Below are 144179 nucleotides of genomic sequence, written 5' to 3'. Positions count from 1 at the left end.
AAGTGGGACTGCCTTTGTGCATGTCCATTCTCTTAAGGATCATGTTCTTGCATTAGCTGTTGTCTAATTATATAAAAATTTGATATATTTATATGTGTATACACACATTTGTTGGTTTAATTTTCTCATCATTTACAGTAGGAGGGCTAGTCTGGTAGTATATGGGAAAAATGTTCTCCTAGAAAGTGAGTTGAAATATTTTTTCATATTTATAAAGTGCTTATTACAAATAATTTCAACCTTCACCATTGCCCTTAGGAATTTTGCTGTAAATCAAATCTTATTTTTCCATTGTTCTTCCATGTAAAATGAGAGTTTTGTTAGAAAGTGCTGGGGATTACTTATTGGCATATTTCCCCCATTTCTGTAGACTTCTAAGTATTTTGAGTATTTGCGATTTGGATTCCAGACAAATGTTCAGAAAAGAAACACAAAGTGATCATTTCCAGTAGTTTGTTTAATTGTATAACATCATCTCTGAACCACAATCAGAGTTGTTAAAGCAGAAGCAGCAATTAAAGGAAAGTTAACTTGGAACAAATAAATAAAATTCATTTCCTCATTTCTAAAGAATTTTCACTGAAAGATTTCAAGATGAATAGGTCCAGAATCCAAATTGCACTGACTTCTTTCTATAGGTAACTTTATAACTTCATCTTTAAATGCTTTTTTCTGTCCATTATTGAATTAACATCTGCTAAGTTTATCTACCACATGTTTTTTAAAACCTAAGAATTACAATTTTAGGTCAGTATGAAAAGTAATTATTATTAACTTGACATTTTTAATAATGTCTTTAAGTGACTGCAATCCACTGTCAGGACACAGCCTTTAATCCTTTGTCCTCTATGAGCATCTTCCATTAGTAAGTTTCTCTTACTTGCTAAGTTCCTACTAGGATTTGTATATCAATTCTTACACAAAATGTTAATCAAATTATTAATTAAATAGGTACTGATTTTACTTCTCATTTGATCTTTATAATATATTTATTTTTTAAATTAATTAATTTATTTGGTTGTGCCAGGTCTTCGTTGCGGCAGGTGAGCTCCTTCGTTGTGGGAGGCGGGCTCTTTAGTTGTGGCATGGGAACTCTTAGTTGCAGCATGGATGTGGGATCTAGTTCCCTGACCAGTTATTTAACTCGGGCCCCCTGCAATGGGAGCGCGGAGTCTCATCCACTGCGCCATCAGGGAAGTCCCCTCATTTGATCTTTTAAAGATCATAACTAAAAAAAATATCCCTAGAGTTACTGCATGGCCATCTAATGGAATAGATTTCGCTGCAGATGGTTTAGAAGCTCTATGAGCAGATACAATCTGCTAGCATTGGCCTTTGAAGCTATATAAATGGTTAGGTTAAGGTTCACTTTCAATTCTTTATCCTATGGAACATGACTTTTCTTCCAATTGGTCTTTGGCTTATGGAAAATTTGAGAACTGCCAAGACGTGGCAGAAATGTAGAATACATGTAAGAGAGTAGTGTGAAATGAAGATTAAAATGTAAACAGGTAGACCATAAAGGAAATCATAAGAAAGTAATTGTTATAAAATGAACCTAGAGAGGAAAATTTCAATAAAGAGTTTAATTTTATCTGTTACTTATTTGACATTATCCAAGAGCCTTTGAAGGATTTTAAGCAAGCATGTAATGAGGTCAGATCTTCACTTTGATATGCCAAAGAGGTATCAACCACCCAAATGCTAGGAATGACTTTCCCAAGGTGAGATGAACAATAGTTGGCTGTGGTGACTGTGTCCTTTATTCTTTCCTTTATTCCAGTCTACTACTCCTTATTGCCAGGCACATTCATCCCCGGGGCCATACAGTCAGAGTTATCTTTCTCGCATTGAAGGACTAGACTGTCTAGAGGATTGATCTTAGGTTCGTATGAGGATAAGTGATTTTGTTAACTTCGCACTCATGAGAAAATGGATTTCAAAACCTCTTCTGTGCTAAGAATGACACATCATTTATTACTTGAATCATTTTAGATAAATGCCTTTATATCTGCTAGTGGGAACTTTTGGTAATTTCTAATGTTATTAAAAGTACAAAGGAAAATTTATTGGGGATATGAAAATCTCTTGACTCCCTGACAGATTCTAGACAAGGAGAAGAGTTTGGAGGATCACGAATAATGGATGTTCAATAGTGACATTCTTCTTTAGGAATATAATGATGAAAATTTAATGATGGAAAATATTTACATGCTTAAGCTATACTTACTATCTATAGTTGATTAAAAGTTTTGTTTTACCCCCAATTTTAATTTTAGTTGCTCACGTATTTGGTGAGCACTATGAATCTTGATATTTTGCCACAAAAATAATAGAATTTTAGATTTGCAAGACTGTTTGGCCCAACATTTTCCCTTTTTATTCTCCTCATTGAAATATCCTCAATTCTCTATTCTGTAAGTGTCAAGATTTTCTAATTTTTCCTAGTATTTACCATTCTTCCTTAGATAAGCTACTTTTAATCTCTTGTACTTTTCAAATGTTTCATTGGGAAATAAAACCATGTTAAGAAAAGAAGGACCAAGGTATGAAAGACAAGGCCAATAACTGAAGAAATTATTATAAAATAAAGGAATTTACCCTCTTCTAATCCAGTCATATAAGAGGTAAGGATTCTAGTACAAAAGAAGGTTATAAGTAGAGCAACTAAGTTCAAATGTACCTTGGACAGGATTTAATTCTGTTTTCCTGACATCATGTATCATTAAAGTCTGCTGTAACTCTAAATTGCCAAAATTTAGATGACAGATTTTTATGATCATACTTGTAAGTAGCAGAATAAATTTTAGGCAGAAATGTATTTATTAATTTATTTTCTTTTAGACAGATCTTCTCTTCTGTGACCCACCAACACCCATACAATATTTTATTATTTGTTTTTCGTTAGCTTACACCCATACCATAGAAAATACTTAGGGGATGGAAGCTGGAGAGGAGGGAATGCTATCCAACCCTACCTAGTTTTACCATCTTCTATCACTTCTAAAAAATATGTGTATTCCTCTCAGTTCCTTAACGTAACAGATTTTGGAACTTTAAAGACAAGAAGAGTTTCCCTTATTTCTCTGCTATCATGCAATCATATCTCCCCCTTGAGACAATGAAAGCATAATGACTAAGTAACTTAGGCTAAGGTGTGTCAAAGTGGAGAGGGATGGGAGCTTAAAAAAAGTTCTAAGGGCTTCCCTGGTGGCGCAGTGGTTGAGAGTCCACCTGCCGATGCAGGGGACGCGGGTTTGTGCCCCAGTCTGGGAAGAGCCCACATGCCGCGGAGCGGCTGGGCCCGTGAGCCATGGCCGCTGAGCCTGCGCGTCCGGAGCCTGTGTTCCGCAACGGGAGAGGCCACAACAGTGAGAGGCCTGCGTACCGCAAAAATAAATAAATAAATTTAAAAGTTCCAAATGCATTATCCTGTAATGTATATCTTTGCTTTTCCGGCAGTGTCTTTCACATAAAAGTCCTCATTAAACATTTGGCGAGTGAATGAATGACCTGGGATGAACTATGTCTGTACACAAAGTCTGAGGTGACCAGGACACCTTCCAATTTGAGAAAATAATATTAGACAGCTGTGACCCTGGAGAGACTATTGCTTCAGCTGGAGCTCATATAAATTCAGCATGTTAAAGAATGTTAATCTTTTGTTGTTGAATATTCAAAAGTATGGCAACTGGTTAGAAATTGCTTGAAATTTATTTCAGTTTATAAAAGTGTTCCCAGCTTTAAAATGAGCTGCTCCCCAATTTAGCGAAACAATTTTGATGAGGTGATTTTCACATGGGCTTAGAGAGAGGGGGGATGTGTGTGGGAAAAAAAGCCTAAAGAAGTGTGTACGGATGGACAAGTTGTAAAGGTGTCACGGGGTCTACCTAAGGGACTGGTGTCACAGCTCGTGCCTGGCAGCTTTGGAGAAATGGTTGAGGGCTTTAAGGAGAACAAAGTCCTCAAGCGTTGCTTTGTAAATCATGGGGCACAAATAGGGCTGCTTTGATGGTCATTTAAGAATGTGTGAATCTGAATTGGAAGGAAAATTTCTCCATACATATGCAAGGCACAGCGTTACTGTGGTGCAGTGTAGTTTCCAGAGGACCCAACATCACCCTGACGTCTTGAAAGTTTTGTCTTAGATGCCAGCAGATGAGCACCAGCAGTAACGGCGGTGATGAGGAACTTGGGGATAATGAACATGGGTGGCGAACATTAGTGGTATTAAGAGCAGGTGAGGAAGAGCATCAGGACATCAATGAAGAGAAAACTCAAAGTACCAGCCAACCAGAGTGTGTTGTGTGTTGGAATGTGGGAAGGTGCTAATGAAGGATGGTGTTTCTTCATAAACCTGGACCTTTGTCATTAGCATCTAAGGGCACAAGCCATAGAAACAAGGATGATTATTCTTAATGCAGCCCCATTTGTACCCACTACTGTCTGACATGATTCACTTGTATATACTTGTTTGTTTTTCAAAAGATTCTTACATTCACTGTCTTAGAAAAGAATTTAATAACTCATTCCAATTCCCAGTCAAGCTGGACTCTTGGCATGTCCCTAGGTTAGGGTTACCAGAGTATCAAATAAAATACAGTACACCTACTATAATTTTAACTTTATATAAACAGCAAATAATATTTTAAGGTAAGAATGTCCCCAATATTGCCTGGGACATACTTAGATTCCCCCACCAAAAAAAGTTGTTTATCTAAAATTCAAATTTAACAAGGTGCTCTGTGTTTTTATCTGGCAACTCTACCGAGATTTCTAGACCTGTTGCATCAGTAACCTCCATCTGCCAGGTGCCCATCTCACACCCTATATATATATATATATATATAGAGAGAGAGAGAGAGAGAGAGAGAGAGAGAGAGAGAGAGGGAGAGAGAGTTTACACACTTTTTCAAAGAAGAGAGAAGGATTTAAGTGTGGCAATATATAAGATATTAGAGACAGCAAGACACAAAAATAAATTTTACTCTTGGATCTACTATTCACTGACTGCTGTCTATTCCTGAGCTTGGATTTCCTTATCTGTGAATGAGAATGATACACTGTGGTGTCATAGGAACACATTTTATGTTTTTTTTTTGGTTATTTGTTTTGTTTTTAATGGTAGGGTGATATCAAGGGGTTACATATATAGATATTCATATATATATATATATATATATATATATATATATTCCAGTTATTATCAACACTTTTAGCTTTAAGAAATGAACTCTAGCTGGGACTACACAATTTTGATCCCACATTATGATAAGAAGATACTGCCCATTTGTTTCATATAAAATGTTTGAAAGAAGTTAATATTCATCTCACTTTGAATAACTCTCTTTGATGCCTGATTTCCAGCAATCCTTTGAATTTTTCTGTTTTCAAAAATATTGCTTCTAGGGGACAGATTGCCATGGTTTCTTCAAATAAAGTCCCAATCATACTTATTTAAAGAGAACTTCATTGTCAAATGGACAGGATTTATTCATCAGAGGAAATAACCACAGCAGAGTGTAGACACAAAGGTTCCAGTACACTGAAACGGTAGCTTGAACGCTTAAGCTCAATTTCAACAATAAAAGGCTTGTGACACTCAGAAACCTCTTTAAACTTCTGAGGTCTCAGTTTCTTTAAATATGAAATCATGGCAACAGAATAGATTTGTGATTCCCAAACGCAGTTGAATAGAATCATCCTGAGATACTTTTCTTTCAATTTTAGATTCCTGGGTTCCACCCAAGACCTAAACGATCTGGCGACCACATCTGGGGAATCTCCCTATGACAATCATTACCTCAGAAAATAAAGACAGTCCAGGAACAGTTGGTAGGCTGATACAAAAAATATGAGTTAATAATATTTATCTAGGGCTTCCCTGGTGGCGCAGTGTTTGAGAATCCGCCTGCCGATGCAGGGGACACGGGTTCGTGCCCCGGTCTGGGAAGATCCCACGTGCCGCGGAGTGGCTGGGCCCGTGAGCCATGGCCGCTGAGCCTGCACGTCCGGAGCCTGTGCTCCGCAACGGGAGAGGCCACAACAGTGAGAGGCCCGCGTACCGCAAAAAAAAAAAAAAAAAAAAAATTTATCTAATATCAGAAATATAGAGTTAAGTGAAAAAATAATGTCTATAAATAATACTGCACATTGAGACTAAAATGAGATTAGGGAAGTTGCATCATTAATCTAGGTAGGAATAATGAGATTCCAAAAAAACCACATTATGACCAGCAGATCTTGGATATCTGTAATTTTTATCTGTTCCCAAATGATTCTGAAGATTAGCAATATAAAGGAATGGCTGGGTTCTTCCATACAACACACTTTATTTCATGTAAAGTTCTGACTACTATATCTGTTCTATGGTTGCCTTCTACAAAAATGATTACTATTAAATAATTGACAACAATGAAAATGAAAACGTCTTTCATTAGAAAGTCATATGGCAGTCATGCTGGATTTTTAAAAACCACCTTGACAAATAGACAGGAAGGAGTAATATCTCAGGCAGTCTGTTTTCTATTGTTCTTCATTAGGTGGGACCCTTTCCTTCAAAAAGCAGTTCTCTTTATACTGCTGGAAGCCTTTACAAACAATATACTGCTAAATCAAGCCTCCACGTTTCAAGCCAGTAGACAAATGAGCTTTGTATTTAGTCCCGCAATCAAAACTTTCTTCCTAAAGGTTTCATGATGTTTTCTTTCACATCTTTTTGTTGAATTTATTGAGCGTTCATGGATCTCCTATTATGTGTTTAGAACTACATACAAAGAATACAATCATTATGCATGTGCTCATGAAGGTGAAAGAAGATATTTAACACATGAAGAATATATAGCTGTATGCCATCATTAGGAAAAAATAAGTCAAATAGGTGATAAGAGTTCGTGAAGGAGGAAGAAATTAATGGTGGTGGGAGCAATCTAAAAAGTTTGCATGAGAAGAGAGCTCTGAGTGAGCAGAACCGGTTACGCTGAAGGTGCGAAAAGAGATACAGAGAGATGTTGACATTTCGCAACTAAAACCAAATCTTTTTGCCATTGACTTTCAAGCCTTGTAAGAAAACCTCACATGTCAAACACATATTCTACCAAGAACCACTCTTTCCAGTCTGAATCTTCCAGATGTACTGAATATTTTATTGGTTTTCCTTTGTCCTTCAATGTTCTATATAAGTTATATAAAATTGAAGTCATCTTTTTTATATCTTTTAAGTCAATTTTCTTTCTACATTGCTCTTTGATCAAATGTTGTTCAATGTTTTCTCTGGCTAAGTGGAAAGTTCACAAGGAATTGGTACCAGCAGTTACCTCTGCAGTAGCACTGTGCAATAGAACTTTCTGCAATGATGAAACTATTCTATATCTTTGCTGTCCAATATGGAAACCACTAGCCATATATTGAGTGCTTGAACTATGGCTAGGCAAATGAGAAATTGAATTTTTAATTTTAATTAATTTAAATAGCCACATGTGGTTAATGGCATCCATATTTTGTCAAAATCATCAACTGTCATTGTGGATTTGTTGTCTTTGTAGTTCTATCAGTTATTGTCTCATGTATCTTCTGTGATTAGGTTCGCAAATGTTCAGTGCAACTTGAGCGGGTGTTGGAGCAGTGTGGCTGCTGGACAGGGGAGGGATGAAAAGACATGTGTTTTCACCCTATATCCTCCTTTTTACTGTGTGGATGGATTTCCTATGCAAAGAAAAACAAAAACTATAATAAAAGAAAACAAATTTTTTTTTTTTTTTTTTTGCGTTACGCAGGCCTCTCACTGCTGTGGCCTCTCCCACTGCAGAGCACAGGCTCCAGACATGCAGGCCCAGCGGCCATGGCCCATGGGCCCAGCAGCTCCGTGACATGTGGGATCCTCCCGGACTGGGGCATGAACCCGTGTCCCCTGCATCGGCAGGCGGACCCTCAACCACTGCGCCACCAGGGAAGCCCAGAAAACAAAATTAAGAAAAAAATGTTGTTCAATGCTTTTGTTTGTTTCTATGACCACCTTTTAACTTTCGACATAAATTCTGGAGCTTCTTAGATAGTTTAGTGTGACCCTTACTCTTTAAGAGAGTTTCACGTACTTATTTTCCTAATACCAGCATTTAATCATCACTCTCTTTCCAAAACATGGAAAAGTGAATGATGAATTATTTCTACTTCCTTTCTTGGCCAGCCCTGAAGTTCAGTCAAATTGGCATCATTCTGGTATACAATCCATCCAAGTTCATTCTGGTTCTTAGACTCTCTTCAAAACACTGAAATATGCTTTATCACAATATTGAATCTACAAGTTCTAGGTAATTACAACTTCTCCCTTAAAACAGTACAGTTTCCACTTTCCCCCCTAAAACTACTGGTCAAATATATGTGTCTTATGAAAGTCCTACCTAGATTAATGCTACAACTTCCCCACCCCAAGTTTAGTCTCAATATGCAGTATTTATTATTTATACATTATTTTTTACCTAAGTCTGTTCTACACTTCTGACATTAGATAAATAGTATGAATTCAGTTTTCTGTAGCACCAGGACAATTGTTCTTTGAGTGTTTCCGTAATGTGAAATAGTATTGGTACAGGAAAATTCCCTGGATAGACTTGCCAGATAACATACTGGATACCTAGTTAAGTTTGAATTTCAAATAAATAATGAATAACTTTTAGTGTAATTATGCACGTGTGGGTCATACCTGTATCAAAACTATATTAATTATTTATTTTGAATTCAAATTTAAGTGTATTTTTATTTGCTAACTTTGGCAACACTAGCAGGAAATTATTACTGAGACTCCATCCGGCTTCCCCACAGAGACCTGCTTCATGTTTTTTTCCTTCCTCTTTCCCTCCCTTTCTTCCTCTTCTTACTTTGTTCAGTCCCTTCACTGTGAAGTCCATTCTTCACTTGTTGCTGTCACCCCTGGACCTTTTTTGGTACATACACTCCCTGCCTCTGGTTTCTCACAAGCCATTCTCATCTGACATAGTTGTGCATGCTGTCTGAAACCATTTTGCCAGGTCTTTATTACCTGCTCTAAAATCTTCCAGAGCTCTCTCATGACGAAGGCCAAATTCTCAGTTTAATTTTCAGGCTCCCTCTTAATTAAGGGCATCTTTCTATTCAGTTTCTGTCCCACTAATTTCCCAAATTAGTGCCTCACTCCAAATGCCTTTTAATTAAATGTGTTTACTGTGTCTGTACCTCCTGGCCAGGCTACTTGTGTGTCTTAGATATGTGTGTATTCTCATCTGATTACCTTGTCAAGCTCTCATGCACATGCTTTCCTGGATGCTTTCCTATACTTTTTAACCCTTTTGTCATTACTTTTCTATGAAGTTATCTGTAACAATTACATTCACACATGATCCCATACTGTATTTCGTTTTTTAAGCAACGTTACCTTTTTGTCCCTCAGTAAAATACTAGTATTTTTTAGGTCAGTGAGTGTGTCCTTTCTACTAATCAAATAGCAGCCATTCAATAAATATGGTTTGAATTGAGTGGAAGAGGATAATGACCTCCTAAAACAAAGCGAACCAATTTCCAGAGGAGGAAACGATTGAAATGGTTGGGAGGACATGGATGCCACCATCTCCTCTGCTTTGGTTCTCCGCTGTGCTGGAATGAGAGCTGCCTTAGTAACAATCAAAGGGGAGTTGAAAAGTGAAAACAAGTCATCAGGCTTTAATCATGCAGCTCAGAGTGAAAGGGCCAAGGCCCTATGATGTTTTAAAATAGAGTATTTTTCCAGAGTTCATTTTAGGACTTAGAAGTCTAAAGGTTTACCCTCCTTGTTCTGATTGCTCATCTTGGCATCTCCAGCCTACCTTTCACTTCAAGTTCAGATTCCTACAACTATTGTTCCCGACCATTGCAAGATGTTATTGCATTATATTTGAGACCAGATCAGTGGAGGTCAAAGTACAGGATACTTGACTGAAGGTATGACATTAGGAAAATGGGCATTTCAGTAATCATCTTGAACTTGATATGAAGACAAATAATAAGAAACAGGCAATTCGGATCTACTGACTGAGGCCCAGACATGGCCTGATATTTTTTGCTAGTACTGTATCTCTAGAGTTCATATACATCAATTTACAGGAACATTATTTATTCCTCTCTCCAAGATCATTTGCCAGAATGAGGTCAGAAAGAAATATTAATATGACAATACTGCAGCAAGAAGAAAACTGTTTTACAATTAGCATCAAATCTTAAAGAGGCAGGTGTTTTTGCTTTGCTGGAAAATATTAAATTCAGTCTCCCACTAAGGAGCCTGGTAGATCTTATTTTAGTGTGTCTAGTAGTAGTGCAGTGGTGACATAAGCGCACCTCTGGTGTCTGAAATCCTAGCTTGACAATCCCCTTAACTTCTCTGAGCCTCAGCTTCATCATCTGAAAATAAGAAAATGTCATGGGGTCTTGTGAGAATTAAAACCAAAAACAGGTGGGGGATGGAAGCCCTGTGCTAATAGTAGCCTCTCGATAAATGGGTACACTTGACTCCACCCCTTACGATCCATCTTTTCTTGCCTATGAAACCTAGGTTTGGGTCTAGGTAGGAACTTGTAAAGTACTTTTATATTGTAAAGCTCTTTCAAGGGCATTGTCTCATGTATTAAAAAAAAAAACTGCATTGAGAAGCAGAGCTTTCTATCACTATCCTTATATTTGTCAGAGAAAGAAGCTGAAACACAGAAAAGTTGTGTGTTGCAGTGGAAAGAGTCCTAAGCAAGAATCAGGAGAGCTGGTTACATTTTCAACTGAACCACTAAGTACTTGATGCCCTTGAGCACTTTAGCCCTCTTGTGTGTAAAGTAAAAATTCACTTAGTATGGCCTAACTCTGAAAGTCTGTAATGCAGCTCAGAGAGGAACAAAATTATAAACAGACTGGGCTTTTCTGGTTATTAAGTGCTACGGTTTTCCTCACTTGATCACACTGCTTCTTTTGCAGTGATTTGCAGCATTGATTCCCCACATTTACATGAAGAAATATAAATTTCTTTGCCCTTTAAAATCCAACTGCTAAATGTGCATGTCTTACAGTAAATGTTGCTCAACCACCAATGATTTGTTGTAACTGCGTGGGGGATACACATAAATCAAAAACGCATTTCGAGCTCCGTCCAAATTATAAATTCAATAACTCAGTCCAAGTTATAAATCAAATATCTGACTACTGTGCAACTGTCAATCAACTGAAGTAGATTAACAACCTCAACTGAAGTGACCTGATAAACTGTAGAAGTTATGGGAACTATAAGATTTCAGCTCTAATTTGAAGAGCCCTTCACAGTGTTGGCAGAATCCTTCTGCCCACTGGATAACAGGAATAGGGAAACTTATAGAACACAAGCCATGGGCTTTACTCAGACTGTCTTTTTGTTCTCATGCCTGCCCTATGCAAAAGGTACTCATCATTATCATTATTTCATAGATGAGAGAATGAAGATCAGGGAGGTCAAGTGGCTTTTCCCATGTCACATGCTACTAGAATATAGAGAAGGACTCAAACTTCCAGAGAGTCTTTCTCTAGACTCTTAAGTGTTCCATGATACTGCTTTCCATACCTTCTAAGTACAAGGTGACTTGTGGGTGGAATTTCACAGTCTATTTATCTTCAGTTGAAAATCACCTCTATGGGAATAGAGAATATAAAAGTTCCAAGAAATCTAAGGTATGTTGGATTTATCTTCTTTAATGATGGAAAAAATTCTTTAATTTTCCTTGGTCAAATGGATTATTTCAGCTTATCAGGATGTGCATTGCACCTGTGTTGTTTTCTTCACTTACAGAACTCTAAGATCACAAAAGACTGCATAATTAGATGCTTTGATTTTTCTGATTTTTCTAATGACTTTCTTGAGCCATTTATCCACTACCTGCAGCTTCCTCCCTCTCCAGACACAAGATATGTCTGGCCCTGTCATGGGGTTTTATGAGTATTAAAAATGGAAAAAGAGGATTTTATGCCAATAGCTCAGTATTGTTTCCCATAGATCATAGATTAGGTAGAGATAAATGGGTTTAATTTATAATTATATGTGAGAAGGGTACCTACTGCAAGATGGCTCTGTGTTAGGTACCTTCACATGCATTCTTATCTAATTCTCAAAACAACACTGAGTGGTAGTTCTTATCATCATTGAGATTTCTTTAGTAGTCATGAAGTCTATGGAGTTTCTTGGGAAATACGATGAACATATATGGTCTGTCTTGCAGAAACTTAAGTTACTTTACTGACCCAAAATTCTAGCTTCCGTGAGTAGGAAATGTAAAATCTTAAACACTTACTTGCCATAGGAAATATAGTTCCACAAACATTTATGGAGGTTACGCTTCTCTCCAATCATCATTTCCCACAATTTCATCATTTCCCACAATTCATCATTTCCCACAATTCACCAGCCTCTCACTTGTGATCAACTCTCCCCATTGCATTTAGCATTAGTGCTTTCATGTTGTTTGTACTAGTAGTAGTAGCAGTAGTAGCAGCAGCAGCAGTAGTAGTAGTAGTTATCTCCAGCCAATAAACCTTAAATATTTCAATCTGGATCAAGGTAACCAGTAGCCTCGAGCTCAGAATGACTGGAAGCCATCACCAGCCACAGGCACTCACTCAACTACTGCTTAACAAGAAGATGGAGTATGTCCCAGTTAGGACAGGGGAACATAAAACATGTTGAGGGAAAGAGAATGCTGGATGTTACAAGAATATCAAATAGTAGTAACATGATATTCCAAGGGAGTATAGGAAAAGGAATGCAAGCAATACAGATATTTGATATAGTCACTGCACTCCCTTACACTTCAGGGTGGTATAATCCTTGTCAATCCTCCTATGTGACTGTTATGAAATAAATCAAAGGGTGTGCACATTATTTTGCACATTTCACATTTGACAAAACTGAGGTATGGAGAGGTTAAGTAATTTTACAAGACAGAATGGCTTGCAAACAAGGTAAACTGATCCAGGTATATCCAGCTTTAAAGCTTTTTTCAGTATGGTACAGCTCTGTTACAGAAGCGTCTGCACAGCAAAGGAAACCATAAACAAAAGGAAAAGAAAACCCACAGAATGGGAGAAAATATTTGCAAATGAGGTGACCCACAAGGGATTAATCTCCAAAATATGTGAACAGGTCATGCAGCTCAATATCAGAAAAACAAATAACCCAATCAAAAAATGGGCAGAAGATCTAAATAGACATTTCTCCAAAGACATACAAATGACCAAAAAGCACATTAAAAGATGCTCAACATCACTAATTATTAGAGGAATGCAAATCAAAACTACAATGAGGTACCACCTCACATCAGTCAGAATGACCATCATTAAAAAATCTACAAATAACAAATGCTGGAGAGGGTGTGGAGAAAAGGGAACCCTCCTCCACTGTTGGTGGGAATGTAAATTGGTAGAGCCACTACGGAGAACAGTACGGAGGTTCCTTAAAAAACTAAAAATAGAGCTACCATATGATTCAGCAATCCCATTCCTAGGCATATATGTGGAGAAAAGCATGATTTGAAAGGATACATGCACCCAATGTTCATTGCAGCACTGTTTACAATAGCCAAGATATGGAAGCAACCTAATGTCCGTTGACAGATGAATGGATAAAGATGTGGTACATATGTACAGTGGAATATTCAGCCATAAAAAAGAAAGAAATAATGCCATTTGCAGCAACATGACGGACCTAGAGATTATCATACTAATAAAATCAGTTAAAGACAAATATCACATGATATCACTTATATATGGAATCTAAAAAAAAAGAAAGATACAAATGGACTTATTTACAAAACAGAATACAGATATCAGAAAGCAGACCTACAGATATCAAAAAGAAACTTATTGTTACCAAAGGGGAAAGGTGGGGGGGGGGTGTGATACATTGGGAGTTTGGGATTAACATAGACACACTACTGTATATAAATCAACAAGGACCTACTCTATAGCACAGGGAACTCTACTCAATACTCTGTAATAACCTATATGGGAACCTGAAAAGGAATATATATATATATATATATATATATATATATATATATATATATATATATATATGACTAAATCACTTTGCTGTACACCTAAAACTAACACTGTAAATCAAACATACTCCAACGTAAAAAATAAACACAAAAAGAAAAGAAAATCTCAAAAAAGTAGTCAAAAGTAACCTAGACCAAATTAAAGGAAGGCAAGCATAGTTTCTTATTAGTGACTTCTATCTCCAGCCATTCTTAAAATTGCATTATGCAATATTTCACATGATGTATTTGTACAGTTAAATTAACAATAATAGTCGTAGAAGATTAAGAAATAGAAAATTATCTTTGCTCCTGGAACACCACCCTCCCAAAGGTAACTACTATTCTGAATTTAATATTAATAATTTTCTTGATTTTCATGTTTAATTGTGATAAGCTACACATTTCATAACATTTACCAACTTAAGTATACTGCTCAGTAGTGTTAAGTTCATTCACATTTTGTGGTTGATCTCCAGAACTCTTTTCCTCCCGTAAGACTGAAACTCTGTACCCACTCAACAACTCCCATCCTTCCTCTCCCCAGCCCCTGGTAAACAGGATTCAGCCTTCCATCTCTATGAAATTGACTACTCTAGGAACCTCATATAAGTAACGCCATATACTATCTTCCCTTTTGTGTCTGGCTTATTTTACTTAGCATAACGTCCTCAAGGTTCATCCATGTTGTACTGTATGTCAGAATGTCCTTCCTTTGTAATGATATCGAATAATATGTAATGATATAGAATAATGATAGTCTATTGTGGATATAGACCACATTTTGTTTATCCATTCATCTGTCAATGGATATTTGGGCTGCTTCTACTTTTTGGCTATTATGAATAATGCTGCTATGAATGCAGGCATGCAGATAATAATTTCCTTGATCTTAATTTTCTTGTGAATGAAAATATCTCTAAACAATGTTATTTACTTTTATATGTTGTTACATCCATGCTTGCAACTAAAGTTTATTTCCCCTGTTAAATTGAATTCCACTGTGTAATACTATTATTTCTTCTGTTGATGGACATTCGAATTGTTTCCACTTTTTTCTTGCTAATATGAGCATGCTAATTTGAACATTCTTATACATGTGGCCTGGTGTATCTTCTACAAACTTGCTAGTCAACTGTGACTAATGTATGAAAAGCACCAGCAACACTTGGAGTGTTAGAAATGCAGAGCATCAGGCCTCAGCCAGACCTCCAAATCAGAATCTGCCATTTATCAAGATTTCCATAGCATTTGTATATCCCTTAAAATTTGAGCCAAACTTATCTAGAGTGCTACACGATGTGGTAGCCACTAACCACATATGGCTATTGAGCCATTGTGGTAGCCATTTGTAATGTGGCTAGTCTACACTGAGATGTGCTATCGGTGTAAGTTACACACTGGATTTCAAAGACAGTACGAAATGTAAAATATCTTGTTAATAATTTTATGTTGATTGCATAATGAAATGATAATCTTTTGTAAATATTGAGTCAAATGAAATATTTGTTAAAATTATTTTCATCTTTTTACTTGTATAAGGTTATTACCAGAAAATTTGAAATTACATATGTGGTTTGTGTTCTGATTCTATTGGACACTACTGCTCATACCAAGCATTGGTATCTTGGGGCCATAACCTATGTATATGTTAAGCTCCTCTAGGTAATGCCAGAATGGTTGGATTAATTTCATTTCCAATGAGGAAAAGAGAAATCCTGTTCCACATCATCACTATATTTGCTACTGGTAGAATTTTATAATTTTTGTAAACTAATAGTAAATTGGTATTTCACAGTGATTGAATTTTGAAATCCTCATTTGTTTTTTTCTTCTAGAAAATTCCCATTCTGTCCATATGCCGATTTTTCTATGGAAGTGTTTGTCTTTTTTTTTAATGGATTCATAGAATCTTTCATTTCTCTGGATAATAATTTCACAAAATTATTGCAAATATACTCTTCTTGGTTATAGACCTTTTTATTGAAGATACATTTTTATTCTTTTTTTATTTCAATGTACTTAAATTTACCAATTTTTTTTCTGAATGTTTTGATGCTGGTTAGGAAATCCTTATCAACCCAGATATCAAAACCATGCATTTTGGCAAAGGTAGCTAAAAAAAGACTCTCCACTCAAATTGCAGATGTTCAAATTCTGGTTCCAGGACTTAATTGCTGCATGATTGGAGCTAGATATTCCACTCCTCTCAGTCTCAAGTTGCTCATCTATAAATTATGAATAACAAAAGTTATAAATAATATTATGGTTATAGAGGATTAAATGAGTTAATATACTTGTTTTTTATAGAATTTAGGATTGTTTTTCATATTTTAGGATTTAATCTGCCTGAAATTGGATTTTTGTGAATGGTGCAAGGTTCCATAATATATATTAATTATATATATTGAAACGTGTGTGTGTGTGTGTGTATGTGTGTGTGTGTGTGTACATTCAATTTTCTTCTGACTCAGACCCATCTATTGAAAAGCCCATTACTTCCTCATTAACTGGCCCTGCCATTTAGCTCTGTTATAAATTATTTCTGGACTCCCATTGTATCATCTATTTCCCTGCTCTCAAATCTGTTTCAATGGCCTATTTATAAACTTCCCCAATAATATCTCATTGTCTTATTTACTAATACCTCTTAAAAGTTTTGAAGTCCTTAAGAGAAATTCCTCACATTTTGTTTTTATTCTACAAGAGTTCCTTGAATGCTTGCCTTTTGAATTTTCTACACACATCTGGGAATCAACATGTCAATTTCCAGCCCTCCTTGTCACACTCAAATACACAAAACCAATGGGACATTAAATAAAATGCATTAAATCTGTAGATGAGTTTGGGGAGAATTAATATCCTTATGATATTAAATATTCCAATTCAGGACATTCCATGTTTCTTAATTTACTAAGCTCTTTTTCATGTCATAAAGTAGAGTTTTATATTCTCCATTAAAAGTATCAATACTTTTGTTAAAATTTTTTCAGGTACTTTAAATAATCTACTATTATTTTAAATGATACATTTTTAATTACAGTTTCTAGCTGAATTTATTTTTCCTTCTAATTACAAATGCAAATTTTGGCATATTGATTTTATATCCAACAACCTTTTATTAATTCTAAAAAAATTTTAATGTCTCTACATCTCTCCATAAACAATTTTAGCATCTGCATATAATTAGTTTGATTTTTCACTCTCAAACCATATTTTTTGTTTGTTTTTATTCTTATTTATTTTTAATTTTTAAAAATTTTTTAATTTTACTTTTTTATTTTATTTTATTTTATTTACATCTTTATTGGAGTATAATTGCTTTACAATGGTGTGTTAGTTTCTGTTTTATAACAAAGTGAATCAGTTATACATATACGTATGTTCCCATATCTCTTCCCTCTTGCATCTCCCTCCCTCCCACCCTCCCTATCCCACCCCTCTAGGTGGTCACAAAGCACCGAGCTGATCTCCCTGTGCTATGCAGCTGCTTCCCACTAGCTATCTATTTTACATTTGGTAGTGTATATATGTCCATGCCTCTCTCTCACTTTGTCACAGCTTAACCTTCCCCCTCCCCATATCCTCAAGTCCATTCTCTAGTAGGTCTGTGTCTTTACTCCTGTCTTACTCCTAGGTTCTTCATGACATTTTTTTTTCTTAAATTCCATATATATGTGTTAGCATACGTATTTGTCTTTCTCTTTCTGACTTACTTCACTCTGTATGACAGACTCTAGGTCTATCCAATCCACCTCATTACAAATAGCTCAATTTCGTTTCTTTTTATGGCTGAGTAATATTCCATTGTCTCAAGCCATATTTTATTGTATTGTATAGTATTGCATTTATGTCATTATTGTAGTCTTCCTTTGTAAGTCACTACAATGTTAAACAGGAGTTGGATTAGTGTGCATATTTGTCCTCTTCCTGATCCAAAGGAAATTGTTATCAATATTTTCCCATTATATATCATGCTTGTTGTAACTTTTTTATAGGTTCCTGTTATCAAGTTAAGAAAATTCCCTGAATTTGTGAATTGCTCACTTTTTAGCTTTTAAATTCATTTTGAATTTATTGAACACTCCTCTATTTTAGAATGATAATTTATTCTTTTCTCCTAAACATTTAATGTGGTAGATTACATTAATTGGTTATGGAGCATTACAGTTATTTGAAAGTTGTCATGATGTATTTACTTTTTTATGTTACTTGATTCAGTTTACTTCTTTTTGGTTTAGGTTTTTATAACCTTACCCTGAGTTAGATTGTTCCTTTGTTGTACTGCCCCTGTTTGGATTTTGCATCAAGGTTATCTTAGCTTTTTTAAATGAATTAGATAATTTTCCTCCTTTTCCTATATCTGGAAGAATTTATTTAGAATTTAAATTCTAACAATCAATAATGAGTGATAGAAATAATGTTTCTTAGCCTTATAACTTCCTGGAGGTAATACTTCTAAATAATGAACTAATTTCATTGATGGCTAGAAACTGTAGGTTTTCTGTTTCTTCTAGAGTCAGTTTTGGTAAGTTTTATTTTACTAGGATTTAAAAAGGTTTTGTTCACAGAGTTCATACATTTATTGATATATATTATAACATTTTTACCTTTCCCATCTCTTCAACATCAGTAGCTATTTGTCCTTTTATAGAATAAATGTCATTATATCATTTTTCTCTTTTTCATTTATTAATATTTTCATCTCTTTAATTTTTTCAAAGCACTAGTATAATATTTCGTTGGTCTTTTCTATGTTATGCTTGTTTTTTATTTTATTCCTTTCTGCTATTATTATCCTTTCTTTCTTCTATGTTACTCATGTTTCTCCTGGTTCCCTAATATATCTTATAATGAAAATGCGACTCAATAATTATGAACCATTTTAAGGGTAAGTATTTAATGCTAAATATTTCCCCTTGTAAAATGTTTTAGCTTCATCTTTAGCATTTAATCAATAATAGTTTATGTACATTTATTTCTAAATATTTTTATTGACAATTTTGTTTCACCTTTGACTCTTTAGTTTAGAATACTGTATGTGTTTTATTAAAATAACCTGAATAGAAGTGTCTTTTAATGGAAGACTTTTATCTATGTACACTTATTGTGATTGGTAATATATTCAGAAATATTTCTCCTATGTTATACGTTTATATTTGCCCTATTTTTCTGTTTCTCATTTCACTTCAATTTTACCTTTTTGTAGGATACAATTTTTTTTTTTATTATTTCATTCTCACACACCCCACTGGAATTCAATCTATTATTATGTTATTTAGTTAAGTTTAATATGCACATCACATATGACAAAGTGCAAAGTTAGTCAATATTTTACCCTCCTGAAAAATACAAGAAATTTAGAATGCTTAACATTTATCACAGTAATCCCTACTTTCACACTATTTTTTAATGTCTGCTTTTATCAATACTATGATTTTGACATAATTTATTATTTTATGTGGTCAAAATCCATCAATATTTGTTTAAATTTTCACATGTTTATCAATTTCTTTGCTCACCAATTCTTATTGTATCTCCAGTTTCCCATTCTGCATCATGTTTCTTACATAGTGTATTCTTTGTAATTTTCTTTAATTAATATTTAATGGTAAACTCCATTGTTGTTTTTCTGAAAATGTCTTTTTTTCCCCCTAATTCTTGGTAATTTTATTCCAGCTGAAATTCTAGGTTTACTTTTACTATTTTTCTAATTATGTAAGATATTAATCTTTTATCTACTGGCTTCCATTGTTGATAATGAAATATCAGTTTTTAGTCTAAACTCAGGTATTGGTATGAGAACTCAGTTTTTGATTTTTTTTTCAACATGCACCTCTATTTCCCTGAACTGCATACAAATAAATTCTAGTTCTATTTTCCTTATATCTTTCCTTACTCTTAGATGTAGGATCTATTCTCCCTTGAATTGCTCTCTACCCTTTACAGTGTGAATCATAACTCTCTCCAGTGCTTTCCCATTCTGTACCTCACCTCTTAACCTTGGCCAGGGTACCAAAAATATGACCTACGCCCAGAGGAATTTCCAGTCTCTAGGTCCTAGACCTCAGGTTTTGTTCATTTTACCAATGATACAGTTCCATTTCCTCCTCCTCCTTCAAAAATTTAAGGAGTAATTTACATAAGAAAAACTGTTTAAATCTTAACTATATAGTTTGATGAATTTGTGTGAATGTATATTTACATGTATTATAAATACACAATATATACACACACTATATATGTGTATACATACACACATATATACACACATGTATAACTACATGTACCAAAATATAGAAAATTTGTAGCATGCCAGCAGGCTCCCTTTCTCCCCCATATAGTAAATACTTGACAAAGGTAAATGCTATTCTTCCTTCTATCATCACAAATTTTGAACTTTTCATAATGGAATGATACTATAAGCACTCTTTGTGTCTGACAACTCCATGCAACATTTTGTGTTAAAAGATCCAACCATATGGTAATGTGTAACAGAAATATATTTTTTTTAATTTTTATGTAGTAGTCCACTGTATGAATATACCTCAATTCACCAATTATTCTGTTGATGTACATCTGAACTATTTCCATTATTTTGTTATTATGAATAAATCTATTATGGACATTTCTGTTCATGCTTTTTGATGGGCAGATGCATTTATTTTGGGAGGATGTATACCTAGGAGAATAACTGCCGGGATACAGAATATGTGTGTTTAGCCTTAATAGATACTGTGAAACAATGTTGTTAAGTGACTGGATCAATTTAGACTCTCTCCAGCAATACATGAATTCCAGCTGCTCAACATCCTTGACATACTTGGTATTTTTAGTTTATTTTATTTTTAGTCATTTTGTTCCTGGGCCCCATTTCTAATATGCTGCTGCTGTTGTTGTGGCAATATACCTGTTTTTCCAACTGTAACCAATCAACAGGCAAAAGATAGAAACCTGGTTTCTGAATTACTGAATTCCATCTCAGTAGGCACAATAATATAGGCTAGGAAGAGGGAATAAAGCACATACACAGCAGATAGATTGATAGATATAGATAATGTATATAGCATATATGTGGTGATATTATCTACATCTATCTACGCCATTTGTACTTTATGGAATATATATATATATGTATATATATATATATATAAAACATATATATACTCTCCTATGGAAGTAAAAGTGCATAGAAAAAAAGTGAAATGATGTAATCACTTGTTAATTACTGTAATTTTGCATACCAAATAAAAGCCCAGCTGCAACACAGACCAAATTCCAAATATATCAGTTTTAATTAATATGTGATTTCCAACTATGAGCAAGAAACTGCAAAGCACTGCAGGGTATTAAAAATGTGAGGATTAAACAGGCTCTCTTCCCATGGAATTTACCCTCCAAGATAGGGAGTTAGAACTAATCATAAATAACTCTGACAAATGTCAAAGAAAGCAAGAATTGAAAAAGTGTCCTAAGAATGTAAGCTGCATTGTTACATGAACTCAATAAAAGTAGATGTTTAGTTCCAATCACAGAAATCAGAAAAAAGTGGATAATGAATATAGTATTTTATTACTTGAGGGAAGCAGAGGGTTTCAATTAGTAGAAGTAAGTGTTAGAGGATTTTTTAAGTTGAAGGAAGAGCATCAGAAAAGACACTGTCATTGTGTTAGAAAAGTCAGTGGACTGATTGATTTAAAATAGAAAGACCGATTCCATTTGGTTGAAATAGAGTGTTATGGAAGAATAGAACTGTCTGTGGCAAAGAGATGGAATTTTTACTGAATAAACTGTAGAAAAAAGGGAGGAGAAGAATGAATGAATTCATGATTCTACTAGTAAGTGAAAAGGTGGTTGCATCACAGTTTCCACATCTATTGCATTACTGCATATCTTGTGAGTGAAGCACTGACTGCCTTTTTTTTTTTTTTTTTTTAACCACTGTATGTTGTAGAAAAACAGCCTTGGAAGCTGGAGCTCTCTCAGAAACAAAGGAGGGACCTACTTACAGTCCACTTTAACAAAGAATATCTCTTTCTGGGACAGTGAGCAGGTTTGCTTGCAGCATATCAAGAAAAAAATAAAAGTTTGAATCCCCTAAATTCAGGGATCCTCAGCTGTGATGTGTAAGCACTGTGAGTGCAATATATCTGGCACCTTCCCATCTGATTTGTGGGACTTGAAGGGAAGGCTGATGCAAACAGGATGCTCATGCTGCTTCCCGTGCCATGGGTAAGAAGTTCCTTTCTCTCTCACCCAGGATTCTCGTGTTTTCTACAATCATGCCTGTAACTTTAACAAAGTAGCTTATTATAGTCCAAGCAGTGTAATATCCCAGCCTCCTTATGAAAAAAAAGGAAAAGAACAGACTCTCTTCAATAAATGGTGTTGGGAAAACTGGATATTCAAATGCAGAAGAATGAAATTGGACTCATCTCACACTATATACGAAACTCAACACAAAGTAGATTAAAAACTTAAATGTAAGATCTGAAACCTTAAAATTACTAGGAAACAACATAGGGAAAAGGCTTCTTGATGTAGTCTAGGCAATGATTTTTTTTTGATATGACACCAAAGGCACAGTCAAGAAAAGAAAAATAAAACAGACAAGTGGGCTTGCATCAAACTAAAAATCTTCTGCGGAAAGAGCAAAGGAAATAATCAACAGAATGAAAAGACAATCTATGGAATGGGAGAAAATATTTGCAAACCATATATCTGATAGTGTTAATATACAAAATATATCAGAAACTCATACAACTCAATAGAAAAAAATGGTTAAGTAAACATTTCTCAAAAGAAGATGTACAAATGGTGAACAGGTATATATCAACATAACCAATCATCAGGAAAATGCAAATTACAATTAGCAAGCACTTCATATCTGTCAGAATGACTATTATCAAGAAGACAAAAGATAACAAAAGCTGGCAAGGATGAAAAGAAAAGGAAACTCTTGACACTGTTGGTAGGAATGTAACTAGGTAGAGCCATTATGGAAGAGTATGGAGTTTCCTCAAAAAAATAATATTAGAACTTTTATATGATCTGGCAATCCCACTTCTGGGTATATATCCAAAGTAAATGAAATCAGGAACTCAAAGAAATATCTATGCACCCATATTCACTGTAGCACTATTCTCAATAACTAAGATATGGAAACAACCTAAAAGTCTACTAAAAGTCTATCAGTAGACAAATGAATAAAGAAAATGTGGTACACACACACATACACACACACACACGCATATAATTCAGCTTTGAAAAAGGAGGAAATTCTACCATTTGCAACAACATAAATAAACCTGTAGGACATTATGCTAAGTGAAATGTCAGATACAGAAAGACATATCCTGCATGATCTCACTTATACGTTGAATCACTAATTATTAGAGAAATGTAAATCAAAACTACAATGAGGTATCACCTCACAACAGTCAGAATGGCCACCATTACAAAATCTACAAACAATAATGCTGGAGAGGGTGTGGAGAGAAGGGAACCCTCCTGAACTGTTGGTGGGAATGTAAATTGATACAGCCACTATGGAGAACAGTATGGAGGTTCCTTAAAAAAAAAACTACAAATAGAGTTGCCATATGATCCAGCAATCCCACTCCTGGGCATATATCCAGGGAAAACCGTAATTCGAAAAGGTACATGCACCCCAACGTTCACAGCAGCACTATTTACAATAGCCAAGACGTGGAAGCAACTTAAATGTCGATTAACAGAGGAATGGATAAAGAAGATGTGATTCAAATATACGATGGAATATTACTCAGCCATAAAAAAGAATGAAATGATGCCATCTGCAGCAATATGGCTGGACCTAGAAATTGTCAGACTGAGTGAAGTAATTCAGACAGAGAAAGACAAATATCATATAATATCACTTATATGTGGAACCTATAAAAAGGGTACAAGTGAACTTCTCTACAAAACAGAAATAGAGTCACAGACGTAGAAAACAAACTTATGGTTGCCAAGGAGTAAGGGGGTGAGGGATAAATTGGGAGACTGAGACTGACATATACACACTACTATGTATAAAACAGATAACTAATAAGGACCTACTGTATAGCACAGGGAACCCTACTCAATAATCTGTAATGACCTATATGGGAACAGAATCTAAAAAGAGTGGATTTATGTGTATGCATAACTGATTCACTTTACTGTACCCCTGAAACTAACACAACATTGTAAATCAACTATATACTCCAATAAAATTTTTTTAAAAAATAAATAAAAGAAACTCATGGAAGCAGAGAGTAAAAGAGTGGTTTCCAGGGAGCTGGGGGAAGGAGGCAATGAGGAGATTTTGTCAAGGGACACAAAGTTTCAGTTATGCAAGATGAATAAATTTTGGAGATCTAATGTACAGCAGTGTGAATATAGTTAAAAATACTGTACCATATACTCAAAATTTGCTAAGAGATTAGATCTTAAATGTTCTTACCACACACCAAACAACAAACAAAAAAAACCCCACAGGGCTTCCCTGGTGGCGCAGTGGTTGAGAGTCCACCCGCCGATGCAGGGGACACGGGTTCGTGTCCCGGTCTGGGAAGATCCCACATGCCGCGGAGCGGCTGGGCCCGTGAGCCATGGCCGCTGAGCCTGTGCGTCTGGAGCCTGTGCTCCGCAGTGGGAGAGGCCACAACAGTGAGAGGCCCGCGTACAGCAAAAAAAAAACAAAACCCACACACAAGAGGAAAATGATAGCTATGTGAGATGATTGATATGTTAATTACCTTAAGTGCGGTGATTATTTCACAATATATGTATGTCAGAACATCAAGTTGCATGCCTTAAATACGTACAATTTTTATTTGTCAGTTATACCTCAGTAGAGATGGGAAAAGAAGAAAATAGAAGTGTTATTAAAACCAAATATGGGTAACAACATAGATGAATCTTGAGGACATTATGATAAATGAAATAAGCCAGTGACTAAACAACAAATGCTAGATGATTCCACTTATATGAAGTAGCCAGATTAGCCAAATTCATCGAGAGAGAAAGAACTGTGGTTGTAGGAGGTGGGAGCGGGTCAAATGGGAAGCTGGTGACAGAAGTACAAAGTTTTAGTTGAGGAGGATGAAAAATTCTAGAGGTTATGGTGATGGTTGCACAACAATGGGAATGTATTTAATACTTCCGAAGTGTATACCTAAAAATGGCTAAAATGGGAAATGTTTGTTACGTATACTTTACTGCAACACCATCACCAATAAAAAAACAAAGCAAACAAGAGCTACGTCAGGAGCTTATTTTTTGGTGAACTTTGAAAGGGCGCGCTAACTTTAGTATTTATTTTCCAATTGTTTTAGAAAAGGAGAATTTTAAAATAATGCAATTATAAATAAATAAAAAAACTATACTTTGAAATATCTACTGTACTTCAACTTATCAATTTAAATATCAAAAGAAAAGGACACTGAATACCTCCGAATGAAGAAACCTGGCTTGTGGATTTCTAGGTCCTTGTGTAAGGCTGTCATGTCATTGTACCTCTCTGGGCTTCAGAATCATCACCTGTAAAATGAGTCATAAGATGATTTCTAAGTCTCTATTTAGCACTGAACATTCATCTTTTCTCAGGCTCCAACCTCAATATTCAGAAATCTCCTGTGTTATGCTAAAGGCAATCACCATTATTTTTAGTTTGGGCACTGGTCTAAATTTTTAACAAAAGCCATATAGCAGATCTTTAAATGAGTAACTTTCTCCTAGCAGAGAGAGTCCCCATTTTTATTTATTCTTGTCTCAAATGTTGCTCATTTTTTCTAATATGGAGAGAGCCCAAATTCAGTGAGATCTTCTTATATTCTTTCTCTAGTAAGAATAACAGAGAGATGTAGTTTGGCCCTATATTTTATATAATTCTATATTTGTCATCCTCTTAATTAGGAATTATTTATATAATGTTCTTTTAATCAAAAGTTTATTGGATCAATAGGGCTTTGGCCACAAGAAATATATAAAATAGGGAATTATTGATACATTACCATAAATTTATTTTTCTTTTGAGATTTACCATACACAGTATTCATCTAGAAGGAGTAGACACAAGATAAACTGCTAGAAATCTCTCTCCCTCTCTCTCTCTGTCTTTCCTCTCTCATCTTGCTCTGAATTTTTGGAGTGAATAAGGGAAATGTGCAATCAGAAAAACTATTAACAATATTTTCTCAGAAAGGAATCATAAAACATTCATCCAAATATATTCCCCAGAAGTATAGCCTGCTGTATCCCTTATGGGATAACATCTATTTTAGTTATTTATTAGTAGTTACTAGTATTCTTCAACATTTCCCCATTGGGCATTTTATCCTAAAAGATATGAATGCTAACTATATAAAAACTGTACAGAGAACGCTTTATGCTCTGTCTAAATATATTTGTCACTTGTATAGAAGCTGTAATCTCAAAAAAGGACACAGCAATTTCCTTAAATGTTAGTCCTCCATAGATGATCGCTCATAAATGAAGCCTATTTTAAAATACTTTGTGCACCAGCATAACTTCAGACTACTCAGCTTCTCTCACCACAAAAGGAGAAATTGTGGCAAAGACAAGGAAGGAAAGAACATTTCCATATCATGGGCAAAACCAAGAAATGGGATGATACACTTATACTCTAGGTAATTATAAATTAACCATTATTCCCATAAGTTAGATAAAACTTATGGCCATTTCCTGGAGCATATATCACTTGCTCCTCTTTTCTGTGTCAATTTCTACCAGAATAAATCAAGGATACTGAAGTGCTATTCAAGATTGTATGTGTGTATGTACGTGCTTGCCCATGTGTTATAGGGAGAAAGAGAGAGAGAAAGAGTGGGAGAGATAAAGAGAATGTGTTAAATTACAGTTTTCAGATTCTATGTCTAGAAGGTATTACATGCCATGGGTAAGTTTTAGAAAACATGTTATAATATCCCTGACTTTGAAAAGTCCACACATTCTGATTCTAAAATCAGAAATATTAAAGGACAATATATTAAGAAGTAGCATACATAGCATAGTATAAATAAGCAGAATATTAATAAATCCCTAAAGATTATATTCATAAATCCATGATAAAAACTACTGTGGGGGCTTCCCTGGTGGCGCAGTCGTTGAGAGTCCGTCTGCTGATGCAGGGGGCACGCCTTCGTGCCCCGGGCCAGGAAGATCCCACACGCCGCGGAACGGCTGGGCCCGTGAGCCATGGCCGCCGAGCGTGCGCGTCTGGAGCCTGTGCTCCGTAACAGGAGAGGCCACAACAGTGAGAGGCCAGCGTACCACAAAAAAAAAAAAACAACCAAAAAACTACTGTGTATGTGGAAGGAGTTCAAATAAGAGAGATTCGTTGTAGCTGGAATGTTCAGCAGAGTTTAATAGAAAAGCTGAAGCTCAGTTGACTTTGAAGGCAGATAGGATTTAGAGAATCAAAAAGAAGCAGGTGATGAGGTCATCATTAAGTATTTGCTAAGTAAACTGACATATGATGAATTAATGAATGGATGAATGAATGAAAATATAGCATAAAAGTATAAATGAATAATTAAGCATGAGCACTTACAGAATATATATTTAAAAGCATTCTGGAGATTTATCAATAAATAAAATGTTTATCTCCTCTATCCTCATGGAGCCTATACTATAGTGGGGAATATACAGACCGGTGCAGGGAATAGTTGACAAGGTATGTTAACTCTATTTGAGGATGCATTGAGAAGTAAAACGAAACACAAAAGGCATCATGTTAAAGTTAGAAGGAACTTCAGAGGTCATCCAGATCGTTCACCTTACCTTATATATAAGACATTTAAAGAGGAGAAATGCCAAGGACTTAACCAAAGTGACAAGGTTTTACTGCTAGAGCAAGGAAAAGAAACAGAGTGATGTCACCAAGATGGTGACATAGATGGTTCCTGACTTCCTTTCAAAATAACAATAATTAACAACTATTCATGCACAAGACACCACTGAGAAAACCCTAGAATATGGGGGTGAGGCTAAAGCACACCCCTGTACCACAGTGACCAAAACAGTTGACATTAGAAGGGTAAGAGGAGCAGCTATAGGCTGACCAGGTTGCCCCTACCCCAGTTCCAGCGTAGCACCATGCTGAATGGTGTCCCCTGAGCCTACAGTTCTTCCAGTGGGAAAAGAGAGCCCAGAGTGGACATCCAGCTCACCCGGTGTTGTGGGTCACTTGTTGGGAATCCCCACTGTGGTCTCACCCTCACATGGATTGCAGAGGAATCTGCAGGGCTTGAGCAAAGGGAATCCGATTATGATGGAGAATGGGGAAGGTCTTGCAACACCAGCACTTGGATTTTGGCAGAACAAGTTTCTACCTGCAGTGCCCAAGTAGTAGTCCAACCAGCAGCTTTGCTCTTCTGCAGAGCCAAGACGGTGCACCATCTAACCAGAGAAGTTGGCGGGGTGCAGGTTTGCCTGACTTGGGTCCCCAGATGAGGAGCCTTTCCAGCACTGGAGCCTGGTCTGTTCCCACCCAGTTAGGGGAGCTGAGTCATAGTCTGCCCAGTGCTGAGTGTAGCTACCAGCCCTACCTGAACAGAAAGGCTGGTCAGAATACCTAGAAGCTTCATAGTCCAGAAATGCGTGAGCAGAGGTTACAGCAGGCAGAGCTGATCATCCACAGAGTAAAGTCAGTGGCACTTTAGTCCAGGAAACTTGTGACATGGGTCAGCTCAGAGTCAAGACCACAAAGAGTCTCTTTGACCTTGGAGTCAATTCTCTTGCTCCACCCAGGCAGGGACTAATTTGTAACCCTACCCATTGCTGAATACAGCCTTCATCCCTCCAACCATGGAATGTAACAGAGCATGCAGGAAGCTTCATAACCCATCCAACAGCCCTGCTTACAGTGGGTCTTGAATAGAGACCACAGCCTGTGAATTTCTCCACCTGAAGAGCAAAACCAGTGGCCCTATCTGGCCAGGGAATTCAGTGCATAGTCTTGCCTGATTCAAATCTGCAAACAATGAACTGTGTAGGCCCTGGAGCTTGTTCCATTGTCCCACCAGCACAGAGCAATTAATTCACAGCCCCACCTATTACCAAGTATAGTACCCAATCCCACTCATCTAGTAAGGCTGACCAGAGAACCCAGGCAACCTTGGAGCCCTTCCTACAGCCTCACTTGCTTGCAGAGAGAGCCAGGTAAGCCACACTATCCATCTACCAATGGACATGTCCAGAAGCCCAAACTGAGATGACTAATGAGAACTGTCTCTGCCAAAGTGAACCTGTAAAGTCTGGAAGAGTAGACTGTTTACTCAGATATGCAGATACCAACATAAGGAATCAAGGACCATAAAAAATCAGATAAACATGACATCACCAAAGGAAACTAATAAAGTTCCAATAATAACTGACCCTAAAGAAATGGAGATCTATGAACTGTCAGACAAAGAACACAGAACAATCCTCTTTAAAATGTTTAGTGGGGGGCTTCCCTGATGGCGCAGTGGTTGAGAGTCCACCTGCCAATGCAGGGAACACGGGTTCGTGCCCTGGTCCAGGAAGATCCCACATGGCATGGAGCGGCTGGGCCCGTGAGTCATGGCTGCTGAGCCTGCGTGTCCAGAGCCTGTGCTCCGCAATGGGAGAGGCCACAACAGTGAGAGGCCCGCATACCGCAAAAAAAAAAAAAAAAAAAAGAAAAAAAAGTTTAGTGGACTATAAGAACACCGGACAAACAACTAAACAAAATTAGAAGGACAACGCATGAACAAAACAAGAAGTTCAACAAAGAAAAAGAAACCATCCAAAAAAACAATAAACATACAAAAAACAAACAAAAAAACAAAAACAGAGATTCTAGAGCTGAAAAATACAATAACTGAATTGAAGAACTCAATAGAGAGCTTCAAAGCAGACTTGACCAAGAGAAGAAAGTATCAGTGACCAAGAATTTAGGATCAAAATCAACAAAATTATAGATGAAAAAGGAAACACTATACCGGTATCACAGAAATACAAAGACTCATAAGAGGCTACTATGAACAACTATATGGCAACAAACTGGAAAACCTAGAACAAATGGAAAAATTCTTTGAAAAATACAATGTACCAAGACTGAATCAGGAACAAATAGAAAATCTGAACAGGCCAATTACTAGTAAGGAGAGTGAATCAGGAATCAAAATTCTTGCTCAAAGGAAAGCCCAGAACCAGATGGCTTCACTGGTGAATTTTACCAAACATTTAAAGAAGATTTAACACCAATATTTCTCAAACTCTTCCAAAAAACAGAAGAGGAGGAAACACTCCTGAACTCATTTTACAAGGCCATCATTATTCCGAAACTCATTTTACAAAGCCACCATTATTCCGATGCCAGAAAAGGACACTACAATAACACTATAAGCTAATATCCCTGATGAATATGGATGCAAAAATTCCCAATAAAATAAGAACAAATTGAATTCAGTAGCACATTAGAAGAATCATTCACAATTACCAACTGGGATTTATCCCTGGGAAGCAAGCATATTCCAGCATACACAAACCAAAAAATGTGACATGGGCCTCCCTGGTGGCGCAGTGGTTGAGAGTCCACCTGCCAATGCAGGGGATACGGGTTCGTGCCCCAGTCCGGGAAGATCCCACATGCCGCATAGCAGCTGGGCCCGTGAGCTGTGGCCACTGAGCCTGCACGTCCAGAGCCTGTACTCCACAATGGGAGAGGCCACAGCAGTGAGAGGCCTGCGTACCACAAAAAAAAAAAAAAAAAAAAGTGACATCACATTAATAGAACAAAAGGAAAAAAAATAGATCATCTCAACTGACACAGGAAAAGCATTTGACAAAATTCAATCTCCATTCATGATAAAGACTATTAAATTAAGTATAGAAGAAATGTACCTCAACATAATAAAGAACATATAAAATAAACCCACAACTAACATCATATTAAATGGTGAAAGATTGAAAGATTTTCCTCTGAGATCAGGAACAAGACAAAGGTGCTTACTTTCACCACTCTTATTCAACATAGTACTGGAATTCCTAGACAAAGCAATTAGGCAAGAAAAGAAATAAAAGACAACAGAACTGGAAAGAAAGAAGTAAAATTGTCTCTATTTGCAGATAACATTTTTTTATATATAGAAATTCCTAAAGACTTCACCAAAATACTCCCAGATTTAATTAACAAATTAAATAAAGTTTCAGGATTCAAAATAAATATACAAAAATCAGTAGTGCTTCTATACAGTAACAAGGAATTATCTGAACAAGAAATAAAGAACATGATCCCATTTACAACAACATCAAAAATAATACCTAGAAATAAATTTAACCATGGGGGTAAAAGTTCTCTACACTAAAAACCACAAGACATTGACATTGATAAAATAAATAGAAGAATGTACAAATAAATGATCTCATATTCATGGATTGAAAGAATTAATATTGTTAAAATATCCATACTACTCAAAATCATCTATATATTCAATGTAATTCCTAACAAAATTCCAATGCCATTTTCTATAGAAGTAGAAAAAAATCCTAAAACTTATATTCAACCACAAAAAACCTCAAACAGCCAAAACAAGAAAGAAAAACAAAGTGGGAGGCATCACACATCCTGATTTCAAAATGTATTATAAAACTACATTATAGTACAGGAATAAAAACAGACACATAGAGCAGTGGAACAGAATTGAGAGCTTAGAAATAAACTCATGCATATATAGTCAAGAAGTATTTGACAAGGGAACCAAGAATATTCAATAAAGATAAAAGAGTGTCTTCAATAAGTGGTGCTGGGAAAACTGGATATTCACATGCAAAAGAATGAAACTAGACTCCTATCTTACACCACACATAAAAATTAACACAAAATGGATCAGAGTTAAATGTAAGACTGGAAACCATAAAACTCCTAGAGGAAAACATAGGAAAAACGCTCTTTGACATGAGTCTTGACAGTGGTTTCTTTGGATATGACACCTAATGCACAAGTAGTAAAATAAAAAAAACAAGTGGAAGTACATTGAACTAAAAAGCTTCTATATAACAAAAGAAACAATCAGCAAAATGAAAAGACAACTTATGGAATGGGAAAAATATTTGCAAACCAAATATCTGACAAGGGCTTAACATCCAAAATATATAAAGTATGCATACAACTCAATAGTAATAGAAACAAATGATCCAATTAAAAAATGGGAGAAGGACCTGAGTAGACATTTTTTCCAAAGAAGATATACAAATGGCCAACAGGTACATCATTACTCATCAGGGAAATGGAAATCAAAATCACAGAGATACTACACCTGTTAGAATGACTCTTACCAAAAAGATAAGAGTTAACAAATACTGGTGAGACTGTAGAGAAAAAGGGAATCTTCGTGTGCTGTTGGGGGGGATTGAGATTGGTACAACCAATTACAGAGGTTCCTCAAAAATTTTTAAATAGAACTACCATATGATCCAACAATTACACTTCTGGGATTGTATCTGAAGGAACAGAAACAACAAAACACTATGTCATAGAGATAATTTCACCGCTTTGTTCAGAGCAAACATTATTTACAATAGCCAAGAGATGGAAACAACTTAAGTATCCATTGACGGATGAATGAATAAAGAAGTTGTGAGAGAGAGAGAGAGATTTTATATATATATATATATATATATATATATATATATATATATATATATATATATATATAGCTCCACTAGGAAAAGGAAGCAATTCTGTCATTTGCCACAATATGGATGGACCTTGAGGATATATTGCTAAGTAAAGTAAGTCACACAGGGAAAGGCAAAGACCATACAATCTCACTTATATGTGGAATCTTATAAAACCAAAAACAACAACAAAATGAACTTACAGAAACAAAGTAAAGATTGATGGTTGCCAGAGGCAGGGGGTTGGGGATGAGTGAAATGGGTTAAGGGGGTCAAGAGGTACAAATTTCCAGTTATAAAATAAAAAAGTCCTGCAATGTAATGTATAACATGGTGACTATAGTTAATAATACTGTATTATGTATTTGAAAGTTGCTAAGAGAGTACATCCTAAAAATTCTTGTGAGAAAAAAATTGTAACTATGTGTGGTGATGAATGTTAACTAGACTTACTGTGGTTATCATTTTGTTATGTTATATACCTGAAAATAATATAATGCTATATGTCAATTATGTCTCAGTTTTTAAAAAGTTACTGAACAACAAACAAAATATAAAAGTAAAAGGTGTCTTCAGCTTTTAGTGGGTCTAAAAGGATGTAATTTACATGTGATTTCCCTTAATATATCTTGTGTCTCAGATGTGGTTTATTGCAAGGCTAATAAGCAAAAAACCTCACAGTTGTTTCAATGGATCCGCAAACTTATTCTTCATTTACACATAAAATACATATTTCAACAACTAAAATATCACTATTAATGGCTCCCTGGTCCATGGGTTATTTGGTAGAAAGGTCCAAGTAGAAGTCTCTGAAATTTTCTTTCCCTAGCAAAATAATAAAGCAAAAACAATGCTGCATTCCTTTGAGAATTACAAACCAACATGCCACCATAAAAATTTTGATATTGGGACCAGTGTCTAGTCCATATAGCAAGGGTGTGTTAAGTGTAGTGGCAGATCCTAGATTACAGCTACAACAGTAATTTCAGTGGCAGACTCCCACATCCATTTCTGCTTAAAATCAGGAGGTTTCTATTTCCTGCCTCTGAACTGTGGTTGATATAACGTTTAACCAAGATGACACTGACACAAGGCAAGTAGCCAAGGATGGCTTAGTCAAGAAGGTATTTAGATGAGATCAGCAATGGAAATTTTGCAAATCTCAACTCCAGATGGAACTGGAATACAGAGACATATTCAGTCAAGTAGAAGTTCAGCTACAGCAGGATATACTTATTAGCACGAGTAGGGCATTGTTGCTAAAGTTCAGAGTCGGTCAAAGATCTTATTTTCAAGATGGAATAAGAGGAAGCAGAGGAGACTAATTTAGTAGTAGAAATGGCAACCAAGGTCGTTCCTAAGAGAACTGGATAATCTCAGTGGAGACTTGTTGGAAAGTGGTATCTTTACACAGGTTTGTCTTAAAGGAGGCAGGTCCATCCAGCTTCATGGTGATACAAGTCAATCTTTATATGTTGGACCTCTCTAATTCCGTGAAAGAGGGAATGCCTGTATGCACAGAAGACACTGATGGAAGTTAGGTAGAAATTTAATTTTTTAAAATTTTCAATATGTGGGATTAGAATTCACAGAAGTATTTATTTAATCAGGGCCCTGATCATTGTTCCCAGGCAAAAAGAGTCAAATCATTTAGAAACTCAGAAAAAGGAAATAATACTTTGTAATGAGTAATCAGAAAATATTTCATAGAGAAAGTGCATTTGATCTGAGGTTTGAAATACCGAGAGCAATTTGTGTGACAATTGTGGGAGAACAGAAGACACAAAAATGGGAATTAGGAGGTTCAGATGAATTTTAAAAAGAATTTTAGAAGAAAGAACAAGAAAATCAAAGGGCCAAATGTAGTGCTCTATGATCATTTCCATTTTAGGAAAACAGAGTATAGAGACTTAATTTCAAACTCTGCCATAATCTACTTCCTGTATGAGTTACTTGATATACCTCTCAGCTTACTCATATATCCCTGATGATACTATAGAAAAGTTTAAGTTAAATAGCATAAGTTAAATGCTTAGACTTTTAAGAAGTTTTTTTTTAAATATTTTCTATAACTCTTGAAACTGTTTTTCTTTTATAAGACTTTTAGTTTTCCAAGAAAGACATTGTAAAAAACAAAAGCACTTGAGACAGATTAAGAAAGACTTCTCAGTTAAAATTTAGATTGAAATAGACAACAAAGGTTTCCTACAAAATGAGGCAGAGGTGACTTACCCAGGGAATAAGTGTCAGCATTAGAAAATTCACATTTCTTCCTGCACTCCCATCTCCACCAGGATGGCTCTTCCTAGTTAATTCCTAAGCATTTTTCAAGTTGTTGCCCATACCTTTTTAATGCCAAATTTTCTGATATTTCCAGCCAGGTAAGTGTTTCGTGCTAGTGATAACCATATACCTTATTTGTACCCCTACTGGACACATATGTTGATATGTCTGTCCCAGCCCTACCCTGAGAGGTCACTGAATGAAAAAAACATGTTTTAATATTGTTTGTATCCTCAGCAACTATAAAGTATCTGGAACATAAAAACAGCTTAATAAATGCTTTCTGGAAAACAAACCAGAAGGAAAATGATAGCTGCTGACAGGAAACCTAAAAGCCAAGTGTTAACAACAAATTTTGCTTAGAAATTTTGTCTAAAGCTAACTTTTATTTAATGATGTTTGTTGCCTGATATAACACGTAAAGCCAGAAGGAAGGGAGGGAGGGAGAGAAAGAAGGGGCAAGGAAGGAGAAAAATAATTATCCCAAAGCCAAGCAAAGAAAAAAGAAATTCTATATAAGAGCTATTGTAATGAATTGTCAAAGACTTTTGAAGCTTTGTGTGACTAGGTTAACAAATATCTTACTATGAGCCATCTGTTATGTTTCTGACATTACCTTTTTCACAGGTCATCATTCTTCTCTTTTTTCTGATATGAAGACACTCATAATAAGATTATTCAAATATGTTTCATGAAATTTTGGTCCTTCTGGTTTGAACTTAGATAGAGTAGAGGATTGGGTAAAGTTCTGTGACTTTCAAATGGAAATATTTATAATTAAAGGCAACATATGGGGGTGGCAGGTGGTCAACTCCTGCAATAATGGCTATGATATGAGTTAATTTAGAAAGCTAAATTGAAGAGCAATGAGTTCCAAAATGCATAATCCACGCAAAGAAAATAGCACTTTGAGGCCTATGCCCATCAGTTATTAACTGATTCAAAAGAATTAACCCCTTAACACCAAAAGCTTTGTTAAGCAAATTTCATGGTACATTCCAGTATCCAAAGCACAGTGATTCTGTTATCTATCAATTCCACAATACGCAACTAGGAGGGAAAAAGTTATTTTTGTGAAATGCTTGGAAAGATACAAAGTGGTTCACTAGAACTATTTTTTAAAATTCCTTTAAACAAGTAGTTTATCTCTGGTAACAGGACATACCTCCCCCTCAACCTATTAACCATGAGTAACTTGGATTACATTGTTTCGCATAAGACTAGGAAATTGTCTTGGCCATGTACCATTCACCATGCCAAGCAAATAAGGAGATGGCCCTTCCAAACCTGATTCAAGTAAGGAAGCATTCACAAAGTTATAAGAAAATCTTGAAGCTGTGCTTCCTCCTATCTTTACAACCAAAGGGTGATGAAGCCATGCATCTAATGTTTATTATGTCCAGAAGACTTAACTCAAGTTTTGGCTTTCCATGTTAACACAACCAAACAATCCACAGTTAATAAACAAGGGAACAGAAATAAATACGTTTTGAAAACGTGAACATTTATGTTGATTCCACCTTGAAGAAATAGCATCCTTTGCTGGAAGAGAATGGTCGGAATAAAGAACCAATAGTTCTTTTATTCCTCACTCTAATTCTGCTCTAACACTAAAACATTTTATGATTATCATGAATCACTGTATTATTTATTAGTCCTTACTTAAAATATAATATCGGTCAATGTTCAGTTCCTCAGTATGAAATTGTAATCATATAAACACCTCATTTTCCATTAAAAGTCAAAAACAAGAAAATTAATCTGCTTCCATGAAGATTTTTAACTACAGATATTAGATACTCCCAGATGGGATCTAGATGGAAGTCAGATGTACAAAACAAAGAGTTGACGGTCACCAAGCAGCAACAAGTGGATCAATATAATCAGTCTGTGTTTCTGTTGCCTAGAATATTTTTACCTATACAATGCCATAGCTCCACAGACTTGGAGGACTAAGGGTTTGGTTTCCTATTCTGTCCACAACAAATTTCATGCACTATACAACTCAAGTTACATCTCTGAGTCTAACTCTTTTTGTCTCAATTATATTTGGTCTAATGTTCTATGACTGTAAACGTCTATGGTTGTGAATCTGTCCTAACAGGGTTCTTAACACCAACAAAACTGCATTAATTGTCTTGTGTGTTGAGGGTATTATACTTATGTGTACACAAACACATAAATATAGTCTAGAATTCTACGTTAGGACCAAATTGTGAAGGCTATTAAATTCTGGAATGTACTGAAGTATGTTCTGAACTGATGAGGACACATTTAAAAGCTTTTTAAGCACTGGGGTAAGGTGGCTGTATGATGTTTTTCAAAGATTGCTATAACATAGATGGCAGATTAAAAGGATAAATGGGACTTCCCTTGTGGCACAGAGATTAAGAATCCGCCTGCCAATGCAGGCAACACGGGCTCGAGCCCTGGTCCGGGAAGATCCCACATCCCACATGCCACGGAGCAACTAAGCCCACGTGCCACAACCACTGAGCCTGTGCTCTAGAACCTGTGAGCCACAGCTACTGAGCCTGTGCACCTAGAGCCCGTACTCCGCAACAAGAGATGCCACCGCAATGAGCAACAAAGACCCAAGGCAACCAAAAATAAATTAATTTAAAAAATAATAAAAAAGGATAAATGACTAAAGGCAAGGATATCTTACAGAAAGCTATTTAACAGCAGAGGAAATGAGGGTATGGTGTAGGAAAGGAGAGGAAAACCACAGGTAAAGTATTTTGGAAACAAAAACAATGAGACTCAGTGATCAACTATCTGTGGAACGAAGGGTAGGTAAGCCAATCTCATGTGAGGTCAATACAAAGGAAATGGTGGCAAGAACAGCCCTCTAGATTTTTATAGCAAAATGCCATGGTATTACATATGATCACCCAATTTGAATATATATATGGAGAACGAGGAAAAATTAACGAAAAGAAATTCTGAAGGTCACAACTTCTAAGAGTGGGCAGGGGGTGAATGACCTACACAAATTCTGTAAAGAAAGCGTTGGAAAAATAGAAAGGGAAGCAGGTGTAATCAATCTATAAAAACCAAAGGAATAAGTAGTATTTAAGAAAGAAGCCCATGGCTAATATTGTCAAACGGTGCAGATGTGAAAAGAAAATGATCCTTAAAAAGAATCCACTGGAGTTTAGTGAGGTCATCAGTTAACACTGGTCAGTGTGGTCCCACTGGAGTGGTAGTGACTTAAGCCCAAAAGTAGTTGATGGGAGTCGAGAGCAGGAGATGCAGGAACTTAGGTGGCAACTACTGACTTGTTCTTTTCTTTTTTTAAAAAATTCATTTTCTTTATTTATTTTTGGCTGTGTTGGGTCTTCATTGCTGCGCGCGGGCTTTCTCTAGTTGTGGCGAGAGGGGGCTACTCTTCGTTGCGGTGTGCGGGCTTCTCATTGCAGTGGCTTCTCTCATTGTGGACCATGGGTTTCAGTAGTTGTGGCTCACGGGTTCTACAGCACAGGCTCAGTAGTTGTGGTGCACGAGCTTGGTTGCTCCGCCGCATGTGGGATCTTCCCGGACCAGGGATCAAACCCGTGTCCCCTGCATTGGCAGGCGGATTCTCAACCACTTCATCACCAGGGAAGCCCCTGACTTGTTCTTTTATATTTTCCTGACATGAAAATTTGGAAGGATTTAGTGGAGTAGGAGGGATGAAAAGTAAGGATGTAGCCAATGGAATAAACAGAGAACAAAGCTAAATTTTGATACGCAAGGAAGATGTTGGGATCCTTAAATACTTTATTAAGAAGTTAGCAGAGAGGAAAAAGTTGAATACATAGGAGAGAGCACAAATATTGATAATATCTTTGTGGAAAAGGAAGGGTATGGGCTCATGAGCAGAGAGGGAAGGATTCTTTTTCTAACAGAAGAGAATACTACTCCCTCCTGAGACTCAGTGTTAGAAATATCAGAGATATCCCTTTAATTAGTATTCTCCACATACTCTTCTTAAATAATCAAATCTCCAGAGATTCCAGAATTAAGGTTTCAAAATTCAAATTTGAATGAAAAAAGTTAGGTCAAATGCAAATGAAACATTTTCTGAGATTCCATTTCAGACTATGCAGTGCCTTTACCGGGACACCTCTTTCAAATCAGAATATGCTTGAGCGAATAATCACTTATATATTAGACAGTTCTGAATTTAAGACAAGGTCAGCAGTGAAGAAATGAGGTGCTCTGGCCTTTACTGCGTTTCTGTGCTGTGTTCCCCTCTGCTGTACACACTTAAATCATTCTCTCAATTGTCTGAACTGGACAGGATGCAGAAGGAGTTCTTAATCGTGCAAGTACTTTCTATGTCCCCCGATATTTTAAATGAAATAAAGCTCTTATTTTCTGCATATATTCCTATTGCTTGTGCTGCATTCATATATCCAGGTTTTATGGAGTCTGAAACTGATACACTCTGTGGGGATCTTTATAAGTAAAAAATAGATATGAATTTCTAAATTCTAAAGGGAATGAAGGGCTCATTAACGGGAGGTTAAGTGAGAGACGCCGAGAATTAACCTTCATTAGTTTCATCTAAACCCGGTTAAACCAAGGACATTTTAAGTTATATTCCAGAAGATGAGGTATGATTGCTTTGCTTTGTCATGAAGTTTACAAGCAGCACATAGACCCAGATAGACAACATTATAAGGAAGAGTACTATTTGCTACCCCACAGTCCCATGTATGCCTAGAATAAGCTTGCATGACCAAAGTTATGTTGTAAAATTTACGAGTACCTATTTCTTGTGGTTTGATTGATACTACAGCCCAGATCGTAGTCTAAGATTCATCTTTGATATACTTCCAAATTCAAGCACTAACTTAATATTAAGTCTGCTTTCATTTTGTCTTTTGGTTTTGTCTCTCCCTCTGGAATTTCATTACTATTCATCTTGGGTGTTGATTTCCCCACTAGGCTTGCTGCCTAAGTCCTTCATTTGTAACTGTTACCCCACTAACTATAAATTTGAACTAGATTAAACTTCCTAAAACTCTGATCCATGGGCATTACATTCTTGATCCAAAAACCTTCAGTGGTTCCTCAACACATATAAAATAAGACTCAAACAAACTGGCAATCAAGGTCTATCACAATCTAAGTCCTACATTTACCCTTGTTTACTACCACACTCCAATACGACACTATATTTCAGACAAATTGGCTTACTGGTTGCTCCACATTCAACTTAATGCATGTCCTTTCATGTACGCTTTTCCCCCAAGTGGAATATTCTTAGTGCTTTTTACCCTATCTATTAAGTCATTATCCATTCTACATGAGCAATTTCAAATGTTACACAAATCTTTTTTGAATTTTAGTAACAGCTTCTTTTTTAATTGCCTAATCACTCTTGTATACTCAGTTATCTTCTTATTGTCAAGAGTCATCTTCTCTTATTTACTTCCTATTGGTTCATAAAAAACACAAACCCTTTGAGATTAGGAGACATTTAGTCAACTTATTTATTTTTCTGAACACTTAGCATACTGCTCTATGTTTAGGAGTAAATAAGTGTGTGTTTATAAGGATCTGAATTTCAAATAGAAAGATAACAAATATAGACACCAGTGGCAAAGAGAAGCTCCTGTTTGATCATGTATAACCGTGTTCATCGTGCTTTAAAATTATTACAAAGAAATGGGTTAATTTTTTCCAAGTTCCACAAACCCAATTAGTACATGAAACCTCAGCTTTATTCTTTTCTGATATTACCTGCAGGGGGAAAAACACCGTTTGGCAGGCAAAACAAATAGCTTCTTACTTGATGATAGAAAATGACAAGTGGATTTCCATACACATCTTCAAAAATGAGCTCTGGAAAGTAGGAGACTAATAAAGTTGTAACAACCTTTTATAAACTATTTAGACAAAGAAGGGATATGTAGAATCCCTTAGATCCCCAGTCACATAGGAGATGATACATTAGCAGAGATCAATCTGCTCCACTTCCGTCAGCTGTGCTCAGTGACATTCTTATTTATAATTTCCTCTTAGAGTATTTCATAGGCACATATTATCAAATTCTTATCAAAGTTTTCTATGTGTGATATATTAGAAAATACATTTTAAAAAATGCTTTATCACCTCACACCAGTCAGAATGGCCATCATTGAAAAGTCCACAAGTAATAAGCGGTGGAGAGGGTGTGGAGAAAAGGGAAGCCTCCTACATGTTGGTGGGAATGTAAATTGGTTCATCCACTATGGAAAACAGTATGAAGGTTCCTTACAAAACTAAAAATAGAGTTACCGCATGATCCTGCAATCCCATTCCTGGGCAGATATCTGGAGAAAACTCTAATTAGAAAAGATACAGGCACCCTAAATTTCACGGCAGCACTAGTTACAATAGCAACCTAAATGTCCACTGACCAATGAATGGATAAAGATGACGTGGTATATGTATACAATGGGATATTACTCAGCCATAAAAAGCAATGAAATAATGCCATTTGAAGCAACATGGATGGACCTAGAGATTATCATATTAAGTAAATCAGGCAGAGAAAGACAAATATCATATGGTATCACTTATATGTGGAATCTAAAAAAATGATACAAATGAACTTATTTGCAAAACAGACTCACAGACATAGAAAACAAACTTATGGTTACCAAAGGGGATAGTGAGGCAGGGGTGATAAGTTAGAAATTTGGGATTAACATATATATATATACTACTATATATAAAACAGGTAAAAAAACAAGGGTCTACTGTATAGCACAGGGAACTAACTATACTCAGTATCTTGTAATAACCTATAATGGAAAAGAATCTGAAAACTATCTATCATTCTATCTATCTATCTATCTATCTATGTGTATATGTATAACTGAATCACTTTGCTGTATACTTGAAATACAATATTGTAAAGTAACTATACTTCAATAAAAAATGCTTTAACAGTTTATCCAGCTAATCATGTACTTTTAGTATTTTAAGTTGATAAATATCAATTTTTCTGTCCAATGCCTAGTGCTTCCAAATAAATTATGCTAATTCAATTTAATTGAACACCACAATTAAAATTTTAAATTCCATGAAAGTAACACTATCTTCATCAATTTCTAAAATTTTGGATTGCCCCTCATCACAAAATCTTAATAGCCAAAGCATTCTAAGAACAATGCCATTATTATACATAAGCAAAATATCTTTTCCATGTTATACTGAACATTCCATTTTAGTCCAACATTGTTAAAGCTATGGTTAAATTATCTATATAACCTTTCAGCACAGCATTTATTTCTTTTCAACTGCAGTAATATCACAAGAAATATGTAATACTTTATCCACAATCCTTTTAAAGTCTAGCCTTATCATTGTCCATAGGTGTTCCTAAAATGCTCTCCATAACAGAAGTTAACCTTGTTCTATCATTTCACAAAAATTCTAGAACCTTATAGAAATTATTTAATACATGAGTTCAAACACTAAAATAATTCAGACAATGTTCTAAACATTTATCTGCAAAGCAGGTACTGCATATTTTTATATCCACTCACTGAGGGCTCCCGAATTCATTTCTCCAGCTGATATCCTTCCCCTGGTTTCCAGTCTCATACAGCCAATTGCCTCTATCACAGTGTTTAATGAGCATCTCAAACTTAATATCTGCAAAACTGAACCGTGTGTTCTCTGCACCTACGCCATGCCCACTGTTCCTTCTTCACCATCTCAGTTAATTCTATTCTCCATAACAGCAACTATATTCTTCCAGTTGCTCAGACCAAAATCTTGGAATCACACTGGCTTCCTCCTGCTTTCACATCGCATAATCAATTTCTCTAGCAACTCCTGTCCCTACTATTTTGAAATACACCTGGTACCTGACAACTTCTCACATATCCACCACTAACCCCTTGTCCCCAGACACCATCATTTTAGGGGTACATGAATGTAGTTCTATAATACACATTAGGGTGCTATTATGTATAAAGTGCTTCCCAGACTAGGAATATGTTACAAGACATAGAGAATAAGTGTAACAAAAGAGAAAATTAATTAATAGGCCAGCATCCACTTGTTGCTCTGCATTTTATCCCACTGCCCCTGTGAACCAGCTCTTTCCCATCATGTCACTCATCTCTATTTGCTTTAGACTTATATGTTTTTAGATACAAATTCATTGGCATGACTTAAAACTTCATAGACCTAAATAAATAATTATTTTAGGTTGGTTTGGGAGCGCATCATATATACCCCTCTGTGTTAAGCTCATCATTGTGAGTTGCAGAAACGACAAAGTTACGTTATATAAACTGTTTGGTGTTGCCAGATGACATGATACTTGTAATAAGCATGGATATACTCTGCCACCACAGATCAGAATGTATGGCCACAGGTATGTGCAATCTAGAGGGAAGATTTCCAAAGTTCTGCCAGCATGTCACTTCAGTGACCCTCTCTACCACAGTCATGCCCTCTCTAATTCAGTCTGGATCACAGCCTTGTGCGGAGCTCTTCTCAGGGGCTCTTCATTGCATGCTCCATCTCAGCCCTACCGCTAGTAGTTCCTCCTTCTATAGGCAATTTCCATATTCTTTAAAGTTCTCTTTATATATTACTTGCCAATCCCCATTATTTCAATCTCCTATTGTGAATTTTTTACATTAAACTTTCTCTGTTCAAATGACTGTGTGATATCGGCCTACTGATTGGACTTTGACTGATGCACATGAACCTATGGCCTCATGATTTAAGATACATCATTGTATATGAGTGGAGGAAAGCTTCCTAAGTCAATAAATGAGGAGGTTTGGGTATCTGGATAGGAAAGGAAGAAAGAAAAATGAAAGAATTAGAAAGGAAAGAAACTGATTTTGGACCACTGTTTCATATTAAACACAAAACCAATTCTAGATGTATTAAAAATGAAATGTGAAATACAAAACGAAATAACGTTTAAAGAATATATAGAAGAACAAGATCTTTGTGACTTCAGGGTATAAATTTGCTTAAGTGAGACGTAAAAAGCACTAATCATAAAGAGCTATACTGATAAATTTAAATAAGTAAACATTACAAAACTCTGTATACATCATGAAATAAAAAGACAAACAATAAACATATGAATAAATTGTATTTCAAAAGAGAAAAGACAAGTCAAGACCGATTTTAAAATAAAATACTTGACACAAACACTCTCTCCACCAAGAAAAGGAATCCAATTTGCCAATAGCCATATGATAATGCGGCTTACCATTATTAATCAGAAATTTCAAATCCTAACTATACTGATGTATTTCAAACTTTCCCATTTGGCACAAAGCAAAAATTTCTCACACCAAGTGTTGTCAATGTTGAAGAAAAAGTCTCAATTATATACACATCTGGAGAGAATGTAAGTGGCCACTCATTTGGAAAAAAATGTTTATATGATCTAGATTAGTTTATCATTTCTGGAATCATCTACTTTCAGTGAGGTGGAATTTGAGTGTGAATTCATCTGGCTTTTCCTGGTGCTTTTGACTTAAATTTCATTGTATTCCTTTGACTAAGTAATACCTTATTAATTTGCTACAAAATTCTAGACACACCAGTGTAGAGACCTTACACATATAGGATTTCCTTCTCTCCTCTATACATCTGTACCTAACAGCCACCTACGAGTGAGTCTACCTCATTTCAAATAGATTCAAATAGAATCCAACAGTTTCCCAGTGTTTTGATGAGAAATAGCATTTTGTTTGTAAAATGGGAGTTATTTATCAAATACTGCATTTCACCAAATGACTACCTGATGAAAAGGAAAAACCCACACAGATGAGAAAACATTTTTATTCCCTTTCTCTTTCCCCACGTGAATATTTAAGTTAGTAAGATATGAGTCTTTTCATTTATAGGTGTAAGCCTCCTGGACATATTAACAGCTTTCCTATCGTTTGGTATTTTTTTGCTTGTTATGCAAAGATATTTCTGCTCAAACTTTAAAGTGCTACATTTGGAAATTACAGAGTATTGTTTATTCCAGAAGTTCAAGTTTGTACCATATATGACGATCCTTAAGTGTTATATGCACGTGTGCATATGTATATGTGTGTATATATACAATATACATGAAATATATGTTTCATAATATTTCATATATACATGTATATGTTTATGTGTATATTCATTAACTTCAGTAACTTATTTTTTACATTTTTTTTTCTCTGCGGTACGCGGGCCTCTCACTGCTGTGGCCTCTTCCATTGCAGAGCACAGGCTCCGGACGCGCAGGCTCAGCGGCCATGGCTCACGGGCCCAGCCGCTCCGCGGCATGTGGGATCTTCCCGGACCGGGGCATGAACCCGTGTCCCCTGCATCGGCAGGCAGACTCCCAACCACTGCGCCACCAGGGAAGCCCAGTAACTTATTTTTAAAAGGTATTATATTTGCCCTTCAGGACGCAGATTTCGTTGTCAGCCGACCGTAAACATTTGGCTTGCTCCTTCTCTGTACCTCTTTATGTATGTGGTGATCTTACACTCTGTACTTAATTTGAGCTCAGATCCAGTTTTTAATACATCTCAAGCAGCGATAGCCCCAGAAATTGCAGAAGGTACAGCTCTTTGTGTTTTATGGGACAACGCTTTGGCAGAAGACAAATCACATAATAAAGGTCAGTAAATGACGTTCTACAAAAATTGTAATAAAATTGACCACAAAAAAGTTGAAATCTGTAATATCTGTAATGAATAACTCTTATTGCTTCATAAATAAAGACAAACAAAGCAGGAGAAAGTTGACAGAATATATGAATAAGCAATTTGTAGAAGAGTAAATTCAAATGAAAAATAAAATATATTTCAATATGATACCGAAGGGAATGTAAATTAAAATAACCAGTTACAATTCATACTTATCAGGCTGCAAAAAATTAAAAAAAAGAAACTTAATATTGGTGGGGAAACTGGAAAAAGAATACAATCATACATTTTGTATCCATAAATCAAGATTAATAATGTGATCTATACCACAGGTCTTATGTCTAACAGCCACAGATGAGTGAACAAATCTCATTTCACTCTCATCAGCAGTGAGTTTTATAATTTCCCATTGCTTTTAGGAGAAACAGCATTTTGTTTTTTAACTGGCATTTATTTATTGAATATTGAGTTTCACCAAATTACCATGCGACTAAATGAAGAGGAAAAAAACATACTGTTCAAGACAACACTGACCCAAGGCAATTCTGTTTCCTAGGAAGTAGAAAATATATTTCTGAAATGAGGTAGTCTTTTATTTAGCCAAATACCAACTTGGACAAATTGTCTATGAAAAATAAGTTCCCTTTACCCATACTTTCTCTCCACGCTTTCTCTCCATTCTACAGTATGACGTAGAAGAAAAAAGGTGAAGGTGTTTCAAAGACAGAATAGAGCAGCTTTAATTTAAAAATTAAGAATAAAACTCAAAGTGACTAGGGCAGCCAGAGAAAGAGTAATGGGAAAGTGGAATAAAAAAGAAGAAATGAAGAGTGAAGGCAGGTACCTGGGGCAGAAAAGTTTCCCACGGGACTGAGCAGGTTGCTACAGCATCCATGAATGAGCTCAACATTGAACAAAATTTCCTATCCAAGGTGTGGCTGAGGTGAATTTAGAATAATAAGGTTAGTATTAAATTAACTTTTTGCCCTATTGTCTAGAAAGAGGGAGACTTCCATCAGGGGGGTAATCCTATGAAATATTCTAGAGATTTCCCCTTAACTCTCAGACAATATTATGAATGTGACTCACATACCAAGTAATAAGACCCATTTAAATAATCAATTGTGACAAGACACATTACTAAGGCCGCTATATGACTTACTTTTAAATCATTGAAACAGGTACTACCAATCACAGAACAAATAATTGAGGACACTTTATAATGTTATGATTTATTTTCATTTATAATCCCTTATCTCTTCATTCTCTCTTCCCTTCCCTCACTTACTTTATCACTATCATTCTGTCTTCATCCTGATAGTTTATCTTCAGATACACCTAGCCAAAGATACACTCTTTCAATGTGACACCTTTAGGCACTTTGCTCTGGAAATGGAGTTACAAATTCCTGGATAAAATAATCTAACCAATAGTTAACAATCATTACCATCCTCATCTAGCCAAGGAAAAAAAACCCGCTATATCACTGTCTAAAAGTTATGCTTCCATAAATAACAATGTTAAACAAACTCTCTATTTCTGTGCCCTCTTGTCTTGTCAACCTTTCTTTGGTGTAGGGCACAGTTTTATTTTTGTAAAACAAACAAACAAAAACTTGGGGTTTAATTACTCTGTGAATTTGTAGGTACACATCAAATGCATTTGGTTTTAAATAAACTCCCGGTAGAATTTAAGCTTTTTAAAATAATTACACTTTAAAAAGCATTTAAACAATCTTCATATTTAATTCGTTAATATGAAAATTCTTTGGATTTTATGAACAAATAATTTGATATGCAAAACAACTCAATGTTTCTCCTCTGAGTCAAGATGTCTTTATGCTACTAATAAAAGTAAACACTCTCATTTTCTCGTATATAATAAACGATGCGACCTGCATAGTTCCGAGTACTCTGTATATATCACAATAATCACAACCACCACCATGCAAAGTAGGTACCATTTTCTCCATTTTACACAGAAAAAGGAAAGTTGGATAACCTGCTTAAAGCCACAAAAGTAAAAACTGGCAAAGGTAAAATTAAAACCTAATTCTATCTTGTACTTTTTAAGTTGTTTACATTGTATTCACCCATTTCAGTACAGTATGTAGTTTGAGGCATTTTGGTAGTTGTATACCACTGCTTAACTCTCACCACAAAGAAAAAGATAAAGAACTGTTCTATTGTCCTAAACAGTTTTCTCAAGGCCCCTTACAGACTATCTCCTCTTCCAGTATCTAGCCCAGGCAACTACCACTTTCCTGTCTCTAAAAAAAAATTTTTTCTAGAAGTTCATATGAATGGATCATACAGGATGTAGTCTTTTGTGTGATTATTTTTACAGATTATAATGTTTTCAGATTTAGTCGTACTTTTGTGAATAGTTTTTTTTCTTGCTGAGTAATGCCATAATTTTATCCTTTCACTATTTAATGCACATTTGGATTGTTTTTAGGTTTTTTTTGTCTTTTTATTATTAGATATAGTGCTGATGTGAATGAAGATATACAGAAATATTCAGCTGGACAAATACTTTCACATTTATCTTGTGGAAAATATCAAAGAGTAGGGTTGTTGATTGGTATCATAAATGTATGTTCCACCTTATAAAGATATTGCTATACTGTTTTCCAGTGTGCTTGTGACTTAGCATTTCTACTAGTACTGTTTGAGTTCCGGTTAGTCTATATTCTTGCCAAAATTAGTTATTTTCCGTTTTTTTAAAGTTTAGTTAATCTTATGAGTGTATCGTGGTATCTCATTGTAGTTTATTTTTGAATCTCTGATGGCTAGTGTAATTAAGCATGTTTTTATGTGCTTATTGGTATTTTATGTCTTTTGTGAAGTGTCTCTTCAAACCCTTTGTCCAGTTTTAATTGACCTGTCTTTCTATTACTAATTTGTGAGATTTATACAGTTGACCCTTGAAAAACACAGGTTTGAATTGCACAGGTCCACTGATACATGGATTTTTTTCAATAGTAAACACTACAGTACCACAGGATCGGCGGTTGCCTGAATCGCCCAATCTGGAACCACATATACGGAGGAACCATCAGTTCAGAGAAACCACGGATACAGAGGGCCAACTACCAATTCCATGTAGATGGTCAGCACCCCTAAACCCCGCATTTATCAACCATATATCCTTAATAAAAGCCTTTTAACATACTTTTGGAAATATTTTCTATGGCTTGCCTTTTCATTTCTTAAATATATCTTTTAAAGAGCAAAGGTCATGAATTTTGATGAACTCTACTTAATTGTTTTTGTTTATAGTTCACATACATTTTTTATTCTTGTACAAGAAATGTTACCTAACTCAATGTCACAAAGGTTTCTCCAAAGTTTTCTTTTGGAAATGTAAAAAAATTCTCTCTTACAAAGAGGCCTATGATTCACGTTCAGTTAAATGCTTATGGATGATGTTAGGTAAAGGTCAAGCTCATTTTTTGCCATATATGTACCCTGTGGTTCCAGCACCATTTGTTGAAAAAGCTGTATTATCTTAATTATGTTACATTGGCATCTTGATCATACATTAATTGATCACACAAATGTGGGTCTATTTCCAGAAAATCTATTTTGCTCCGTTGATCTATATCTCTAGCCTTATACCAACACCATACTGTCCTGATCACTGTATATTAGGTCTTGAGACCAGCTAATGTAAGTCCTCCGAGTTTATTCTTTTAAAAGAAATCTTGCCTCTTTTAGGTACTCTGCCTTTTCCTATAAAAAACTAGTTTTTAGATGTTTAACAAAAACCCTGATAGGTGTGAATTATAAAATCTCTAAATCGATTTGGAGGTGTAATAAAGAGTCAGATCCCACTTTTGATGTTTGCTGACAGCTTTTTAGCCTCACTCTTCCCTCTTCTCCTTCTGTCCTACATCTTTTTTTTTTTTTTAACATCTTTATTGGACTATAATTGCTTTACAATGCTGTGTTAGTTTAGTTAGTTAGTTAGTTAGTTGGCCCAGGGTCTTGGACCCTCATAAATATTGCCAGTTCTGTGATCTATTTTTTCCTTCTTCGACAGTCAACAATCTGTAAAATAATATTTTCCTTTTATTTGCTCTTATTTCTCCACATTCTTTTTTTTCTTCCTTTCTTCCATTCTGACCCAATTTTCTCTCTCTTTTTTTTTTTCACCTTTTTAGGTTCATATTTTCTGCTGATGGGCAATAGAGAACATCTTAATAATTGTTCTGGAAGTTCTTCCACCAGTGTTCTCTACTCCTTCAATAACTTCCCCAGGTCCATCTGATGAAGCTGCAATAATATCTCCATAGCCAAAAATCCTATCAATATTTCTATAGCTATATCCTCGTTAAGAGTCATTTCTCACATTTTTTAAAACGTTCATTTGATTCTCTTAAAAATATCATTGAAATGGAAAAATGTTATTGGACCCATTTTTCAAATGAGGTAACAGGTAGAGAGACATTTAGTACTTTTTCCAAGCTGTTGAAAAGAATATATATATTCTTTTTCATATTCTTTTCCATTATGATTTATCACAGGATATTGAACATAGTTCCCTATGCTATAGAGCAGGACCTTGTTATTTATCCATCCTATATATAGTAGTTTGCATCTGCTAATATCAAACTCCCAATCCTTCCCTCCCCAACCTCCCCTTTTTTAAAAAATTTTATTGACCAGGATTTTAAATAGTTTATATCTATAACTTATCATTTGCAATCTTATTAATATAACTTTTTAGTAGAGCTACATAATGTCAGAAGCAATTCATCCACATTAAAGAATTAAACATTTGTATGTTTCAGAAACTTTTCTTGAGTATGGATGTAATAAAATATTACTAGTACTGAAAAAACCAAAGTTGACATGAACATGTGGCAACTACAGTTTGTATTTCAATTTTAACAATGTTTTTCTTTCTCAGATGTAAACACCTAGTATTCCTATTTTGCTGAATATTAATTAACATATATCCTTTTTTCCCTCCAAATTTACATAGTCATTCATTTGAATCAAGAAGAGTATTTAAAAACAGTATTTTTTCCTGCAGTTTGGTGGTATGTATATTTATAAAATCTCCTATGCATGGAGAAACACATTATTAACTTTTTCAGGTCAGGTAAAATCAAGAACCCTTTAAAACGCCAAAAGAAAATTCACATCAAATCACATCGACCTCAGTCCATTTCTGATTTACTTAACTTTTCCTGACTTGCGCTGATTATATGGCTATAGGATTATGGCTTTTTATGAGCCCAAGAAGTCAACAGAAAGATAGAACATTAACTTTTCCTCTCTTGCTAAATTTATGAAATAGCGAAATAACAGGAATGACTGTTAATCTAATATCATCTTTATGATTATTATTCTTAAGTTTATTTTTTAAATCAATATTTTAAAATGGAAATAGGATAACAAGAGGTAGGTAAATTACAAATAACCTCAGCGTTCCATTTGCTTTTCCAAGAGTTTCCGTGACATTAATTCCAGCGAAGTATTCTAGGCTGCCCTCATGCATAAACCACTGGCTCCTCATAATGGTGTATGGCATTTCAATTTCAAACCTGCCCTCAATGAACAGGATGAAGAATTACTGTGCTCATGTATAAATTGCTTTGTGACTTAATGTTTATCTACCATAATCAATAACGCCCAAATTCAAAAACAATCAAAGCACATGAAAAGTAAAACAATCTCATTTCATATACTAAGCAAATCCTTTGTTCTTTTCTGAAGTAGAAAAGATTATTAAAACAGTAAGCGCCACAAGGTAAATTTCATCATAAAAATGCCGAAATATAAATGAAGCAGTAAAGTATTAACGAATCTGCCTAGTTTCTAAAGGTGATTTTGTTTACCCACTTATTGATTTCTTCAGATGTACAGTCTAGTCCAGCTCCTTTGTCAGCCTGACCTGTCCTCTGTAAACCCTCAAATAATGTAATAAACATTATCTAGGAAAATACATTATACTCCAAAGCAGTACCTTCCTATGTAAAAAAAAAAAAAAAAAAAAAAGTCTGAAAAAATGAAGCAATCTAAAGAGCCTTCAGAATGTCACAAGTTAACCAAATTGAAAAATAAGCTCATTGGAACACTGTTTTTAAATTAAATTCTAAAGTAAATTTGTTATTTTCCCATAATATAAATTTGGAATACAGCTTATGTGTTCAGAAGCCTGGATTCTACTCTTCACTTATTTTTTTCCAGCCCTCAAAGCTAATATTTTCTTAAGTATCTATTAATTACCATTTTAAAGGCCATACTATGCGAAACGTTCAATTAAGCTTAGCTTTTATTGTGACCACCATAACAAAAAAAGTCAAGATGTCACCATCTGCCTTCTACTGCTCCCATGAGGAAAATGCTATTCCTGACTTTGCTATCTATGTAAAACTTTAAGACCACATGATATGAGAATCCTCACCTTCCCTTAGTTGGTTGGAATAAAAAGAAAAAGAATTTTGGAATTAAGGTTCTTGTGATTTCTTAGCTATGGCTCTTCTCTCATTTTATTTATTCATCCAATAATTTTTTTTTTTTTTTTTTTTTTTGCGGTACGCGGGCCTCTCACTGTTGTGGCCTCTCCCGCTGCGGAGCACAGGCTCCGGACGCGCAGGCTCAGCCGCCATGGCTCACGGGCCCAGCCACTCCGCAGCATGTGGGATCTTCCCGGACCAGGGCATGAACCCACGTTCCCTGCATCGGCAGGCGGACTCTCAACCACTGCGCCACCAGGGAAGCCTCCATCCAATAAATTTTTATTGAGCAGCTACTATGTGCCAGGTACCCACCAGGCTCTGAGGCCACGATAGTGAACCAGCCAAACAATGTATTGCCTTCTCTGTGGAACACACATTCTAGTGGATATGACAGAAATTAAACAAGTCCATTACATGGGCAGCTAGATACAGAGATAGCAAAAGTGGAATATCATGATAAAATAAGAAGTACAATTTTCAATAGAATGGTCAGAAAGAGCCTCTCTGAAGAAACAACATTTGAGCAGAAACATGACTGAGGTAGTGAAATAAGAAAGCTCACAGTAATTCCTGGTAGAGGGAAGAGTGAGCACAAAGCTCTGGAATGAGAGTGAGCTCTGGGAGTTTGGAGGAGAGAGAGAAGGAAGATCTAGGTGGCTAAAGCTGAGCACATCATGGAAAAGAGGAGACAGGTGAGTTCAGACCAACATGCGGAAGCCAGGTCGTGTGGGCCTTGTAAGCCAGAGTACGTTGGTTTTGATTCTGTGTAGGATGGGGCATCTTTGGAGGTCTCGTGTAGAAAGATGACTTGAATTCTTTTTTGCTGTAAAAGGTTCACACTGGCTATAGATAGAGAACGTACAAATTATTTAAACTCTACAATCTCAATTTCTCATGTTTGAAATAGGAATACTAATGTTTACCTAGTTTGTCCCATGAGCACAGACTAAATTAGTATGCATAATATCAAACACATAGTAAGATCTCAATAACAAATATTTCTTTTTCTGTGTTTCTTTCTCTTGAGTGAGATAAAACGATACTCCTATTTCTTTCAAAGTGAATTTCACTCCTAACCCCTTCCCTTCATTCCATCTTTTTTCTAACTCTGCCAGGTTCTTCTCTGTCAAATATTGACCACTCCATCCTCTCTCTTCCAAATGATTTATTCTCCCCGTCTGAAAGCATATACATGTCCTCTTACCTCAAACAAAAGCAATTTTTCTCCAATCCTGCTACTTCAGATATCCCATCAAAATGCACCACTCTCCTTCATTTTTGTAAAAAATTTCATAAAAGCAATAGTCAATGTATAATGTTACCATTTCTTTCACATTTCATCCTTCCCTCATGTTTACAGCCTGGCATTTGCCATTACAATTCTACTGAACCTAAGTCCCTGATTGTTCTACCTGGTAGACAAGGCAGTGAAAGACTTTAATCATGATGGCAATGAAACAATTCTGCTGCTTCAGGTCCAAGAGTTACATGTTGGCCAAGGCTTCTGAAAGGTGTAGATAAATTTTAAAAACAGCTCCCTGTGTCATATTTCATCCTTGGAAAAGGCAACAGCATGAACAAAGTTCTTTGCCATAAGGAAGTAAACATGATTTCAATGAAGAGGCTGTGAAAAGTTTCAATTAAAAATTACTCTGCTCTGGGGGCTTTCCCCTTCTGCTACAATCGGGGAACCACTACAGTACTTGCCTGTCCATTGTAAATAATTCGACAGCTGGAAAAACTTTAAGACATGGGGTAAAGGCATTACAGAATTTTGATCCATGATATAAAGGAAATAAATGAGTGAGGTGTACGATTATTGAGTTTCTACCTAGAGGCACTTTTTGGACTGCAGCACAGGGAGAAGGAAAACAAGCATACACGATGCTCTGGCTGAGCCGAGATTTCAGAATCCAAGGAGGCCAAAATGGCTAGAATTGATGGGAAAGATTATTGTGAAGAAAGGACCTGTGTAGAAAAAGAGATGCAGAAATCTTTGGAAGGCTCCCCCTGAGCGTGCTGCTGAGTAATAAGCTATATATATTTAGGGTGAAAGACGTCAGGGAACAAACTACTAGGGGGATACAAAAAATAAACTAATTCCCCCAACACTCACAAGACAAGGAGATAGTTGAGCTCTTACCATCCAAATTGGCGAGACTGTACTAAACACCTAAAGCATTCAGGTAGACCCCAGAAGTGTTCTATTTTAGCAGCCACCAAGTGCTCACGATTGCCTGAAACTTACATGTTGACTTGGCTTGACCTAACTTTAGTCAGACTTTTCTCCTTCCCTCAAGAATAAGCAAGTACTAACATGCAGAACATCCCCGCTTATCAGCTCATTTTGGAAACTGGCTGACCACGGAGAAGGTCATTTCCTATAGATCCTCTCCAGTCATGCTGTCTGCTCACCTCCACTTGCTTGTCCCCCTCTCACAATATCCCTGCTAGCCTTGCTGATTCCTTGTAGTGGGTTGAGTTGTGGCCCCCCAAAAGATATGTCCATATCTTAACTCCCAGAATCCATGGATGTTACCTATTTGGAAAAAAATGTCTTGGCAGATGGAGTTAAGCTAAACATCTTGAGATATCATTCTGGATGATCCAGTTGGGCCCTAAATCTGATGACAAGTGTCCTTATCAGAGACAAAAGAGGAGAAGACACAGAGAGGAGGAGAAGGCTGTGTGATGATAGAGGCAGAGACTGGAGTAATGAATACACAAGCCCAGGAGTGTCTGCAGCCACCAGAGGCTGGGAAAGAAAATGAAGGGTTCTCTCCCAGAGTCTTCAGAGGGGGCACAGCCCTTCTGACACCTGGATTTCACACATCTGGCCTTCCGACTGTGAAAATAAATTCCTGTTATTTTAAGCAAGCAATTTTGTACTAATTATTTATGGCAGTCCTAGGAAATGAATACAGTCCTCTTTATAGAAGAAAATACTTTTCCCGTTTAATTTTGTGATGCCTACAGAGGCTGAGGTTGGAGTCTCTTCCTACTGCATTAGTCTTTTTGAATGTAGTCTCTCCTTATTTTTTTAATTTGCCAGGAGTATAGATATATAAGCCCTAAAGAAAAGGCTACTTTAGAACCATCATAACTTTAAAAACAAAACAAATAGAAAGCCTGGAAAATATAAAGCCAATCATTAGTAGCTTAACTGCCAGTCAATTTGAATTACATGCTCTTAAAGAAGACAACTTCCTTAAAAAATAATAGAAAGTATAAGCAGCTCATGCAGCTCAATAACAAAAAAACAACCCAATCCAAAAATGGGCAGAAGACCTAAACAGACATTTCTCCAAAGAAGATATACAGACTGCCAACAAACACATGAAAGAATGCTCAACATCATTAATCATTAGAGAAATGCAAATCAAAACTACAATGAGCTATCATCTCACACTGGTCAGAATGGCCATCATCAAAAAATCTACAAACAATAAATGCTGGAGAGGGTGTGGAGAAAAGGGAACACTCTTGCACTGCTGGTGGGAATGTGGATTGGTACAGCCACTATGGAGAACAATATGGAGGTTCCTTAAAAAACTACAAATAGAACTACCATATGACCCAGCAATCCCACTACTGGGCATATACCCTGAGAAAACCATAATTCAAAAAGAGTCATGTACCAAAATGTTCATTGCAGCTCTATTTACAATAGCCCGGAGATGGAAACAACCTAAGTGTCCATCATCGGATGAATGGACAAAGAAGGTGTGGCACATATATACAATGGAATATTACTCAGCCATAAAAAGAAACAAAATTGAGCTATTTGTAATGAGGTGGGTAGACCTAGAGTCTGTCATACAGAGTGAAGTAAGTCAGAAAGAGAAAGACAAATACTGTATGCTAACACATATATATGGAATTTAAGAAAAAAATGTCATGAAGAACCTAGGGGTAAGACAGGAATAAAGGCACAGACCTACTAGAGAACAGACTTGAGGATATGGGGAGGGGGAAGGGTAAGCTGTGACAAAGCGAGAGAGAGGCATGGACATATATACACTACCAAACGTAAGGTAGATAGCTAGTGGGAAGCAGTCGCATAGCATAGGGAGATCAGCTCGGTGCTTTGTGACCACCTGGAGGGGTGGGATAGGGAGGGTGGGAGGGAGGGAGATGCAAGAGGGAAGAGATATGGGAACATATGTATATGTATAACTGATTCACTTTGTTATAAAGCAGAAACTAACACACCATTGTAAAGCAATTATACTCCAATAAAGATGTTAAAATTTTTTTTTAAAATAATAGAAAGTATATACATATATAGATCTCTGTCCTCATGTTTCTGGTACAGAGCTCTTAAAACCCTGGTAATTTCCTAATTAGGAAAAGTATCTTTTGTTTTAGTATTTAGTCTTTGACACTGGTTCCTGGGTTATAAGACTGCCTTTTATGCTAATGAAGCAACTCTTGGTGGGCTTCTAGAGAGCATGAGGATGAGGGCTGGTGACCAGAAGAACCAAACCATGATTAGAAGCTGAGAACTTTCAGTCTCACTCCCCATGCCCTGGGAAAGGCAAAGGAGCTGGAGACTGTGTTAATGACTGATCATGGTTACATAATGAAGTCACCACAAAAATCTCCAAAGTACAGGGTTTGGAGAGCTTCCAGGTTGGTGAACACACTGACATGCTGGGAGGATGGTACAGCCCAAATTCATGAGAACAGAAGCTCCTGCACTTGGAAATTTCTAGACCTTGTCCTAAGTATCTCTTTGTCTGGCTGTTCATCTGTATTCTGTATAATAACCCTTATTAAATAATAAACCAGTAAATGTAATTATTTCTCTGATTTCTGTGAGCCATTCTAGCAAATTAGTGAATCTAAGAAAGGGGTCATGGGGACCCTGATTCATGGTAGGTCAGTCAGAGGTACAGGTGACAACCTGGGACCTGCAATAGCATCTGCAGTTGGAGAGGTGCAATTTTGTGGGGCTGAGTCCTTAACCTGCGGGAGCTGATGCTATCTCTAGACAGATAGTGCCAGATTTGAGTTACACTGTAGGACAACCAGCTAGTGTCAGAGAATTGCTTGATGTGTGGGGGAAAAAAAACCTGACAGATTTGGTGAGCAGAAGGGAAGTGTGGTAGTTGTGTGAGGAGAGTAAAGAAGAAATACAGGAGAGTTTTTCCAACTCAACAAAATCCAAATACTCAAAATATAATATTCATCCAATAAAAATTATAAGATACGTGAAGAAGGAGGAAAATATACCTCCTGAGGTATAGCATAATGACGTAGACAATCAGTCAATAAAACAGACACAGAAATGACAGATGATGGAATTAGCAAACAAGGACTTTAAAATAGCTATGACAAAGAGCAATGAGTTAAAGAAAAACATGACTACAATAATAAAAGTGATGAACTCCTTAGGAACATGGTACAGTGGAAATGCTACAATTTAAAAATACATAAATGAAAAATTCACTGAGTGGTCTTAACAGCTGATGATACAATAAAGGAAATTCAGTAAAATAAAAGATATAGCATAGTGTATATGCAAACTGAAGGAATAAGAGGGAAAAAACATCAAAAAAAAGAAAGAAAAGCAGAACCCCAATTAAGTGTAGGAAAATATTAACTGATGTAACATAATTATGATTGGAATCCCAAAATAAGTAGGAGGAAGAAAAAAGTTTTGATAGAATGATGGCCAAAATATTTCAAAATTTAATTAAAACTATAATCTCACAGATTCAAGAAAGACAAGGATACCTAAGCAAAATAAACAAAAAGAAAAACATACCAAGGAACAGAATAAGCAAATTAGGGAATCCAGTGATAAAGAGGACATCTAAACAACACAGAAAAAAAAAAAAGACTCATTTCATATGAAGGAAAAAAGAGAAGAAAAATCTCAGACTACTCTTTAGAAAAAAAACAATTCAGAAAACAATGTAAAAATAGTTTTATAATATTGAAAGAAGAAAAAAATCGGAATAGAATTCTAACCAGGAAACATACCCTTCAAAAATAAGTGCAAAATAAGATTTTTTCAGACAAACAAAATTAAAAGAACTTATCAGCAGCAGACCTGCAATTAGAAAAGAGATACTGGACAGAAACTTGGATCTACACAAAGGAATGAAGGGTGACAAACATGCTAAATACGTGGGTAAATATAAAAGACTTTTCCCATTGATATTCTTTCAAAAGATAATTGACTATTTAAAGCAAACAATGTTAACAATATAACAATTATAGCATATGAAGAATATATATGTATGACAAAACCAGCACAAAAGACAAGGTCTACTTAAGATTACTACTGTAAGAATTTAACATCATATATAAAATGATATAATGTAATTTGAAGTTAGACCATGACAAATTATGAAAGATATTTATTTTAACCCTAGAACAATATCAAATAAAAAAGTAAAATTAAAATTCCATTAGTGAACATAAAATGGAATACTAAAATATACACAATTATTGCATAATAAAGGGAGAAAATTGAGTAGAGACTTCTAAGGCCTAGTGTTGCCAGAAAGTATCAAAAAGTTGTATAAAAAGTAGTAATTTATATCAGAATGTAAGAAGTCAAGGTTGAATGTTCTAATCTCTAGGAGGCCTCTGGAAGACTATATGAGATATATAACATCAAGTTAATAGAGGAGAAACATAGAATATTAACACATTGATTCATCCAAAAGAAGGCAAGGAATGACAGTAAAAGAAACAAGTGATGTTTAACATATAGAAAAGTTAATCACAACTTAAAAAATAAAACACTTGAACCTTATAGATGCTGTTAAAATGAGGAAAAGAAGAAAGTAAATCACTTTAAATACATGTTAGAAAAGAAATTAAAAAGCTAGAAATCATGCATTTATTTTAAGATTTACAGGGGAAAATGTTAACCCCACAATCAAGAAGGAAAAATAATAGATAAGACAAACATGAAATAGAAAACAAAGATATGAGAGATGAATCACAAAGCTAAGAGGTGACTCTTCAAAAGTCAATTAATATTGCAAGATTTTATAGCAAGAAGGAAAAGAATATAGTTCATCAAGGTCAGGAATGACAATGAGGATATCATTACTGTTCCTAGATATCAAATAGTTAACAAGAGTATATTATAAGCAACTTTATGCCAAGTTACTTAAAAAAATCACAAGAAATGTCCAAATTTTCAGAAAAACACTGCTTTCCAAACCTCAGTTGTCCAATATGTACTAGAAAAATTGAATTTCTTTTTATTTTCCCACAGAGAAGACACAATATACCTTTACTCAGTGGATTCTTACAAATATTTAAAAACCAGTAACACTATACACAAATTCTTCTGTAATGTAGAAAAGAAGGACTGATTCCAAGTTGTTTCAGAAAGCCAGCACCTTCTTAACACCAAATCCCAGCAGAGATTAAAAAAAAAGAACATTATAGACACATCTCACTCATAAATACAGATGTAATAACCTCCTCAAAGATATAATTATATTAAATTTGGGAAATACAATTAAGTACAATACCTCCTTACCCTATGGGTTCTATTTTAGTAATGCTGCATTGGTTTAATATTTGAAAATTGATTGGTAGTATTTACTACATTAACAGAAAAGATAAGAAGAAACATAAAATAATCACCTGCATAAATAAAAGAAGCTTTATAAATGTCAACACCCATTAATAGCAAAAACAAAACATAAAAAATTTGTGACAAACTAGCAATATAAGGAGATTTTCTCAAATTAATACAGAAGAGTTCCAACATGCCGTCAGAAAATTTCCATCTGTGATCAGGAAAAGTTTGCTCACTATCACCACTTTTTAAAAATATTATACTTTAAATACAAGTCACAATAAGGCAAGTAGAAGAAATCAGAGCTATAGGATTGGGATGATTAAAACAGAAATTATTCAAATGGAGCATAATTAAATTCCTAGAAAATCTAAAGTTCTAACAGACAAACCTTTAGAATTTATATTTGAATTTGTAGAGAAAGAAAATTTCTCTGGATTTCTCAGTGCTCTTGCAAAAAGCCCTAATCATCTAAGTCTCTTCCCATATCATGATAATTGAATCTATAATCATTTGTCTAATTAATTGTTCTGATCCAAAGGATAATAAAACGTATGGTATTTCCCTTAGAGGGCTAAATGGTTACATCCTGGCAAAGTCTTTAACACCACAGTGCTAGAAGACTCCAATACTACCTTCCTGGATATTTACATGTCACAAGAGATGAAAGACAGAATTTGGAAACATCTTTAAGTTGTGACAACTGAGACAGTCTGGGGTATCTTGTTCCTGGAGAGATTTTATTCATATACCGAAAGGCTGGAGTCAGGAGATCTTTCCAAGAGGGGAGGGGAGCAGCTGCATTTGTAAGCAGAAAAACATCATTTTTTGTTATCCACTGAGTATGGGGTATCCAGCTCCTAAGTTAGGAAACTTAACCTGACTCACATCCCATCACACTTAGAGTAAATTCTAGGACAAAGAAGGGGAGGGGGCTGACACACTTATTCTGTAATGTGAGGTAATCAACCTCTTTCTGATGTAAAGCACTTATTACACACATTCAGGATAAAATTAATCAGTATTAAAAACCCAACAGAGTTCATCAAGATCTTTGAATGTAAGATCTTTATTCCATATACGATTATATTTCTATACACTAGAAAGAATGCACAAAAAATATGCTAACTGTACAGACCAAAAAAACTGATAAACTAAAAAAAAAAAAAAACTGATAAACTGTGCTTCATTAAGATTAATGTATGTTGATCAAAACACAGCATTAATAGAGTGAAAAATCAAGCTACAAACTGGAAGAAGATATTTGCAGTTCTTAGATCTGATAAAGGCTTTGCATTTAAAACACTTATAAGTTGGTGAAAAGAAGACAAGCAATCACGTAGAAATAGACGATAGATCTGAAGGAGCCATTTAGAGCACAATTTTAAAACCTTCACTGAGCATATAAAGGGGTTCAATTTTATTAACCATCCCAAAATATTAATTAGAACCACAATGAGATATTACTACTTACTCAACAGAACAGTTAAATGAGAAAAAGGAATAAAAAACTATAACAAGTGTTCGTGATGCTGTGGAGCAATTGGAATTCTCACAAGTGGATGGTGGGATGTAAATTTCTAGAGTCCTAGATATTTAGAATAAAATCGTCGGCCACCCAGAAAAAGAAAATTATTCAATTACACAATAAACAAGCCACAGAGCGGGACATGCTGTTAGTTTTGTTTATGTATATCATACATATATTTACATTTACACATGTTATTTGCATGAGTGTACGTATATACATATATACACACACATATATGTGAAAGAACTTGTATTCAGAATATAAAGAACTTCAAATCAATTAAAAAAGTAAAAGATCACAGAGAAAGTAAAAAATGTATCACTCTCTAGTATATGAAAAGATGGACTCCACTTGTAGTAAGGAGAAATAAAAATGAAAACTAGACTGAGATGCCATTTCTCACAAATCTGAGGAAAAAGTGCAAAAGTTTCACAATATCAATGTATGGTGCATCAGATGCTCTAGTACAATGCTGGTAGAAGTGAATGACTTCATACAGTCTTAGGGAAGAAACTGGAGGAACTGTTATCAAAATTATGAACTCAATTATCACTTGACCCAAGAGTCCCTCTTCTGGGGCTTTATCTTTCAGATCCAACAGTATGAGTAAAAACCAAACCAAACCAAAAAAAACCAAAAAAACACATACATACAAAGCAGTCGCTGTTGCTTTGATTATAGTGACGTAAGATTGAAAATAACTCATGTCCATTACTAAGGTACATCCACACAGCAGAATGCTGTACAGCTATAGAAGGGATCTGAGAAAGTTATTTTTGTACTCATCTGAATAATTAAATGACAACTGAGAAAAGAAAGGTATAGAATGTGCATAGTGTTCTGTCTTTTGTGAAAGAAGGGAGAGGCACAGAGAAACATACAGTATATTTGTATTTGCTTCAATCTGCATAAGAAAACAGTGATGAGGTTATATGTTGAGAAAAGGGATTGCGGGGTGTACGGATACAGGCGCAAGAGTAGACATTTTAATTTATACCTTTTTAGATCTTATTAATTTTTGCTCATATGCTTGTGTTTCATAGTTGAACAAAGAACATAAATATATACGTTTAAATATTTTCAAGTTATAAAAATTATAGTACTCTCTTTATGCTAGGATGTACTATCTACATTTTGCTGTTAATTTCCTTTTGGTCATGAAAAAACATTCATCGATGAAAGATTGTTTTTACCATCTTATTTCATTCAAAATGACAACTCTGTGTCTGTTTCCCTATTTAATTATGGTTTTTAGTATTTTATTATTAAATTATGTCCATTTATCTGAGAACCTCTGGGTAAATGCACTTGATATAAATTTCTCCATTATGAGTTGACCTTTTTCTGGGTCTCCATAAAGTATGCACATAATGCACATTGAATTTATACCTCATGAAGAAATATCTTACCTGAATTTTGGTTATCATTCTTTAAATTGACTGAGAAACGCCATAAGGAGTAACTATTTCATGAATTTCGTGTATATTCTACAAATAGGTAAAGCCCATTATGCTGCTCTTTGACAATCATATTAAAATAAATTAATTAAATAATTAAAATTAATGAAAAATATCCTTTTTGAATTTCAAACTAAGGAAAAGTATATTTCTTCTGAAAAACTGGTATGTTTTCAGTTAGCTGTATTTACTGCTGATTCTACATTAAATAAATTAATCCTTTATTAATATTAAATAGTTTATTAATTAATCTCAAATTATTAAAACATTTCATTATAACATATTAGTGCTTCTGTTTATTAAAATTCACCTCAAATCATTTTTGAAAGGAGGTAGGACATAAATTAGGGTCAGTTTTCTATTGCTGACATAATAAATTACCAGTAGCTTAGCACCTAAAAACATCGTATATTTATTATCTCACAGTTCTATACGCTGGAAGTCTGGATTGACTCAGCTGGTTTCTCCACTCCAGGTTATAAAGGTTACAGGAAATCAAAGTGTCTGCTACTGGGGCTGTTATCAAGAGGTTCTAGGAAAAATCTACTCTCAAGCCCATGCACATAGTTAGCGGAACCTGTTTTCCTTTCCAGCTGTCATCTGGGGGGGGGGGGGCCACCCTTAATCCCTAGAGACCATGCTGTGGTCCTTGCACATGGGCCCCTATGTCCCAAAACCAGCAATGGAGCCATGGCATTTTCAACCTTTATCACTCTTGAATTCTCTCTGACTTCTTCTACCACAGCTTTCTTCTACCTCAAGCCAGAGACAATTCTTCGCTTTAAAGGGTTCATGTGATTAGATTGCTCCCAACCAAATAATCTCAGGATAATTTTCTATCTAAAGGTCCATAACCTTAATGACATCTGCAAAGTCCCTTTGCCATATGATATAACAACTTCAAAGTTTCCACTGATTAGTGTATGGGCATATTTGTGGGTTCGGGGGGGGCGCACCCTTAATAACAAATACCACAATTAATGTCATACAAACTAAAATATTTGGCTGTTTTCCATACTTACCCCCATCCTGAATATTCATAAATTATAATTATAGCTGATAATTGCTTACTTTAAAACTCCTAAAATATAGCACTAATGTATTTCCATAGATAAGCAAAATAGAAGAAAAACAAATATCTGTCTGCCAAAAAACTGAAAATGTTAAAAAAGAGAATCCTTCAAAAATAATTTACTTGTATTGGAAAGAGAAGATAAAACCCTTTATTATTTGTTCTTGTTTTACATTCCGGAATCTAAAATATGTTTTTAAAAGCTGCCCTAATTGTCAATCTGTCATGAAATACATTTCAGCTTCAAGCCTCATGCTCCTGGGGAAATCACAAAACATCTATTTCAGCTGAAGAGGCTCAAACTCTAAGCAGTGCAATTAATATCTTCCATTTTTGCCATCGGCATGGAAAGCAGCTCTTTGGACTCGGAATCACTAATTGTGTCTAATAGCGTACATCTGGCTTGTGCAAGTTCAGCATGTTAGGACTTGCTTTATGTGTCCTGATCACTGGCCACTGAGTGGACACGTTCTGACCTGAACTTCAGAGTAGCTGCCACATTCTAACCTTCTCAAGAAATAGAATATTCATTAATGAATGAAATGTGGCTTCAGGAAACTGTCTGTAGACATTGTTCCACCAAATGCAGCTTTATTATAACTGGCAGTCTTGAATAAGAGGATAGAAACACCATAAAAACAAAAATCTTCCCTGGGGTGTGTCAAATAAAGTTTTGCACAAAATATGATATAAACAAGGTTGTTATTCATTTAATTTTCTCTTCGTGCTATGAAAACTCAAGACTCCTGCATATATTAATTTTAATAGGTGTATCAGAAAACCACTCATCTGAGTACAGTCTAGAATATACCAAAATATTACAAGTATCTTGCATAACTGAAATTTATACCCACTGAACAACAACTTCACATTTCCCCCTCTCCCTAGGCCCTGGCAACCACCATTTCTAATCTCTGCTTCTTTGAGACTGGCTATTTTAGACATCTCATATAAGTGAAATCATGCAGTATTTGTTCTTCTGTGACTGGCTTATTTCACTTGGCATCATGTCCTCAAGTTTCATCCATATTGCCACATGATGTGTATATATCACATTTTCTTTATCCATTTATCTATTAATGGACATTTAGGCTATTTCCATATCTTGGCAACAGTGAGCATGCTTCAATTCACATGGGAGTGCAGACAGAGCGCTTATAATTAACAATATAGTATTGTACATGTAAACATTTGTCAAGAGGGTAGATCTCATATTAAGTGTCTTACCACAACAAAACCAAACCAAAGGAACACAAGGACATTTTTGGATGTGATGGATGTATCTATTACTTTGATTGTCGTGATGGTTTCACAGATAAATGCATATGTCCAAACTCATCAAACTGTATAAATATGTGCAGTTTTGTATACCAGTTACACCTCAGTAAAGCTGTTCAAAAAAAAGAAAAGCAGTATAGAGTTATCTGAGCCTCAGCCCTGCCACATGCCACCTTCCAACTCAGAAAAAATTTCCTGACAATCCTCGAAATGGGTGTCCCCAGCCTAGCCCGTTATGGGTTCAGCCCCTGGTCCCTGAAACAATCTTCCCCAAGAGATAGAAGTGTTACCACCTAGGCAGCACCCACGCTGAAGGCTATACCGTGTCACACACAAGCCTCTTCCATTCTGGGAAGGAGCTGGAAAACAATGATCTGGCAAAAGCTTCAGTAAATAGAAAGATGAACTTTTTCTGGGTTTTGCTTTTTATGTATGTATGCCTTGTTCCAAACAAATTCAGAATTGTGAATGCATGAAATTTAAGAAAGTATGACTTTTTTTTGTTCATTTGAAAATGTCAAGAAATAATAATTCATAGCTTAAATTGAATAAACTTTGAGCTATATGATTACTTAATAAAAATATTTGTTAAAACTAAATTCTTATTTAATAAATTTCATCCTAGAAATGTGCTGTAAAACATAGTGAACGATATTGTATTGTACATTTAAATTTTGAAGAGAGTAGATCTCATGCTAAGTGTTAACATTTTTAAAAAATTTTAAAAGATAAATTTCAACTGAATAAAATATATGCAAATTATTATTCAATGAGAAAGGAAGAAATTTAGCAATGTTACAGAGAATATGATAGAGGTCATGAAATAGTTTAAAAAGTACATAAAATATTGACATTTGATGTATACCTAAAATACAGTAAACCGCAGCTAACATTTCTTGTTTTTTTTGGCTTTGCTGAGGTGTAATTGACAAATAAACATTGTACATATTTAAGATGTATAACTTGATGTTGTTGGTGATGCAATTCTACTTGCTATCTCTTACATTTTTTCTGCTTGAAAGTATTTAATTTTTAGATTCATGAAGCCCGGAACAGTTCAGAAGCACAAAAGCTTATCTTTGGACTTAAGGGACAAGACCATTATTTATCTTCTCATGGAAGACAGGCAGTTTTCTCTAAAGGAACTGAAAGGGGGAGACTAACTCAGAATGATTTCATCTCTTAACTCTTCCTTTAACTAAAACCTATGAAACTAAACACACATCAGAATACATCAGTTAGGTACGGGATCCCTTAATGGAAGTTCCCATTATTTCACCTGAAACATCCCATTTCAAACTCACTTCTCACTCTAAATACACACTCGAATTTTTGATCATAATATTCTAGTCTTTGGATTACACATCACTCAGACTGTTATTTCTCCCAGAAAATATGCCTTATCAAGATTCACCCTAATGATTTTCACATAAAAATCAATCAACAATTATGACAGAAGTCACAATCCCTTATTTGAAGCCCAGGGAGTATTATATCTGAAATACTTCAGATTTTGAAAAGGTAATATAGTACATACATCATAGACCATCCTTGCATATCCTGAGGCTACATCCTGTTATCAAATACTTCACTATTTCCAAAGTAAAATGTTTGAATATTCATGTAGGCAAATAAAAAACTAAACTTAGAGTCTCACATTTTTTTCAGGGTCAGGTTTTGCCTCCAAATAAGTTTGTGCAGGATTTATGGATTTTTTTTTTTAATTTTTAAAATTTGGGGAGTGTTTTTGGATTACAGAATTGTGAATAATGGACTTTGAAAACACACTTTGACTTCTAATTTGCTGTGTTTAAGGTTTTTCTTTCCCCTGGTCTTCCTTTCCAAATAGTTTTTTTTTCCTTTTTTTTTTTAGAAAATGATATTATTATTGGACACTAAACATTTTTAATGGAAATATTATGCAGATACTGTGCCAACACTTAAAGACATACAAACTACCTGGTATGGTGTTTTGTTAATCAGTTTTGTCAAGGGATTGGGGATAGTCACCAGACCTTTTCTGGCAGATGTTTAGATAAATATGAATTGTTACTAAAAAAAAGATTTCTATGAGGTGATGTGCAACACTAACAAAATCGAGGTAAAACTTTATTCTCTTTTACAACACAACTGAATATCTCCTTAAACTTAAAACAAACATCAGCTACTGCAGGCCAAGTCAATTTACTAAGTCACAAAAAAGGAAAACAAATGATATGACATCACTCCATGGCTCATTTAAAGATATACACAGAATCCAGATTTCACATTGTTCAGCTCTGAAAGGTAGTTATTGTCAAAGAGGTGGTGACATTTTCCCTAGGATCTAATTTCTATAGCATTACTAATCCTTGATAATGTATTCATCCTCAAGGAGAAACAAATGGCCATATCTTGGCTTTCTGACAGTCTAGATTATTCTTGTCCTCTGTTCTTTGTTTGTATCTGATTGTGTTTCTAAACTCCTGTTTCTCTAGTTCTATTTTTTTTCTCCTATCAACAGTGGCTATCTTAAAGTTGTTTTTAATACTTTTATAGAACTTAAAGCTTCTTAAGTGAAATAAAGATAGCCAAAATATCTTGTAAGAATATGTTGGCTATAATGCTTTGGTTGGCAAGTTAAAATATTTTTTTAATAAAAGTGTGTGAAAATGTTAATCCAATTCAGAATAATTGAGTGGGATGAATATTGAATCCAATAATATACAACGGGATGATACTGCTTTTATGGACACTCACATAAAAATAAGTCATATTTTTCCAGGTCATCATTTATATCACTATTCTTTACATATAGTCATGGTGCTATATAGCTCCAGTTAATACAGAGAGAAGATAATTTCCTAACATTTTGGTGGGGGGCAGGGGAATATATTAAAATTGGATATGTGTGTTTGTGTGTGTGCGCCTATGTGTGTGTTTGTATTTATGTCCTTCAAAGACAAAATCAGCAATTTTCTCTTTTAATTTTAATGATGTTCTCTCTACATTAAGGCCACTTTATGCATAAAGATACTATATTGCTATGCTTACGCTTTGCCCCAGAGAGTATATTTTTAATGAACTTTTCATGTATGAAGCAAAACATAATGTTAAGTAAATAGAATGAAAATAGATGATACTCTATAATCATTGAGTTTTAGCTATAAAAGGGACTTAAGAGAGAACTTAATGAGATTTAACCAACAATTCAGCCTTTCATAGAAGGTGGTTGTTAAAATACTGCTTGAAACATTTAAGAGAATTTTTATTATACATTATTTTTTATTTTGTATCCATAATAGTTGAAATATGACTTTTTAAAGATGCATCCACTGTACAATCTTACTAGAATATTAATATACCGAATTATCCTCACTCTATTTGAAACATTGTTTAAAACTTCCAAGTACCCACTTAAACTTTGTCTCCCATCTTACCATTCTTCACCTTTATGAAGGTGAAGAATTTTTTAAATATAAAAAATAATTTTTATATATAAATTTTTTTATATTTAAATTTTTTTATATTTAAAAAAATTTATATTTTAAAAAATAATTTTTATATATAAAAACTATGAAGGTGAAGAATTCTTCACCTTTATGAAGGTGAAGAATTTTATATATGTAAAAATAATTTTTATATACAAAAATGTTTTATATTTAAAAAATTATTTTTTATATTTAAAAAAATTTATATTTTAAAAAATAATGTTTATATATAAAAATTATGCCCTCCAATTTCTTCCAACGAGCACATTTTAGTTTGTCTATATTCATAAATATACCTCCTCTAGCCGAAAGAGTAAAGAGAAACTTCAACATAAGTCTATCTTTTCCCTTGTTTTGAATGTTGTATTTCAACACCTCATGCAGTGCTTAGCCTGTTGGGCTAAAAAATACTTTCAGCTGGACAGTCAAATTCTGGAGTTACACAGATCACAGTCAGTTGTAACTAAATATCCTTTATAATATAAAATTGTGACAATCCTAACCTGTCCCAGAACCCACGTCTGTGAAATCATTTTTTATATGGTTTCAAGCTACGTGACTTAACATTTACCATTAATACATTTTTCCTATTTATTTTTACAGCATAGTGACTATTGTTAATAACATTGTATTGTATACTGGAAATTTGCTAAGACAGCAGATCTTAAGCATTATCACCACACACACACACACACACACACACGATAACTATGTGAGGTGATGGATGTGCTAATTAACTTGATTTGAAAATTATTTCACAATGTATACCTATATTAAATCATCACATTGCACACTTTAAATATATACAATTTTATTTGTTGATTATACTTCAATAAAGCTGAAAAATAATTAATTAAATCACTTTTAATATTGCTTTTATTTATCTTAATAGCTTATTTATGGTATCTCCTAATTCTTTTTAGCAACAAAATCAGTATGACTTTGGTGCTCTCATACACGTTTCCACAGAACACTGGTAACAGAAGGTGAAAGGTGTGTTCTCAGAGATAGTTTATTTTATGAATATATAAACGTACCTTCAGAGATACTATATGAGTTAATCAAAAATGTAAGAATGAGTTAAGCTTCTGGTTCCTAATTGTCTTTTCCTCCTCTATGTTACTATTTCCTTTACATTAATTGATTAGCCCAGCAAACACTGAATACTTAAGTTCTGTGCTATGACTAGTAAAAGACAAAGGTGACTCAGTCATTGTTTTGTGTACAATGAGCTTACAATTTATTGAGGTTAGGAAAAAAATGTAAGACATTAAACACACAAGCATAAATTACCGTTGGAATCTATGGTATTATGCAATAAATTTGTAGTTCTGATTAGAAGCGATGGATGGCTAGTGAATATATGCTGATGCTTGTGGGTCTGATGCTTGATAGATTGTCATAATTCATCTACTAGTATTTTCTTTGATCAAATAAGAGGTATCATGTTATTCCTATTCACTATTATATCCAAAGCACTTTGCAAAGTATCTAATACACAGAAGTCCAAAAATATGCACAATATCAAATTATGTCAGTTTACTTAAATTATCAGGCACTGTGATAATTATTGGAGTACAAATAAGAGATAGGCCTTTTATCAATGAAACAACCAAAAACCAAAAAATAAGATATTTTCTCTGGGTTTTTTTTGGCAAAATCAAGATATGGTGATAAATCTAAGTTTAGTTAAAGCGATCATTTTCAAGAAGATTCCTCTTGAATTTCTCACTTGGCTTCGAAATCAATGCTACCAGGTAAGTAAAAACACACAAACAAATAAAAGAAAAAGCAAACGTGTGTCCCACTGACACCAAAGGTATAAAAACTGAACACAAGTGTGAGGGATGTGGGCACATATATAAGGACAAGGTTTATGGAGTTTCCTTAGCACTACTTCAAGTAGGATTTCCTTTGGAGGTGCAAAAACTTCTACAAAATTATTGAATGCAAGCACTGCATAGAAAATATGACCTGTATTTCCTGCACCAATATCTAGACCATCCCACTCAGCCCAACACAGGAGAACCAGAGAAGATAGAAGTATTGGTATTATTTTTAAATCTCCCCAAATCCTGCTATAAAATATACAGAGAGCTAAAAGAACAAAATCAAAAACTTACAGGCAGCATCTGCAAACAAAGTAGATGACAATTTTATTCCATAAACCCCAAAATATGAGAAGATACGGGTGGGAGTCAACGATAGCTATGAGACTTACAATCAGAATCTGTGCATGAGAAAGTAAAAAAAAGCAAAGAAATGCCTAATTTTTTTTTTTACTAATGTAAATAGAATGGATGGCATCTTTGACTTTATACAAAATATGTATAGGATCTTCACTGAGAATATTACAAATATTTTAAAAAGACCTGAGTGACTGGAGACATGGATGGGAATGCTAAACACTGAAACAGTATTCAGCATCCCCACATTATTCCCCAAGTAAAATATAACTTGAACTGATACTCCCACAATTTTATTTTGTCTTAATCAAAAGGCTGATCCTAGAATTCATATGAAAGAACAAAGGACCAGAAAGAATTTATTTAAAACTTAGAAGAAGAAGAATGTGGCAATTTTAATTGCTATATTTGCTTTCTATACAGATGTATTAATTAAGAATATAAATCAGTACATGGGAAATTAAATAGATAAATGAAATTTAAAAGCAAGCGTAAACATAGACTGACATATATGAGAGCACGAGAGCTGGGTATATATATAAAAAAACATTAGTAATAAGAATTAATTTATTCAATGACATACATACACACCAAATATTTATATAGATGTGTGTAGATAGATAAATATAGATAGAGGGTAATTTAACAGATAGATTTGAATTGGTATTTGTACATTTATTACTTAGCTCTGACCACAGTAAGGGTCTAGAAGCAATGACACCTCGCAAGCAATGAGAACACCCAGAGCCCAGAACTTAGTTTCTAAATACTATTCTCAAATAGAAAGAGTGGGAGTCCTTAGAGAAATGTCTGAATCTGATGCTGACCCAGGGAAACTATAGGATAAGACTCAAGCATCTTATTGTATAAGAAAATAAAGAAAATCTTAAAAAAAAAGGGAGGTTGTTTCAAAGGGACCAATCTTAAAAATCTTCTCATGTCCAAAGCCAGAACAATTTTAAACAAAATAAGTAAGGCAGCATAGTATTATAATTCAAATTATAAAATAAATATCCCTAAATTCACACTGATGTGAATAATGACTGAATAAACAAATAAATAAGAGAAAACAGACATACTCCCTTACAGATGAATTCCAAATAATATACATAACTATTCCCCCTCCAAGAGGTGGAGTTTAATTACTGGCCATTCCCTCCTTTTGTGGGTGAAATAAACTTAATGACTCAAAACCTGGCAAAATTGCCTTAATCAACTTTCAGTAAAAATTAACATCACCAATAATGTCAGATAGATATCGTAACACTTTGATATGATGTGAAGAGAACGTTTCAGTTTTGTGATATTATTTCCAAAATCCCATAATCCCAGACAAATTCTGATAGACATCAGGCAAACCTAGACTGGGGGGCATTTCACAGGATACCTGGACGATACTCTTTAGGATCATCGAAATTATAAAACCAGTAATAATTAAGAAACTGCCACAGAACAGAGGACACTGGGGAGACAAGAAAAGTAAATGCAGTTTGTACTCTGAGTTGGATCCTGGAAGAGAAAGAGGAACTAATAGATAAAATCCAGATAAACTCTGGAGTTTAGTTAATAGTACTATACCAACTCAATTTCTGAATTTTGACAGATGCACCTGGGTAATAAGATGTTAACAGTGGACGAAATTGGCTGAATATTATATTGGAACTCTCTGTACAAATCTCTATAAATCTAAAATTATTCCTAAATAAATCTTGTATTAAAAAACAAAAAATAACATTATTCTACATTACATTTCAAGTGTCTATGAATCAAAATGTATCTTTGAATACAAAGACAAGTCAGAGACTGAGAGAAGACGTTTGCAAATTCTATTACTGGTGAAGAATTAGTATCCAGAATATTAGAAAGATTAAGAAATAGTAAGAAAAGGTGAAAGTACCTACAAATTATAAGGAAACAAGACACAGACTGGGAAAAATTATTTACAACCCATAAAGGACTAATATTCATGTTTTCAGAGAGAGGAAATAAGAAGAAGATAAAAAATAGATAATGGGAAAAGTTAATAAACAGAAGAAGCAACTTGAAAATCTGATACAATATATCATGAAGCTATTTTAAGTAATAATCCAGGTATGTTCGTTTTTAATTTATCACTTCTCAGCTCTAAACCGACCTTCTCTGCCCTGATTAATGATACTGGAACATGATCCTGCAGACTATATTTCTCTTTTGCAAGCTGCCTCAATGTTTGGCTACTGGAGGGACTCTGTGAAGATGGAAGAGGAAGAGAGATTCTTTCTTCCTGTGTCTGACTTTTCTATTTTGCAGCAATCCTACTAAGATTCAGGTTACTGGCACCATTTACTGCAGCTTAGTCCTTGGCATCCCTCTAAGCCAACATTTTTTACTGTATCAGCAGTGACTCTTGGCTCTCATTTAAAGGCTCACCCAAGACATCTCCTGCAGTTGACAACATGACATGTTTTGTGCATGTCAATCAGCTTCTTATCTAAGCCATGCTAGTGCTTTCCACTGTTTTCTCAATGAGTTAATGAAAAAAGTAGCCATAGTGGCAGTTAATTACATGGTCATGGAACTTCAATGGTAACATGATGGAGATAAGGCCTTCCATGAGTGCATGGATGGTAGTACTAAAAGAACATTATAGACCGGAAAGGAAAATTCATATCCCAGTGTACATCCAGTGATGATGCCATGGTACTGACAGCATTCCTTCTGATCAAGGAACTCATTTCAATGCAAAGGAAGTGCAGCTATGGGTGGCCTTAGCACATACCCTATCACACGGAAAACCCAGTACAAACTGAAAGATGGAATGACTTAATGAAGACAGAGTTATGGTGCCAGTGAAGGGTCAATATTTTTAAAAAGTGGGATATGACAGGCATCTTACAGGAGGAAGTATATGCTTCATATCAAGAGACTGTTATCCCTCTATCAAAAATACATGAGTCTAAGAGTTAAAGGATGGAAGTGGAAGTGGATTCTCCCCTCATGTTACTTAATAATTCATTCATAGAATTTTTGCTTCCAGTTCTAACAACTTTGAACTCGGCTGGTTTAGAGATCTTGATTACCAGAGGAAGAATGATTTCATCAGGGGACGCAACAATGGTTCCAGTGAACTATAAGATAAAACTGTTACTTGAGCATTCTGGACTCCTTTTACCAATGAACCAATCAGAAACTAGAGGCTACTTTACTTGTGGTGTACCTGATTCCAATTAACAAGAGGAAATTGTGCTGCTGCTGACACTGTGGATGAGGAGGGCTATGTCTACAAGCTAGAGGACTCTCTGGGTGGCTTTTAGTTTTTCCTTCCCAAGTGTCACAGAAAACTACAGCACCCAAAATAAGTAAGACCACAGAGATTGAGATTCTTCAGGAATGAAGGGTTGGGTTATCTACCAGGGAAGGAACTCTGACCAGCTGAGTTTTATTTTAAAGCAAAGGACACATGGAAAGTAGAGTAGAAGAAGGCAGTGATAAATATCAAGTACAGCTTTTCACCAGTTATGGAAACCAGAGTAGAAGCTTTACATATTTTCTCCTTGCTTATAATATGCACGTGTTTATTTGAATATACGAATCATTACTGTCTTCTCTCTCTCTCTCTCTCTCTCTCCTTTTTTCCCTGTATTATTTATACAAGTTTGTTGCTGTCTTACTCTACAATTCAGTCTTGAGGTAAGAGAAGATTTAGTGGGTCTGTAACTAAATTTGAAGCACCCATGAATACAATTTTTGGAGTTGTGTCTCCTCATGTTGGGAAAAGGGTGAGATCATCACTTCTGTAAAGAGATGCAACTTGCTGGGTGGAAACAGAGTTGTTTTGTTGTTGAAGAGAAGTCCATGTTCATATGGAATGGAATGTGTTGATGCTGAGTAGTCAAAGGGGTGGACTGTGCCAGTTAAAATTCATTTCCTTTCAGCTTCCAACCCACTCATCTGTGTCACGCTTTGTTATGTTGGAACTGGACTCTGCAAACTACATTACCCTTTGCCAGCTGGATCGATGTTGGGATCTACAAATAGAAGACTCTAGAAGGACACAGCCAAACTGGAAGACGAAGAACAGACTTTTGGTGGGGAGTATGCTATATTTCCATGCGACTTTGAGTGGATAAGTATGCCAAGGTCCCAGTAAGATGACCACAGTGGCAGGCTGATCTTGCAGTTTAGTGTCAAAATCCACTCAGCTAGTTTCTTTGTTACCGCATGGAGAGGTACTCTTGGCTCTCATATCTCAGCAGCTGAAACCCTTCCAGTGGTTTTATCCTCCCAGCACTGGCAGCAGCTCTTGCTCCGATGGCAAAGTGGTGGCCAGTTTCTTTGTCACCACAGCCCTGGGCAGTATGTTCCTGTGGTAACCATATCTTCTCCAGTGGTGGTCTGAATCTCGGTTTTGTTGTTCTCCTGCCTTTGAGTTTCCAGGTTCCTTTCCTATTAACTTTCCTCCACAATCCAAGGGTAAACAGTCACTCCACCCCTTAATTAGTTAACCACATTTTACCTAGAGTATTTTTTTAATACTACTTAACTTACTGGAACCTGGTTGATAATTAGGAAGAGCAATTAAAGACCAATGATATACTGTTTCATACCTAGTTGGCTCTTAAAATTTTAAGACTCTGAAAATATAAGTTGTTGGCAAGAATATGAAGAAAATGGCAACTGTAAGTGAGCACAGAAATTGCTGGTTTCAGTCATAACATGCCTAGCCATGTTTTCTAAAGAAATTCCTGTTCTTATGCATAAGAAAACATATGCATAGAAGCACTGCTTTTAAAAGAATAAGATTAGAAACAACCTAGGAGTTCATCAATACTAGATTGAATAACTAAATTGTAGTAATTTCTTTTAAAGATAATTTACAGCAGTAAAAGTAAATAAACCAACACACTTATGAAGATCAATAAATCTCATGACTATAATACTGAAAGAAAATAAGTATAATATAGAATGATGTACACTTAAAATGTGTAAAACAGTGTTTTAAATATATACATACATATATTTTATGTATACTGTAAACACATATATAGTAAATATATACACATATTTATAATATAGATCCAGAAATGGGAATGAAAATATCTCTGGGGAGAGTAAGAAGAGAATAGCATTGTGGAAGGGAAAAATGGGGAGTTTTTTATAGGAAAATTATTTGTTATGTCTATTAATTTAAAATAAAATCTAAACCATCCCAAAATCTTGTCATTTATCTCTTGCCTAGAAACAAATGAATGCGTCATATTTAAGTAAGCAAATTTAACAATGTGTCTTACTTCCATGTTTTTAGACAGTAAATACTCTCTTTTAAAGATGTCATTTCCCCACTTTATTTCTTTCAACTTTGCTGGAATATCACCTCCTCCCAGAAGCCTTTCAGAATTTCTCTAAGTTTAAGTTAATTGATTCTTCTTCATGGGAGTACCTTTGCTTTAACACTTACTATTCTGTATTTGTTTATCTCCTTGGTAATCTAAACATCAATATACACTTATCTCTGTTTAAATTTTAATTATAATACAATGCCTGGCATAGAGAAATCACTAAGAGGCATAAATGCAGGTTAAGATTATTTGGGGAAATCTGAATCTTACAAACACCTAACTAGGAGCAAGATCTGAGAATTATAAATATTTTACATAAAACAGGGCACAGAAGAAACTGCAAAATAAATTATTTACATTGACTATAAGCATCTTAGTCTTTAAAATCAAAGGATGGAGACCTACATTTATAGAAATTATCAGTTTCTATTTGTCAGAATTAAAGGGAAAGTTAAGAAGTTTATTCATTCATTCAACAAATATGAAATATATATTTCAAAAAAGTAATGTATTTAATGTCTACTGTATGCCTGACATTATACTAGGAACTGTAGATTTCAGGATGAGGAAGATGGACATGGTCTCTTTCTTCAAGAGATGAGAATATCATATATTCTAGTAAGAAAAAGAGCCCCTGACTCCCCACAGATACATAAAACACTTATTATACATAATTATCATATTATCATCAATTATCATATTATTATTATTATTGAGGGGAAGAAAGACCCTGGTTTCTTGGTGTCTATTAAAATACAGATTTACCCTTGAAACAATCTACCTCCTGAATTATTACTGGGTGGATTAAGTGTTCATGATCATCATCACATTTTTTAATTTGGTTTTCTGCAACTTGACACACACACACACCATATTAATTGATAGCCATTACATACTTTCATGACTACAATGTAATCAGAAATGGAAGTAATAGAAGAATCCAAACCAATACTAGGTGAATATCCTGAGAGAGTTCAGCCATTGGTAATTTTCAACGAGAAGTAAAAGAAAGGTAGTAACTATAAAAAGCAGGCAGAAATCGTTTTCTACAGTTTGGTTTCAACTCATAAATTTTCAATAACTCAAAAGCAGAATAATGTTTTCTATTTACTTAGTGTGGTAAGCAGACTTTTAGCCTTCATAATCTCTGCTCCCTGGTGTTACTCCTCAGTTTAGGTTATATGGCAAAGGGAACTTACAGATGTAATTAAAAGTTTTTAAGAAGGATATTATCCAAGTGGACCCAATGTAATCATGAGACTTGAAAAGCAGGAATCTTTCCCTGACTGGTAGTAGAAGGAGAAGGCAGAAAGATCTGAAGCACAAAACCTCAACACAATGTTGACTACAAGAGGTAGGAGTCCACATGGGAAGCATGAAAAGGAAGTGAGCTCTGTCCCACAAGCAGTGAGCTTTGAAGAAAAGGACCCAAAGCCCAGATGAAAGCCACAACCACAGATGATAGCTTGACTATAGCCTGGTGGAGCTCTGAGCAGAGAATCAAGCCATGTTGCGCCAGACTTCTGACCTACAGAAACTATGAGATAATAAATTTGTGTTTCTTAAAGCCACAAAGTTCATAGTGATTTGTTAAAGCAGATATAGTACACCCAGATATTTACAACTTATATTGCTTCTTCATTTTGATATTCAAAGTTTTTGTCTGGCATTTCCCTTTGGCTGAGTAACAGTCTCTAAAATATTTTTTAGAGCCAGTATTCTGGTTATGCATTCTCTTATTTTAACTCTTTATTTTACCTTCATTCCTGAAAGATATTTTCATTCATGAAGGATATAGAATTCTGGGTTAATTTTTTTTAAGTACTTTAAAAATGATGTTTCACTTGCCTCTTGCCTTCGTGGTTTCAGATGAGTAAACGTTGATAATTCTAATTGTTCCCTAGAAGTAAAATATTATTTTTTTCTGATGTTTTGTTCAAGATTTTTTTTACTTTAGTTTTTATTATTCGGTTATGATATATGTGGACATGAATGAGTTTTCTGCAGTTGCTGAGTTTTTTGAATCTGTAGGTTTGTCTTTTACATTTGACAAGTCTTCAGGCATTACTCTATCATATATAATTCATATATACAACATATTTGAATGAATATATGTAAATTCATTAATTCATAATACATTTTATATATATATATATATATATATATGTGTGTGTGTGTGTGTGTGTGTTTTCTCAGATTTTCTCCTGGAATTTCAATGACATGAAAGTTTGATCTTTGGGTCCACAAGGCTGTTTTTCAGATTGCATAATTCCTACTGGTACATCTTCATGTTCAGTTTCTTTCCTGCCATCTCCATTCTGTTATGACTCACTCAGTGAGGAACTGTTTTATTTTGGTTACTGTATTTTTCATTTCTGAAATTTCCATTTGGGTATTCTTTATATCATCTGAATCTTTGCTAGGACTTTCTGCCTTTTTATTCATTTCAGGTATGTTTGTACTTACTTCTTAGAGCATTTTTTTAAAAGTTAAATGTGTTAGATGATTCTAACATCTGTGTCCTCTTAGTATTGATCCCTGTTAATTGTCTTTTTTGTGATTTGAGTTTCTCCTAGTTCTACAGATGTTAAGTCCTTCTGGACTATATCCTGAACATTTTGAGTATTATATTTTGAAACTCTGGATGTTGTTTCAGTCTTATAGAGAATGTTGATATGTTGTTCGCTTGCTTTAATAGGCTCTCAACTTGATTGAAATTGGGCTATAAGTTGCAGCCAGCCTTCTTTAGGTTGGAGTTTCAAGGTCAGTTACATTTTCAAAGTTTTTATGGTACCATTTGGACATGTTCTGCATGTACACTACTCAGTCACAGTCTGGGACCTGGGAAGTGGTCTATATATAGTTCAGTTTCCAAGTATCTGTCATGCTATTTTAGATTAGCTTACAGGTGATCTCGAAATTCATAAACTATGTGTGGGGTTGCTTTCTTAAACAATTCCTTCTCTGTTGTATCCCAAATACATTCCAGTTCCCTAGGACTCATTTTTCTGTCCTCTGGGCAGAAAACTGTGGCTTTTTTTACTCTCTCTACTGTACACTTCCTGAAAATGCTCCCACATCGAAGGTCAAACAGCAGGATAGAGAGAAATAAAAGCAATGGATGTTTGATCCACCCTCTTGAGATCCCAGCTTCTCTGATCAGAGTGGAAAATCCCCATCCCTCAGAATTTTAGTTGACTGCAGGTCCTTTCTGCTACAACTGTTGCTAGCACCAAGATCCTTGTGTCAGAATTGCCTTAGGACTTGTGTGCATGTGAAAAGAGCGAAAAAAAAAAAATAGGGAGGAATTTTCCCTCTCTCTCTGGGCCCTTTTCTTGAGCCAGAACTAAATTCTTTCTCCTGGAACTGTCTCTGTCCTGCCAATGCTAACTTCCTAATTTTGGGTGGGCATGAGCCCAGGGCTGGGAATACTGGAGAAAAAGTAACGGAAACTCACAGCCAGGTTGGTTATATTACATCCTCAAATAGCTGGTTCACGCATCATGTCACAGTTCTGTTGTGCAGTCACTGGGAGGGACAAGGTGGAGTGTAATAATTCCATTTCATCTAGGGATGAAAATCCTCAGCCCATAATTTTAAAACGTAAAAAAATAATTGATTTATAGTTTTCCAAAATTCCACAGAAAATATATATTTAATGAGAGTGCTTTCCTTGTGATTTATTGCATTGTCTTACTGGTAAAAGTAGTCATCCAGAACTGGCTGGTGGAACTCAGTTCACAGTAAATGTAGCATGATTAACGACAGGGAGTCGAATACTGAGTGAAAGTGAATGAAAAGAAAAACACCTTAAGAGAAGACAGACAAAATGCGGAAAAATACAAAATATCTTAATATTCAGCTTAATATCAATATTGTTGCAATAAGTGAATTATTTATAATTCTGAGTTAAGAGGCAATAAAACTACAAATATTCATCAAGAAATCATTATTACAAAGAGAAATAGGATTTTTAAAATGGGTACAAAAAAAGGAGAGACCTTCAAGATGGCAGAGGAGTAAGACATGGAGATCACCTTCCTCCCCACAAATACGTCAGAAATACATCTACACGTGGACCAACTCCTACAGAACACCTACTGAACGCTGGCAGAAGACCTCAGACCTTCCAAAAGGCAAGAAACTCCCCATGTACCTGGGTAGCGCAAAAGAAAAAAGAAAAAACAGAGACAAAAGAATAGGGACAGGACCTGCACCAGTGGGAGGGAGCTGTGAAGGAGGAAAGGTTTCCACACACTAGGAAGCCCCTTCGCGGGCGGAGACTAAGGGTGGCGGAGGAGGGGAGCTTCGAAGCCGCGGAGGCGAGCGCAGAAACGGGTGCGGAGGTTAAAGCGGAGAGATTCTCGCACGGAGGATCGGTGCCGACCGGCACTCACCAGCCCGAGAGGCTGGTCTGCTCACCCACCAGGGTGGGTGGGGCTGGGAGCTGAGGCTCGGGCTTCGGTCGGAGCGCCGGGAGAGCACTGCGGTTGGCGGCGTGAACACAGCCTGAAGGGGGCTAGTGCGCGACGGCTGGCCGGAGGGAGTCCAGGAAAAAGTCTGGACCTGACTAAGAGGCAAAAGACCATTGTTTTGGGGTGCGTGAGGAGATGGGACTCAGAGCACCACCTAAACGAGCTCCAGAGACGGGCACGAGCCATGGCTATCAGCGCGGACCCCAGAGACGGGCATGAGACGCTAAGGCTGCTGCTGCCGCCACCAAGAAGCCTCTGTGCAAGCACAGCTCACTATCCACACTGCCCCTCCCGGGAGCCTGTGCAGCCCACCACTGCCACGGTCCCGGGATCCAGGGACAACTTCCCCGGGAGCGCCTCAGGCTGGTGCAAGGTCACGTCGGCCTCTGCCGCCGCAGGCTCGCCCCACATCCGTACCCCTCCCTCCCCCCGGCCTGAGTGAGCCAGAGCCCCCAAATCAGCTGCTCCTTTAACCCCGTCCTGTCTGAGCGAAGAACAGATGCCCTCAGGCGATCTACACGCAGAGGCGGGGCCAAATCCAAAGCTGAGCCCCAGGAGCTGTGCGAACAAAGAAGAGAAAGGGAAATCTCTCCCAGCAGCCTCAGGAGCAGTGGATTAAATCTCCACACTCAATTTGATGTACCCTGCATCTGTGGAACACCTGAATAGACAACGAATCATCCCAAAACTGAGCCGGTGGACTTGCGGAGCAACTGTAGACTTGAGGTTTGCTTTCTGCCTCTAATATGTTTCTGGTTTTATGTTTATCTTATTTTAGTATTTAGAGTTTATTATCATTGGTAGATTTGATTATTGATTTGGTTGCTCTCTTCCTTTTATATATATATATATATATATATATATATATGTGTGTGTATATAGATGTATTTTTTTTCCTTTTCCTCTTTTTGTGAGTGTGTATGTGTAAGCTTCTTTGTGTGATTTTGTCTGTATAGCTTTGCTTTTACCATTTGTCCTAGGGTTCTGTCTGTCCTTTTTTTTTTTTTTGGATAGTTTTTGTTATCACTGGTGGATTTGTTTTTTGGTTTGGTTGCTTTCTTCTTTCTTTCTTCTATTTGTCTTTTTTATTACTTTTTAATTTTTTTATTTTAAATATATTGCAAAAATTTTTTATTTTAATAACACTATTTTATCTTATTTTTCTTTCTTTCTTTCTTTTTTTCTCCCTTTTCTTCTGAGCCGTGTGGCTGACAGGGTCTTGGTGCTCTGGCCGGGTGTCAGGTCTGTGCCTCTGAGGTGGGAGAGCCGAGTTCAGGACACTGGTCCACCAGAGACCTCCCAGTTCCACATAATATCAAAGGGCGAAAGCTCTCCTAGAGATATCCATCTCAACACGAAGACCCAGATCCACTCGCCGACAAACAAGCTACAGTGCTGGACACCCTATGCCAAACAACTAGGAAGACAGGAACACAAGCCCACCCATCAGCAGAGAGGCTGCCTAAAATCATAATAAGCTCACAGACACTCCAATACACCATGGACACGACATGCTCACCAGAAAGACAAGATCCAGCCTCATCCACCAGAACACAGGCACTAGACCCCTCAACCAGGAAGCCTACACAACACATTGAACCAACTTTAGCCACTAGAGGCAGACACAAAAAGCAACGGGAACTATGAACCTGCAGCCTGAGAAAAGAAGACCGCAAACACAGTAAGTGAAGCAAAATGAGAAGACAGAGAAACACACAGCACACAAAGGAGCAAGGTAAAAACCCACCAGACCTAACAAATGAAGAGGAAACAGGCAGAGTACCTGAAAAAGAATTCAGAGTAATTATAGAAAAGATGATCCAAAATCTTGGAAATAGAATGGAGAAGATACAAGAAATGTTTAACAAGGACCTAGAAGAATTAAAGAGCAAACAAACAATGATGAACAACACAATAAATAAAATTAAAAATTCTCTAGAATGAATCAATAGCAGAATAAATGAAGCAGAAGAACAGATAACTGACCTAGAAGGTAAAATAGTGGAAATAACTACCACAGAGCAGAATAAAGAAAAAGGAATGAATAGAATTGAGGACAGTCTCAGAGAGGCCAGGACAACATTAAATGCACCACATTCGAACTATAGGGGTCCAAGAAGAAGAGAAAAAGAAAGGGACTGAGAAAATATTTGAAGAGATTATAGTTGAAAATTTCCCTAATATGGGAAAGGAAATAGTCAGTCAAGTCCAGGAAGCACAGAGAGTCCCATACATGATAAATCCAAGGAGAAACATGCCAAGACACATATTAATCAAACTATCAAAAATTAAATACAAAGAAAACATATTAAAAGCAACAAGGGAAAAGCAACAAATATCATATGAGGAAATCCCCATAAGGTTAACAGCTAATCTGTCAGCAGAAACTCTACAAGCCAGAAGGGAGTGGCAGGACATATTTAAAATGATGAAAGGGAAAAACCTACAACCAGGATTCCTCTAACCAGCAAGGATCTCATTCAGATTTGATGGAGAAATTTAAAAGTTTACAGACAAACAGAAGCTAAGAGAATTTAGCACCACCAAACCAACTTTACAACAAATGCTAAAGGAACGTCTCTAGACAGGAAACACAAGAAAATGACCTACAATAAAACACCCAAAAGAATTAAGAAAATGGTAATAGGAATATACATATCGATAATTACCTTAAATGTAAATGGATTAAATGCTACAACCAAAAGACACAGATTGGCTGAATGGATACAAAAACAAGATCCATATATATGCTGTCTACAAGAGACCCACTTCAGACCTAGGGACACATACAGACTGAAAGTGAGGGGATGGAAAAAAATATTCCATGCAAGTGGAAATCAAAAGAAAGCTGAAGTAGCAATTCTCATATCAGAACAAAATAGACTTTAAAATAAAAACTATTACAAGAGACAAAGAAGGACACTACATAATGATCAAGGGATTGATCCAAGAAGAAGATATAACAATGTAAATATTTATGCACCCAACACAGGAACACCTCAATACATAAGGCAAATGGGAACAGCCATAGGAGGGGAAATCGATAGTAACACAAGCACAGTAGGGGACTTTAACAACCTACTTTCACCAATAAACAGATCATCCAAAATGAAAATAAATAAGGAAACACGAGCTTTAAATGACACATTAGACAAGATGGACTTAAATGATAGTTATAGGACATTCCAACCAAAAAGAACAGAATACACTTTTTTCTCAAGTGCTCATGGAACATCCGCTATGATAGATCATATCTTGGGTCAAAATCAAGCCTTGGTAAATTTAAGAAAATTGTAATTGTATCAAGTATCTTTTCTGACAACAACGCTATGAGACTAGATATGAATTATAGGAAAAAATCTGTAAAAAATAAAAACACATGGAGGCTAAACAATACACTACTAAATAACCAAGAGATCACTAAAGAAATCAAAGAGGAAATCAAAAAATACCTAGAAACAAATCGCAATGAAAACACGATGACTCAAAACCTATGGAATGCAGCAAAAGCAGTTCTAAAAGGGAAGTTTATAGCAATACAATCCTACCTCAAGAAACATCTCAAATAAACAATGTAACCTCACACCTAAAGCAATTAGAGAAAGAAGAACAAAAACACCCCAAAGTTAGCAGAAGGAAAGAAATCATAAAGATAAGATCAGAAATAAATCAAAAAGAAATGAAGGAAACAATACAAAGAACATTAAAACTAAAAGCTGGTTCTTTGAGAAGATAAACAAATTGATAAACCATTAGCCACACTCATCAAGGAAAACGGAGAAGACTCAAATCAGTAGAATTAGAAATGTAAAAGGAGAAGTAACAACTGACACTGCAGAAATACAAACGATCATGAGAGGTTACTACAAGCAACTATACGCCAATAAAATGGACAGCCTGGAAGAAATGGACAAATTCTTAGAAAAGCACAACTTCCCAAGACTGAACCAGGAAGAAATTGAAAATATAAACAGACCAATCACAAGCACTGAAATTGAGACTGTGATTAAAAATCTACCAACATAAAAAAGCCCAGGACCATTTGCTTCACAGGAGAATTCTATCAAACATTTAGAGAAGAGCTAACAACACCTATTCTTCTCAAACTCTTCCAAAATATAGCAGAGAGAGGAACACTCCCAAACTCATTCTACAAGGCCACCGTTACGCTGAAACCAAAAGCAGACAAAGATGTTACAAAGAAAGAAAACTACAGGCCAATATCACTGATGAACATAGATGCAAAAATCCTCAACAAAATCCTAGCAAACAGAATCCAACAGCACAATAAAATGATCATACACCACGATCAAGTGGGGTTTCTCTCAGGACCGCAAGAATTCTTCAATATACGCAAATCAGTCAAAGTGAAAAACCATATTAACAAATTGAACGAGAGAAACCATATGATCACCTCAAGAGATGCAGAACAAGCTTTTGACAAAATTCAACACCCTTTTATGATTAAAACTCTCCAGAAAGTAGGCATAGAGTGAATCTACCTCAACATAATAAAGGCCATATATGACAAACCCACAGCCAACATCATTCTCAATAGTGAAAAAGTGAAAACATTTCCTCTAACGTCGGAAACAAGACAAGGTTGTCCACTCTCACCACTATTATTCAACATAGTTTTGGAAGTTTTAGCCACAGCAATCAGAGAAGGAAAAGAAATAAAAGGAATCCAAATCGGAAAAGAAGAAATAAAGCTGTCACTGTTTGCAGATGACATGATACTATACACAGAGAATCCTAAAGATGCTACCAGAAAACTAGAGCTAATCTATGAATTTGGTAAAGTAGCAGGATACAAAATTAATGCACAGAAATCTCTTGCATTCCTATACACTAAGGATGAAAAATCTGGAAGAGAAATCAAGGCAACACTCCCAATTACCATTGCAACAAAAAGAATAAAATATCTAGGAATAAACCTACCTAAGGAGACAGAAGACCTGTATGAAGAAAACTATAAGACACTGTTGAAAGAAATTAAATATGATACAAACAGATGGAGAGATAGACCATGTTCTTGGATTAGAAGAATCAACGTTGTGAAAATGACTATACTACCCAAAGCAATCAACAGGTTCAATGTAATCTCTATCAAACTACCAATGGCATTTTTCACAGAACTAGAACAAGAAATTTCACAATTTGTATGGAAACACAAAAGAACCCGAATAGCCAAAGCAATCTTGAGAAAGAAAAACGGAGCTGGAGGAATCAGGCTCCCCAATTTAATGGTACACTACAAAGCTACAATAATCAAGACAGTATGGTACTGGCAGAAAAACAGAAATATAGATTAGTGGAACAGGGTAGAAAGCCCAGAGATAAACCCACACATATATGGTCATCTTATCTTTGATAAAGGAGGCAAGAATATACAATGGAGAAAAGGCAGCCTCTTCAATAAGTGGGGCTTGGAAAACTGGACAGCTACATGTGAAAGAATGAAATTAGAACACTCCCTAACACCATACACAAAAATAAACTCAAAATGGATTAAATGCCTAAATGTAAGGCCAGACACTATAAAACTCTTAGAGGAAAATATAGGCAGAACACTCTATGACATAAATCACAGCAAGATCATTTCTGACCCACCTACTAGAGAAATGGAAATAAAAACCAAAACAAACAAATGGGACCTAATGAAACTTAAAAGCTTTTGCACAGCAAAGGAAATATAAACAAGACGAAAAGACAACCCTCAGAATGGCAGAAAATATTTGCAAATGAAGCAACTGACAATGGATTTATCTCCAAAATTTACAAGCAGCTCATGCAGCTCAATATTAAACAAACAACCCAATCCAAAAATGGGCAGAAGATCTAAATAGACATTTCTCTAAAGAAGATATATAGCCAACAAACATATAAAGGAATGCTGAACATCACTAATCATTAGACAAATGTAAATCAAAACTACAATGAAGTTATCACCTCACACCAGTCAGAATGGCCATCATCAAAAAATCTACAAACAATAAATGCTAGAGTGGGTGTGAATAAAAGGAAACCCTCTTGCACTGTTAGTGGGAATGTAAATTGATACAGCCACTATGGAGAACAGTATGGAGGTTCCTTAAAATGTTAAAAATAGAACTACCATATGACCCAGCAATCCCACTCCTGGGCATATACCCTGACAAAACCATAATTCAAAGAGTCATGTACCACAATGTTCACTGCAGCTCTATTTACAATAGCCAGGACATGGAAGCAACCTACGTGTCCATCGACAGATGAATGGATAAAGAAGTTGTGACACATATATACAATGGAATATTACTCAGCCATGAAAAGAAATGAAATTGAGTTATTTGTAGTGAGGTGGATGGACTTTCTTACAGAGTGAAGTAAGTGAGAAAGAGAAAAACAAATACCATATGCTAACACAAATATATGGAATCTAAAAAAAAAAAAGTTTCTGTGAGACCTAGGGGCAGGACAGGAATGAAGACGCAGATGTAGAGAATGGACTGAGGACACAGGGAGGGGAAGGGGAAGGTGGGACAAAGTGAGAGAAGCAGTCGCATTGCACAGGGAGATTACTTCAGTGCTTGTGACCACCTAGAGGGGTGGGATAGGAGGATGGGAGGGAGATGCAAGAGGGAGGAGATATGGGGATATATGTATATGCATAGCTGATTCACTTTGTCATAAAGCAGAAACTAACACACCACTGTAAAGCAATTATACTCCAATAAAGATGTTAAAAAAATAATGGGTACAAAATTCAATCATTACGTTTTCTTTAAAGCATGTTTATTGACTCTGTCTTCAGAAATCTAATATTCCAGCTCCTTTTTCCAACCTAGGAGTGTGTATCTTTCCATGTCCAGCAGGGAGAGGTTATACACATATCAGTAGTCCAAAAATAAAACGGTATATATAGGATTGATTCTCTACAGTGGATATGAGATAGAGTGGAAACTCTATCTTCTCCTACAATTACTATCATGTGCCTTTCTCTCTTCAATTCCCTTAGTCATCTATTTTACTCCCCTGACTTTCCTCTGTGTCCTGCTAAATATTCCGTTTTATTACTCTTTTCTTTCCTCTGTGGAACATTACTAATGCTCTAAGGAGAAGATTTTCACATAACCTAAGGAACTCTCCACCTTTATTCCCTTTGTATCAATGAACCTTGAAGACACCTTGACTTCTCTCTGACTGATATCTTCTGTGAAAAATTCAAACTTTTCCACTCTTTACACTCAGTGGAGGGAGATAATAATATTTGGTGCTCAGAACACATTCAAAAATGATACAAACATTTGATCCATATTTTTCTCCACTCTCTATTAACTGGGAAAGTTTTCAGAATCCTTGTTATCAGTGCATTTTACAGTTCTGCCTCACAATTCATTACCTTCTGCAACACTGCAGACATTTATTTTCATTGTCGAACAAGAGTTCACCAGCCTGGCATATATGAACCATGACACAATACCATGCTCCCAGAGTTTGGATATACTGTTTTAAATTAGCTGTAACTCCCAAAGTTTTTAAAGACATTTTTTTCTTGTGGAAATTATCACTCAACTTCTAATATCTTAGAGTTTTTTCTCAGATATCTTTGTTTCTGTGACCAAGACTAAAGGAGAAATTTTCCATCTGAAGTTTGTTCATCCATTTCGAGTTTGTATTCTTACAATTATCCATTTCCTGACACTAGAGAGAAATTCATCCTTCAGAGAGATCCCACACATTACTTATAAGGAAAATATGTTACTAATTTCTAAAAATATCTAGATTTCTAAAAATATCCCCCGAATAAATAAGATACTTGGGATTGGGGTGTGGGGCAATATATAGAAAGTATGTTTTTAATATTCAAAGTAATATCCAGACCAAGATGGGTAAGCATACTTTTCCCTATTTCTTCTAAGTTCAGCTAAAAAACTTGGACAACCCTTATAAAACAAATAAAAGTAAATTCTGAATAGTGGAGAGAAAAAGGTACACTGCCCAGGGACTTCAACCCCTGAAGAACACACCAGTGAGTTTGTTGGGTTTCCTTTTTCCCCCCTCACGTATCCCAGATTGGGTGCTAGAGACATCAGCAACCCAGAAATGTCAATGGACCACATGAGAGAGGTCCAAAGAAAGTCTTTTGTTTCTAGACAAAGGATGAGGAGAGAAGGGCAACCTAGAAAGATGAAAACAACAACAACAAACTTTTAGACAATAAAACTCTACCCCAGCAAACACCATGGAAAAAACTGCAGTCCCAGCAACAACCCTGTCATCAAAGGACAAGTAGGGACACTGGGCATATAGTCTTGCCTGGTTATGGTAATGTGCCCCTCCTCCCTCATCTCTGCTGGAGTGGCATCAGCAAAGACTGAGTGAGGCGCTGAGAATTTCATCCTTCTTCAGCAGTAATGACCCCCCACCCCCTTCCATGGCTTCAGTGTGGGTCATGCAGGGATTCTATACTTTCACCCCATCTAGCAGTAACAAGGCATATCTAGACTCCCTGCTAGAGTCAGAAGAGCTAGATTAGAAGCTGGAACTCTCATCACCATCCAGTGGTAACAAGCCATGCTCTGCCACCATGTTGTTAGTAGAGGCTACACAGGGAACAAGAACAAGGTTCTGTCCTTCTGCCACCCAGGTGGGATTAGCAGAAGACTCTCAGAGAATCTGAAATCCCATCTCTGCTCAGTGGTGACAAGGCATCCACCATCCACCTTGGGATGCCAAGGGAGACCAAGTGGAAAACCAGTCTCTTAGCAAAATGCTTGTGATGGGAGTTCATTCTGGTTTAATGTTTATTCAATAATAAAATTGTTTTCTTTCTCTTCTACCCTTGTGGAGAGGTGTTCTGGATTGCGGGGAGATTTTGTTTTACATTATAGCTCTGCAACAGTCTGTAGAAGAAATATACTTTCCCAAGTTTCTACCGACAACTGATTTCACTAGAGAAAAAAGGAAAAAAGAGAGACATATCTCCTGTGCCCTAAGTATCACATAGCTTTTATGCACCTAAATGCAGTAATTGTCCTCTATTAACCAAGTATGTAGCAGGAATAAAGGACAGGAGTGCTTTGGGGATGTCCATTATTATGGAAAATATATCATTCATGGAAATAAATTTCTTGTTTGTTCAGAAGATTCTAGTTAAGTGGCCAGATAGAAGTACAGTAAATATTTGTAGAGAAAAAGAATGAATGAATTATTGATGATTCTATTTTATTTTTCTATTTTATTTCCTATATCTTTACCCTACACATGGACTCTCGTCTCATATATTTAACCTTGCAATAATTTGTTGACTGCTCATCAGTCTTCACTCAGGTCTCAACTTTTCACTCTTCCTGCATTTAATCCTTCTACAGTAACAATCTTGCAGGTCATTGTATTTCCAGCACATGCCCATATTACTCTACTGCCTCCAACTAAACATAACTGGTGTGGAAATAAAGACCACCCAAATGAAAACAGGCAACAGCTATTTATTCAGAGTTCCTGTAGCAACAGAGTCAACCACCATCATCACTTGGGTTTAACAGAGACACAAAGGCAGGCAGAAGAGTGGGAAAGATTTATAGCAGAAAAGAAGGAAGACTTCAGGTATGCCTTAATTGGAAGTTGTTGGCACTAGGAATGCTGGGAGTAGGCTAACTAGAAGCAGGGCATCCTATGTGATTGGCTAGGGGAGCACATTGGCCTTCCTTGGTTGGCCCTAAGGGACACACATGATGCTCCAAAGGTTGTGGTTTGGCTTCTGGAGATGGTTGCTGTAAATTATGGGTCAGAATTCTATCACAAGAGTCTAGCCATTATCTATTTGTATATTCCATCTCTGGCCATGCCTGAGCCCATTATTCCTTTCCAGAATTAATTCAATCAATATCCTCTGTGGTTAGATCGGTGTTTCCATTAACCTGCAACCATCCCAGGTCCAAATGTTACTTTGTTTTAGCTATTCCCTTTTTCCATAATGCTTTCCACCATCCTCCATGATTATCCAACTTCTATCTAATTCTTAGAGAGCGTCTCAAGAAGCATTAATGTCCTAAGAATCTCCCCTTCACCTATCATTCATTAAATACAAAACTCCCTCTTCTCTAAGCTCCTACAGTTCTGATTACTTATTCAACTCTCATTGCACCACATGGCACAAAATCTTGCCTCGTTAGACATTTCTTTTTTTTTTCTGGTCTATTTGAGGGCAGGATTCAAGTCTGAAACTTCCTGTTTTTGTGACATCATAGAAAGAAAGAGTTTCAATCAAGAAGATCACATTTGGAATCATAGCTCTGTTCCTCATTATTTCTGCAAACTTAGACATTGAACCTCATTTTCCTAATGTATAAAAGTGGGAAATACAAATGAAATCTGGCTAGGTGGTGAGAATTTAAAAAGAAAACACATCTTAATGTTTCTGTCAACAAAGAATCATTTTTACTTTCCTTTCGTATTCACCTCATTATGTAATGTTAAAATAATACTTGTAGCAATCAGACTAAGTGCGAACTTCATTACCTCAGATTTCATACTTGGGTTCCTGGACATCTGAGATAATAATTGGCATTTTCTTTGGCTTTCTCAACTAAGTAAATATCTGATACAGATCAAATCTAGAGAAAATTTTACTTTGTTGAAGAAATTGTTCTTTAATTGTTATAACTAATTACAGTTTGAAACAACTTTGGTTTTTATAACCACTGATGCAAATGCAACGGTCTTTTTAAAATTTCTTGAAAGAAAGGAGGTTAAGAGAAATCCAAGTGATTTATTTCTAGGAAAAACACTGCATTCCATTAAGAACACTTTTTAAGTGTTCTTCAAAATTCCAGTTGTAGACTTATTGTGAGAATGAATTTACCTCCAAAGAAAATCTAATTTTAAATATAATAGAAATAGAGAACCTAGCCTCAATAAGACAACATATAAGAAAACTGTCATTTACTGAAGCTATGACAAGATTCCTGCATTCTTTTTATATCAGTTCTAACTTTACAATGTAGGGTTCTTAAGTTTTAGTGTCAGTGAGAAATACCACTTTGAAAGCTTGAAAACTGGCTTCCTTTTCTCAAATGAAGAAGACTCGACGTTTTTACATATTTTGACATAGCTTATCTGATTTGCATTCCCAACCACTCAGTGGTTGCATCTAAACATAAAACAACAATATTCTCTATGAAACAGTGACAAAGCTTACTGTCACAAAAACAGCACGTTGCTTATAAGCAGTCTAAACTACTAGAAAAAAATACTCTCCTGATCTTTTTGGAGTAAAAACAGGGTAAAAACTACTTTTTTTTGTTTCTGCGTTTTAACTGCATGTGTTGGGTAGGTACAAAACATATTTTATTATTTTCAGAGAACTATAATATCATTAATTTTATTAACATTATTAATTTCTCTTCCAGGTTATCACACAATATTCTGTCTTTCTCCAACTTAAAAAAAATCTGAACATTAAACATATATTAATATACATCAGAGTAAGTGATAGTAACTTATTGTTTCTTGGGATAAGAAAACTTTTGAAATGCTTCTAAAACTCTAAATGAAAGAGAAAACTTGTTATAGTACTTGGCACAGATGGTATTATTTATAGTACATACCCAACTAAATCTAAATATGGAATCTTGTAAACATTTTAGCTAGATTTATTTTTCAGATTTGGTAAGTTAATAAGGACAAAAGACAAGTACATGATGATTCTTATTTTCTATAGTATATGCCCACTTCTCTATTTCCTTTATAACCACAGTGTGCATATAGTTATCTTTTTATCTGATAAGCAAACAGGGATTTACACAACAATAACCACTGTAAAAAATTAATAAACTTTTGAAATTCCCAAACTTAATTTCCTTAAAACTGAATTGGATTACAATAACTCAACAATTTCCAGAATTGAGTGGAATATTTATTTCAGTTGGTATCTTGAAGCTTTCCAATATTATCAGGGGTTTAACATTGCCTCTCTGAAAAACAAGATTTTAAGATTAACTGAAGCAAAACATTAAAGAGAGATAAAATGGCTTCCAAAAACTCGGGCTCTTCTTCCTTTGCTTCTTTGCCTCAGGCTCTACCTCCTTCTTCCTTCCCTTCTATGCCTCCTACACCTCCACTATACCCTCAACTCCTCCCATACTAATTCTCTCACCAAACTTCCCCTCTTCCCTGAAACTCTCTCCACTCCCTTTTCCTCTGAACTTGTCAGAACTTGTCCCTTTAAAATTAAGACTTCTGAGGATCCAGAAGCTGAACGCTTAATTTCTTACACTCATGGACTGAAGCTCAACTGTGAGCCATAGTCAAAGATTTTCCCAAAGTAACTGAAGATCCTCACAGATTTTCCGAGGAATTTAAAACAGACATTCAACCTGACCAACCTGGTTTCTCTGACTTATATCAGCTAGTTCTAAGGCTTATTGGTGAAGGGCAGGCCCAGCACTGCATAAAACTGCTTATTGGAAAAGTTCTGAAAGGTCTCTAGAATTACAAACAGGAGACCAGCCCCCCTAGCTTCTTACATGATCAGACTCAGGGAATTGCTAGGCAAAGTCATCAAGCAATTCCTAGAGCTTTTCCAAAGCCTGCTGATTGGAATAAAATTTAGGCTTGCACACAAAAATCTGATGAACATGTTCATGAATATCACAATCAACTTCAGATTGTTTTTAAAGAAAATTCTGCTCTTTCTTCAGATGCTGATTCTACCTGAGTAGCTTTTAACTCTATATCTGTTAATAGGCTGAACTAGGACCTTTCCCTTACTAGTAAGAAGGATCAAAATGGAATGAAAAACGATGTCCACTTTAGGTTTAGTTAATCTGGCAAAGCAACTCTCTCACAGTCTAGATGAGTCACTTCAAAGGAACACCACCACAATTCCTAATCTTCAATTCCAGTAAATGAAGGCTCCTAAATGAAACAAAAACCCTCCTAGTTTTTGGAAAAGAGAGCACTTGAGGCTCTTTCAGCCCTCTAACCAGCCTTTTCAATGTCCTCCCAGTTCTCAGTGATGGGGTTCTAAGAAAGTACAGGGGGTCTTCCAAATCCTCCCTCTTAATCAGCTTGGAGAAACATCTCTCCAGGTGAGGGGTGAATCTCTTCCAATCCTAACCGACACAAGAGCCACACTCTTGTTGCTCAACCACACTACTATAAAACAGCCCCTGTCTTGGAGTACTAAAATAGTTCAAACAGTGGGACTCTCTAATGAACTTCAAGAGGTTCCTATCTCTTATCCTATTCCCTTTATTCCAGACCCTTTGAGAGATACACATCCTTTTCTCCTTAGTCCCTCTGCCAGTGCCCTTTTATTGGGCTGAGACTTCAAGTATGATGCCAAAATTCATTCCTCCCCAAAAGGGGAAATAATTCTAGAATTTGACAGTAGTCATCAAAGTAACCCATCTTTACATTAAATGACCCTTTGGCATCTTTGATTCGTTCCATCTCTGATGGTACTAGAACAAAATCTGGAAACACTGATTATTTGTCCGTATTGAATCAGCCACCATTTTCCTTATGGGCAGAGCTCTGGTTTGGACCAAATGACAACCCAGTTTTCCTGGAGACTCTAACATTTCCACTCCTCACCACTGTACATGCATTAAACCACTGGTCTACTGGCAAACGGATAGCTTTCATGAATCACTGTTGGTAACAAAACATTAACAAGGCTGCAGAAGAAGTGCCTACACCTCACTTGTCCTGCTGGTCCCAAGTACAATCCAGAGAAGCCTATTTTGCTCCCAGGCATTTTAAACTACCTAATGGACCATTCAAGGTCTGGCTCAGATTTCACACAACTGTGGATTTCACACAACTTCCTTCATCTAATGAATATAAATACGTTTTAGTCATGGTTTTCACACTGGACTAAAGCCTTCCCTCGCAGCCAGGCTACTGTTTAACCGTGGCGCAAGTCTTTTTGGAAAATGTTATCCCTGCCTGGGGAAATCCTCTCAAACTTCACAGTGATTGAGGAACCCATTTTACTGGCCAGGGGCTTCTACAGGCAAAATTTGAAGATGCCCTCCAGAAAGCATTGCCCTTGGTCCCACCCCTCTAGGAACTCATAAGTTCTCACTCTTTGAGATAGTCACAGGATACACAATGCACTTGGCTTCTGCTTTTCATCCACAACTGATAAAAGGAGAGATAATCCGATATTGCAAAGGCCTAATTGCTTTTATTAAAAATGACCATGTTTCAATAGAGCAATCTTTTCCCAGTACACCCTTGGGTGATGAAGACCTTAAGCATCACACCTTGCAACCTGGAGATTTTGTCTATTGAAGAAGACACCTCAAGATGAACTCTCTTCAACCGTGCTGGAAAGGCTCTTACCAGGTACTGCTAACCAACCCTCATGCTGCCAAACTCCAAGGAATAGACTCTTGGATTCATGGCACACGCCTCAAGAAAGCCCTGAACCCTGGCTGGACCTACACATCATCTGAAAGTAAAGATTTCCCAGAATTAAAGCAGGTAACAGCTTTCCCAAGATAGCTGGACCAGGCCCGTTGGCAGTTTGTTGCCAAACCTTTGATGATGACGTAACACTTCAGATGATCTCCAGTGTTTATGATCTTAATAACATATGGACTTTAGATAAAAAGTGCCTGAGAATTTGCCCTCCCACCCCTCCTTCTTACTTGAATGTGACCTTAATAGGTTTCTAGTCTGTGCACTTTCCCTCTGAAGTGAAACATTACACCCAGGAAAGGTCTTTCCTAACATTGAGGGATGAAAAAAAAAAAAACAAAACACCGAAACTAGAAAGCTTGACTCTTGATTAGCAATGCTTTCAGGGAAAGATCTTGGCAAAAGGGGAAAATTGTAAAAAAGTAAAAAATAGAAACCTCAATTTAATCGAGTTGAGAGACCAGAAGGGGGAGTGCTTGTGCTCAGAGCAGAGCCCAACAGCAAGAAGAAGGACTATTCTTCCTTCTTAGCAAGGGGTCAGCCAATGAAAAGCCAGGGACTCTTTGTTTACTACAGCCCTCCAACTTCCTTTTCCTCTCTCTAAAAGCATTCTCCCCTTGCCATGTGAGGACTTGCACCTGGTTCATCATGGTTGCAGACCCCAAACTGCAATTTTCTGCTGATCCTGAATAAACCCATCTTTGCTAGAGAAACATCTGGCAGTCTACTTGTTCCAGATCAATACCATCAACATCATGCGTGATGAAAAGCAGGTGCATCATTCCGAAAGATCATTTATATCATTGTCAGAGAGGGATAAATTTCCCCTTCTACCTCTCTTGAATTATTGCAGCTAGACTAATAATAGAATTGACACAGGATAAATTAACAGGAGAAAAAGAAACACATTTTAATCATGCGTAGGTCTCATAGAAATGGCCAAAGCAGAAAGCTTCTATACTTTTTAGGCAAAGAAATAATACATTGGTGAGGAATTGACAAAACAAAAGAAACTTAGGTTTTTGGTGTCAAATTAGCGAACAATCTAAACAGAGTTTGGGTTTGGGATAGTAAATTAAAGAAGTAGTAAGGTTTGTTTATACAAGCTTATTCCAAGTTCCATATCTTTGATGATAAGGGTGTTCTTCTAACTCCAGATGCAGGGAGAATACTTTCCGTGTGATAGATTTATTTTCTGCTTTCAGGGAGACAGGAAGGAGGGTCAGAGTGTCCCTCTTGTGTTGGCCATTTCTTAAGTAACTTTAATTCAAAATATGCCATTGAGGCACATCTGGAGCAGCCTACTCTGGACTGCAACATCATCTTATTATTAGGTCCAGAATAACGTTCCCCCAAAGATGTTCACCTCCTAATCCCTGGAACCTGTGAATATGCACCTTAAATTTAAAATAACTTTGCAGATATGATTAAATTAATCATCTTGAGATAAAGGGAGTATCCTGGCTTATACAAATGGGCCCAATATAATTATAAGCACTCTTATAGGAGAAAGGCAGAAGGTCAGAGAGGACAGAAGATGCTATTCTGTTGGCTTTGAAGATGGAAGAAGAGGTCACAAGCCAAAGAATATGTGTGGCCTCTAGAAGCTGAAAAAGACAAAGAAATGGATTCTCTCATGAAGCCTCTAGAAGGAAAGCAGCCCTGCCAGCACCTTGATTTTTGGCATTTGACCTCTAAAACTATAAGATAAAAATATGTGTTTTAAGTTTGTGGTAATTTGGTATAGTCATAAAATGAAACTAATAGAGTTAATTTAAAATTTTGTGATTTGATTATTGTTATTGTTTTGTTTCTATAATTTATGAATAGAAAATTATTTTGGAATGCATGTGTAAACAGCTCCTAAAAGCTAACAGACAACAGATTTTACCAAGCTGTATTTTAACTTAAACTTTACACCAGGTTCTCCCGTGTTTCACTAACCTCCAGCCCTAGTATACCTTTCAAGTCTTTTGATCACACAATGCCTTGCCTAACATCTTGATTCTTTTTTTTTTTATTTTTTATTTTTATTTTTTACATCTTGATTCTTTTCTTAAATTAAGGAAGTAGTTACAGATCTTTTCCCCAGCTTCCCCTTCAGTAATCCTGTGAGCAAACTATGTGAACAAGATAGTATCTAGAGGAAGATCATGAGTCAGCAAGTCTGCACACAGTGAAAGATGATGAAGAATCTGACCCCCACCTTAATGTTTAACCGAGATTATTTCCCCTTTTCCCCTTTAAAAACTTTTGTGGCCAAGCAGACTCTTTGGAGTTGGTTCTTAGACATTAGTCTGCCTTCTCCCCAGGTTGCTGGCCTCCTGAATGAAGACCAACACCTGTCTCTCAAGTATCAGCTTTCAAGTGGTGAGTAGCTGAGCCTGAGTTCAGTAACACAGGTCTTTTCCAAATGTATGCTTTTAAAAGACTAAATATTGAAAAATCTCCTTTGGCAAATATGAGCAAATAATTGGCTATTTATTCACTTACTCATTGGTAAACTAAGGAATTAAAATGTTTTTTAATATCTTTACTTTTTTCTTTTAACTCAGAATTTATATTAACAATTTTCACTTTTTTTTTTTTTTTTGGCCTCGCGGGGTGTCTTGAAGGATCTTAGTTCCCCAACCAGGGATTGGACCTGGGCCATGGCAATGAAAGCTCTGAGTCCTAACCAATGGACCACCAGGGAACTCCCAATATTAACAATTATTTTTAAATGCCATGAAATGAATGCCCAACAGTATAGGTTCATAGGCAAGAGTATGTTGTGCTCTGGAATATAGGCCCAGATTGAGCCTTTACCTAAATACTAGAGTGACACATGCAGCAACAATATCCTTTAATCCCTAATATCTCCATTCATATTAACGTAAGGAGAACCATCCCCAGGATGAATTAAGGATCACATTAATACATATAAAGTGTTTTAAAAGGTTCTTGCCATATAGTAAGAGCTCAATAAGCTACAAGGACAATAATGCTGATGAAGAGGTAAAAACCAGACAAAAGGCCCTAAATGGAGTTGCTTACTAAACTCCATGTCACCAAACCAAGATTTAACTTAATTACAGTTTCAGCTCCTCCAGAATTGGAATCTTAAACCAGTCAATCAGGAATCATTTGACCAGCATTATTAAGTAATCTGCCAGATGTCCTCTCCCATCCCTTACGAGGAAAGTAACCTTGTAATAACCAACCCACTGTTTTCCCAGTATAACTTCCTTGTTCCCACTGCCTTCTGCCTATACAATCTCTTGCATTTTATAGCTTTCTGGAGTCACTTTCTATCTGCTAGATTAGATACTGGCTAATTCATGAATTGTTGAATAAAGCTAATAAGATCTTTAAAATGCACTCAGTTGAATTTCATTTTTTTAAACAAAGAAGATGTCAATGATGATGAAGAAGATAATTTTCTGCTGTCAATACTGACAGCAAGCCTAACGTTGAAATCTTCACAAAGATTGCATTTTAAGATCTTGAGGATCTAATGTATAAACTCAACTCTTTAGAAATATCAGTAATGTCAGTACATAAAGTCAGGAGGCAACCCAACTTTTCAAGAATGGCTTAGTTTGTGTGTAGAATGGCTGTGATAGAAGGTGGGTGGTGAGGGTGGTAGTGTTAGAGGAACCACTGACCGAAACCGCCTACCCTGGCCAGGCAAGACAGTAACAATTTGCGTGAATTATCTTACAACAGGAGGTCCTGGTAAGGGATGTGGAACTAACAAGCTACCACCAACCGGAAGAATTCGGGAAAGTTCAAAAGGAGAGAGGAGACGCCAGTCCATATGTCCTACCAGCCCTTCAGAATCCTTCTCGCTGGAATCCACCTTGGCTGAGTGATGCTCGTGCCACCAGGAAGGACCCTGAGTCAGAATGATTGGCCAGAGAAACCCAGAAGCTAACTGCATTACCATAAAACCCAAAACTGCGAACCACACGGCAGAAGAGTTCTCCTGGGTTCCCTTACCCTGCTGCTCTCCGCCAGGGCGCCTTTTACCAATAAAGTCTCTTGCTTTGTCAGCACGTGTGTCTCCTCAGACAATTCATTTCCGAAGGTTAGACAAAAGCCCACTCTCGGGCCCTGGAAGGGGTCTCCCTTCCTGCAACAGTAGAGGCCAGACACAGAGATGAAGAAAAGTTAAGGATATGACAAGTTTACTGGGAGCCAAGCATGCAACAAAGATCTAATGAAAGATTAATGAGCTAATATCTACAGAAGGCAAAAACAAAAGTAGAAAATAGGGGGAAAATTTTAGCTCATAAATCCAGAACTCTTTTCAAATGTTTTTAAATGAGTAATGGGCAACTCTTTAAAACTTTCATTTTAGCTCATTTTTGTGGAAAAAAATGGCAATTTTAGTCGCTTTTATGCAAACAATTCCCAACAAAGATTGGCATACTGAAATCCAAAGTTTGTTATCATTTAACAGTCTATTAATATTTTCCCAATAAACATATAGTGTTGCAGTAGCTTTTCCCATTGTGATAGTGCAAAAAATTAGCCATCTCTCTGGAGAACGTTAATTTCTCATTCCTTTCCATTCTTCCCCTACACACAGTCACAAAACCTATTGATACAATCGATATACACTTAAGTCAAAGTTTTCAATAAATAAATTTATTGTATTTTCTGAAGTGTCTGGTAAAAGAATTTTGGGTTCTAAAATGCTTTTCTATAGCTAACTCTAAAGATCTTGCTCCAAATCTACTCACTGATCTTTCAAAACACTTAAAGCTCAGATGCTGTTAAGCATCTCTGCCTGATATTTTCTTTCAATAGAAAATTAGGAGTGATCAATAATGATGGCCTGAGGGAGTTTCCAGTGAAAAGAGCCATTTGAATTTCTGACTTCTAGGCTTCTGCCTCCTAATTTGTTAAGAATATGCATTTCTCTTTTTATAAAATGAATATTAATAAAACACTGTGGGATAAAACTTTAATACAAATTATTTTTAAAAGAGCCGTGCTCTATCTTGATCTCATGCTTAAGAAAATATTAAGATGTGTATTGGTTTCTTTCCATAATCAGTTATTTTCCCTCTGTTTTTCTATTTTCTTTGATTTATATTAGTACTGTTCTAGAGTCCAAACCATTAAGGTAATAGTTGAGTTTTATTCTAACATAATTGTATAATATGTCTTGTCTAAGAAAATAATAAAGGAACATAAAATAATATCTTTAATACTAATTGATTTATTAAGCTCTCTACTGTGACAAGTATAAATATAAAACCTTTTAAAAATATTTTTATCTCATTGCTGTCCCCAAATACACCATATGAAAACGCACTTTCTCTCTGAGGAGCAGGTCTATTGACAGTACCTATAGGCAGATCTCATCATGTGGGAAATACTTTCAATTGTTGACAGTCTACTAGAGTTTAAAACTTCTATTGTCCTATCAGCTGGTCTGAACTTCCCATCATCTGAGGTGGAAAAGATGAGCTCCTTCAATCTCTCTTAATGCAGAGTACAAAGGGGGCAAGACTAGACTATACACTCTCCCTGTTCTAGTATTACATTTACCTAGTGTTTTTGAGTGATTAGCAATTCTTATTATAACATGTTAATTTACATACATCATTTCTCTTACTTAAGGTTAAAAACTGCAAGTTTTTAATAGATTACAGATTTATATAATACTTTTTGTAAATCTAAAAAAGAAGAGTTAAATCATCAAATAGGTTTTCCTATTAGTAGACTAAAAGTAAAACACTGAGCAGAGAAAAAAATCTCAAAAATGTAAGTACCTTGAAGAGGTAATTGTAATATGAATGTCTAGTGTTATGTATTTTCAATGATTATGTAATGACTATTATAGAAGTTGTATGGGATTATATAAAGACTCCCTTTGGTCTCCAAGTTTGGATCTGGTTAACAGATATAGAGAAGTCAGGAAGATGGAAATCAATGTTAGCTAATAATTCACTCCTCAAGCAGATGGACCTACTCACCCCCAGAGGAAACAAAATTCTCTGAGGTTTGGTCCTTTATCAGTGGTAGATCACAGGTCAGAACATACCATCTCAGAAGGCTTGAAGAGGGGGAAAAGAAGGAGCTAAACTCAGTTTCTTGTCAGGAGCTCATCTCATCTCTTGGGAGAAAAGTGAGCTGTAATGTGGGAAATAATCTGTGGTTGTTAATCTAGTTCAGTGAATCTCAAATTGGCCGCTCACTGAAATTACCTCGGGAGCTTCACAAGACACTTACGCTTGGCTCCGTTTCACAAAGATTCCCAGTTAATTGTCAATAGCTTTCAAAATAATGACTTGTTTTCATCTATTTATTGTTATGTTTTAAGGTGCCAATCTGTTTCAGTGGGTTTTTGTGAGTCAAATTTAGTATTGCAAATGAATACGACTTACACATTTAATATCACATTTAATGGTTAGGATGATTATTATGCTATATGGTTATTATGCACAATGAGTAAGCAATTAACATAAGTGCATGAAATTAGTATGGTTTTACATATGTAACATATGGCTAGGTTATCCTCTGGGATATTATGAGCTTCTAAACTGTTGTGTGGTCCAGGGCTATCTTTTACCTCCACTGATGAGGTTATGGGTTGAGAGGGCACATTATAGCATGAACTTTGACCATTTAGCTGTTTCCTAGCATTTCCCTGGATCAAATCGATACAAAAGAAAAATGAGATTAAAAACAACAAACGCAGTAGGGAACACAGGAGAAGGGAAGAGGAAAGAAAAAAAAGAAAGATGGAAAAGAGGGTGGAGGCTAAAACGAGAAGAGAAGGGACCAAAGGCAACAGAAATGATAATATTTATGAGTTAGCTGAATTGATAATAATTATGAATTGGCTTGATTCACCATTATACAGAAAAGTAGTTTGGTTTTTATAGGAAAACTGCATTTCAGTGAAACAAAGATGATGGGAACTTGCAAACTCCATGTTACAGAACTCATTAATGTGAGCCTTGGCTGTATGACTTGCTTTGTTCATGGGATATACATGGGTGTGATAATTGCCACCATGGAGTAGAAGCTTAAATGAGTAGATTGGCTCAGGCCAACTTGCTCCTGCTTCCCTGGTGCCAGCAGGGAGTATTTCATCAGCCTGCGTTTGGGGATGAGAAGACATGTGGAAAAGAGCCCTCCCAAACTGATGCAAACTAAACAGAGCCAAGCATAACCTCACAACCATAAGTAAGACACAGATATTTACTTTTATAAGTGATGGAATTTTAAGGGTTGTTTGGTGCCATAGCAACAGCTGGCTACTACTTATATTAACTGGGAAAATTGTTTCTTAATATCATGGGAATATGGAGGCTTTCTTCATAGCAGGGAGATCTCATTGCTAGAACATAAGAGATTTTCTTACATACCTCTTAGTACTTCCATGTGAAGTAATAAAGGTTAATAAAATATTATAATCTAATACAGCAACTAGACTATTAGATCCTGCAGGAATAAAGGTTTGGGTTATTGCATCAGTTAAAAATTATATTGCCTATGGTGGTACTCACGGAGAGCAAAAGGAATATTAAGTAAACAGTAGAAGAGATAAATAATAAGTATCAAATATGGTTTTGTGATAACTTGCAGAAATAAAATCTAGAGCGGCTATGCAAATATACCATCATACATTGTAGTTTTCCCCCCTCTTCCCTTACTAATTTATTTAAAGTGAGAACTTGGTTAAACATGTAATTATACCTTTAAGCTACAGGGTAACAAAGAGTAGTATATAAACAGATAGGAGTTTGGCTTTCCTCTTTTTTGGGTTAAGAATGTATATTTGATTCTATGACAGTTGGGTTATCTTTAGTGGAAATGTGCTATTGATACTGGAGCTTGTAAGTTTAAATATAGTTAGAAGGGTATATATAGAGTCTGAATAACCAAATTTGCAGGGAGGATGGTGCCACAGACTGGGCTCCCTGGTAACGTACCCTGAGATGGAGATTAATGTGCAAAGGGTTTGTTAGGTGGTATTTTTGAGATCCACACCTCTGGAAGGGAAAGGAAAGAAGCAGGGTTGGACAGAGGGAAAAATATAACTGAAGTACAGTGTCAGAAGCCTTGGCTAACCGAACAGGGAACTCTGAAATGGAATGAGTGAGGGGCTGGAAGTTATCTGTATGTTCTTCTCTATGTTATACATAGCTTTACTTTAGCCCATGATTCTTCTAGGTAGCCTCTTCATGTCTATCTATAGTTCCAATTCCTGAAACAGGATCTTGATAGCTTTCTGTCCTTTTTTTTTTTTTAGGTATTCAGTAGCTATTAAGGCATAATATTATATATATGGAATTTATAGCTTTTGTCAAAAATGTTAAAGTATACATATAGTTACTTCAGAAGAATATTTTGCAGAGGTAGGTGAGAAGGCTTTAATGTTTTATTGTATACATGCCTTTATGTTTTACATTTGTACAATAAGCGTACCTTATAATTTTTAAAAAGGTAAAGGATATTCTTTATACAGAAAAAAAGCAATAAAATATTTATCTGATTTTTCCTAGTCTCTTTGTTTAACCAGTTTCCAATCTTCAAATAATTTGCTAGTTTCCCATGAATCTTTTGAATCACATTGTAAGATAACAACAATGTGGTCTCTGATTTAATTTGATTTGGCAGTATTGCCTTGATGCTATTTTCACAACTTCCCACTAAAATAAACAAAGGCAAAGAAAAGATGAAAACCTATAACACCATTAAAAAATGCAGTCACCATGTTTAAAATAAGTAAGGTTTTCTCTGAAATATGAACTATTATAACAAAATTGAGAAATAAAACTGTTGATGAGCATATGCTATACTCATATGATTATAGAAAGGAATATACTTTATCCCTCGGGCCCGATGTTTATCTTGGTTTACAAACTTGAGGTTTTTCTCCCCTCAGAAAATAGAGTAATTCCCATCTACCCTATTGGTGGTTCTGTTTAAAGCAGGCTAATGTTATTTCCAAATCCTCAGTCCCTCATAATGGTATTTATTAACATTCAGAAAGAGTCTATCACCACCACTACTTATCCAAAACACATGCACGCTCAATTTGTCTAAAAGTAAATGGGCACCTATATGCTGTTATATATGCTTACAGGTTTAATCCTTGTATGTATAAAGCACATTAAGAATGTCAGAGGCAGGAAAGATCCATGATGGCAAGGCATGCTGGAGACAGATTTTAATGTCATCCATGTTGTTGGAGAGAAAAAATGGTAACATCAACATGACTTTGAAATTGAAAGAGGTGATAAGACACAGAGAGACAGAAAATTAATTAGAAGAATGTAAAACAGGATTAGGGATAGTAAAGTGCAAAATTAATACTCAAACATTTTTTCAAAACAAAGAACAAAGTTTAAAAGCCATCATTGAATGAATAACATGAAAAAGAATTAAAGATAACTAAAATATTTTTGAAAGGTGATACCTGTGGTGTAGTGACAACACAAATTCAACTCATGATTTATTGATGTGTTTGAGAGAAAAAATAAGGCTATTAGTAAAACAGATAACTGAAGCATTAAAGTGCTCATTGAATATTATAAAAAGTAAAGGCAGGATAAACAAATCACTTAAAAAGAGGAAAATTAAGATTAGCCTTAGACTCCTTGGCATAACTAAATTTCAGATGACAATATAGCAATTACTTATAGATTTTTAGGCAAAATTTGGTAACTCAATAATTTTAGACCTAACTTGTCCAGTAATGATCATGTGAAATAGCAGAAACATCTTTAAATCTGAAAACTGAAAAAATATGTCTCCTATTCTCTCTAGGAGAAAAAAACCTTTTGAAGACATATCTGTAAGACATCTGAAATATACATCAAAAGTAGGAAAAGTCATAATTAAAAATTAAGAAAAAGACTTGTTTTATTTCCTATAGGGCCATCAAAAATATAGAAAGTTGTCAGACAACTCATTCACTCACTGATAGCCTCAAGAAATGTAGTTTCTCATGGCCTGAACTAAGGAGGCATTGGCAAAAGGAAGATCTATCTCTTATTCTCAGGTGGGAGGGAGGTGGGGGAGACACAATAAATAAGCAGTAGATATAATAAACAAGAAAATTTTAATATATGTTAGGAAGTGATGGGCGTTATGTAAAAAAAAAAGAAAAGAAAGCCGAAATAGAGGGAGAGGATGTTAGTTTACATTGAAATTACAGTACAACAAAATCTAACAAACCACAACTGTTTGAACATGCAGATAAAGACTTTAAACTCTTATATTACTAGTCATTACTGCTAGTGTTACTACTATATTACTTCTCCTGCCATTAATATTTACTACCATCATCATTACTACTGTGTCTACTGCTGCTGACACTGTTCCCAGTGATATAAATATCATTTATGAGGTAGTTCCTATCTTCTCAAGCACTGTAATATACGCTGTTACATATTTAACGCTCACAGCCATCTCATGAAGTTGTTACTATCTGCATTTTATAGATGTGGAAACTGACTCAGATTCTTTAGCAACTTACTCAATATCTTATAAATCTTTCACATTGCCATATGGATGAAGATAAAAATCAAAACAATTTTTATGATTATTAAACCTTTATTAAATCACCTTGTAATTAGACTCAAGAAACGTCTTTGGAAGTCCTTTGCTTAAGGTAGCACTGGCTATCAGATTCATAATTTCTTTTAAATATAATTACACTTTTAAAGTTAAAATACCTTTATCTTCAGAAAAGTAGATATACTCAAATGCTAACTTACCTATTAGGACTAAAGTTAATTTTATTAAAATAGATTTTACTTGTTATTATGTAAATGTTAAGAATTATGTATTTTATAGTAAAAAACAAAATAGTAAGGTAAAGTAAAACAGTGAAGACAGCCCACAGGTCTAAGAAATCCCACAAAATATTTACAACTTACATAAAACATCTTAGAAAATGCCACCTCCAGCTGTTGGCCAATTTTGCTTTGCAGTGCAGAGTATCCACAATGAAGTTTAACTTCAAGTGACAGAGAAAACATTTTCATCTCATGATCGGATTAAATATTTGGATCAATTTTGCAACTTTATGTTGGTGATTAAATTCCAAGGACAGTTTTCCAATCAAAATGACTCAAATATCTCACAAAGGTATTTGGATTATCTTAGCTCTAAATGAAAATAAAGGATATTTGCAGACAAGTTTGCCCATGTTGATGGACACAGTCAGCCAGCTGAGATTCCCTTGGATCCCTTAACTACTCCTATATACCTTTTCCCGGCTGCAGCATGCTTTGCCTCCAAAGCCCTGCAGGTGACACTCTTCTTCCGAAGACTTGCTTCCCTTGGGCTATAGGAAGTGCTCTGTCTGAGGCTAAGAGACCACCGCAAAGTGCCTGGGACTTTATATCTGTTGCCCCTCGGGTAGGAGTTGGGGTAAGTTCTCCTCCAATTATTCTTAACTCATTAATCTATTTCCTTCACAGCATTTACCATAATCTAAAATTATTTTTTTCACTTCTTTTTTACCTGTTTTATGCTTCCTCAACAAGTAATATAGGGTATACAATAAATATTTGTTCCTAACGTTATTCACCCATTTGTTCACTTGGACAATTATTCACTTGACTGCTATGTACTGAGTGCTTACCATGTGCCAGCATTATTTTATATCAGTGCAGATAATAGAAGAGCGCTTAAACATAGAAGCATTGGCAAATTTTATCCACGGTGCTTCAGCCTCCAATCTTTCCTGAGCAGAGAGGATCAAGACCTATGATGTACTGATAAGGCTATTTATACATAAACCCTCATCTGTAATTACAGATTTCTGAGACGCTGGGGACTATCTTTTGTATGTTATATTTCTTAAAGTGCATAAAAATAATAGATAAACCACATATATGTGTTGAATGAAAAAAAATTTAAAAAGAGCATACTTAGGTTTCTACTCCCATGTTAGGATAATCAATTGAATCGATTCACCCTGGAAAAGGTATTCAGGTAATGCCAATGCCCTTATTTGATAGATGAGAAAACAAAAGTCCAGGCATACAACTTACTGGAGTACTTTCTAAATACAGCTCTTTGCCACAGAGAAAGAATATTTACAGTAATATATTTATCTCCTCTAGGTTCTACTAAGACTTTCATCTACTGTCTTTAGACTTTTTTCTTGATTTTTCTCTGTCCAAGCATTCAGAAGTAAAAATTTACAAAGAAGAGTAAAAAGCCAGGAGATAGGGGATATGAAGAACTGGGAGGGTTATATTCTTTCTTTATCGATGCCTGCTTCAAGTTCTATAAGGTCCTGATCTAACTTTTCTTCCTGAACCCTAAACTACAGATTGTATTTCCCTGGGCTTGCTTAAATTGCTTATTTTTCTTAAAGACTTTAAACCACAGAAAGCATTTTTGGGGGTTTGCTTGTCTCTGGACCATCTATTTCTAATACCTGATAACAGAACACAACTTACATCCTTGCTGACAACTAGAAGACAGGGCAATCTAAATTCCACACACAACCTCCTACTGTCCCCTGGCCTTTTACCCTCCTTATTTCATGTGCAAATGTCTTCCCCATCTTAGAGAAAAGGAATGAAATAAGAATAATAACCTTGCTGCTGTCAAAGTCTAATTTAAAAATTTCTGAAACCTAATTCTCAAATAATAGTTAGAATGTGGCAAACTTTTATTTAACTCAGTAATGAAAGCACAACAGGAAAACCCAGTTCAAAAGGAAATATGGAAAAGCTGTATTTTATATTCAGTGGTAAAAAAATGTTAAAGATAGGTTAGACACAAAACAGGTTGATGTCTTACAGGGCAATTTTTTTTAAAAGGCACAAATTTTGGCGTATCTTCTCTACTAGACAGTAAAAAAAACCTATACTTTATCATTTATCTATAATTTTATTTCTAATTTTAGAGCTGCAAAGTATCAATAAGCATTAAGTCAAAAAACATTACAAGAAAATATGTATAATCCATAGTAAATAGCAAGTCAAATAGATTTACATTTCCCTAGGATCATGTGATGATAGGTGGGTTGACCCGCATGTGAGTTTGTAAGGCACTATTCAAGGTTAAATGAAAAAGTCATTATTTTTTTCCATTTCCAAATTTTGGATAAGTATCTTTTAGCCAATCTAGTTCTGTCCTTTTTACTAACAAATTTCTCCAGCAAACTTTATCAAATCAATTGCATTAGTTTTTTCATGACCCATTCACCTTTTGTGATCTTGTATTAAAGCTCCTTCTTCTAACACTGAAAATAAAAAAATGGAATATTTACAATGATGTCATAGACACCAAATAATACTTGTTGAAAAGTCTTCATTCTTTGTGAATATTTAACCTCTTGGTAGTGTTCCTTATTCCTTGAAAATCCTTTCTTCCAACACTTTTTGTAGCATTGCACAAACCATTCTTTTTTCTTTTGTGATTCTCTGCTGACCACTTTTTCTCATTCACTTGTGTTCAACTATTCTAATAAATTTAGCAATCCAAAACTTGGTCCTCACAATTCAAATATCTGTTCTCTATATAAGCCTTCTATTAGAGAGTTCATGTACCCACAATATTTAAAGTATTATTTCTATTAAAAATCTGATAGGTATTAATTCTGATTCAGGGGCCAGAATTTTACTAGTAATTGGCAACTGGATGCTATTAATGGCTACTATTATAGGAAGTTCAAAACAATTAAAGCTAGAACTATTGTTTAGAGTTTTACTGTAATCCTTACCTCTCTCCTTTATTTCCTACATCCAGTTGTTAGATTAAACCTATTAAATATCCAGTTGTAAATTTGCAATGCTTCTTGCATCATTTTAATTCTACCAGTATACAGAAGAGTAGCTTTCTGTTTTTCACCCAACTATGACCTAGCTTGCTGCCTTGTGCTTAAGGCAGACTCATTCTCTCTTATCTTAGCCAGGTTAAACAGCTTAAAATGTGACTTTCATAATGCCTTCTGCTTAAAAGTTTTCTTAGGCCCCTAGGTGCTGAGATGATAAAATGTATATTCCTTGATTTTTCAGGTGATCCATGATTTGGCCCTTACCTACATTTCTTACATTAATTTCCTCTCCTTAATACACTTTAATTATTGATCCACTGCCCTCAGTTATCCTCTCATTGTATGTCCCAATCACTTAGCTTATGCTTTCTTCACATCCATTCTGAGAAAGCCTGCTTCCTCCTGTACATATGTACATTTAGAAGGAGTCAGACCCATATCAAAGGAACACACCATCAAAAGTCCTGTCTTCTTTGTCACAGTATCATAGATCAGTGGACTGCAGCAAGTGGTTGATAGTTATACTCTCTCATTAGATCATTCACTTGTTACTTCAACAGATATTTTAGGGCCTATTTTATGTGCTGAAAATGGATAGAGCAATGAATGAAAGAGACAACATTCCACCCTCATGGAGCTTATATTAATAACAATAAAAGGACATTATGTCAAGTGATATTAATTACATTCTATGTATAAAAACAACAACAAACAGACAGGAGGAGGAGGGACAACTAAAACATAAACCTGAAGACTACGAGATTAAATGCTCCAACCATAAAACATAGACTGATTAAATGGATACAGAAAAACAAGACCTATATATATGCTGTCTACAAGAGACCCACTTTAGGTCTAGAGACATACATAGTCCATGCAAATGGAAATCAAAAGAAAGCTGGAGTAGCAGTACTCATATCAGACAAAATAGACTTTAAAATAAAGACTGTTACAAGAGACAAAGGACACTACATAATGATCAAGATATCAATCCAAGAAGATATAACAATTGTAAATATTTATGCACCCAACATAGGAGCACCTCAATACATAAGGCAAATGCTAACAGCTATAAGAGGAGAAATCGACAGTAACACAATCATAGTGGGGGACTTTAACACCCCAATTACATCAATGGACACACCAACCAGACAGAAAATCAATAAGGAAACACTGACATTAAATGACACATTAGACCAGATGGACTTAATTGATATTTATAGAGCATTCCATCAGAAAGCAGAATACACAAGTGCACATGGAACATTCTCCATGAGCTAGGCCACAAAGCAAGCTTCAGTAAATTTAAGAAAACTGAAATCATATCAAGCATCTTTTCTGAAGACTATGAGGAGGCAGGCAGTGCAGGTGACCAGACAAAGCCAGATGGAGACCTAAACTAATGGTAGTACTGGAGTGGGGAATCAATGCTAGGGTTTTCAATATAATTTGAAGGCAAAGTAGACAGCATTTTCTGATGGATTGGTTAGAGTACAGGGTAAAGAAAGAGAAGTTTCAAAGATGATTTTAAGGTTTTTACTTGTGAAACTAGTAGAATACAGATCCAATTAAAGAGGTGGGGAAAACTGAAAGAAGGGCAGTTATACTGGGGAAAATCACAAATTCTATTTTGAACATTTCTATTTAGATAGTTCAATTATACATCTAAGTGGGAATAAGGATTAGTCAGGTTGCAGTAGGAGTGGAGTTGAAGGCAGAAGTCTTGGCTAGAGATACCGATTTGGGAGTCATCAGCATGTAGATAAGATCACTTCGTGGCTCACAGTCAAAGAGAACAAGATTTGAGCACTGATCCTTTGAGCACTTCAACTTTTAGAAGAAGAACCAGTAAAGAAGACTGCAAAGAAAAGCTAGTGAAATATAGGAGTATAAAGAGAGTTGTATTGGAGGACAGCTGAAAGTGTTTCCAAGGGGGAGAAGTACAGAACTGTTTCAAATGTTGTCATAATCAAGGAAGATGATGACTAATATAATATTGATGGCTTGAAGTCCCTTTAACAGTTTTCTGACCCCCCTGCCACCCCCTCCTTCACGCTTTTCATGGAGTAGGCATTCGATAAGCAGTCATTAGCCATTTCCTTTTGTCGCTGCTACATCACATTGTCACCTAAAAATTTATAGTGACAAGTTTCCTAGTAAAAGTACAGTCCTGGCTTATCTCGGGAGTAAATTGAAGGCACTATATCCAATACTTGCTCTAAAAGTTCTTCAATTAGTATAAATCCTTCAGGTACAAAGCCCATTTCCAAGACCAAAGTGACTGTGGCTAAGTGGTTATAGATATTCATTTCAGCCTATCTTTTATTCATGTTAGCTCTATTCACATTTACAGTTTGAGGAGTCTATTACTTCGAAATGCCTCCCAAGAGGAGAAAAAACGTTACTAAGTATATCAGTATATATATTAAGTGCCAAAGAGTATCCCAATTGAACTTTTTTTTTCTTTAGAACTTCACATCCAAAACCAATCTACCATTTCTAGAGAGAAACAATGGGGAAAAAATGCACTTTTAACATTTTCATATTTTCCACATGAAAATGTTCTATTATTTGATGCTCACAATAGCCCCAAGTAGATAGAAGTCAGTAAGTGGCCTAATAAAATCTATTCCCCTAAAAGATAGACACTTTCTAGACCCAAGCTCTTACTTCACTGTATTTCAATAGAGTAGCTATTTAAAAGTCTACCTGAGCAATGACCAAACTTTTTCTCCACCTGACTCCTCAGAGGCCCAATGACCTTTATAAATGACAGCAAATCTCTGTTGAATGAAAGATGAGGGGGAAGAGGAAAACATTAAGATATTTTGTCCTACTTTTTTGTGACTTGTTGAAAATAATCATGGGGCCTATTTGTCACACTGCAGCTTTATCTCTTCGCCCTGTAGCATCTGACAGGCTCAAAGAAAAAAAGTACAAGTGAAGATGAATTGGCAGCAGGATCACTTGTGCTCTGTCTCCTGGTCTTTCTAATTTTGCCTCAGATGAAATATATATACAATATCGAGTCAGTTAAGTGAAAGAAACACCTATAGGGAGAAGGAGAGTATCTGAGCCCTTTCTCTAGTATAGACACAGCTATTAAACAATATCTGTCTCTTTCATTTTCAATAGCCCGGTTATACCCCCAAGTCTTTATACCTGTAAAATAAAAATGTGTTTTTGTTTGGAAAAGAGAAATGACAAATGGTCCAGGGAGGAAGAGGATTGAGAGGAAGTGAAGGGGAGGGAACAGTGAACTTAGGCTAAATGAGTTAAGGGAAAAGACTATATTCTATAAGACAGTCAGGATGAAATGTTTTAAGTTCAATGAGACAACTGACTCAAGAATATACAGTAGAAAAAAATATGGCCCTGAAAATAAAAATAATGACATAGGATCACATCACATAACTGAGAGCCAAAGGAAACTTGCAAGGTTCACGGAGTCATCTGGGGTAAGAATCCCTTCTATGGTCTCCTGGAACCCCCTTCTTCAATACACTGGAACAGAGAACTTGTTTTTCAAGATGCCCCATCCTTCTGTTGGAAGTCTCTTCCTTATTTTGAACTAATGTGACTTCCATTCAGCAGTTCTAATTGAATTATGTTGGGCCACTCAACTTAAACTTATATTTCACATTTTTGGTAAGAAATGTCATCCCAAACTTTGATTACCTCTAGGTCAAATATTCTTGTATTTTTTGCTTTGGTTTTGGTTTTATTTTAAAATATGTTACAAGTAACTAGAATCTTATTATATTTCTCAATCCCCATAGTTATTGATTTTAAAATATTAAGCCAATATTCATAGTTCACTTTTATTTGTGTAGCTGCTAATTTCCTAAGACTTTTTTTATTAAAGTATAGTTGATTTATAATATTATATTAGTTTCAGGTGTACAACATAGTGAATCAATATTTTAGATTATACTCTATTTAAGGTTATTAAAAAATAATGGCTATATTCCCCTGTGCTGGACAATATATCCTTGTTGCTTTTTTTATTTTATACATAGTAGTTTGTATCTCTTACTCCCCTCCCATCTTGCCCTCCTCGTCCTTCCCTCTCCCCATTGGTAACCACTAGTTTGTTCTCTCAATCTGTGTCTGTCTCAGTTCACAATTCACAATTCATTGTTGTTGGTTTTTCTTAGATTCTACACATAAGTCATAACATACAGGATCTGTCTCTCTGTCTGACTTATTTCACTAAGCATAATACCCTCTAGGTCTATCCACATTGTTGCAAATGGCAGAATTTCATTCTTTTTTTATAGCTGTTAAGATATTTTTTAAATAGGAGTTGTTGATCCATATTGAACTTACACTTAAGCAAAACCACTAAGTTTTTGTCTTTTTTCTTCACTCTCCCATGAAACACTGTTCAGACAGATTTCCCATAACCTGTACTTGAGCAGCTGTATTATTAAAACTAAGTGTGAGAACTGAACTTCCTGAAGTTGGATATAGCCAAGTGTCTTGCTCTGGTCAGTACAATATGAGAAATGACATTTGTCATTTTGCTGCAGAAACATTTAAGAGCCAAAATATGATCATCTTTCCTTCCCCCATCTCCTATTATGTTATAATGTATTCTTATAGTATTGCAATAAGATCAAGGTAGCTATGAATGAAGAGTCCACACACGTACGACATCTATCCCGCAGCGTTCTTTTTTTTTCCTTTCACATCTTTATTGAAGTATAATTGCTTTACAATGGTGTGTTAGTTTCTGCTGTATAAGAAAGTGAATCAGCTCTACATATACATATATCTCCATATCTCCTCCCTCTTGCCTCTCCCTCCCATCCTCCTATCCCAGCCATCTAAGTGGTCACAAAGCACTGAGCTGATCTCCCTGTGCTATGCGGCTGCTTCCCACTAGCTATTTTAATGTTTGGTAGTGTATATATGTCCATGCCACTCTATCACTTCATCCCAGCTTACCCTTCCCCCTCCCCATGTCTTCAAGTCCATTCTCTATGTCTGCATCTTTATTCCTGTCCTGCCCCTAGGTTCTTCAGAACCTTTTTCTTTTTTAGGTTTCATATATGTGTTAGCATATGGTATTTGTCTTTCTCTTTCTGACTTACTTCACTCTGTATGACAGTCTCTAGGTCCATCCACCTCACTACAAATAACTCAATTTCATTTCTTTTTATGGCTGAGTAATATTCCATTGTATATATGTGCCACATCTTTATCCATTCATCTGTCGATGGACACTTAGGTTCCTTCCATATCCTGGCTATTGTAAATAGAGCCTGCAGCAGTCTTTAAGGGGAAGAAAAATGGCTTTTTTGATTCCCTATCGTGTAACCATCCTGGTCGATATAGTCAATACATTAGAACCAGTACAGGAATTCCATGTATGGGATGATCCATGTGAGTCCACCCAACTCAGACCATGACTAAGCAGAACAATGTTTCTTTTGAAATCTTTCCCAGCTAGTACACAATTATTTCATCCAAATATACCTTCCCCAGTATATAAGTTCATGGAAGGCCCATTAATCATTCATGGGAAGACAACAGTTGTATAATAGGTAACCAAAGAACTAAGAGCTTCTCAAATTCTTAGAGGTGTTTGTGAACCAAGAAAGATTAAGGTATTCTAGAAAACAACAAAAACAAAAACAACTGTATGCTGAACAAGGTAAGATTTTAAACCTGGATTCCAGGAAACGATTTGAAATGCACACACAGAGCATATCAAATAGATCATGCTAAGTTGCAGGTCTATGAGAGGGAGATGTGTAGATAAAATACAGGTTGGTTTCTCTTCTAATTCAATCAGAAAGATTAGACATAGAACTACCTCTTCATATACCTATTACCTAAAATATTGGATTTAATTCCTAAATCATAATGCATGCAATTAATTGAGTTCTATATACTTAATTGCTGTAGTGTTAGAAATAAAAACATAGTGCTTTTATAGTTTATGTTTTCTATAGGTTTGCCAATGGTACTATTTTCCATATGATCTCAAGTTGCTGAGTTATAAATAATTTTAATATCAAGTCTGGAAGGAAATGTTTTGTAAATAACCAGTAATTAACAAATTTGAGTGGAAATTAGGGTATTATTTTCCCTTACAATTGTTTGTCAGAAACTAAATACCAATCAATAGGACAATATTTAATAACATATTTTAAAAAATAATTCAGACTCTAACAATTGACAGAATTTTGAGAACCACATGCTGCCAATTAACTGTTAACTCTTGTTTAATTCTCTTTTTTGTTACCAGTGAGGTAACATACATGCCCACTCAAACACATATTTTTTTCCAATTATATTTCTTCTTTTGCAATTATTTAGGAAATGTTCGTTATTTTTATTTATTCTCTGTAGCATTTTATATATTTAATAAATGTTTTATAGAAGACATAATAGGAAAAAGTGTGAAACACGGAGCCAAATGAGTCAAAATCTGCTTCTCTACTCTTTCATTTATTAACTCTGCAACACTAGGCAAATGTATGAGTATAGGCATGTGTGTGTGTGTGTGTGTGTGTGGGTGTGTGTGTGGGTGTGTGTGTGGGTGGGTGTGGATGTACACACACACTTGAAAGAGGTTTGTCGGCCTGGTGGGAGGCACATCTGAGGGCTGGTGTCAGAACCACAACCGTGACGCTGTGGATACCTTTAGACTCTCAATCCATCAGGCCTCTTCCTGGAAGGGTCTCCTAGAAGTGGTTCCTAATTTTTACATTTCCAGACCCAGCTGCAAAGAACTCAACAGCAGGAAGATCAGATTCCTTATGCGAAAACAAAGGCCTCTGAAGTACATCTGCTAAATGGCTACTAATCAATCCTTCAAAGGGTATCTTTGGGAGCCAGGCCACCCTGATATGAAACCTAAAGACCCCACTGAAGCAGACTGTCCTGCAGAGACAGATGATTCCTCCTAACCCTTTGCTTATGGGAAACCCAGGAGACCTGAGACACCAGCTCTCACAGAAATAGCTCTTAAGAAGCTGCCCTGGGGAAGAAACCCATAGGCAGAAAGAGGCCTTCTAAGGGGGTTAGGTCTTCTAAGGGGGTTAGGCCACCTCAGGGACCCCAGCCTCCCCACAGGGCCAGGACATTGCTGGGGCCAGATTTGCATATAGTGCTTAACCACTGTGAACATCCCAGACAACATGGGGAACCAGAAGCCAGGCCAACCCCATTCTTATGACCTCATCTCATCATAACTACCTCCATAAAGTCTCTATGGCTAAGGACAGTCACACTGGGGGAAGGGGCCTCAACATGAATTTTGCAGGGACACAAACATTCAATCCATAAGACCAAATTAATTTGTCTCTAAAACTTTCTCCACTTATAAAATAGTACACTAAAAGAATCACGAAAGTACTATCAAATAAGATGATTTTGAAAAGTTTCTGGAATAGATAATAAATGGTATTTTTTATAATTTATTTTGGTTACATTTATTGCAAGAATTTCCTATGATAATATTTATCATTTAACTTTGTGATTTTTTTTTTTTTTTTTTTTTTTTTGCGGTACGCGGGCCTCTCACTGTTGTGGCCTCTCCTGTTGTGGAGCACAGGCTCCCAATGCGCAGGCTCAGCGGCCATGGCTCATGGGCCCAGCCGCTCCGCGGCATGTGGGATCTTCCCGGACCAGGGCACAAACCCGTGTCCCCTGCATCGGCAGGCGGACTCTCAACCACTGTGCCACCAGGGAAGCTCTGTGATGTATTTTGAAGTAAGTTTTTTGTTCCAGTGTGTGTTTTGTTTTAGAGTTTCTATGTTTAGGTATTTTTTCCTTCTTTTAGAGTTTGGATCAACATTAAATACCATTTTATTGAAATTAATTTAATTTTACCTGGAGCTGTTCACTAATTATGGCATTTATTTAGGGTGTATGACAAGATGTAAAAACTTTGTTTCTAAATTGCTAATTTTCCAGAATTGTTTTTTTTGTTTATAAGTATGGAAAAATAAGAAAAACATAATTGAAATGATTTCCTACAGCTAAATAGAGAAAATAGAAGAAAGAACGGGGAAAAAAAACACAAGTTTTATGGAAATATACCTTATTATATATTTTGACATTGAAGCTAGGTGAGTATTTTACATATGTTAAAAATCAAACCATAAAACATCCCTAAACACTGGGGTGGGGGGGTAAGGGTGGGGCTAAAATAAATATAGCTATAACTTTATAACAATGGCTGCAAATCACAGAGAGAAAATATTTCAATTTACTAACAAGTAAAATATTGTGGACTATTATTTTGGAACCATTATAAGCATGCTGTAGAAAAAGTAAATAATTTTGTTACAATTGTTAAGAACCAAGGTTTTTTTATACATATATATGTGTGTATAACTGAATCACTTTGCTGTACACCTGAAACTAGCACAACATTGTAAATTGACTATGCATAAATAAAAAAAGAACCAAGATTTTTATCAAAAAATGTAAGTATAAAAAATATTCAAATACAATAGGAAATATTAAATTTGTATTTGAAATACCAGAATATGTACATGATATTTCTCTTTAAAATATGAATAGTCTGATCTATGACTTGAAAAGAGCTAGAAACAAACAGATGAGTCTAGGCTATCTTTTTGTGCTAGAAAGCAAGAAAAGTTCAACGAGGTTATGACAAAAGGATAAAGATACTTTGACAGAGCTCCTGTTGGACAATTTAAACAGCATAAATATATGATGAATTGAAGTATATTAAGTGTACGAAAATTCATAAGATAATTATACTTTAAAAAGAAAAAATATCAAACACCACTGAAGTTGCTAGGGCACCAATTAATTGCTGTGAAGTATTTACCCTACCTGTGCTTTACGTTTAGAATCAGAACACCAAAAGGTGGATGTGGTAAATCCCCTTTTCATAAAATGCCAGGAGATAAAGACAGAAGGAAGATACTATTAGAAAATTTCCATTCGAAAGTACTAAGTCAATAGACACTAAAAACACTCATCATTATCTTAATTTCATAACGCTAAAAGATTAGAGTCATCCATAAAGAATCCTTGCCTAAACATCAAGCCTAGATATTTCACTTCAATTTACAGGAAATACTGGGAAGAGAGAAGCAAAATAACTCCAGGAGGCAACAATCAGCAATTCAAAAACATCTGATACAATCTGGGTGATTTAAATATGAGCTAGGTATTAGGTGATATTAACAAACTACTGTTAACTCAAGGATTCCTAAGAAGATAGTAGTTACAGCAAGAAAGAAGTCCTGATTCATACATGATAACCGGGATTAGCTTTTACAAAAAATAATCCAGGAAACTAAATAGATAAATAATTGAATACACAAAATGGGAAGGGACATGTGAAGAAGTATTGGCAAAATGGATAATTGTTGAAGCAAGGTAATTATAAAATGGGAGTTCGTCATATAATTCTCTTTACTTCGTGCGTGTTTGAAAATTCTTTAAAGAAAATGTCCAAAAAAATGAAAAGTCACAGAAAGCAGAAATCATGTGGAAGCTGAATTTAAGGAGAAATCAGGTGTAAGAAATTAGTACAGAAAACAGGATTAGGCAGAGAAAGAGGAAAATCGGCTAGTCTCTAAAGATTTCTAGTTCCAGTCCTTGTAATATTACAACTAATCCTTCTCTCTTTTAAAAAGTAAGTTAGTCAAACGTAAAGTAGATAGCTAGTGGGAAGCAGCCGCATGGCACAGGGATATGGCTCGGTGCTTTGTGACCGCCTGGAGGGGTGGGATAGGGAGGGTGGGAGGGAGGGAGACGCAAGAGGGAAGAGATATGGGAACATATGTATATGTATAAGTGATTCACTTTGTTATAAAGCAGAAACTAACACACCATTGTAAAGCAATTACACCCCAATAAAGATGTTAAAAAAAAAAGTTAGTGATTTCTCAACTAAGTCATCCTAATTAACCTATTATTTCAAAAGAAAAAAAAATGTGCCCTAGTGAACGACTCAAAAAAGTTTCAAACTGATAAATAATTAAGGTTAAAATTAACCTTTATTATTGAATATTGTGAAAAAAATTAGAAACCTTATTATAGTATATTCTCTTTAAATTAAAACTGGAAACTGTAGAACTCTAGTAAGAAGAGAGACAAATCCTTGTGTATTTGATGGCCTCAGGGCATCTCACTACTTGGTAAAAAGACCTAGTAAAGAGACACACTCAGTTAAGCCTACTTAACAGAAAGGCTTTGAGGTCTTTAACTAAAACTCCAACACCCCTTAAAAAATAAGAACTCTGCCTTGTATGGCCCTTTGCCCTGGTTTATGCAGCCCATGCTAGACAAAGTCATTAGATAAAAGTTTACTGTTCTTAATATAATAGCAGTTTTTGTGCTCTGCTTCTCTCTGCATTCCTGTTTTGTTTCTGTTTCAAATTTTATCTGGGTTTTTTTTTTATATAATCTTATCAGGGTTTTGATGTTCTGAAAATCAAAGATTTTTATTTTTCTTTGGCATTTTAATGGCTTTCAATGGGATATTTAGTCTGAATGACCTACCTCACTATTACCAGAAACTAGAATTCTCAATTTTCAAATATATACCAAGTAGACACGTTTATATTAAGCCATGGGTTTAAACGAGGCAACTACATCAATAGAGTGAGAGATTAAAAGTTTGAGGACAAATCTTTGAAAATGTCAAAAAGTTGAGCAGATGAACTTATGAAAGTAAGATAAAGCAGTAAATCATTTGGAAAAGAAACAAACAAAAAAAAAACAGTATCAGAGGAACTAATGGTAAAGCTGGGTATGTGAATGAGACGCTGTTCAATGCCAAATGTAGCAAAACCAATAAATAATGTAAAGCCAGGAAAACAATTAATGGATTTCCCCATGTGAAAGCACTCATAACTTTAGCAATAGCACTTTCAAAGGAGTGGAAGAAACCAAAGCGAAATCAGCACTACTACGAATGGGAAGTGGAGAATACATCACGAGCTCTGAATCTGCTTTCAAGAAGCTTTAATGAAAAGGGGAAGGAAAGAGAGAATCAAGAAGTCCAGAGAGGGCTTTTGATGGCTGGTGGCATAGTGAGAGGTGCCCCAAAATGAGTACATGCTTTGGAAATGAACCATTAGAAAAATGTGGTTAAAGACACCTCAAAGAGAGGACATGTATTGGCAGAACTTTGTTAAATACAAGTGATTGAAATCCCCACTTAAAAATTACTTTATCAATTAAGAAATTTTATTGTTTCATATGATTAAGGTGCTGAATTTAGGGGTTCAAATGCCCTCATCAGACACCACCCCTCTATCTCTAAGGCTGTCTCCACCTGGTGAGAAACGAGGTCAGTGGGAAGACACATCTTACTAGCCATACCTTTTGGTTACAGGAACATCTTTCTCAGTAACTGTATCAGAAGCATCTCAGAGAACAGTATAAGGAAACAAGCACATTATGCATACAATCCTCAACTACTTTTATCCCGGTAAGGGAGATAAAATATACTGAGTGAGCATGCTTACATCATATACATGTATCTGTAACATGGAGGCCTGACCCAATCCCAATAAGAAAGAATGGGGCAAAAACAACTGTTTGTGGAGTTGGAAATAGACAGCATAAGCTGTTCTAGGAAGCCGGCAGAGAGAGATTCCAAAGGAAAGGTTTGAGAATTAGCCCTCTAATCTTTATTGAAGTTTCAGCGATAGTTTCTAGAAATGGGACAGAGGATTCTAAACAAGTAAGAGAATCTATTTTTGAAAGAACTTAGAAAATATTTAGGGAGTAAAAAGTTAAACATTCTAAAACCCTAATATATAGGAGAAATTACCATTCAGAATAACAATGTGAAAATTGTCCCAAGGCAGTTTGTGAAACTAAATGCCCTAACAATATAGAGGCAGAAATCCCTGCAGACTGGACCAGCCTCGGGTAATTTCACACACACACACACACACACACACACACACACACACACACACACACACACACAAGAATAAAAAGCAGATGAGGGACATCCTGTTATAAGTCCCACATGTAAGAAGCTTGATGTCACCGCCCTGTCTTAACAACAAAAAGTTCTACAGACTAAAAAATCAACAACTCTTCTTGGACCCATAAGAGAGGGGAAGGCACACAGGGCGAGCCACTGCCCCCCAAGACTGGAGACAGACAAATACAGGGATTCGAGACTTACCGAAGCAGAGTCACAAGTTGAAATCACTGCGGCAACCAGCGCTGGGTAGGAAAACATGAACTGAAATTAATGAATTGCTGGACGTTCACAGGGGACAACTCTGGGAGTTAAAAACTCCTGGGGGGGCCTTCCCTGGTGGTGCAGTGGCTGAGAGTCCGCCTGCCGATGCGGGGGACACGGGTTCGTGCCCCGGTCCGGAAGGATCCCACATGCCGCGGCGCAGCGGGGCCCGTGAGCCATGGCCGCTGAGCCTGTGCGTCCGGAGCCTGTGCTCCGCAACGGGAGAGGCTGCAACAGTGAGAGGCCCGCGTACCGCAAAAAAAAAAGAAAGAAAGAAAGAAAACAACTCCTGGGGAACCCTGTCATAGTTAGGCCTCCACAATTTTGTGAGATTTACTTTCAGGTGCTCAACCATATTCCCACAGTAAATATCAGAGAGAAATTCCCTCAGACTTACTTCCAGCAGGGAAAGAGGAGAAGGAGCCGTTTTGAAATACTCCAGAGTGCCCTGTTCTCAACAAAACCTGTTCTCAGCGGCAACTATTTATAACTAGAACCCAACCTGCTGTGTGTGATCAGAGCCTAATTGACCTGCGGAAAGGAAATAACCAGCTCCAGCTGGCTTTCACCCTCTGTGTGGGAAGCGGGAAATTCCCAACTCCAGCCCACTCTAGCCATCCTATCCCACCCAAGCGGAGAGAAAGAAAATGAGAAACACTTGTGAAGTTCATGGCCCAGATGCATATGCTCTGTAAAAGATTGAGACCTAATCATGGAACTTTTTTTTTTTTCTTGCAGTTTTTACAAGGACCCCAGATGATTGTAGATTTTGCTTAAGAGTGTGGTTTGGGGAAGTAATTTTATCTCCATTGTGTGTTAGATTAAAAATACAATAAAATTAAATGTAAGTCATGCAACTAAAAACATAATTTTGTTATATAAAGTAAATATATCTAAATATACTATATTTAAAACATGACAAAAATGCAACAGTATGTATATAATTATATTCATAAAGATAAGTGTGTTAACTGAAAATTATATAACAATATGAACCATTAATGACGAGTCTAAACATGAGCAAAGTTAATCATAGAACTTCAGAATGTTCCCCCTCCCCCTACGCTGCACCACAATGTTACTAAAGACCTAGTTATAGCAGTTCCTTTTACCTGGGACAGCATGTCTGACTATCAAGAAAAAAATTCCATGGCATACCAAAAGGCAAAAAACACAATATGAAGAGACAGAGCAAGAATCAGAACCAATCATAGTGGGAATGTAGGAATTATAAGGCTGGGAATTTAAAACTACTATGATTAACACACTAAGGGCTCTGATAGGTAAAGTAGAAGCAACAAAGAATAGATGGGCAATGTAAGCAAAGAGATAGAAATCATAAGAAGGGAGAAAAAACAAACAAATATAAATGGTGGAGATAAAAATCATTGTAAGAGAAATGAAGAATGTCTGATGGGCTTATTAGTATACTTGACATGGCCAAGAAAGAAGATAAAATGGAATTATAGAAAATAATAAAATAAAAGCTCAATTAAAACAATGAGAGGCAGGAAGAGTGGATGACAAAAATGGGAACATAGAACAAGGGCAACAAATGCAGTAGATATTTATCCAACTATATCAATAATCACTTGGAATGTCGATGGTTTAAGAGCACCAATTAAAAGATGGAGATTCTCAGAGTGGATCTAAAGACACAACCCACCTACATGTTGTCTACAAGAAACCTACTTTAAATACAAAGAAATATGTACATTAAAAGTAAAGGGATAGAGAAATGTTATATATACCATGCTAACAAATAATCAAAAGAAAACAGAAGTAGCAATATTAATTTCAGGCAAAGCAGACTTCAAAGTAAGGAAATTTATCAAAGATAAAGAAGGGCATTAATAATGATAAAGGAGTCCATTATCCAAGAAGACATAACAATCCTTAATGTGTATATGCCCAACAACAGAGCCTCAAACTATGTGGGGCAAAAGCTGATAGAATTGCTAGTAGTAATAGATGAATCCACTATCACAGTTGGAGATTTCAACACTCTTAGAAATGAACAGATCCAGCATACAGAAAATCAGTAACAACCTAGTTGAACTCAATACCACCATCAATCAACTGGATATAATTGACATCTACAGACTGCTTCATCCAACAACATTAGGGTACACATTTTTCTTAAGCTCGCATGGACCATTCACCAAGATAGACCACATTTGGAACCATAATACACACTTTAACAAATTAAAAGAATAGAAATCATACAAAGGCTACTCTCAGACCATAATGGAATTAAAATAAAAATCAATAACAGAAATATAACTGGAAAGTCCCCAAATACGTGGAACTTAAACAATATATTTCAAAATAACACAGGGGTCAAAGAATAAATCTCAAGAGAAATTTTCAACTATTCTGAACTACAAGAAAATGAACACACAACTTATCAGAATTTGCGGGTTGCAGTGAAAGCAGGGCTTTCAGAGAAATTTATAGCAGTGAATGCATATATTAAAAAATAAATATTTAAAATCAGCGATCTAAGCTCTCACCTCAGGAAACTAGAAGAAGAAGAGCAAATTAATTCCAAAGTAAGCAGAAGAAAAGAAATAGTAAGAATAAGAGCAGAAATCAAAGAAATTGAAAACAGGAAATCATTTGAAAACAGCAAATTTTATTGATGAAAAACTGAATTTCAGAGAGCAAAATGAAAGAGTTCAGAGGCATGCACAACCTCTCACTAAGACTCACACAATATGAGTAATTACCTTAAAGAGGGAGGAGATTTGAGAGCTAATAAGCCAAAAACCTTTTAAAATACAAAGTACCTTGTGCTTCACCTCACTGCCTGCCCAGCACGTTTTTATTCATTCAACAAATATTTTTTGAACTCTTACTATGTTCTAGGTATTGTTCTAATACCTATGTATATATTTCTTTTTGGTAATAAAATATTTTAAGGCTCCTATTAGCTCAAAGCAACTCTACATTATATAGCCCAAAACACACTCCTACCCATCTACCAAAAAAATAAATAAATAAAAGACAATTCAAGTTCCTAACTCTTAACTAATTCAGCTCCAAGTTAAAAATCGCTAAGGGATGTCTTTTTACTCTCTGCTTCTTTTGCAATTCTGTTTCAAAAATCAGCTATCTATAGACCAGAATTTATAATTAACCTCCACAAACAAATTCTACGTACAATAACAGAGGAAAGGGAAAAGAAAGAAAAGGAAAAAGAGCAAAATCCTGAAATCCTTTGTCCTGTGAGCCTCGTCCCGACCTGTTTGGCTTCGCAATTGGTCCCCTGCACATATTGGAATTGGATTCTAATTACAGGCCCGGAGAGAATGAGGAGGGATGGGGAAGGGGCATGTGGAAAATTAACTTCCTCTGAAAGGTAAACTCTTCTGACAAGCCACTAACTGTCTTTCTTCAAACAAGGGAGGAAAAGCATTATCCAGGGAGGGAGACTGGGCTGTGATTTAAGGCACGGAGAGCTTAGCGGGGTGTGATTCTGGTGATTCCAAAACCCTTATCACACAAAGACCCCAAAGTCTCTCAAAACTACCCCATATCTAATTCTTCCCCATTTCCTCTCTCCCAAAAAGTAGGAAAAAATAAGAAATTCAAATCTGTTATACGTCCTGACCTCCCCCAACATAGTCCATTGTGCCTCCCTTTGAGCAAAGTATATTTTTTTCTTCCTATTCCTGTTCCAGTGCCCACAAAGGCAGGAGTCCCCCCAGTACAGCCCTTTTTTTCTGGAGAGGCAGGCAGCTCTAAAACTGTTCTCATTCAAAGTGAAAGATCAGAGAGCTCAGCTTGGCCTCATGTTTCAAGTTGCATTTTAGAGTTTAAAACTATTCTTATTCTTAATAAAGATTTAAAAAATAAATAAAGATGATTTTAAAAAATTAAATTTCCTTCTCTCTGCAATCATTGGGATTAAGAGCTGGTAAAGGAGAACTATAATAAGTTGTCACAGCAAAGAGTCCAACATTTATGTAGAACAGGAATGTATTACAGGAGTCCCACCTTTCCACAGGGGACACATTCCAAGACACTCAGCAGATGCCTGAAACCACTGATAGCACCAAACCCTATATATATATAATTATGATTTTTCCTATTCATACCTATGATAAACTTTAATTTATAATTTAGGCACAGTAAGACATTAACAATAATAATAAAATAGAACAATTATAACAATATACTGTAATAAAAGTTATGTGAATGTGGTCTCTCTCTCTCTCTCTCTCAAAATATCTTATTGTACACATTTAATGCCTTTTCCATCTTAACTAAGCACTTACCACTCACTGTGGCTATAATGTTTGCAGTTTGAGGTGCGACAGCATCACTAGCAGAAATTTCTTTTTCCTTCTTCACAATTTCATGGAGAGATTTGTTTTTACCGTAGCAACCTCAGTATACAATTTTTTTCTTTCCTTATTAAGTCGAGAAATTTTCACTTAAAGGAAGCACGTTATGGCTTCTCTTTGGCATATCCAAATTGCCAACATCACTATTTTTGCCCTTTGGGGCTATTTTCGGGGCCATTACTTAGTAAGTGAAATAAAGGCTGTTCAAACAGAAGCACTGCAACACAGTGTCTGTCAATCTGATAACCAAGACAGGTACTAAGTGACCAAAGGGCAGGATATGCTGGACAAAGGGATGATTCACGTCCAGGGTGGGATGGAGTCAGACCTTGCGAGATTTCTTGACACTACTCAGAATGCACAACTTAAAACATGAATTATTTGGTTTTGGAATTTTCCATTTAGTATTTTCAGACTGCAATTGACCTCAGGTAACTTAAACCTTGGAAAGGGAAAATGCAGATAAGGTAGGGAATGACTGTATAATGTATTTAATATAGCAGGATAAACATAGAGAAATGAATAATATTTCAGCACCCAATCTACCTACCGCAAACCCCAAAATGAATCAAAACAATCTATTTTACACTAGAAGTGTAAAATTCCATGATTAAATCCAGTAGGTCTTTGAAGTTTCATATGAGAAAAATAAAAATACATTATTGAAACCCACAAAGGCATGTTTAATAAATGGTACACATGGATATTCATTTTCCCAAGTTAATCTGTTCCTTGAATTCATTACCAATGGCATTTTTGAAACCTGACAAGCTGATTCTAAGATTCCTGCAGAAAAATAAATGTGCTGAAGTACCTAACAAGATTATGAATCAGAACAAAGACAAAAGCTACCAAATTAAAAAAAACTAGAAAAATGCCATAATTAAAACAGTATATCACTGATGCAGAGATAGACAAATAGAAGACTGTGATAGTAAGTACACAAAGGAATCCACGTATGGAAATTTGTACATAATATGCATGGCATTTTAAATAGGTGGAACAGCTGAACTACTCAATAAATGCAGAGGAGAATATTGGCTATTCCTACCATACTAAAAAGCAAACAAAGGCCTTTAAATAAAGGCATAAAATCCTAATGCAAATAGTAAAATGTGAAAAAAAAATCTACATTAAAAATATGAGTAGGATATAAGATCATGAATACAGTTTAAAGACACACAATTGACTGAAAGAAAATATTTGCAATATTTATAACAAAATTTTAATGTCCATAATACAGCATATAATAAATTTTTTCAATAAAAACATCAAAAATATTTAAATAAAAACATGCTTCTGGCATAGGGGAAAACGCAATGGCCACTTGAAATAGGAATATTAATTAATACATGAATGAAATTAAACCTTACTGATAATCAGAAACACCAATTAAGCAACAATGATAAATTATTCATTAGAATGGTAAAAATTAAAAACATTTAATAATATCCACTGTTATTGCTGATCAGTCTATAAGTTGAAGGACATTTTGGAGGACATTTGAACACCATTAAAATTTTAAATCTACTGACTCAATAATTCCACTTGCAGGATTATGGTTAATCAATATTCTGAGCATTTGTGTACAAAGAAAGACACACACAGAAGGGTGTTCATTGCAGTATAGCTTATATTATTGTAGAATTGTTTATAATATTGTAGAATTTTAAACAACCTAAATATATGTTTACATATATGAAGCTACATTTCTATTTTGGAATACTATACAGCAGTTACCAAAAAACCAAGCTAGAACTACAATGATTTCACGAGAGATCTTTGGGGAAGAATATGCAATGGGAAAGATAGAAATTCTCATGCAATAAGTGTACTGCACATATTTACACCATAATCTTCAAAATTGTTTCCAATTTTTGTAGTCACCAAGTACTGAAGTATTTCTTTCATCATGTTTTAGCTACCTAAAAGGTCATAACTAATCAGAATTGTTTATGAGTCCTGGTAAGGATCCAGGTACACAATCATATTGATTTTGCACCTACTGTCAACATTTATTGAAGAGGCTGAATTCCGCACAATTTCAAATTGTGCTTATGTTAAAATATAAATATCTCTGAATACAATATGAGTATCTCTTAGCCTCAAAGTTCTTTACATCTATTCTAAAATCCAGATGATTATAGTGTTAAAACATGAAAATGATTCATCTATCAACCACAGGCTCCAAGAGATCAGAAACCTCATCGACCTTCTTCACAACGGTCTTTTCAGCACTAATAGAGGACCTGGAACATGGTAGGAGGCAAATACTTTTTTATGTAAAATAAATGGCATGAAAGGTGAGTAGTATTAAATTATTAGCATATTAATATCCTCTTCCCCTAAATATTAATTAACTAGAACATTTATTAAATATTTTCTCTCAGATATTTGCTAACTTATGAAGTGTGTTTACACATTGCTACCATGTCCGAGTAGGTTTCGTTGAACTGGGTTCAGCCAGAATTTTAATAAGATTTTATTTTTATGTTGTAGCAAAGAATCAGTAGCTTGCCTCACTCCAATTTTCTACCAGAGCTAATGTGAAAAGGAAAATAAATATATATATATATATATATAAATCCAAGACCGTATCATTCTCCTAGAAACAGATTGTGCAGACGTCAAATTCTGTGATGTTTCATGTAATGTCACCAAACCTGCAGATGAGCTGGAGAAAAAAAGGAAACAACCACTCTATGGTCTGTTCCAATGCTAGGGAAAATATTCTCGTACCATCAATTTAAAGTGTGCTGACATTGAGAAACAAGTAATATTTATCCTTGAGATGTTTTCTTACTTAAAATATCAGTTAGAAAAGCAACTAGTGAGTCTGTGGCTCTCTCTATTGAGAAAGCCGAACTAGAATTGAAGGATACCTATTCACCATTTTTCATCAGAAAATTGGGGGAAGAAAATATTAATCAGTACACATTTGAGCTGAAGTCTTGGGCACTTAGAGAAAGTGGAAGACTCTGGAAATCATTAAGGAGTAAGAGCTCCTCCTACAGAAGAGACAATCTTCCTTAAGATGTAATTGAAGTCTGGTGGGAGGGCATGAGGTTGTAGCACAGAAAGGTTTAAGAAGGGATTTATTTGGTCCAAAGCCCTGTACCCTAAGGCAGCATAGTCAGGAAAAGACAGGAAGGAGAAAACTAGTTAGTAAGACCATCCCTTGGGTTAGCAAAGGTGATGCTTTGAAAAAAAAAGAAGAGAGGGAGCAACAGATATCTAGGTTGTACTTATGTTAAATTGAAATCTATATTCTTTTTATTAAAAACAGCTATGGTCAATAAAACTCAGAGAGTACCTAGCTGTTCTCGTGTTTTCCTCATCTACAAAAATTCCTAATCAAAGTGAGTGAAACACCCTTGAAAGCTAACTCAACATTCCTCTTAGAATTCCTTTGGCAAACATGTAATGTGAGAAATCTGCAGGTAGAGAACCACATTGAATAAACCTGAGTTAAAGTCCTTGATAGAGAATAAAGAACAGAGGTGTCTTTTTCAAGGCACTTTTATGACTAGCCCCAAACCTTAACTACAAGCTAAGAGTTCATACCAGTGATTAACCCAGGAACAAAACCCCTCTACAATATTAATTGATCTAATAAAATATTCTTCCTAAGGCTACTTTTCACACATTCATTTTATTATCAAGTAGGCAACCAGTCATAGGAGTTATAATTCTTTTTTTTTTTTTGTACCCATATTCTGGGGTGAAGTAATAGTATGATGAGTTAGCCCTTTATAACATTGCTCTAGAGAAACTGAAAAAAATTAAGTTGTAACGTATCACAGAATGTTATCAAGGTGAGATTCTAATTCATAGGGTTGTCCACATTTTCAGAGGGATATAGTCTGTTGGTCCATATCTTTTCCTCTGCATTTGGCTTCTCACAGGCTCTCCTAGCCTTAATTATAGCCTTCTGATTTAAGGACATCTTCATAATTTGTTGAAATATAAAAGAGCTTCATTTTAAACCACAAAGGGCTGGCCAAACTTAGTTTTAAACACATTTGGCAAATGATAATAAATACTATCCTTGAAAATTAATATTTATATAATGATATCATTTCTTATATGTGGGTTAAATTTAGTCAGATCACTTTCTCTGCTATATAGCACTTTCATGGCTGTATAAGAAATTTAAAGTTGTGATATATTTAGTACATGCTATGCAAGAAAATTCTTCGAAGTTTTAGAGAACTAGGCTGCTATCTGGGGAAAATACAGAGTGACTTTTCTTTCCCATTACACAGAATCCATAATATCCTGGAGCAAAGCTCAGAGTAGATACTCTCCAGGTCTGGCATCCTGGACTCGTTTTCCAACCTTCACTATCCCCGCCAGTGAATGAAAGGGATTTACAATTAGTTACTTTTTGGCAAGCCCATGGCAATGTTATCGTGAAATTAGATTTTCCTTTATTTATTTATTTATCTATTTATTTACTTATTTATTTATGACTGCATTGGGTCTTTGTTGCTGTGCGTGGGCTTTCTCTAGTTGCGGCAAGCGGGGCTACTCTTCTTTGCGGTGTGCAGGCTTTTCATCGCAGTGGCTTCTCTTGTTGTGGAGCACAGCCTCTAGGTGCACGGGCTTCAGTAGTTGTGGCTCGTGGGCTCAGTAGTTGTGGCTCACGGGCTCTAGAGTTCAGGCTCAGTAGTTGTGGCACACAGGCTTAGCTGCTCTGTGGCATGTGGGATCTTCCCGGACCAGGGCTCGAACCTGTATCCCCTGCATTGGCAGGCAGATTCTTAACCACTGCGCCACCAGGGAAGCCCAAAATTACATTTTCTAATAAACTCCTGGACTAAAGACTTGCTTGTTGACCTACCTCTAAGCAAAGGTCTGGATGTTGCTCTTAAAATAAAGAGATATTCCCTCCATCCATCTTCAGAATCTTCATAACTAATCTCCCTGTGGTAAGGACACAACTTTAATTCTTTACTTACAGATTAGTATGGCCCACGAGAGGCATTAAAATAAATGAAATTTATTAATTTTGGGGCGGCCTTCTCTGAAAACTCAGGTTTGTTATAAAACATAGCATATGTCTGAGTAATAAAAACTATTCAGTCATCTGCTCTGTGACATTGTAGACCCAGCAGGACAGTGATTAAGTTCCGTGAACCGTTCGGCTCTTCTTTGTCATAGATCAACATCACCTTTTTTTTTTCCCCCCCAAGAAGTTTAATTTATTTGACTATAGGAGAAATAGTCAAATTTATTTTGACTGCAGATCATTCTTTTGGATGGGAGGAAAGTAAATTCTCACAGATCAACCACAAATACATCTTTTATTCTATTTATGCCTCTGTTATTTTCTACATTTTTTAAATCATGCACAAAATCTTTAAATCCTACTCTCCCTTCAAAAACACACAATCCTTTTCTTTCTCCACTGTCATTATCCATGTATCTTTATTATCTTCTCATCTAGTTCTTAAAATACTTTCTATAAATGTTCTCACCCGATCTTCATATAATTTATGAAAAAATTATTATTCCATCTTGAAACTCAAAACAGGTAGAGTCTGAAGTGTTGGATGTCATACATTTAACAAAATCATCATTTTATCATTGTTCCTCTGCTCATCAGTAGCTACATGAGAGCACTCAAAAATACGTTCCTAATGCAGAGGTCTATTACTTGCCATTTGAGAAAAACAGAAGCAGAACAAAAATTAACTAAGTTTCACCAATTCAATTTTAACCTGGTGTGGGCGGGGGGTGCAGACTGAATGTCATCTAAAAAATGACTATTTTCCAAAGAGAGCTGCTGCCTAAATGATTCGACAGAACAAGCATGTCAATTGAATGTTAGGACAGGAGTCCCAAACCCTGGGCCATGGACTGGTACTGGTCCGCGGCCTGTTAGGAACCGGGCCACACAGCAGGAGGTGAGTGGCCGGTGAGCAAGCAAAGCTTCATCTGCCCATCGTTCCCCATCCCTCCCCATCATTCCCCATTGCTTGCATTACCGCCTGAACAAGCCATCCCGTCCGTGGAAAAATTGTCTTCCACGAAACTGGTCCCTGGTGCCAAAAAGTTTGGGGACCGCTGTGTTAGAAGCAGCGACCCAATGAGATAAAATAGAATGAATTTCTTGGCCATCAAATTTCTAGAGAAGAGAACATTTTCATAAGACATGAACGAGAGCATTAAATGATCACAAAAATGTTTACCTCTCTAATCCCACTTATTCGCAAGCTCTTTTTGTTTCAACTGTACTTAATAATCTGGTGAATAATAGGGAAGTGAATTCACTGGGACCCCAGTAGAGCCTATTTCCCCTCCCATCCTGCATGTGGCTGCATTTCTGGGGCAGACAGAAGATGCTGCTTGCAGTTGCTCTCTGTGGGAAACTTGAGGAATAACTGACCCTGTGAAACTGACAGAAGTTCATCACAACTGGTGTTTCATTTCTGGACTCTTCCAAAATTGTTATTTCCTATCTTATCTGCTTCCCTTGGCAAAATGTATTTATTTATGCCATGGCTAGAAATATATGCAGACAGAAAGATAAGGAGCAAAAGAACAAGATTGTTAACTGTTCACTTTGACCCTTTGCCTATAGGCGACTCTGTTCTCCTGAATTGGGAAAGAACGAATTCATTTTACCAAGCTTACCAAAGATGTGACACTCAGAATGCAATATTGGCAGTTAGATTGTTATGACTTTAGCTGTTTTAAAACATCCTTAAATAGGATAGCCTAGTTCCAGTGACTGGAAAGCAAGGTCTCAACTGAATTTTTTTCATGCTCTCTAGATAGAGAAGCCTGCCCCATCCACTCCCTCCTCCAAAAATGCTCATAATGAAGGAGGCTTCTCTATGACTTGAAAAATGGATTAATAATGCTGTTGTTATCAAAAGATCATCCATAACTATAATGTCATTGTACTAGCTATCTAAATTATTTGCACAGACACTCCCCTGTATTGAGTACAAACTTTTCAATTTTGGTCACTATTTTCTAAAACTTGGGTGACTCCTAGAAAATGACTTTGGAAACTTGAACTGAGGTCTAACCTATTTACTATTATAATAAAAATAACTACCATTTATTAAGCAGTGAAATACTCCAGGCATTATGTCAAGTGTTTTATATTATCCTATTTAATACTCAGAATAGCTGTATGTGGTTAAGATAATGATCCCCATTTTGCAGTTGAGAAAACTGAGGCATGTTGAACTTAACTACCTTTCTCAAAGTCCCGAAGTGGAGGAGGGATTTTAATGCAAAACTGTCTAATCCCAAATCCTATCTTTTAATATCTTTTAAAACTTCATGTTTTGTCCTTCTTTCTACGTTATTTGGTTTCATGATGATTGATCCAGTTTGCCAAAATTGCTAGGTTATGTACATCCTCATAAATTCAACAAGATTTTTGAGACTAAATAAATACTCAGTATCTTTGGTCCAGATAAAATAAATAGAAATGAGGGGTCTGTACCAAAGAGATTAGGGGAGTTTTGCTTTTGGAGAGCATACTTGGATCTTTCTAAATGTAAAAACTAATTAGAAATGAAAGGCAGTTTTATGTAGCAAATTTGTGTATTCTTTCAAATTCTCATTTATTTAATCAAATTTCATATCAAATTTGTAACACTAAGTAATGGCTCTTTCAACTCTAGACATAGTTCAAAACAGCTAACATGTGTGGCTTCCCTGAATAAGATTTTTTTTTTAATTTGATATAAGGTGAGAACTTGTTGCTTTGAAATACCCTTGTAAATTTGATAACATTTGAAGTAAATAATTCCATATTCTTAATACCACTTAACATTTCACAAAACCTTAGTAAATGATTGAGATTAGTTTCATTAATTAGTTGCACTCATTTAATTTTAAAATGTTGACTCTGGTTTGTATCAGATGTTTGGAATTCTTCCTGATTCTCATTTTTTAAATTTGTTAGAGCTACTAGGAATAGGAGGGTCTCAATTTCTCTAGCTCAGGAACTAATTTTCAGAGACTAGGACATTTCCCTTGGTGGATGGATATGGCAGATGCCACAGTTTTTTTTTTTCTTTCTTTTAAATAAATGAAAATTTCTAAAAGAAAATAACGGTATGTTTATTTCATTAATAGAATTGCAAGTAATACTGATTTCTTTAGAAGAAGAACAAGAGAACCATCATATCAGTGCTTAGCTAAGTCTAATTCAATTCAAGCTCTTCAAATATCCCTATGGGCTGCCATCTTTCTTCTGATACCAACTAAAAATAAAGTCATACCCTTTGTTGCATCCTACGTCAATCTGGTTTTCATTTTTTATCATAGTCCCCCTTAGGTCTCTAGTATGTGTTTAATAATTTGTTTAATTAACAGATTTATAGTTTCGTACATTCATATCTGTAGGTATAAATATATATGCTCACGATAAAAACATTTATATGAACAGATATGCTTCTCCATAAATAAATATGTTACATATACTACTCCTAGATAGTTAGGAGTATCTAAGTATCTCTCTAAGGAGAGATAATTGTCTCTCTGAGAAAGCAGTTTCCCCAGCTGAGCATCCGAAAGAGAATGCTGACTTCAGAGACAATCTGGTAGACTCATGGACAGAAGGAAACACGACACCTGACTCAGAGAAACCAAACCTCCTTTGATGGAATAAGTCACTCAGAGAGAGATATACTCCCAGCTGTACCATTTAAAGTTCTAAGGGTTGTAGCCTGCTTCACCATCGTCACTCACGCTGAGAGCAATTTACCTTTGGCCTCAGTGTGTTTGCCATCTCTTCTGCCTTCTCTAACTCTTTACTTAGGTCTTGAGCCCATTACTCCCATTCTGATTCTTCTCCATTTTTGATCGGTGTACTTCTGTTGAAGAATCTCTATTGCTAGTCAAGCTCTGACTTTCCAGTCATGACTGTCAGCTGCCTATCTCTCTCCAGCTAAGCCCAAGCTCAGCAAAGCAAGCACATCCTTTGCCCCACTCTGTGCTGCATGTTAAGCCAAACCAGACAACCAGACCTCATCTGCAGCTCTGCGATTCCTGGTGTGGTACCTGTTTTGCCTACTGAAAAATGTTTTTACTCCTCTTTCAAACTTAGTTCTATTGCCAGTTATCTCTCAGCCTCTCAGCTAACTAATGATAACCCACTTCTGCTTGTCTTTCTTTTTACCAGCTGATCTTCTGAAGAACACCTGAGGTTCACCTTTGACCATTTCTTTGGTTCAGCTGAACTTTGTCACTAAATGATGTAATTACTCAATCTTTTTCCATGTCAACATCATCTGTTATTTTACAACTATGTTTCTTTTTTTATTTATAACTATGCTCCTTAAATCTACATCCCTGTGTATGAAACTAACGTTAATCATCTTTAGTAAGAGTGTATATACACGAATATAATACTGTATATATTTATAATATACAATATATAATAAGTATAATACTGTGTATCATGCTTTTTCATATGTGGATCTGTCATAAATAAAATTCTAATTTTTTTTTTTTTTTTTTTGCTGTACGCGGGCCTCTCACTGTTGTGGCCTCTCCCGTTGCGGAGCACAGGCTCCGGACACGCAGGCTCAGCGGCCATGGCTCACGGGCCCAGCCGCTCCGCGGCATGTGGGATCTTCCCGGACCGGGGCACGAACCCGTGTCCCCTGCATCGGCAGGTGGACTCTCAACCAGTGCGCCACCAGGGAAGCCCTAAAATTCTAATTTATATAGCTCTTAACATTTTACTTCATCATGACCACAATTTGGATAGTTTATTTATTTTTCAAATTCGTTTTATTCTGAAAGCAGATATGCTTTTCACTGGACTAAAGCTTTCAACCAACAGTGCTATCTGACAGGTGCTTTGTTAAGATGCAGTCCATATACATTATAAATTTTTAATATACAAAACAACTCCCTATAGGAGCTATTATTAGTCCCACTTTACTGAAGAAATCATTTGAGGACAAATGTAAGGCTACCCCCAAATTTAGCAGCAGTTATTACTGCAGCAGTTATTGCTATAGCATTCTCACAGGTAGATGCATTATCTAGTGATTACCTAGTAAGGGAGGTAATATTTTATTACCAGAAATGACAGGTTGATCCTTCATAATTTTGAAATGAAGATGCACCTCATTTTTCCAAAATTGTCTGGGAATACATCATTCCAAATAAGAAATTTTCTGAGATAACTGATACATTAGCCATTAAAAAAGTGACTATATGGTAATATACTATACAGTAAGCATTGACTACTGTTTGTGTGTGTTCAGCGTATTTCAGATAAAGACACCAAGACTCGAAGAGAATCACATACTCACGGCCATCTAGGTGGGAAAGCTAGGAGGTAACAAACACAGGACCTAAGCCATATCTGCCGGACACCAAACCCTAACCTGCTTCCACCATGACATATTATCTTCAAGAAAAGGAGTAGTACCAGAGAAGGGCCAAATACAAACATTCATCATAACTTGATTGCAAAAGCATATTTCTAAAGCACGTTGTACCTCTTTCTAATTTCTTAGACTACATAGAAAATAATTGCTTTTTAAATTTGTATTGAATTAGATTTATTGTTAGTGTCAGTCAATACGCCACAGGCTATTAACATCAAGCACATATGCCTGTCCCATCATTATTTTCAAAGCACTTTTACATGACAAAAACAACAACAACAAAAGACACTGTACAAACTGCAAAGAATACTTAATTGTCCCCACTTAGAGCCTGAGAATTCTGAGTCTTAAAGATCTTCCATGACTATCTTAAGAATTGTCATTTAGGAAGTGTCAGACTGAGGACAGAAATCAAATCATTTTAATTTCTGGTGCAGAAACCTTTCCTTCACATATTATTGATATCCTGAAAGGCTGTTGAAATTGGTAGCTCATTAGTCTCTCCTCAAAACGGCCTTACTGAGACTATGATTTTAGAGGACATGCACACTTTCCCATAATATTCCTGTTCCTCCCATGAGGAACAAGTTGTCAGTTACTTTTCATCTTTTTGCTACTCTGCTTTTTTATAGTAGTTCCCATCATTCCTCCTTTTAAATTCCTGCTACCAATTTGCTGTTGGCTTGAAATCCAATCATTAAGTGTTTAAAATAAGAATCTGCTGGCTATGAGAGACCATTTTAAAGTAAAGCATATGAGCTTGCATTTTACAGGAGATATTTGGTTGCTCTTAACAATTTTTTTTCCGACTGAAAAGTAATCCATGCTCACTATTTAAGAAATAAAATGTAGAAAGTTCTAAATGGGAAGAATAAATGTCATACTTAATCTCAGCAGCCAGACCACCCAATATTTTAGCTTATTTTCCACTCTATATATTTTAATATTATTACTATTACTGTGATTATCACTGTTATTATTATATTTAAATGGAAGAGCTTATATCCTGCTTTTTAGGATTTAAATTGAAATATTTTCCCGTGTCAATAAATAATTTTCAAACACATGAATTTTGATTTCCATATAAACTTCATGATGTGAATATGCCACAGTTTATTTCCCTTTTTTCCTTTGTTCCACATAATGTTCCTTTTGCTTTCATTTTTGGATCTAATTCTATGAAAATCATTTTTGTCCAATTAAAACTCCAGCTTGAATTTCTAGTTGTGAATTCAAGGTCTAAGTTTGTAGGGCGCGGTCAGCTAACTGCTACGCGGCAGGAAGCTGAAATAAGCTGAGTCATCCTTCCTGTGGCCACTGCGCTTGCGCTAGGTTTTAAAGTAGCGACCTATCCGATGCTGGCTCACAAATCGCACCATCGGCGAAAACCAATCACAGAGCGACACATGTTCTTAATCCCTATATAAGCAGACTGCTATAGGATTGCGGGGTCTTCCTTCCATCTTTCTTCAACCAAGCTGTGCTCCAATAAAGTGTGATACGAGAAGAATCTTGCGTGTGGCGGCTCGTTATTCTGCTGGTCGGAAACGGCTCGCCGCATTTGGTGCCGAAACCCGGGAACTTCGCGCCCTGCATGGAGGACCGATTCAGAACTCGACACACGGAGTGAACCGTCGGTGAGTAGTCCAGTCAGGTATGTTTTCAAGATAGCGCATCAGAGAATGAACAAACAGGGACTACGGTAGATAGGCCTGAAATTATGAAAAGAGAAAAAAGAAAACAAAAGGAAAAGCAAGAAACGGTGCCAGGATTATATCCAATCCTAGATGAGTTTAAGGAATTATATTTGTTTCAACCTGATATCTAATAGAGGGATAAGACGTAAGTTATAAGGCATGACCGCCCCTATAGAAGCCCGCGGAAATTTAAACCGCCGAGGCTTGGGTTTTTCTCAAGGGTCACTGAGTTCATGATTACATGGAGGACCACAACACCTGTGTGGGTACCTCAGTGGCCTTTGTCAAAGGAAAAGCTGGAGGCGGCATCCAAACTAGTGGATGAGCAGTTACAATTAGGGCATTTAGAACCCTCCCAGTCACCCTGGAAAAAATTAGGGAAATGGCGTAAAGATTGTTTCTTTTCTATTCCTTTGAATAGTCGAGATAAAGCCCCTTGTATGGAGTTGCTTGAACAGGCCTTAGGCGTTTTGATTAAATATTTAGGGAATGGGGGATTGTTTCTTGCTCCCGAGGGAATACAGAAGGGAGATGTTGTAAATTTTTTAGGAGCTGCTGTGTATTAGAGGGAAATCCTGATCTTAATTCCCCACGCCAATTGACCCCAGAAGCCCATCAGGCACTTCAAAAGGTAGAACAAGCTATTACAAATGCACAATTAGAACGCTGTGATGATTCTCAACCTGTTTGGATCCACACGCGCTCTAACAGCGCGAGACTCTACGACACAGGCTCAAGAGTTTCATAAGCTTCATCTACAGTCTTAAGAAAAAAAAAAATTTAACATTACCAGAGCTTTGGCTAGGAATATTGTGAAGAGTTGTTACCCAAAAGACTGGGGTTAACCCCAGAGGCATTCCAAAAGCTTTGCTCTTTTTTGTCAAAAAATGCAGGTGATTCATATTACAGGCTTGCCCTATAATCCACTTAGTAAACTAATGAAAGCCTATTGTGAACGACAGGGTTTGTCAATGAGGCAGATCAGCTTAAAGAACTCTTAATAAAACAAAAAGGGGGAATCGCAGAGAACTGTACCCCTAGACAGAGACTTTCACTTGCCTTATTTACCATAAATTTTTTACATTTAAATGATGCCAATCAATGGAAGGGCCCGGATCGTGTTATTACTCGATCCAGGGGATCTCTAGTGTCTCCCCACAGGATCAAGATCCGATCTGGGTGCCATCAAGACTGACGAGAATTGTTGAAGAAAACTTCAGAGAAGATGCTGAGTTGGATGTTCCTGATGATTCTTAATCGAAGTCTTTGTATTAGTTGGAATTCCACAAAGGATTATTCAGATTGTGCAACTGAGTGCTGCCGGGCTGGAGCCCGTTGCCTTTGGAGATTTTGCCTCTTGGCTCTCTTCTGCCTTTTCCTTCTTTGGGGAGTGGGTGGGGGTAGGAATCTTTGGAGTCTGCTGTGTATTTGGGATTATGCTGTGTCTCTGGTTGGTCTGTCGTGTGCGCATCAGGGCACATCGAGATAGGGTCCTGCTCACTCAGGCACTTCTGGCTATTAAGGAAGGAGATTCTCCCGCAGCCTGGCTCTCCGCCCTGAATAATTCGAAATGATTGCCCTTGCACAGAGAGGCCTTGTTGCCATTGCACCTCTATAGGGAGTCATCCATTGTCCTGATTGCCCTTGCACAGAGAGGCCTTGTTGCCATTGCACCTCTATAGGGAGTCATTCATTGTCCTGATTGCCCTTGCACAGAGAGGCCTTGTCGCCATCGCACCTCTATAGGGAATCAGCCATTATTCTGAGGCAGCCCTTGCACCCTGCGGCCCTTGTTGGCATTGCACGCAGGAGGGTGCCTCAGACATGCCAACAGAAAACTGCCCTCGTACGGGCTATGTTCTGCTTGGTGTTCTAATAAATAAAAAAGGGGGAGATGTAGGGCGCGGTCAGCTAACTGCTACGCGGCAGGAAGCTGAAATAAGCTGAGTCATCCTTCCTGTGGCCACTGCGCTTGCGCTAGGTTTTAAAGTAGCGACCTATCCGATGCTGGCTCACAAATCGCACCATCGGCGAAAACCAATCACAGAGCGACACATGTTCTTAATCCCTATATAAGCAGACTGCTATAGGATTGCGGGGTCTTCCTTCCATCTTTCTTCAACCAAGCTGTGCTCCAATAAAGTGTGATACGAGAAGAATCTTGCGTGTGGCGGCTCGTTATTCTGCTGGTCGGAAACGGCTCGCCGCATAAGTTTATGAAAAATTTGACAAAAGTCAAATTCCTTCTTCAGCAGTTATATAAATTTATACTCCCACAAAAATTAAATAAACTTTAATTATTCTTAATTAGTTACTCTAGTTCTGATAATGCTTTTTCTTGTTCACTGTAGGTTTATGGGTTGGGTTCCAAATATCTGAGGTTGAAATTAGAGGTCTCTAAAAAGTAAGTTGTTACTAGAAGCAAGAATGCAAGCTTTTCATTACACTGTTAGAGATTTTTCATTATCCTTAAATTCACTTTTCTCTTTAATAATTATTAGAAATGATATTATTCATTCACGCAAATGCACAAAAGGCCTCGTGCTTTGAGCTGCTTTTGTAGCCTTTGGGGGCTGGCGCACACAACCATCTGCACTCTTCCCACTCTTCAGATCTGTACATCATTCTAAAACAACTGTCTGAAATTAAATTACAATCTGTAACTGTGCCATAGTGTAAAGTTAATTAGTCCATATTGCTAGCGGATCTGTGGGAAGAAAAAAGAAGGCTATCATAAAGCAAAATTTAAGAAACAGTCACATTTCTCAAACTATGTTTTATATATTAGGATCTGTCCTTGTCCGTTTAGGCTACTATAACAAAATACCATAGACTGGGACAGGGTAGCTTATAAACAGCCCAAATTTATTTCTCACGGTTCTGGAGGCTGGAAATCCAAGATCGAGTTTCAAGAATGGTTGGGTTCTGGTGAAGGTTCTCTTTCAGGCAATACCTGGCAGGGCTGGGGCAGGTTCTCTAGAAGGCTGCATCAGTGTTCTGAGTCTAGGAATCAAGAGGTGACAATTGGAGTGGCACCAGTACCCTATAGGGACCACAAGCCAGATTTTGCTTCTTGTTCCCTCAGATTTATACTTTGCTGGCCTAGAGATCTTAGCCCAGAGGGAGGAATATTTTCACCAGAAGACACAACAATGATTCCACTGAACTAGAAGTTAAGACTGCTGCCTGGCTACTTTGGGCTTCTCAGGCCTCTAAGTCAACAGGAAAAGAAGAGACTGACACTGTTGGCTGGGATGATTGATCCTGACTACCAACGGGAAGTTGGACTACTATTCTACAATGGAGGTAAGAAAGAGTATGTCTGGAATACAGGAAATCCCTTAGGGCATCTCTTAGTATTACCATGCCCTATAATTAAAGTCAATGGAAAACTCTGACAACCCAATCCGGGCAGAACAACTAATGGTTCAGAAGCTTTTAGAATGAAGGTTTAGATCACTCCATCAGGTAAAGAACCACAATCAACTGAAGTGTTTGCTGAAGGCAAAGGAACTACAGAATGGGTAGTAGAAGAAGGTAGTTATAAATACCACCTACAACCATATGAGCAGTTACAGAAATGAAGACTATAATTATTATGAGTGCAGTCATCCCTCAGTATCTGCAGGGGTATTGATTCCAGAAGCCCCTGTGGATACCAAGGTCCAAGGATGCTCAAGTCCCTCACATAAAATGGCACAGTACTTGGGCTTCCCTGGTGGCGCAGTGGTTGGGAGTCCGCCTGCCGATGCAGGGGACGCGGGTTCGTGCCCCGGTCCGGGAGGATCCCACGTGCCGCGGAGCGGCTGGGCCCGTGAGCCATGGCCACTGAGCCTGCGCGTCCGGAGCCTGTGCTCCGCGACGGGAGAGGCCACGGCAGTGAGAGGCCCACGTACCACAAAAAAAACAAAAAAAAAAACAAAAAAAATGGCACAGTACCATCGGCCCTTCATGTCCATGGCTCCACATCCAGGGATTCAACCAACCTCGGATTGAAACTCGATCCGTGGCTGGTTGAATCTGTGGATGCAAAACCTGTGGATACAGAGGGCCAACTACATTTATTGAAAATATCTGTGTACAAATGGACCTGCACAGTTCAAACCCATGTCATTCAAGGGTCAAGTGTATTTCTTCCCTATTTTGTAGTGAATATGTTTGTATGCATTTATACATATATTAAACAAATATATTTGGCTATTTTTTCCTCTCTTATTCTCTAATCATATAACATAAGAGGTATTGACTTTATATCAGTATGTAATTATCACTAATTGTATAGTATTTAAGTTATAAGACATCAGAAGAAGAATAAACAACACACAAAGACTTTACCTCTTCTTCTAGGGAAGAGATTAGTTCATTTTTTGTTGTAATTAGGATAATTGGATCATGTTAGTTGGAATTACGACCTTGCTCTTGTCTTTAGAGATGAAGCATGGTTTAAGGAGATGGGTATGAGTGTGCAATTGACTAACGGTGGACTTGTGATGGTTAATTTTATGTGTCAACTTGACCATGCAAAGGGATGCCCAGATAGCTAGTAAAACATTATTTCTGGGTGTGTCTGTGAGGGTGTCTCCAGAAGAGATTAACATTTAAATCAGTAGACTGAGTAAAGAAGGTCACCCTCACCGGGGGGGTGGGGTGCTATCGTCCAACCCCTTGAGGGCCTGAATAGAACAAACAGCTTGAGCTGAGACATCCATCTTCTCCTGCTCTTAGACGTTCATGTTCTCGGGCTTTCAGACTCAGATGAAGACTTACAACATCAGCTCCCAATTCTCAGATCTTTGGACTCCGACTGAATTACACTACCTCTTTCCTGGTTTTCCATCTTGCAGTCGGCAGATCGTGGGACTTCTTGGCCTCCATAACCAATTGAGCCAATTCCTAGAATAAATCTCTCTTTCTCTCTCGGCTCTGTCTCTATCTCTGCCAACTATCCATCTATATTCTATTAGTTCTGTTTTTCTGAAGAACCCTAATACTGCCCAAGTGGGTAGAAAATCCATTTACACATTATTAATCGTTTCTCTTCATCCCATTAACCAGTTATTGCACTTGTGTATATCAAACCCTAGCTTTCCATTCAAAGGACTACTGTAGCATACATAAATAATTAGGGAAAGGAGTTGCCCTCTCAAACTGGAGATATTTATTTCTTCTTAGAGGACCCTTTCTCCAGGGTGAGGCAGATCCAGCTCTACATGTAAAAAGGCCTTATTCTTATGCACCAGTCTCATCATTTTTTTTTTCCCAAAACACACTGCCAAGTGAATCCAGGACTGAAATAATAAGAACACCATCAAAACAAAACAACTGCTCACTCTTATGATCTATAAATTATAAGACGTGTATTCTTAGGCACATTCATATTTTACACTCTTGCACACATATCCTACTTTTCTTTCACTTTAAGTGATTATTTCCCTTTATCTTTCTCTTCCCTTGGTCTTGTGCATATTTTCTTGCTTCCTCTAGAGAGATAGATCATTCCCTAGCCTTGTAACATCCCTATGGTAAAAGTAGGGAATTTTAGGATTTCTTACTGACTTTTGCTGACTCATAAATAATAACGTTAGTAAGTTATGAGCACTTTGCTATGGGACATTATGAAGTGAGAAAGCAAATCAACTAATGGCTTTTTCATACTGGCCTTGAGTGAGAACTGAGTGAATGTGTGTGTGTGCATGTGTGTGTGAGTGTGTGCATATGCACGTGCTTTGGCTAAATAAGAGTCTCTGCACTGACAGGCTCAGATCTCCTCAGCCATTCTTCCTGGTTCCCCAGTTAAGCATCGCAAGTATCCCACAGTAACCAGACTCCAGCGTTCCAAGCCAGCCTGCAAATAGATGCTTATTACAACGAGGTAGATAACAAACGATGTGTGCAAACAGTATGGTTTATGAGCAAATGCTAATCTAGTGTGTCTTTTTCCTCCTGGCTCACGGAATAAGGGCTATTTGGCTGCTTTTGTTTATTTAAACCAAGAAGAAAAGACGATGATCTATTGACAGTCTTCAGTATTTTTCCCTTGACAAATGTGTGGCAGCTTTCAATTTGATCCAAGTACTTCTGTTTTTATTCTCAGTCCCATCTCCAGAAATGATTACTGTATTCTTCTACTGGTCTTACACTGACGCATTCTTCTACAGCATATTGATCTCTAATTCGTTGCTGGCAGCTCATCATTCAACTTGTAAGATACATTATTCTCTACGGGAATCGAAGTTTCATATTATCCATCTTGATCTTTTATTCTAAGCAATGTTATCTCCTTTTTTATATACTTCAGGGATTTTTTTCCCTCCCTAAGGATTTACCTTGTTTAAAAATGCGTATTTCTTCATTTTTTGTTGTTGTTGTTAATGAGGTATTAAACTCTATTACAAGGCACACAAAGGGATCGATTTAGAAGCTTGATTTTTGAAGAAGTAGGAAAAAGTTACTGAGTAAACCTTAATATTGCACTAGGGGTATAAACTGCATCCTCAGGAGCTCCCAAGCCACCAGGAAGCCAACCTCAGAAGCCCATGTGCTGCTTTCATGCAGTTGCCTTTCCTAGAACCACATCTGGATTTATCTTAGCACTGCGATGTCTGTTTCTCTTGAATGAGAAGTGCAGGAAGAAGAGATAAATGCATTGGTCCAAATGAAGAAGTAGGAGCATAGCTAGATCTACAGTAAGTCCACGCCCTACGAACCTTCAAGTTGCGAATTTTCAAAGATGCGAATGTGCGTTCTCATGTTCACTCACGTAAGTTAGTTCACGTGTCTGGCATACACTGTCACATTCGTGCATCCTCTACAAGTGATTGTGCTTTTGTGTACTTTACTGTAGAGTACTGTTGTTGTGCAACACAAGGAGCTTATTAGTGAAGATCTGACGGAATTGGAGGCTCAGAGACAGGACGAAGAGAG

General features: G+C 36.1%; 1 long non-coding RNA gene across 1 annotated transcript; it reads right to left on the bottom strand.

Moving 5' to 3' along the window:
- Positions 1-25522: 25522 nt before the first annotated feature.
- Positions 25523-121534, bottom strand: LOC307191198. The gene is made up of 3 exons (XR_013829634.1): positions 121234-121534; positions 120777-120817; positions 25523-25595 (listed from the first exon to the last, which is right to left on the bottom strand). It is a non-coding gene; the product is annotated as an uncharacterized lncRNA (long non-coding RNA).
- Between the last annotated feature and the right edge of the window lie 22645 nt (positions 121535-144179).

The sequence above is a fragment of the Stenella coeruleoalba genome, assembly GCF_951394435.1.
Source record: "Stenella coeruleoalba genome assembly, chromosome: 9".
Taxonomy (NCBI): Eukaryota; Metazoa; Chordata; class Mammalia; order Artiodactyla; family Delphinidae; genus Stenella; species Stenella coeruleoalba.
The sequence above is the reverse complement of the archived record's forward strand: the minus strand, read 5'-3'. Positions and strand labels throughout refer to the sequence as shown.